Raw genomic sequence first — 144,179 nt, 5'->3', positions numbered from 1 at the left:
ACATATTTTAGACACCTGTACATGCATGTATTAGTGGCTTCGTCTCACCTGATGCAGAAGGACTGGCAGTTCTATTTGATGGTGGTTCTTCTCGGACATTAAAATGATGATATAAGGACTTTCTACTGTAAACTATTATTTCCTATGAGAAACACATATTTTAGACACCTGTACATGCATGTATTAGTGGCTTCGTCTCACCTGATGCAGAAGGACTGGCAGTTCCATTTGATGGTGGTTCTTCTCGGACATTAAAATGATGATATAAGGACTTTCTACTGTAAACTATTATTTCCTATGAGAAACACATATTTTAGACACCTGTACATGCATGTATTAGTGGCTTCGTCTTACCTGATTCAGAAGGACTGGCAGTTCCATTTGATGGTGGTTCTTCTCGGACATTAGAATGATGATATAAGAGGACTTTCTACTGTATACTATTATTTCCTATGAGAAACACATATTTTAGACACCTGTACATGGATGTATTAGTGGCTTCGTCTTACCTGATGCAGAAGGACTGGCAGTTCCATTTGATGGTGGTTCTTCTCGGACATTAGAATGATGATATAAGGACTTTCTATTGTAAACTATTATTTCCTATGAGAAACACATATTTTAGATACCTGTGCATGGATGTATTAGTGGGTTCGTCTTACCTGATGCAGAAGGACTGGCAGTTCCATTTGATGGTGGTTCTTCTCGGACATTAGAATGATGATATAAGGACTTTCTACTGTAAACTATTATTTCCTATGAGAAACACATATTTTAGACACCTGTACATGGATGTATTAGTGGCTTCGTCTTACCTCATGCAGAAGGACTGGCAGTTACATTTGATGGTGGTTCTTCTCGGATATTAGAATGATGGAAATTGTCCTGAGAGTCCATGTTCCTCTCAGGGGGACAATATGGTAGAAATCCCTCGGCCTTGAGGACACTTGAGAACTTGGAGCTGAGGTTCTTGTCAATAGAATAACTCACAAAATACTTTTTTTTTTAAAAAAAACAAACAACTGAATAAAAGAGAGCTCTCAGTAGAGAAAATCTCGTATTTGAGTGCACCGATCAACGGAACAGCAGCCCCTGTCATAATGTCATTACATCACATTTCATGCTCTGTGTTCCATCATGGGTTCTAATCTCGCCACCTCACTGCCTACCTCATAATGCAGCTCCGGACCACAGGCTGTATATAACTGTACCTATATATAATGCTGTGTATTATTTGGATATACATGGAATTATTAATCATTTTTACAAAGCAAAACAAAAATATTTTAATATCAACCCCATAAGGATCTGGTGTTTAGGGGGGTTTACACGCTATGATATCGTTAACGTATTATCGTCGGGGTCACGGTGTTTGTGACGCACATCCGGCGATGTTAGCGACATTGCAGCGTGTGACACGTGCGAGCGACCTTAGTCGATCGCAAAAGTGGTAAAAATCGTTCGCCACGGAGAGGTCGTCCTGAAACAAAAAATCGTTAATTGCTTATTAGCGATGTTGTTCGTCGTTCCTGCGGCAGCACACATTGCTATGTGTGACACTGCAGGAGTGACGAACATCTCCTTACCTCCGTCCACCGGCAATGCGGAAGGAAGGAGGTGGGTGGGATGTTACGTCCCGCTCATCTACGCCCCTCCGCTTCTATTGGCCGGTCGCTTACTGTCGCCGCAGTGACGTCGCTATCACGCCAAACGCACCTCCCCCTAGAGGGAGGTATTGTTCGGCGGTCACAGCGACGTCGCTGCAGAGGTATGTGCGTGTGACGCTGCCGTAGCGATAATATCGGGGCGGGTGCTATCACGCTCGACATCGCTAGCCGATGCTAGCGATGTCGCAGCATGTAAAGCCCGCTTTTGACCTGAAATCCATAACTTCTTTTATTTTTTCGTCCATATCGCCATATTACGGTTTGTTTAATTGTGAGACAAGTTATGTTTGACCTTTGTATAGAAAAAAAAATTAAAAGTGGGAAAATAGTGTGATAAAATTGTAAACCCCCCACACAATTCCACCACCATTTTTTGCTTTGATATCATCCATTGTGTGGAAAAATTGACCTGGCAACACGATTTACCAGTTTAGAACCGGAAGATATCAAACTTGTCCTTTTTTATTATTTTTTTGTTTAAATTATTATTTTTGGTAAATAAAAAAGAGTTTGTGTCGCTATTTTCTGAGCCCTGTAACTTATCGAGCTGCGTGAGGGCTTTTATTTTTGCAACCTTAGTAGCCGGATTTTATTGACACCATTCACATTTTAATATTTTTTCAGGAAAGAGCAGCGGCTAAATATTGCTAATTCTAGTGTTATAATTGTTTTTTCTTTTTGGAGTTTAAAGCATGGGTTAAATAATTTTATATTTAGTACATCAGACTTTTTTAAATACAGTAATTAGATACAATTTTATACAACTTAGATACAGTCAATAAAAAAAATTTTTTTTTATTTCTTTAGTTATAAACGGAAAAAGGCAGATGATTTAAGCTTTTATTGTTTATTTTTTTAAAAAAAAAATATATATATTTTTCCTTTAATTTCTAATCTACTGAAGGACACGAGTCTCCTAACTTCTTTTCAGCATCAAGGAAAACACACTTGACGATTACTGTCACATATAAAGATGGATCATCTAATGATACCCTGTTTCCGTGAAAATAAGACCTAATCCAAATATAAACCCTAGTTGCGGTTCCATAAGAAAGTGTCCATTCAGCTAAGAAAGTTAAGGAATACAGGAGGACTCTTTATCAAAGAAAGCAGACACCTTTCCCACCCCCCAAAATAAAAAAATCACACTCACCAGACCCCAATTACATTTGTCAAGTCCTGATGGTGGATTGGCTCTCACACAGAGATCTGTGTCACTGTCAGGTCCCTCAATGTTCCAGTTGCATAGCACTGCCGCACTCACAAACAGATCGGACACTAATATCACTTCACGCGGGTGATTCTGCTTCCAGTCACCAGGGGGAGCAAACCACTGTAGAACACAGGGGGACCTGACAGCGATGCAGATTTGTATGTGAGAGCCCATTCACTTGCCATCTCTAATTGTTTGAGGTCTGGTAAGTGTGTTTCTTTTAGGGGGTGAAAAAGAAAAAATTTCAGCTTACCTGAAGTGGGTACCACAGGACTTCAGAGAAGGTGCATGGAAAACCTCCAGACCGACCACGTCTGGTATGCAAATTGAGCAGGAGGAAAGAGGAAAATGGATCCAGCACCAACAATTATGTATAAAGATAGAAGAAAAATATTATTTGCTGATTCTTTAAAAAGCGGCATTTCACATTATAACGACATCGGGCATACAAGACAACTTACGCGTTTCGGACAAACACATTAAAAACATCCTTAGTCATAGGTGAGTATGTCTCAACCATCTGTATGCTTATATATCCTTCCAACATATTTTTTCTTTTTATTTTCTTTCCTCATATGGGAAGTTATTGTATCAAAAAAGGACAAAAACTTTAACCCAACAGCATTTCAATCAAAGCTATCATCATCATCGGAAAACGTTATTAAACATTAATTTATACAGCGAGACAAAAAATCAAGACCCCTCAACAAGATCAATCCACTTCTTCCAAACTCCCTTCGCATGCATCTCTCCTTTTCTCTTTGTAACTCTTAGAAAGCAAGTATGCAACTTCCCCAACACCATTGGCACACTATCGCCAGCGGCTATGTCAGTCCTCTTAAACACATACACATTCCTCACATCCCACAACACTTCTTTCACACAAGCAAGCATCAACCACAGCACTATCTCCTTCTCTCCATCATATATTCCCAAACCAAACATAAAGAACTTAAAAGTCAACAGATTCACCCCAGTCAGCACCTTCCATAAAGGTCCTATTCTTCTAACCACTTCTCTTGCATACACACAATTCCAAAAGACATTTAAAACCCTCTCCCTCCCACTAAATTCAGACTATGGACAGCTCTCGCTCCCCACCAGCCCACAGTTCCTCTGAAATTCTCTAACAGGTGAAACCCCTTGCAATAACTGCCACACTATTTCACTCTGCCTATTAGACATACCGTCCATCCTCACTTTCTTCCATACTTTCTCCACATCCCACCCTCTCACTAGATTTATCCCACATTCCAGTTCTCTACATTCAATCATTCTATACACCAACTGCTTATTCCCAAGCATACGTACAGTGCCTACAAGTAGTATTCAACCCCCTGCAGATTTAGCAGGTTTACACATTCGGAATTAACTTGGCATTGTGACATTTGGACTGTAGATCAGCCTGGAAGTGTGAAATGCACTGCAGCAAAAAAGAATGTTATTTCTTTTTTATTTATTTTTTTTTAAATTGAGAAAAGTTTATTCAGAGGGTCATTTATTATTCAACCCCTCAAACCACCAGAATTCTGTTTGGTTCCCCTAAAGTATTAAGAAGTATTTCAGGCACAAAGAACAATGAGCTTCACATGTTTGGATTAATTATCTCTTTTTCCAGCCTTTTCTGACTAATTAAGACCCTCCCCAAACTTGTGAACAGCACTCATACATGGTCAACATGGGAAAGACAAAGGAGCATTCCAAGGCCATCAGAGACAAGATCGTGGAGGGTCACAAGGCTGGCAAGGGGTACAAAACCCTTTCCAAGGAGTTGGGCCTACCTGTCTCCACTGTTGGGAGCATCATCCGGAAGTGGAAGGCTTATGGAACTACTGTTAGCCTTCCACGGCCTGGACAGCCTTTGAAAGTTTCCTCCCGTGCCGAGGCCAGGCTTGTCCGAAGAGTCAAGGCTAACCCAAGAACAACAAGGAAGGAGCTCCGGGAAGATCTCATGGCAGTGGGGACATTGGTTTCAGTCAATACCATAAGTAACGTACTCCACCGCAATGGTCTCCGTTCCAGACAAGCCCGTAAGGTACCTTTACTTTCAAAGCGTCATGTCAAGGCTCGTCTACAGTTTGCTCATGATCACTTGGAGGACTCTGAGACAGACTGGTTCAAGGTTCTCTGGTCTGATGAGACCAAGATCGAGATCTTTGGTGCCAACCACACACGTGACGTTTGGAGACTGGATGGCACTGCATACCATGCCAAGAATACCATCCCTACAGTCAAGCATGGTGGTGGCAGCATCATGCTGTGGGGCTGTTTCTCAGCCAAGGGGCCTGGCCATCTGGTCCGCATTCATGGGAAGATGGATAGCACGGCCTACCTGGAGATTTTGGCCAAGAACCTCCGCTCCTCCATCAAGGATCTTAAGATGGGTCATCATTTCATCTTCCAACAAGACAACGACCCAAAGCACACAGCCAAGAAAACCAAGGCCTGGTTCAAGAGGGAAAAAAATCAAGGTGTTGCAGTGGCCTAGTCAGTCTCCTGACCTTAACCCAATTGAAAACTTGTGGAAGGAGCTCAAGATTAAACTCCACATGAGACACCCAAAGAACCTAGATAACTTGGAGAAGATCTGCATGGAGGAGTGGGCCAAGATAACTCCAGAGACCTGTGCCGGCCTGATCAGGTCTTATAAAAGACGATTATTAGCTGTAATTGCAAACAAGGGTTATTCCACAAAATATTAAACCTAGGAGTTGAATAATAATTGACCCACACTTTTATGTTGAAAATTTATTAAAATTTAACTGAGCAACATAACTTGTTGGTTTGTAAGATTTATGCATCTGTTAATAAATCCTGCTCTTGTTTGAAGTTTGCAGGCTCTAACTTATTTGCATCTTATCAAACCTGCTAAATCTGCAGGGGGTTGAATACTACTTGTAGGCACTGTATATCCACATGACACAATTCAAACTTTACCATATATTTGTACACCCACACGTACCACACAGTGACCTCAAAAGATACAGGCTTCCGTACATCTCTCTTGCACTACTTCAATCTAAACATATAAACACCAAACAAATATCTATACATACAGGAAAACTTACCCTCTTTAATAAACACCTTCAACATAAACAGCAACAAATTAACGCCAAAAAACCTCCAAATTAGGAAACCCCAAACCACCTTTAACCAGACTTTTGGTCACAATCTCCTTTTTGCCCTTTGCATCTTGGAAGACCAAAAAAACACAAACAAAATCCTATTTAAAATTCTCAAGCACATAGAATTTGGTGGAAAAACCAAAGCAAGATCACAGCCTTAATTACCAAAATCTTTCCAACAAAGGAAAGATTACGTAATTTCCAGAAATTTTACTTCCTTTCTACTCTACACTTTACATCCTCCCAACTTTCCTTTCCATCCAAACTATCAGAAAACTTCACGCCCAACACCTTAATGGCACCACTCACTACATTTACTCCTATGTCCTCACACACAGTTTCCTCCAAACACCTTACATTCACTCTTATCCCAATTCACATAAAAGCCGACACGCCATAAAAAATGGTGGTCCATAATTTTACTCTCTTCACTGAGCACTCCAAATCACACAACACACATACATCATCCATGTAAGCACTCACTTTCCAGTCCCTACCCCCACCTCCAGGTACCTGCACACCTCTAATCACTTTATCCTTTCTCAACAAACATATCAAAGGCTCGATCGCACAAATGAACACAAACGGCGACAAGGGACACCCCTGCCGCACCCCAGACCTCACATTCACTCTCCCACCCAATGTCCCATTCAGAAGAACACGACTATAAATAGCCACATACAAACTTTTCACTCTCATCACAAAATCTACGGGGAAATCCATCCTCAGCAGCACTCTAAACAAAAAACCATGCGCCAATCTATCAAACGCCTTCTCAAAATCCGAATTGCATAACAACATTCTCCTCTTCTGCTTCATACTGTCCCATAAACAGTCCCTCAGCATGCACACATTCGCCTGCAGCCGTTTCCCCGGCACCACACACCATTGCTCCTCTCCAATTACAGACCCCACAACATCACACATCCTATTTGCCAATAGTTTTGCATAGATTTTATAATTGCAATTATGCCAAGTGATCGGTCTCCAATTCCTCAAATCTCTCAACTCACCTTTCTTGGGGATTAGCACCCCTATCCCCCGCGCATACTCTCAGCCACCTCCAGCCTCTCCCACATAAACTTACAAACTTCCACAACCTCCTTACCAATCACCTCCAATAACATAGGTAGAACTCCACAGGCAATCAGTCTTCATCCGAGGTATTATGTGCAGCTATACTTCTATACTATTGCTCACACTCCACACTTCCTGATCTGTCACTTTACCCATCACACTTTCTTTCTCTACCCCACCTAGTCTTTCTTTTAGCCCACTCAAAACCTCAACTTCCAAACTTTCATCCCTCCATTTCACTGCATACAAGTCATCATAGAATTTTGCCACTTCCTCACACATTTCCTCACCACAAACTTCATTACCATCAACTCCAAACAACACATTCATACCTTGCCGCTTGGAAAACACTTTATTAAAAAAAACAACTCGTACACGTTTCATCATACTCCATCTTATCCACTTTTGCTCTATACACAATGCTTCTCCCTCTTTCAACCAGAAACTCATTTTATGTCCCACTTCAACCCTGCAATCTCCTCTCTCACATCCATACCACCCCCCTCAATTTATATAGCAAACACAATAGAGCATTCAACCTCACAAAGTTTTCTTTCCTGACTGCAGCATAATGATAACCCAAACTCTTAAAGGTAGGGTGTCGCGGTTTTTTACTTTTGTATTAAAAATAGTGATTATGAAATCAAGTATTTTTAATACAAAATTAAAATCACTGTTTATTTAGTTTTTATTTAATTCTAATTCTACTGAAGGCACTGGGGGCTGCCATGCTGGATTTACTGTGTGTAACGACAGGTACTCACTCCTTAATGGCAGCCCCTTTGCATAGAGAACAGTGGTCGGGATCGGACCCCATTTAGTAACATTTGAGTAGGCGTCTGCTGTGACCTGGACGCGCCCCCTGGGCTGTCCAGATCACAGCAGAGGGAGGAGATCGGCGCCATCATTGTGGAGCTCACAGCATATGCTGTTTGCTCCACTTTACCCCTGTCAACCGCTGGGATGTGTGAGTACGGTTCGCCTCCCCTCCCCTCCCCCCGCCGTTACCGTCTCCAATGACACCCCCTCCCTCCGCTCTACCCAGCCTCCGCTACTACTGCCGCCGCCGCCCCTCCCCCCTCCGTTACCGTCTCCAATGACACCCCCCTCCCTCCGCTCTACCCAGCCCCCGCTATGCCCCTCGCTGCCGCTGCTGTGTCTGTGTTTGTGTGCCTCTGCATGTGAGTACCGGTGCACCTCCCTCCACCACCGCCACTGCTATCGTCTCCAAAAACACCCCCCGCTCAACCCCCCCCTCCGCCTGCCACCTGTCGGCCTGTGTGTGTGCCGGTGATACCGTCTGCACAGCTGTGTATCTAATCCTATCCTGTGATACTGTCTGCAGAGCTGTGTATCTAATCCTATCCTGTGATACTGTCTGCAGAGCTGTGTATCTAATCCTATCCTGTGATACTGTCTTCAGAGCTGTGTATCTAATCCTCTCCTGTGTGATACTGTCTGCAGTGCTGTGTATCTAATCCTATCCTGTGATACTGTCTGCAGAGCTGTGTATCTAATCCTCTCCTGTGTGATACTGTCTGCTGAGCTGTGTATCTAATCCTATCCTGTGTCTAAAGGCAGCGTGACACGCAGCGATATCAATATCGCTGGCGAGCGTACCCGCCCCTGTCGTTTGTGCGTCACGGGCAAATCGCTGCCCGTGGCGCACAATATCATTAGGAGCCGTCACACATACTTACCTGCCTAGCAACATCGCTGTGGCTGGCGAACTGCTTTCTTTCTAAGGGGGCGGTTCGTGCAGCGTCACAGTGGTGTCACTAAGCGGCCGCCCAATAGAAGCGGAGGGGCGGAGATGAGCGGCTGTAACATCCCGCCCACCTACTTCCTTCCTCATTGCCGGCGGCCGCAGGTAAGCTGTAGTTCGTTGTTTCCGAGGTGTCACACATAGCGATGTGTGCTGCCTCGGGAACAACGAACAACCTGCATCCTCAACAATCAACGATTTTTTGAAAATGAACGACGTGTCAATGATGGACGATTTGGTGAGTATTTACCATCGTTAACGGTCATTCGTGCGTGTCACACGTAACAACGTCGCTAACGATGCCGGATGTGCGTCAAAGAATCCGTGACCCCGGCGATATATCGTTAGGTTATGTCGTTGCGTGTAACGGGGCCTATACAGTCTTCTGAACCATGTATCTAATCTTGTCCTGTGTGATACTGTCTACAGAGCTGTGAATCTAATCCTATCCTCTTTGATACTGTCTGCAGAGTTGTGAATCTAATCCTATCCTGTGATACTGTCTTCTGAGCTGTGTATCTAATCCTATCCTGTGTGATACTGTCTGCTGAGCCATGTATCTAATCCTGTCCTGGGTGATACTGTCTGCAGAGCTGTGTATCTAATCCTATCCTGTGTGATACTGTCTGCTGAGCTGTGTATCTAATCCTATCCTGTGTGATACTCCAGCTGTCCTTGAAGACACTTTAGACATTTCTGGTCACCAACAAAATGGCTCCGCACTGTGTCCCTACATTTCATTCCCTGTTATCTTTTGGAAACACCCAGATTGGGAGGGGGTGCTGTGGCATCACACACAGGAGAGCAGATTCTGCCCACTTTACTGAAGTTGTAATCCAGGCTGTTTCGACAGTGGGATTTCTGTAGGATTTCAGCAGCTGCTCCCCCTAGTGTTTAACAGTGGAAAATATCAAACTTTTTTATAAAAAAAAATATATTTTGCTCCACTAAAAACAAATAATAATATTTAAACAAAACATTAAAACATTAATACTTTACATTTTTCAGTTATTAAATTTTTTTTTATGGACGACACCTTCCCTTTACACAAAGTTTTAGACTTTTTGTTACCAAGTCCCACCACTGACAAACATCAGCAAACTCCCCCTTTCTGAGGCCGGCTTCACATCAGCGGTATTCTGCCACACTGCCGGATTTTCACAGACGTGTAAAAGAGGCCATAGTTAAATCAAGATCCACCTCACACATCACACACACATGGTCAGAAAAAACTGCAGACTCTTATAACTAAGGTGCGCAATGTGCACAAACACATAGTCTAGCTTAGAACAACGGCTCCCACACTCAGAAAAAAAAAGTGTCCAGACTTGGATTCACTCCACACAGCTTCTGCATCTCACGCAAACCGGCATTTGCCACTAAATCCAATAGAACTTTACCAGAGACATCAACATATTAGGCTAAAGGCCCCGTCACACACAGAGATAAATCTTTGGCAGATCTGTGGTTGCAGTGAAATCATGGACATATTGTTCCATTTGTACACAGCCACAAACCTGGCACTGATTGTCCACAATTTCACTGCAACCACAGATCTGCCGCAGATTTATCTCTGTGTGTGACAGGGCCTTTACTGACATCACAGTTTAAATCCGCACCAATATAACAGGCATTCTTCCGGGAATAAAAAAGTTAATTTTTTCAAACAGAGCTTTCAGCTCATTTTTTGCCACAGGAGCATAAACATTAATGATAGTAAATGTAATACTTTTATATTCAAAAATAGCAGAAATGCACCTCCCCACCTTTATGACTAAAAACTAACCAAAGTAACATTATTCCCTTTCACCAAAAAACCCACCCCATCATTTCTATTATTTGCACTCCCCAACCATAGTGAAACCCCATATGTCCACTCATTCTCATTAATGGAGTCAGCTTTGCGGCACTCCTGCAGACAAAAAATGGCAGCACGCTGAATCGCCAAAAACTGAAAAATAGCCGCTCTCCTGACTTTACTTTTAAAAACTCTTACATTTTGAGAGTATATGCAAAAACCCATAGATTGAAAACCTCAAAAAAACAGAAAGCAAAAAACCCCACAAAACACTATACACAACAAAACAAGAGAAAACACACACATACAGTGCCTACAAGTAGTATTCAACCCCCTGCAGATTTAGCAGGTTTACACATTCGGAATTAACTTGGCATTGTGACATTTGGACTGTAGATCAGCCTGGAAGTGTGAAATGCACTGCAGCAAAAAAGAATGTTATTTCTTTTTTTTTTTTTTTTTTAAATGGTGAAAAGTTTATTCAGAGGGTCATTTATTATTCAACCCCTCAAACCACCAGAATTCTGTTTGGTTCCCCTAAAGTATTAAGAAGTATTTCAGGCACAAAGAACAATGAGCTTCACATGTTTGGATTAATTATCTCTTTTTCCAGCCTTTTCTGACTAATGAAGACCCTCCCCAAACTTGTGAACAGCACTCATACTTGGTCAACATGGGAAAGACAAAGGAGCATTCCAAGGCCATCAGAGACAAGATCGTGGAGGGTCACAAGGCTGGCAAGGGGTACAAAACCCTTTCCAAGGAGTTGGGCCTACCTGTCTCCACTGTTGGGAGTATCATCCGGAAGTGGAAGGCTTATGGAACTACTGTTAGCCTTCCACGGCCTGGACAGCCTTTGAAAGTTTCCACCCGTGCCGAGGCTAGGCTTGTCCGAAGAGTCAAGGCTAACCCAAGGACAACAAGGAAGGAGCTCCGGGAAGATCTCATGGCAGTGGGGACATTGGTTTCAGTCAATACCATAAGTAACGTACTCCACCGCAATGGTCTCCGTTCCAGACGAGCCCGTAAGGTACCTTTACTTTCAAAGCGTCATGTCAAGGCTCGTCTACAGTTTGCTCATGATCACTTGGAGGACTCTGAGACAGACTGGTTCAAGGTTCTCTGGTCTGATGAGACCAAGATCAAGATCTTTGGTGCCAACCACACACGTGACGTTTGGAGACTGGATGGCACTGCATACGACCCCAAGAATACCATCCCTACAGTCAAGCATGGTGGTGGCAGCATCATGCTGTGGGGCTGTTTCTCAGCCAAGGGGCCTGGCCATCTGGTCCGCATCCATGGGAAGATGGATAGCACGGCCTACCTGGAGATTTTGGCCAAGAACCTCCGCTCCTCCATCAAGGATCTTAAGATGGGTCGTCATTTCATCTTCCAACAAGACAACGACCCAAAGCACACAGCCAAGAAAACCAAGGCCTGGTTCAAGAGGGAAAAAATCAAGGCGTTGCAGTGGCCTAGTCAGTCTCCTGACCTTAACCCAATTGAAAACTTGTGGAAGGAGCTCAAGATTAAAGTCCACATGAGACACCCAAAGAACCTAGATAACTTGGAGAAGATCTGCATGGAGGAGTGGGCCAAGATAACTCCAGAGACCTTTGCAGGCCTGATCAGGTCTTATAAAAGACGATTATTAGCTGTAATTGCAAACAAGGGTTATTCCACAAAATATTAAACCTAGGGGTTGAATAATAATTGACCCACACTTTTATGTTTAAAATTTATTAAAATTTAACTGAGCAACATAACTTGTTGGTTTGTAAGATTTATGCATCTGTTAATAAATCCTGCTCTTGTTTGAAGTTTGCAGGCTCTAACTTATTTGCATTTTATCAAACCTGCTAAATCTGCAGGGGGTTGAATACTACTTGTAGGCACTGTAACATATATACTGTACACAAACACAAAACAATTTTACACAATACTACAAAAGCCATTAGACAAGGCTAAAACAAGGGGGTAAAACCTTCATGCGCTCGGCCATGAGGGAGCTATGGCTCAGCTCTCTTCTCAGCGACCGTCTTCTCTCTACTTCTGATTTGTTCTCAGTTTCGCTTTCTATCTCTGTGTGTGTTCCTAACTCCTCCTCCAGGCCAGAATGCATATGGAAGCTCCCCTTAAACCGGGTTCTTGAGCTCCCCCTTCTGTTCCAGAGTAGGAAGTGTTGAGTACTAGTTTACCTAGCATGGGAGACCCCCCCCTTTGCTTCCAGGTATAGCATCACCCCCTGTGAGGAGGGCAATGTTACTGTGGCAACCAGACCACTGGGGTGCCACATTTTTTTCTGACACACCGCAGCATTTCAGAGTCAAATATACTTTACTGAGATCATACAGCCAGTGTGAAATATACTTGACTAAGATCATACAGCCAGAGTTAAATATACTTGACTAAGATCATCCTGCCCATGGATTGCACACCATGTATCAAATGTCAGATTCTCTTTAAACCCCTTGTCAAAGAAATGGAGGAGGGGTGTTATAAATAATGTTAAATGCATTTGTTCTGGCCTTTTAAAAAACAAATGGGCCTGAATTCAATATTGAATTTGTGCCTTTTAATTCTACGGTTTCTTTGGTGGTTTTCATTTTCTTTTTCTTTATTCAAATCTTAGGCCCCAATTCATCAAGACCAGTGTTTTTCTTGCCACTCTTGATAAAAGGGCAGGGTAAGGTGCCTGATTCATTAGGAGGCACACACATCCCAATATAATGGGTGAGGCATGAAGTGGCCTATGCGTCGGCACAAACCTTACTCCAATCAGGGTGTGGAGTGAGATTTGTGGCATAAGAAACGCCACACCACTCATGGATTTGACGAGTGGGGGCTGTACATCATCCCCATTACAGCCAAGCACTGGCCTCCTTTTCTAAGCTGGGCAAAAATGCTACGAATGTGGCAGGTGACCTTAGGTCTACTGGTAAATGTAAGGCTATGGTTATAATTAACAAGTGTCATGCACCTGGCACACAAATTAGGCCCAGCAAAATAGCCATGGCATCACCTACAGCAGTCACTTCTTGATATACCAATTAGCGGAAAGGCATTAAATCTTAAATAGGCATGCTCTCATACAGGTGACCTCCACAATATATATATTATATCGGGGTACCCTGACAACATCCACCAAGACCTTTTTCTGGACTGTGAACTCATCACCCACTAGAAGAACTAAGGTTCATCGCATAAGTCCTAGTAACACTATGTACTCAGAGCGAAAATGCAGCAGACTTTCCAACTAGAAGCTTCAGCTCAGTATTACATTATCAGCATAGTGTCAGCTTTCAATAAATCTCATGCACAAGCTGAGAAACATATCTGCACAGTAAATTTGTGTGTTTAATTATTAGGCAACTTCCTTTCCTTTGGCAAAATGGGTCAGAAGAGAGATTTGACCGGCTCTGAAAAGTCCAAAATTGTGAGATGTATTGCAAAAGGATGCAGCAGTCTTGAAATTGCCAAACTTTTGAAGCATGATCGCTGAACAATCAAGCGTTTTATGGCAAATAGGGTCGTGTCAAATGGCAAATAGGGTCGCAAGAAGCGTGTTGGGCAAAAAAGGAGCAAAATAACTGCCTATGAATTGAGGAAAATCAAGCGTGAAGCTGCCAAGATGCCATTTGCCACCAGTTTGGCCATATTTCAGAGCTGTAACGTTACTGGAATATCAAAAAGCACAAGGTGTACCATACTCAGGGACATGGCCAAGGTAACGAAGACTGAAAAACGACCACCTTTGAACAAGAAACATAAGATAAAACATCAAGACTAGGCCAAGAAATATCTTAAGACTGATTTTTCAAAGGTTTTATGGACTGATGAAATGAGAGTGACTCTTGATGGGCCAGATGAATGGGCTAGAGGCTGGATCAGTAAAGGGCAGAGAGCTCCACTCCGACTCACACTCCGACTCAGACGCCAGCAAGGTGGAGGTGGGGTACTGGAATGGGCTGGTATCATCAAAGATTAACTTGTGGGACCTTTTCGGGTTGAGGATGGAGTGAAACTCAACTCCCAGAGCTACTGCCAGTTTCTTGAAGACAACTTCTTCAAGCAGTGGTACAGGAAGAAGTCGGTATCGTTCAAGAAAAACATGATTTTCATGCAGGACAATGTGCCATCACATGCATCCAACTACTCCACAGCGTGGCTAGCCAGTAAAGGTCTAAAAGATGAAAAAATAATGACATGGCCCCCTTGTTCACCTGATCTGAACCCCATAGAGAACCTGTGGTCCCTCATAAAATGTGAGATCTAAGGGGAGGGAAAACAGTACACCTCTCGGAACAGTGTCTGGGAGGCTGTGGTGGCTGCTGCACGCAATGTTGATCGTAAACAGACAGCAAATGACAGAATCTATGGATGGTAGGCTGTTGAGTGTCATCATAAAAAAAGGTGGCTATATTGGTCACTAATTTTTTTGGGTTTTGTTTTTGCATGTCAGAAATGTTTATTTCTAAATTTTGTGCAGTTATATTGGTTTACCTGGTGAAAATAAACAAGTGAGATGGGAATATATTTGGTTTTTATTAAGTTGCCTAATAATTCTGCACAGTAGTAGTTACCTGCAAAAACAGATATCCTCCTAAGGCTACTTTCACACATCAGTTTTCTGCATTCAGGCACAATCCTTTTTTTTCCTGATCCAACGGATCCGGCAAAAAATGTAAAAACCGTATCCACCGGATCCGTTTTTTTAACGGATCCATTATGCCGGATGCGTAAAAAACAGATCCGTTGGATCCGTTTTGCATCCGTTTTTGCATCCGTTTTGTCCGTTTTTTTTTTTTTTTGCTGGATCCGTTTTTTCAAAACATTGGAGCATGCTCAGTTTAGAAAAACGGATCCGGCAGCCGCATCCTTTTTTTGCCGCATTGCGCCGGATCCGGCGTCCATAGGCTTCCATTGTAAAACACGCCATATCGCGCCGGATCCGGCGCGATGCGTTTTTTTTGCAGGACAAAAAAACGTTACAAGATACGTTGCCTCCGGCCGCGGCTTTAATTGATTTTGCCGCATCCGGAAAAAAACGGATGCAACGTAAAGCCATCAGGCACAATCTGGTAACAATGCAAATCTATGGGGATAAAACGGATGCGGTACCGGATCCGTTTTACCCGTTTTTTTCCGGATTGTGCCTGATGGAAAAAAACTGATGTGTGAAAGTAGCCTAAGATAGCCAAATCTAAAAAAAAAACCACCCCAACTTCCAAAGATATTAAGCTTTGATATTTGAGTCTTTTGGGTTGACTGAGAACATAGTTGTTAATAAAAAAAAAATCCTCTAAAATACAACTTGTCTAATAATTCCGCACACGGTGTAGCCAGCCCCCGACATATAGAGATTATGGTGATGTAGGAAAACACGATACACAGATAGGAAAAATAGATTTAGCAAAGGCGAGGCCCGACTACCTAGATAAAAAGGAAAGAAAAGGAAACTGATTGCGGTCAGTATAAAAACCCTACTCCTCTTCCCTCCTTTTCTTCTCCTAAAGGCCGCTTTACACACTGCGATATCGGTCCCGTTATCGCTAGCGTGGGTACCCGCCCCCATCTGTTGTGCGACACGGGCAAATCGCTGCCTGTGCCGCACAACATCGCCCAGACCCGTCACACGTACTTACCTGCCCGGCGACGTCGCTGTGACCGGCGAACCGCCTCCTTTCTAAGGGGGCGGTCCGTGCGGCGTCACAGCGACCTCACTGAGCGGCCGCCCAATAGAAGCAGAGGGGCGGAGATGAGCGGGACGTAACATCCCGCCCACCTCCTTCCTTCCGCATAGCGGCCGGGAGGCAGGTAAGCAGAGCTTCCTCGTTCCTGCGGTGTCACACGGAGCGATGTGTGCTGCCGCAGCAACGAGGAACAACTTCGTTACTGCTGCAGTAACGATAATTGAGAATGGACCCCCATGTCACCAATGAGCGATTTTGCACGTTTTTGCGATGATGCAAAATCGCTCATCGGTGTCACACGCAACAACATTGCTAATGCGGCCGGATGTGCGTCACAAATTCCGTGACCCCAACGACTCCGCATTAGCGATATCGTAGCGTGTAAAGCCCCCATTACTCTCATATCTTCTCAGGCATCAAAGCTTCTTTCTTTTGTACTCTATTGATATAGAATCATATACGTCGCAATGTGTATTACACTCCGTGTATGTATATTATGTTATATCTTCTAAAAGATTTGTTAAGATGCCATACCTTTTCTCTCTTGTCTTATACCTTGTTATGACTTAAAAAAAATTAAATAAAGGATTTAGAAAAACAAAACAAAACAAAAAAAAACCCTGCAGAAAAATACCAATCTCCTGATAGTAAAAATGGCCCTGGAGGTCAAACGACCTCACCACCACTATATCAGGTACTCTTGTAAATAATGGGAGAAAAAAAATACCAAAAAGAACACAAAAAAATACAAAAGTGCAAATAATCAAGTTTGACAGGGAGAATCTCCCTTTTCTTGCAAGAGAACTAGCAAAGGGGGACTTCCCATGCTCAAAAACTAGAAAAGCAAATCTTCACCTGCGAGAAAACAGATTAAAAAAAAAAACTAAAGAAAAACAAACACCCAAGGTGTAAACCAGGAAGCAAAGCAGAAGCTTGCAAACTTATCTGCAGAGGTCTTGCACAGGAAAACAGGGAAGGACAAAACTCCAAACCAGGTTCAGAGACTGAGGAAAATTCAACTATCACCGGCACCAGCAAGGCAAAAAGTGCTCTCCTATATACACCAGGCTTGTCTGCAATAGGACTTCCTTAATTCCCAATTAACGCCGACACATGTCTGAGTCACAGACTCAGCTTCACTACCATTCCTGGCCACCAGAGGAAGCTCTAAATCAGCACCCACACAGATGACATTCACAACAGTACCCCCCCCCCTTGGGGAGGGGTCACCAAACCCTCACCAGAACCACCGGGTCTGTCAAAATGGGCATGATGGAAGGCACGAACCAATCTGTCAGTGTGAATGTCAGAAGCAAAGACCCAAGAATTGTCCTCGTGACCATAACTCTTCCACTTAACAAGGTACTGGAGTTTTCGTCTATTAAAACGAGAATCCAAAATTTTCTCTACCTCATACTCCAGATCCCCTTCTACCAACACAGGATCCGGAGGCGCCGCCGTGGGAACTACTTGCTTCACATGTTTCTTCAACAAAGAATTATGAAAAACATTGTGAATTTTACACGACTCAGAAAGAGCCAACTCCCGGACAGGCCGAAGCCTCAACCTGCCCTGAAGAGAACCTAGGATGAAATCCAAAATTGCAGAAAAAAGGAGACATCAAAGCAGCAGAGCTCGCCCTATTATTGAGAGCAAACTCTGCCAAGGGCAAAAAAGAAACCCAGTCATCTTGATCCGCAGATACAAAACATCTCAAATAGGTTTCCAAGGTCTGATTAGCTCTCTCAGTCTGGCCATTGGTCTGAGGATGAAAAGCAGAAGAAAAAGACAGTTCAATTCCTAATCTAGAACAATATGCTCTCCAAAATCTGGACACAAACTGAACTCCTCTGTCTGACACGATATTTTCAGGAATACCATGTAAACAAACCACCTGTTGAAAAAACAAGGGTACCAACTCTGAAGAAGATGGCAACTTCAGTAATGCTACCAATAGACCATCTTAGAGAATATATCTCAAATAACCCAAATAACCGTCATCCTTTGAGAGACAGGAAGATCCAAAATAAAATCCATCGAAATATGAGTCCAAGGTCTCTTAGACACAGGTAATAGCAACAACAACCCACTACAACGTGAACAACAAGGCTTGGATCTGGAACAAATCCCACAAGATTGCACAAAAGTCCTGACATCCCGAGACAAAGCAAGCCACCAAAAAGAGCTACTCACAAGATCCCTAGTACCAAAAATCCCAGGTTGGCCAGCCAATACGGAACAATTAATCTCGGACATAACTCTAGTCCTCCATTGATCAGGAACATACAGTTTTCCCACAGGATATCTCTCAGGTTTGTCCCCCAGAAATCTCTCAAGTGCTAACCTCAAATCGGGCGAGATAGCGCAGAGGACCACACCTTCATTCAGGATGTTAGATAGCTCTGCAACATCAAGAGAATCAGCAAAGAAACTCTTAGAGAGAGCATCGGCTTTAATATTCTTGGTGACCGGAAGAAAAGAAACCACAAAATTTAAACGTGTAAAAAAATAAAGCCCAATTAGCCTGCCTAGGATTCAGTCTCTTGGCACACTCAAGATAGGTCAGATTCTTATGATTAATGAGCACCACAATTTGATATCTCGCCCCTCCAGCCAGTGTCTCCATTCCTCAAAGGCCCACTTCATTGCCAATAATTCTCGATTACCGACATCATCATTTTGTTTGGATGGAGAAAACGTCAGAGAGAAGAAGGCACAAGGCTTAAGCTTGGAAGTACTAGGATCTCTTTGAGACAAAACTGCACCTGCTCCAATCTCTGAGGCATCTATCTCCACTTGAAACAGAAAAGAAACATCAGGTTGCTGCAGGACTGGGGCTGAAGTGAACCTCTTTTTAAGCTCCTCCTCCATAATTGCCTCTCAAGTCCAATTCTCATCATCAGCTCCCTTTTTGGTCAAATCAGTCAAAGGCTTAACCACACTAGAAAAATTGCCTATAAATTTACGGTAGAAATTGTCAAAGCCCAAACATTTTTGAAGGGATTTCAAAGAGGTTGGCTGAACCCAGTCATGAATGGCCTGAGCCTTGACCGGATCCATTTCAATATAAGCCGGGGACAAAATAAACCCCAAAAAGGAAATTTTCTGCACGCCAAAGAGACATTCTGACACCTTAACATACAATGAATTTTCCTTAAGTATCTGAAAAACTTTCCGAACCTGCTGAATATGAGCATCCCAATCATCAGAAAAAATCAAAATATCATCCAAATAGACAATCAGAAATTTGCCAATTAGGTCCCGAAAAATATCATTCATGAATGACTGAAAGATGAAGGGGGCATTAGTGAGCCTAAAAGGCATCACTAGGTACTCAAAATGCCCCTCAGGGGTATTAAAGGCTGTCTTCCATTTATCACCCTCCTTAATTCGAATGAGATTGTATGCTCCCCTAAGAATACGTTTCATAAACTACTTAGCTCCCTTTACTCTAGAAAACAGGTCTGGCATTAAGGGTAATGGATACTGATATTTAACAGTAATTTTATTAAAAAGATGATAGTCAATACAAGCTTTCAACGACCCATCCTTCTTGGACACAAAGAAAAAACCGGCACCCATAGGTGACGAGGATGGTCTAATATGATCCTTCTCCTTCTCATAGCATCATGTTCGGGAACAGATAGATTGAAGATCCATCCCTTAGGAAATTTGCTACCTGGCACTAATTCAATGGCACAATCACATTCCCTGTGGGGGGGGGGGGGGGCAAAGAATCAGAACCAGTCTCATTAAATATGTCAAGAAAATCTGACAAATATTCAGGTACATCATGTGGTGTAGGGGAAATAGACAACACAGAAAGATCATTATGCACACATTGACAACCCCAACTAGCCACAGACAAGAATCTCCAATCTAGAACTGGATTATGGGTCTGCAGCCAAGGGAATCCCAGTACCAAAATTTCATGCAAGTTGTGTGATACTAAAAATTTACAATCCTCCTGATGAACTGGCGCAACCTTCATAGTTACCTGGGTCCAAAACTGGGGTTTATTTTCAGCTAGGGAAGTAGCATCAATGCCCCTTAAAGGAATAGGAGTTTGTAAAGGTACCATAGGAAAACCACAATTCTTAGCAAACCCAAAATCCATCAAGTTCAGAGCGGCCCCTGAATCAAGAAAGGCCATAACCGAAAACGAGGATAAAGAGCAAATCAAAGAGATGGACAAAAGAAATTTAGATTGCACAGTCCCCACAGCAAAAGAACGAGAAAATCTTTTTTCCCATTTACGGCAGACAGAAATAGTGTGAGACGTGTCACCACAATAGAAACACAACTTATTTTTCCGTCTAAAACCCTGCCTCTCAGCATTAGAGAGGACTCTATCACACTGCATAGGCTCTGAAGACTATTCCGCAAGCAATACATGAGCCTCCTGAATTGTAAAGCGCTGCGGAATATGTTGGCGCTATAGAAATAAAGATTATTATTATTATTATCAGCACACATCGTTTTGCGCTCGCGTAAACGCCTATCAATCTGAATGGCTAAAGTCATAAAGGCATCGAGACCAGAAGGAATAGAAAATCCCACCATAACATGCTTCACTGCATCCGCGAGATCCTTACGAAAAAGTGCTGCAAGTGCATCATCATTCCATTTGGTAAGGACCGCCCACTGTTGTGAATACATTTTCCAGTTTGGGGCTCCCTCTTGTGGTCAGTGCTGGCGGTGCAGTTAATTTGTGGAATGAAAGCCACACACCTGTGGAGGACTGGCAATCAGGTCTCTCAGGTTGGGCTATATAGCTGAGTAGTTTTCTCCTGTTACTTGCCGGTGCTCAATGGATATCCTGTGTGTTATGGACATTCTGAAACCAGCCCTGCTCTCTACAAGAACTCCTCTCAGATAAGTTGGAATACTACTCCTCAGCGGTTTAGGATGGTTGCTGTCCCACCTGAGGAGTTCATTTGTTGCTGTCGGCTTCCTAAAGGTTTTAGTGGACAAAGTGCCATCCATATTTTTGCTCACAAGAATGTCCAGGAAAGAAAGTTCATACTGACTGCATTGAGAAGTGAAGCCCAGGCCCAAACCATTGTTATTAAGTGAACTAACAAAGCTAGATAAGCTTGCAGGGTCACCTTTCCAGATCACAAAAACGTTATCGATAAATCTCGACCAGAACACCACCTTATCAATGACAAATACAGTCATCAAAAAACCTAAATCCAATCGACAATCTGTGCAAAGAGCTGAAAACTGCTGTTCACAAACTATCTCCATCCAACCTCACTCAGCTCAAGCTGTTTGCAAAGAAAGAATGGGCAAGAATTTCAGTCTCTCGATGTGCAAAACTGATAGAGACATACCCCAAGTGACTTGCAGCTGTAATCGCAGCAAAAGGTGGCGCTACTGTAACGTCCTGGAGGTGGATCCACGGGACCGAGCACTGGACTCCCTCAGAGAGGCAACCAGGAGCGAACCCCTATACAGGGACTATCCGGTCACCCCCCCAGAAGGCCTAGATGCACAGTAGCCGGGACACAAGTGAGTTCGGATTACGTGTCCTTCAGAAGTCTGTACGGGATATGGCTATTAGTCCAATGGGGACCGTGTGCAGGACGGATGACTGGAACTGGGTACAGGTGCCGAGTGGTAACAGCAGACGGGTGCCGGGTCCAGCGAGATGTGCAGGCTGATGTAATCAGAGAGAATCCAGGACCGGTGACGGGTACAGGCTTACGGAAGATGGCGGGATCCACAGCTGATGGTCACCGGGGCAACTCCTGGGACACCGGCAAGCTGGTCACACTCAGGGCGGCAGACGGACACTGTGGGAAGAGACAAGGTTACCCTTGGTACGAAGCACAGAGTGACCTGAACACCTAGCTACAAAAACACGTTGAACAGACACCGCCCACATGGAAAAGGAAGTCTTATATACAGTCATATGAAAAAGTTTGGGCACCCCTATTAATGTTAACCTTTTTTCTTTATAACAATTTGGGTTTTTGCAACAGCTATTTCAGTTTCATATATCTAATAACTGATGGACTGAGGGGGCGTGGCCTGGCAATGGAGGAGTGAGGACACTGATCACTCTAGCTCCCGTGCCCGGAATGGCCCTAGACCCATGATAAAGCTACACACCCTGCTCCAAACACATTCAATGCCGGCCAGAAAGAAGAGGGATTACAGCAGAGCGAGGAGTGACCACCCGGTGCCTTCCCCTGCAAGTATTCAGAGATTTCTTAGGAGCTCGGGCCTGGCTACGTCGGACCCCAAAATGGCGACAGCGTCCTCTCCAGCTACAGCCCCTCCATCTACCAGCGGGGAGGAGACCCGACATACAGAACGGCCGCAGGCACCCGGGACCTCCGCAGTAGACATAGCCTCTCAGAGACCAAGCAGCGGTGAGCAGCAGCCCAGCCTCAGCAGAGAGACACAACAGGAGGGAAATCCCCTCTTACCTAAGATGGCCGCGCTGGACGGAGGTTCACTTCATCAGCCGATGGAGCAGGAGAACGGCAAACAGGACACACAGGACAGGGGTAAGATACAGGGAAAACCCCTGCTGCCTCAGCGATCGCAGTCCACACCAGCAGTAAAAGCAGCAGTTATGCCACTGCAGCCCCAGCAGCCAGAGCAGACATCCAGCTCCCCTGCCATAGCTCCTGCACCAACGGAGCTGGAGAGTGCTCCTGGTGCTCAGAATAAACACTCTGCTGCTGCCACCTATCTCACTGGCAATACACCTGGCCCTGCACTGTGTGACCCCTTGCTGGCTCCATACATGCAACACCCTGGACGGGTAACATTGGGACTTCCTCTTACACTGCCAGATATGTCAGGCAGTGCCTTATCACAAGAAACCCCTTCCTCCCCAGAAAGAGGCACAACTCCTGTTGCTCTCAGATCTCCTCCACACAGCCTCACAGATGGAGATGCACAAATGGATACTCAGGAGGACTGTGTATGGGATGACCTTAAGGCACGAATTAGATCCATACCAACTAGAGAAGAAATGGAAAACTACATAACTAGATTAGAGGCCTCATATAAAGCAGAGTCAGCGTCTATAAAAGGAGAGGTGCAACAGTTAAATGAACGCATGGCAACCTCTGAATCCTGCACGGCTTCTATCTCAACACAACTAGCTTCTCAAGCACAGGCCCTGTCTACGCAAGCTCTTCAGATTGAGCATTTGACAGGTCTGCTTGATGACTTAGAAAATAGGGGTAGGCGAAACAATATTAGGGTAAGAGGTATCCCTGAGTCCCTTGCCCCCCAAGATCTGGATGAATCTCTAAGGCGCCTATTCAACTCCATATTAGGCCTCCCACGAGACTCTCGTCTGGAACTGGATAGGGCACACAGATCCCTGGGCCCTAAACCAGTAGAAGGCTCCAACCCACGGGATGTCATTTGCAGAGTGCATAAATATAAAAAAAAAGAAGAGATCTTAAACAAGGCTCGACAGAAGGACCCCATTCTGTTTAAAAATACACCAGTCCAACTGTTGCCAGATTTATCCCGTCATACACTACAAAAACGCAAAGTCCTGAGACCCCTCCTGGATGCCCTCCGACAAAGGAATATCTTATACTCATGGGGATTTCCATTCAAACTACAGGTCCGACATGCTGGACTCCTACATGTGCTTCATTCTTTGAAAGATCTTCCAAGCTTCTGCACGGCCCTTGAGATACCTATTGTACACATTCCGGTTACAGACTGGCCTTATGTCCACGGTACCTTTGGGATGGAGGCTAATGTCCCCCTGCCACAACGGGATGGGGCACGTAGGAGGAATCGAGGCTCGCAGCGAAGAAGAGAAAAGGAGTCTATCCCTTTTGCCTCATCTGGAGACTCAGTTTATTGAGTTTATTGTTCCTTTCCCATACAGGCCTATGTCCGGCGCTTTGTGTGAAAAATGGTCTATAGAGATCCACGTAAAATGGCTTGGGGATAAAATATTGTCCTGATATATCTCATTATTTCACATGCCAGATAGTTATCCTGGGCTAAACATCCTTTAAAGGGATAAACGTTTTAATGTTTAGAGGTTTAAATGGTTACTAAGCTATTCAGGAATTGATGGAGCTAGGTGTGTTGCTGTTTTATTCAGATTTCAGTACTTTGTACAATTCTTAAACTGGGTCGTGGGTCGGTCCGGAAGGAGCAGACCTCCGTTGAAAGCCTACTTCCCACTGGGGGTCTACACACTGCGGGCAGGTGTAGATTATACTAACCCCCCGATTGTTGATTTACCTGTACTTTTCCTTTTTTGCGCCTTCTTTGTCTCTTGATAGACTATCCTATCTATCTTACACATCTTATCTTCTCTGAGGCCCCCCCCTTTTTTCCCTTTATTTATTTTTTTTTTTTTTTCTTTTTCTTCTCTCTTCTCTCTCTTTTCTTTTTCTTTTTCTTTTCCTCTCCTCCTTCTCTCTCCCCGTTCTCTCCTTCCCCACTTCTTCTCTATCTTTGTCCACTTCTCTTTGTCTCCCTTCCCCTATCTTTCCCGGATCCCTTCACGCTCTCTGAAGCCCTTGGACCAACATGACCACCCTCAATTTTTGCTCTATTAACATACGGGGTTTTAATACTCCTCAAAAGCGCTCACAGGTCCTGTATTCTATGCACAAAAAAAAGGTTCAGATTCTTCTATTACAGGAGACGCATTTTAAGAAGGATCATGTACCCATACTACGAGATAGATTTTATCCAGTATGGTTTCACAGCGTTAACCCAGAGGCCAGATCTAAAGGAGTATCGATTGCACTTCATAAACACTTAGTGCACACCATAGTCGACTCCTGTATAGACGAGCAGGGTCGTTATATATTTCTTAAATTGAAGGTCGCAAATTCAACGTTTACAATCGCAAACTGGTACCTACCTAACACTAATCAGATCTCTACCTGTAGGGCCCTTCTGACGCAGTTATCTGATTTTGCAGAAGGGACATTGGTGGTTGGCGGTGACTTCAATTTTACTCTAGACCCAGCCATGGACTCCTCCTCTGGACGAGGCAGTGTCCGCACCAAGGAACTTAGTGCACTAAAGCGGACTTTTCACGCCCTCCGACTGATTGATGTATGGAGAATCCTAAACCCTCAAGGTAAGGACTACACATATTATTCCCCACCACACAATTCATACAGCAGGATAGACCTTTTTCTGGTAAGCCACGGAGCGTTGGCTTGGCATCCCATTACAGAGATAGGGGAAATTTTTTGGTCCGACCATGCCCCAGTCTACCTTTCCCTTCAGGTACCCTCCCTCTCCCAGCGCTCATGGACCTGGAGGTTAAACAACAATTTACTCAAAGACAATCTCTGCCTAACGGAGTTGAGAGATTCAATCGACTCCTTCACGCAAATCCATAGTTCTGACCCAACTTCTCAGCCTACCCAATGGGAGACCTTGAAGTGTGTCTTACGTGGAATACTGATTAAGCACGGCTCTAGGATCAAGAGGGAAAGAGCTAAAGAGATTGATAACTTGTTAACACAGATCCATGAGTTGGAAAATACACATAAACTGACACGTACCCCCACAGTTCTGGCTGACCTCGTCCTTAAACGAACTAACCTAAAAACCCTATTGGACCAGAAATTTCTCTACCATAGAGAGAGAGTCAAAAATTTTTATTATAATTCATCTGACAAATGTGGTCGTCCTTTGGCACGACTGCTGCATCCCCGGGCCAACACCTCATACATTCCATGTATCAACACCAAAGGAGACAAAACATATGATCCAACAGAGATCCTGGAGGTCTTTCGGTCCTACTACAAAGACCTATATAATATTAAAGGGCAGTATGCAGAGCTCCCACCCACTGACCTGGCAGACAAAATCGGGAGATATATACAAGAGACAGCCTTGCCCCCCCTAGATAGCAATGTTATAGAGATCCTGGAGGAGGATATATCAGAATCCGAAATCTGTAACGCAATTCAAATTACTCCTTCAGGTAAATCCCCTGGCCCTGACGGGTTCACCCCGGCTTTTTACAAATTGCTTAAGGACCAATTAGCCCCGATAATGGCCAAAACATTTAATTCTATTGATGAAGACATAAAGCTAACCCCCCAGTCTCTGGAAGCACACATTAGCGTGATCCCCAAACCGGGGAAAGACCCATTATTAGCTGCAAGCTATCGCCCTATCTCATTATTAAACGTGGATCTAAAACTCTACTCTAAGATTTTGGCTGATAGATTGTCCCCTTTTCTGCCCTCCGTTATTAACACAGACCAGGTGGGGTTTGTCAAGGGCCGCGAAGCAAGAGACAATACAATTAAAACTTTGTCTCTTATTGCTAAAGCTAAAAACAATTCGATCCCGCTGGGTCTCCTAGCCATCGATGCTGAGAAAGCCTTTGACAGAGTCCATTGGGGATTTCTGAGGGCAGCATTGGGTCAGTTGGGACTGGGACCCCGATTTATACAGAAAATTGGCGCTTTATATGATAACCCAACCGCTAAGGTCAGGGTTAATGGGGCTTTATCCTCCTCCTTCGCTGTACGAAACGGGACCAGACAAGGCTGCCCCTTATCCCCGCTTTTGTATGTAGTCATCATGGAACACTTAGCTAACGCTCTCAGGGGGAATAGTAATATCAAAGGACTCAAGATCGGGGATGCCCATCATAAAATTGCATTATATGCAGATGATCTCCTGTTATACATCTCTCAACCTCATATATCGATCCCGTCTATAATGATGGAATTTGAACGATTCGGCCTCCTTAGTAACTTTAAAGTTAATCTATCAAAATCAGAAGCCTTAAATATCTCTTTGACCCAAACTGAAGTTTCCCGGGCAATGTCTAACTTCCCATTCAAATGGAGACCTTCGGCCATTAAATATTTGGGTATTTCAATCCCAGCGGACCTCTCCAAACTATATACACTTAATCACTTACCACTACTAGAAGGTACAATCAAGAACTTAAAGTCTTACGGGGGACTGAAATTGTCTTGGATGGGCAGGATGAATGTCATTAAAATGGATATCCTGCCACGCTTTTTGTACTACTTTCAAACCATCCCCATTTCTCCTCCCAGTAGTTTTTTTCGTACCCTTCAATCTGCTATTATCCGATTCATATGGGGTAAAATTAAACCAAGAATCAACTTACGCACTCTTACCCTTCCAAGGGAGTGTGGAGGAGCAGGCCTTCCTAACTTCAGAGTCTACATGCAGGCTGCAGCCTTGACCCGTATATTAGACTGGCATTTCAACAGTGACTCTAAGCAATGGATACGGGTAGAGCAAGAAGGACTGGAGATTCCTCTCAAACACCTCCCGTGGATACCTCCTTCAGATCTTCCTAACGTGGGGATGCTTTCAAATTTTATCAAAGAAACGCTCAAAGTTAGTCACATAGTATCCAAAAAAATGTCGCCTTCACAGTCAGTTAGTCCCCTCGCTCCCTTATTCTACACTCCATCATTTCACCCTGGATATAAACAGAGAAGCTACTTCGGCTGGAGGGCGGAGGAAGACATCCGCTGGGGGCACATACTGATTGATGGTAAATTACCCTCATTCCAAACCTTTCGGACACTGCTTCCGTCTAGAGGTTCACAATGGTTGGAGTTTCTCCAACTACGGGCATTTGTCTCTCCGGGGAGAACAGTTGATCGAGTCCGAGGCACTTGTAGTGCCTTTGAGGAACTGTTTACTAAAAATAGCCCGCCTGAACACACAGTCTCCCTTCTGTACAATATTCTTATCAGAGTTGGGGTCTCAGGCAAACGAGGCTACCAATTGGCTTGGGAAAAGGAGCTGAAGCAACACTTCTCTCCCGATGAGTGGAAGAAATGTTTCTTATTTACTCATAAATTGTCAGTCCCGTGCTCTGCAGAGGAGAAAAATTTTAAGATTTTGACACGTTGGTACCAGTTTCCGTCTAAACTACATATTATATTCCCTTCAGTGTCTGCGATGTGCTGGAGATGTGGGCAAGATGTCGGTACTATGACGCATATCTGGTGGGAGTGTGATGGAATAAAACAGTTTTGGGGAAAGGTTCTTGCTAATTATCAGCTTATAACTGGGAAAGCAGTGAATAACTGCCCCAAGATAGCCCTCCTCTCTATGTTACCACACTCAATCGCTTATCATAAGAGAGACATACTCCGCTTCTGCCTGGCGGCGGCGCGCTCCGTCATACCTAGGTACTGGAAGTCCTCCACGATCCCTCCTATCTCGGAGTGGTACTCTGAAATGGCAAACATATATAGGATGGAGGAGCTCTCTGCCGACATTGCGGGCACTGGAGACAAATTTTGCAGGACCTGGGGAGAATGGATCCTATTTAAAGATTCTCCAGATTTTGTTAAACTGTTTTGATGGAGCCATAACATCTTATTAGATTGATGGAGTAAAGCTTGGTTAGGGTGAACCGGATGAGAATGTAGGATCACCTGATTCTCATACGATAGAGAGTGCCCCTCCCCCACCCTAATAAAATCAAACTACCCACCATTTCCCTTGTGTGTCTGCCTTCGTCTTCCCAGCTTACTCACGCTGCTACCTACCTCTCCCCCACTTCCCCTTCTAATTCCCTCCCTTCTCCCCCCTTTCTTTCCTTTTTTTTTTTTTTTTTTTTTTTTTTTCCTCTTCTTTTCTTCTTCTCTCTCTCTCTCTTCTCTTCTCCTTCCCTTTTCCTGGGTTCTCGCTGGAATCCAAGTTGAAGAGGCTTATTGAGGATTATAGATGAAAAGTGTTCACTATTCGGTCAAATCGAGATCGAGACAGATTGAAAAAACATGATTTCTTTACTATGCAATTTATAAAAAGTTTGACATGTCAGTCATTCAGTTTCACATGCTGTTTATGTATAATATGATATGTTTACAATAAAAATAGATTGAACATTAATAACTGATGGACTGAGTAATATTTCTGGATTGAAATGAGGTTTATTGTACTAACAGAAAATGTGCAATCCGCATTAAAACAAAATTTGACCGGTGCAAAAGTATGGGCACCTCAACATAAAAGTGACATTAATATTTTGGAGATCCTCCTTTTGCAAAAATAACAGCCTCTAGTCACTTCCTGTAGCTTTTTGTTCAAATCAAAGTTTATTAGAATAGAAGAAGATAATCAAACAATTGCACAGCGCGCAGGCAGAGGGTATATATCCAAGCTAGCGGCTAAAAACACAACAGTTCTTTGACTACACCTGCGCCACTGGCGACCAAAAATAACAAGTACAATTCGTATTCGTATGTGTTTGAAATAGGAAGAACAAGTTGAAAAAAAAGAGATAAAGAAGAGGAGGTGGAAGAAGAATTTAGAGACAGTAAAGACAACAGAAACGTGGGAAAGTAAGATGAAAGGGGAAGGGTACAAAGAGTTCCCACCCGAGTGGACGCGCCCTCCTACATCAAAACCACATTTTCAAGGCTAACCTTCTAGGTACAGAAATAAGAGAATGGAAAATTACCTACATACCTGCCCCCCCGTGAATCCATAGACCCATATCCGGTGAGTCCCTGAACATGATCCACGGGCCCACGTAGCATCAACTTTGTCCTTGTTGCCGAGTGTCTGACCTATCAAGGTCTCCATCCTGAAGATCTCGTTGCACTCTGCTATGAATTCATCCCGTGATGGGATTCTAGTTTGCTTCCAATATCTTGGAATTAGGTTTCTGGCAGCTGTTAAAAAATGTCTTAATAAACCTTTCCTAAACCCTGAAACAGAAACATTCCCGAGGGACAGGAGAGCTAACTCTTTTGTGGGCCGGATCTGCCTCAAGGAAAGTTTATTGAGTAACTGGAAAATGCTCTCCCAGAATGATCTCACCGGGGGACATGACCACCAGATATGAGTGAGGGTTCCCCTCTCCTTTTGGCATCTCCAGCACACATCAGAGGCTGATGGAAAGGCAGCATGGATACTCACAGGACACCTATACCACCTAGATAGGATCTTGTAGCACCTCTCCTGTGATATCACATTCAGCGAAGTTTTACCAATAAAGAGAAGGATTTTGGTCCGCTCCTCAGCCGAGAATGACCTCCCCCACTCTCTCTCCCATTTCCCAAAGTACCCAGGCAAGCCGTCCCTCGCACCTCTGCATCTGAGAAACAAGTCATACAAGGTCGAAATGGTATGGCCTGGAGGATCCTTCTCTAGGCAAAGGGTCTCAAAGGGTGTGAGTGCCCTATAGATGTCTACCCTCCTAGCCATAGACACTATAAAACTTTTCAGCTGTTCGAAGAAGAACCACATATCTTGAGATTTGTTGATATCTGAAGAGTAATTATCTAGGGGTTTAATACCTGTGTCTGAGATAAAGTCACGAATAATAGGATGGTCACTCTTCCTTTTATGGAGGAATGTTGATCTATGGAAACCCGCCTGAAAATCTGAATTACTATGGACCGGTGTCAATGGGCCTGGAATGGAGGACAAGTCAAGATATTTATTACCTCGGGACATAAAATTCCGCAATTGCTTTGTGATAAAGGGTACTGTGATAGAGCTGGAGCTGGGTGGTGCTCTGGTCCAAATAACTACCTTCGGATCAACATCAGATTGCGCGCTTTCGGATTCCACCCATCTTTTCGTTTCACCTGAGTTAAATAGATCCAGAACGCACGTCCCTAAAGAGGCGTAGCTATACAAAAGGAGATTAGGGAGTCCAGTTCCTCCCATATCCCTTGATCTACTCAATATTTTGTGGGAAATACGTGGGCGTTTATGTGCCCAGACAAATTTGGCTATGCTAGATTTCAGACGTGAGAAAAAAGAGGCCGGCAATACTAAGGGGATGGTTTGGAAGTAATAAAGCAGCTTCGGTAACAGGTCCATTTTGATCGCATTTATCCTCCCAAACCATGAAAGCTGGAGTTTGTTCCAGTTATTGAGGTCTAATTCTAACTTCCTGGAAATGTGGCGGTGATTTGATTTAAAGAGGTCAAGGGGATCTGCCGTCAGTTTAATTCCTAGGTATGTCAATGAATCCACCTGCCATTTGAAGGGGAGAGAGGCTTTGAGTTGAGTCACCAGCATTGGAGGAAGAGATATATTCAGTATTTCGGATTTATGAGTATTTATTTTAAAATTACTCAGAGATCCGAACCTCCGCAATTCAGCCATTATGTTGGGTAGACTAATGAGCGGAGAGGTAACGTACAGGAGCAGATCATCTGCGAATAAAGCTAATTTATGGTCCTGTTTGTGAAATGTAACCCCTTTAATTGATATATTGCTCCTCAATGCCACCGCCAGATGTTCCATGGTCAGAATATATAATAATGGGGAAAGGGGGCACCCTTGTCTTGTTCCATTACATATTGTAAAGGAATCTGAGAGGGAGCCATTTATTTTGATTTGTGCTGTGGGCGAAGAGTAGAGTGCTGTAACTCTGTTCATCATGTGCTCTCCCAACCCTATGTTTTTAAGGACCTGAAACATGAAACCCCAGTGCACCCTGTCAAACGCCTTCTCTGCATCTACCGACAGGATGCACATGGGGATCCTGTGACGTCTTGCGCCGTCAATCAGGGAGATGGTCCTCAGGGTGTTGTCCCTGGCTTCTCTTCTGGGCACGAAACCCACCTGGTCTGGATTTACCAGTCTGGGAAGAAGGTCTCGTAACCTATTTGATATCATTTTAGAATAAAGCTTGATATCTAGATTTGTGAGCGAGATCGGTCTATAGTTGCAGCAAAGAGATGCGTCCTTCCCTGGTTTTGGTATAACTGTGATGTGGGCCATCAACGCCTGGGGAGGGAACGCACCCCCTGCAGATATATATCTACAGACCGATAGGAACAGAGGATTTAGAAGTTCTGAAAATCGTTTATAGAAACCCGCTGAGAACCCGTCTGGACCTGGGCTTTTCCCTGACTTCAAATCTGAGACTACCGCATTGACCTCCTCCAGGGAGAAGTCCTCTTCCAGCTCCAGTAAGGTATCATTTGAGATGGAAGGGAGATTATGGGATTTCAGGTAAGCTTTAACATCATCTTGAGTCCCATATGTCGCTATGTGTCCCGATTGTCCCCTAATATCATAAAGCGCCTTGTAGTATGTGCGGAAGCCTGCTAAAATGTCCTGGTTGCTATGCAAATGACCATCACTTCCTGGGTCTTTTATGAAAGGGATGTAAGTATTCATGGAGCGGGGATGGAGGGCCCTTGCAAGAAGCTTCCCACTTCTATTGCCCAGTTGATAAAAGCGGCTTTTGAGATGTTCTCTTAAGCCCCTGGATTTCTGGTCTAATACCTCTAGTAATTTATGTCTGGTTGTAGAGAGTTGTGCTTAGGTTGTAGGAGATGAGTCCCGTTTGTGTTTGCTTTCTAGTGAGGCAATCTGGTTAGATAACTGCGTTATTTCAATGGCTCTTTCTTTTTCAGGCGGGTACCATGTGAGATCAAAATGCCACTTAATACACATTTCAGTGATTCCCACTGGATTGCAGGAGAAGTAGTATCACATTCATGATCTCTAATAAAGTTATGAATTGACTGGGTAAGGTCCGCTTTGCATAACTGATCCTATAATAGGTTTTCATTCAGTCGCCAGGTGAAATTTGATTTGACACGAGTCCCTAACTGAATCGATAAGTAAATGGGAGCGTGTGGTCTGACCATATTATATTACCTATGGTCGCTTCTACTGTCATGTCTAGGAGGGCATGAGAAATGTGGAAGGAGTCAATTCTGCTATAGACAGAATGGACCGAGGAATAGAAGCTGTAATCTTTGGTGTCCGGATGAAGAATCCTCCATATGTCCACCAATCTCAGACCATGCATGTGCTTTTTGACCCTTTGTATGACTGAGGCCGGATAGGACGACTTACCCGAGGACACATCGAGGGCCGGGTTCATTGGTAGATTAAAATCGCCTCCTAATATCACCGGAGAGGAGTCCGCAAAATCTTCCAGAATTTTCCTCCCGTCTGCACAGAATCTGTCCTGCCCCTGGTTAGGAAAGTACATGTTAGCAATAACAAAGATATTGGTTTTCCAAGAAAGCTTTAAGAAAATATATCTTCCCTTGGGGTCGATACAGGAGTCTAACACCTCTGGTATGAAGGACCTATGAAATGCCACGGAAACCCCCTTAGACTTAGCATCAGGATTTGAGCTATGGTGCCAAATCGGGTAGTAAGCCGAGGAACACTTAGGAATTGCATCTGTCCTAAAGTGAGTTTCCTGAAGCATCAAGATGGCCACCCGTTGCTTATGACAGGAATATGCTATCTGTTTTCTTTTTTCAGGGACATTCAAACCTTTAACGTTGAAGGAGCAAAACTTGACACTATCCATAATGCAGGTCAGCTGGAAGCATGATGTGGTATCTGGGGGCTGGTCCAGTCAGGTGAGAGGAAAGGATAGAGAAGAAAGAAAGACAGAGAAAAGAAAGAGCAAGGTTTAGGTCAAAGGACCTAAAAGGTGGGTAAGGAACCCTAGTATTAAGTGGTGCAAAATTTCCATGGCAATGGATTGCCATTTGCACTAAGGGGGGTTAGAGGAAGCCAAGAACGGCAGCGAGTCCGTTCCTTACCCCCCGCCTCTAATACAATATGATATATCATTATAAAGCGCACTAACTATATGCTCCCGCTAAAACTTTATCATCTAAAGAAAAGTAAACATCATAACAGGCTATTATTCTAGGCATTGACCCCAATCAGCATTCCCGGTAGGTAAGCAAAGTGTTCAGATCAGGGACAAGATTCTAGTAATTGTAAAAAACAAGAAAATCACATGGGTCTCCCGGGCTTATTTCTCAAAAGGCCCAGATCTTCGCCTCTAGACGGTCCAGCCCCACAGGGTCCAGTCAGTAAAGGCTAGGGGAAGACACTCCCAACCAGGTCCACCAGGTGGAGGGTCCAAGTGGATCTATAACACAAACAGTTTACTGCTTCCTCCTATGAGGTTTAAGTAGTACTTGACCCAATGTCAGAACCTCTGATAACACCTGTGAAATAACACAATGCTAGTCTGGAAAGAAGCAATATTAGGTGACAGGAGAAAGACTTTCAACAAATCACAGTAACTTGCAACGATGCCTTTGATGCAGTTTCATGGAAAGGCCCTCCCCTGTGGCTCCAGGGAAAATTGGCTATCATGCCGGAAGGGCCCATGAAGGTTATCCCCAGTAGGAAACAGGGGTGCTACACAGGACCGCTACCCTGTCGGATTGCTCTTGTCAGGACCTCTTTGTCTCCCATGGCGACGGACTGTCTTTGTCTCCCATGGCGACGGACTGGCTGCCATACTGGGGGTTCCACAGGGAGTTGGGGGCCTGAGGGCCAATCCGGCAGTGCTACCATAGGAAGCTCGAAAGTCCCCAAGAACTTAGCCAGATCTCCGAGTTTGCGAAAGATTGCTGATTTCCCATCCTTATGCGCTGTCAGCTGGAAGGGGAAACCCCATCTATATGGAATGTTTCTGTCCTGGAGGTGTTGGAGCAGGGGTTTTAATGCTCTTCGCAGCTGCAGAGTGCGTCTAGCCAGATCCGGTAATATCTGGACCTGGGACCCCTGGTAGTTGATGGATCCTGCCTGCCGCACCGCGGACATGATGGAGTCCTTTACCTTATAAAAGTGGACTCTACATATTATGTGCCTTGGACGTGAATCTGGAGGGGATTTGGGACCCAGGGCCCTATGTATGCGGTCTAACTCAATCGGCCCAGAGCTTTGTTCTCCCAGAATTTGAGCAAAGAGCTTCTGTGCCATGGCCTCCAGTTCAGGCGTGCCAATACTTTCAGGGATGCCACGGATACGGACATTATTTCGGCGATTGCGGTTCTCTAAGTCCTCTTGCCCTGAAGTGAGCTCATCAATCTTTGCTGAGTGGCTAAGTAATATTTTCCTTTGTAGGGACAACTCAGCAGTGATGGCTTCCTGGGACTTCTCCACCTCCTCTACCCTGTATGTGAATTCAGATTTCAGTGCCTGCAGCTCTTTCTTATAAGTATTCTCAAGCCTGCTAGCAAATCTGTCCAAATCTTTTTTTGTAGGCAAAGCCTTGATAGATTTACTTATCTCATGTAGATTAGGCAGATCTCCCTCATTGTCCTCCTCGCTGGAGAAGTCCTGCTGTGATTTCCCTGGGTCAAGCTGTGTCTGTGTTTGACTTTCCCAGGGCTGTGAGTTTTCCATGAGGGAAGCAGACGCCATCATTGATCTAGTGTTCCTGACGGCTGCTGAGGTACTCTGGCTGAGGAAACGATCCATGCTGATCACTGTCTCCTTTATCTCACCTCGGTGTCCGGTGACTTTCCTGGATCTGCCCATAAGCAGGGAGATGTTAATGTGCTCTAATAGAGGCTAATGGGGGAAGTTCAGGACAGAGCTCCCAGCAAGTGCAGCTCACTCGGCCATCAGAAAGCCACGCCCCCCCACTTCCTGTAGCTTTTAATGAGTTCCTGGATCCTGGGTGAAGGTATATTTGACCATTCCTGTTTACAAAACAATTCCAGTTCAGTTAAGTTTGATGGTCGCCGAGCATGGACAGCACGCTTCAAATCATCCCACAGATTTTCAATGATATTCAGGTCTGGGGACTGGGATGGCCATTCCAGAACATTGTAATTGTTCCTCTGCATGAATGCCTGAGTAGATTTGGAGCGATGTTTTGGATCATTGTCTTGCTGAAATATCCATCCCCTGCGTAACTTCAACTTCGTCACTGATTCTTGCACATTATTGTCAAGAATCTGCTGATACTGAGTTGAATCCATGCGACCCTCAACTTTAACAAGATTCCCGGTGCCGGCATTGGCCACACAGCCCCAAAGCATGATGGAACCTCCACCAAATTTTACTGTGGGTAGCAAGTGCTTTTCTTGGAATGCCGTGTTTTTTTTACTCCATGCATAACGCCTATTTGTATGACCAAACAACTCAATCTTTGTTTCATCAGTCCACAGGGCCTTCTTCCAAAATGTAACTGGCTTGTCCAAATGTGCTTTTGCATACCTCAGGCGACTCTGTTTGTGTCGTGCTTGCAGAAACGGCTTCTTTTGCATCACTCTCCCATACAGCTTCTCCTTGTGCAAAGTGCGCTGTATTGTTGACCGATGCACATTGACACCATCTGCAGCAAGATGAAGCTGCAGGTCTTTGGAGGTGGTCTGTGGATTGTCCTTGACTGTTCTCACCATTCTTCTTCTCTGCCTGATATTTTTCTTGGCCTGCCACTTCTGGGCTTAACAAGAACTGTACCTGTGTTCTTCCATTTCCTTACTATGTTCCTCACAGTGAAAACTGACAGTTTAAATCTCTGAGACAACTTATTGTATCCTTCCCCTGAACAACTATGTTGAAGAATCTTTGTTTTAAGATCATTTGAGAGTTGTTTTGAGGAGCCCATGATGCCACTCTTCATAGGAGATTCAAATAGGAGAACAACTTGCAAGTGGCCACCTTAAATACCTTTTCTCATGATTGGATACACCTGCCTATGAAGTTCAAAGCTCAATGAGGTTACAAAACCAATTTAGTGCTTTAGTAAGTCAGTAAAAAGTAGTTAGGAGTGTTCAAATCAAGAAATTGATAAGGGTGCCCATACTTTTGCACCGGTGAAATTTAGTTTAAATGCGGATTGCACATTTTCTGTTAGTACAATAAACCTCATTTCAATCCAGAAATATTACTCAGTCCATCAGTTATTAGATATATGAAACAGAAATAGCTGTTGCAAAAACTCAAATTGTTATAAAGAAAAAAGGTTAACATTAATAGGGGTGCCCAAACTTTTTCATATGACTGTACCCTGTACCAGTAATCAGCCATATCCTGTTTCAGTGATGCTGGCCCTTTAAGAAGAGGTGAGTGAGCGCGCCCGCGCCCTAATGCACATGCGCGAGGCCCGAGTGCCGGAGACCAGTGCAGGAAGCCGAGAAGGAGGTGGAGGAGATGCAGAGGAGCCAGGCACAGAGTCCTGGGTCGCAGCGGGACGCCAGGACCGGCGGACGGGCGGCATGGAGAACGCACAGGAGGGGAAGCGAGAGGAGCAGCCGCGGACAGGGGGACCGGACAGGTGAGTGACAGGTGACGCCGGGATCCCGGGAGCGTGACAGCTACAAAGTATTAACTTGAAGGGGACGAATAATATTGCACGCCCCACTTTTATATTTTGTTTTTTTTTATAAAGTTTAAAATAAGCAATAAACTTTGTTCTACTTCACAATTGTGTCCCACTTGTTGTTGATTCTTCACCATAACATTAAAATTTTTATCTTTATGTTTGAAGCCTGAAATGTGGGAAAAGGTTGAAAAATTCAAGGGGGCCGAATACTTTCGCAAGGCACTGTGTTACACTCTTTTTGGAAAGCGATTTCAGTAGTACAACACCTTTTTGTTCGGATGAATTCTCCTGTAGGAATATTATTAAGAACATGTCTTGGATGACAACTATTAGCGTGGAGGAGTGAGATACCAGCAGATGTTTTTCTGAAAATATTACAATCAATTTTGTGCATATGTAAATTTACTGAAAATTTTACATCCAGAAAAGAAATGTCCTTTTTATTATATTCACAAGTGATTTTTAGATTGTATGGATTATTGTTAACATAAAACATAACTCCATCAATATCCTATTCTTCTACTTTCCAAATAATTATAACATCATCTATAAACCTGAGAAAAATAGAGATATTCACAATAAATGGATTCCTCTCTGAAAAAATATACTCCTCCTCCCACCACGCAAGAAAAATGTTTGGATGAGATGGTGAAAATCTTGCACCCATCGCACAACCTCGTACCTGGATGTAAAAATTTCCCAAAAACATGAAAAAATTGTTTTTTAATATATTAGTAACCTCAACAATAAAATATTGCAAATCAGTTGAGTAATTGCTGTACTTATGAAGTGAATGTTTTAATGCCAAAATAGCGAGGTCATGAGGAATGGAGATATACAGACTTTGTATGTCACATGTCACCCAGCTATATTCTTCCTTCCAAGTAAAATCTGAAAAGATGTTGAATAAATATTTTGTATCACGTATATAGCTGGGTGATAAATGAGACAGAGTCTGCAACCTCATGTCTAACCATTCTGAAAAGTGCTTCAATAAGGAACCTATGCCAGACACAATAGGTCTAAAGCTACGAGGGAATAAACCTTTATGAGTCTTGGGTAGAGCATGGAGTAGTGGTATTAGGGGAAACTTGGGATTGAGAAATTCACTTTGTTTCTTATTGATAATACCGAAATATAACCCCTCATCCAAAAGACTCTCCAACGAAGTTCTAATAAAGTTGGTGGGATCATGTCATTTTTCTATATGTTGAATCCTCACTTAACGTTAATGAGCGCTTTCTCATAAAGGCCTGTGTCTAAAACAACAATGGAACCACCTTATCTTTGTTTCTTATAGTAATGTTCACATTATCCCGCATTGCCTCCAGAACAGATCGTTCGCAAACAGACATGTTAGGATGGATGTTTTTCTTTATTTTAGACTAGCTGTACTACCCGGCTTCACCCGGGTTAATAACTGCTGTTAACAAATTTGGCATGCATTCACGTGCAGTCTTGAAAAGTTCAACATATGGATTGTTGGAGTGAAGGAACTGCTGCAAAATAGTGACAATATCAAGGCGAGTGTTAGGAATTAAAGAGCATCTCCACTGAGCCTTTACTTCTGCATTTCCCATGAAGAAGAGTTGAAGAAATTGAGGTTCTTCTCCTTGTAATAAAAGCAGTGACCCAATTGAGTGGTAAACCTGTCCTTGAACTTTACATGTGGGCATAAATCCTGTTGTAAACATTTCTTTTGTTGCACCAAATTATGTCATTTGGAAGCAGGAGTTGTACTTCCTAATGTTGTCCAAGCAATGCTTTGATATTGTACTGGTACCTGTCATCAGAGACTTTAGGGGATCTGGTGGTGACAGGAGAGGTGGAAGTTTTATCTTGCCATATGCACAGCATAAACCTGACGATTCATCTTTCCATTTCAGGGCACTGCAGTACATGCAAACCACATCCATTTTTCCTTTCTGAACTTTAGGATGATCCTGATAGTTTATGTCTGACTGGTAACAAAAGGCAGCATGTTTCAAATCTCCAACCATTTCCTGTGCCCTGGTGGAAGAAATAGCAATTTTCTTAGTGGCAAGTCGGCCTTCTCTCTGCTCAGATGACTCATTGGCCCTTGAGGAAGCAGCTATTCTCTTATCTGCAAGCCTTGCTTCCCTCTCCTCAGAAAGTTCATTGGCCCTTGAGGAAGCAGCTCTTGTTTTCATGTCTGCAAGCCTCGCTTCCCTCTCCTCAGAAAGTTCATTGGCCCTTGAGGAAGCAGCTCTTGTTCTCTTGTCTGCAAGCCTCACTTCCCTCTCCTCAGAAAGTTCATTGGCTCTTGAGGAAGCAGCTGCTGTTCTGTGTGTCAGCCTTGTTTCTTGGTCTTCACATTTTTCATTGGGTCGTAATGCAGCTTTTCTTTTCCCATCAACTGACATTCGTGCCAAGGAATTCCTTTTCTTATGAGGCATTATTGTGGTAAAAATAGTCTGTAACTGACAGTTTCTATATCCTCTCACATAGAGGTAATGTGACTGACATCAGTCTTTCCACCAACACACCCTAACCGACATCCTATTACCTCACACAAGCTTTGTTATACTGAGAATGTCCTTTGTTGCCTATATTAACCAATCAGAGCTCAGATTAATTAACTGTAGCAAAATAGAAGCTGAGCTGTGATTGGTTGCTATTGGCAGCCTGATAAATACTCAGGCAACAGAAAGCCCTCCCCCCTGACAGTATATATTAGCTCACACATACACATAATAGACAGGTCATGTGACTGACAGCTGCCGTATTTCTTATGTGGTACATTTGTTGTTCTTGTAGTTTGGCTGCTTATTAATCAGATTTTTATTTTTGAAGGATAATACCAGACTTGTGTGTGTTTTAGGGCGCTTATGTGGCGAGGTTGGTATATGTGTGGTGAAATGTGTGCTAAGGGTGGTATATGTATTCAAGCACGTGATAGTGTGTGGCGCATTTTGTGTGTGTGTTCATATCCCCGATTGTGGTGAGTATCCTATATCGGGGCCCCACCTAGCAACTGTACGGTATATACTCTTTGGCGCCATCGCTCTCATTCTTTAAGTCCCGCTTGTTCACATCTGGCAGCTGTCAATTTGCCTCCAACACTTCTCGTTTCACTTTTTCCCCATTATGTAGATCGCTTTCTTTTTTCTTTGTGTTTTTCTGAAACTTGGCTTGTGAGTTTTTTGCACTCCCCATTTGAGTATCCTGTGAATTAGCGGCTAACATAAATGCGTCTCCTAACCATGGCACATGAATGATTTGTTTTACCGCATGTTTTTAACATGAATAAAGCCAAGAAATTTTATAACATGGATGTGGATGCTGGAAACAATTTTTTCTTCTAGTGGTCGCCATGCCTCAACTAGTCTGCCCCTCCTGTATAGCCAGTGGTCGCCATGCCTCAACTAGTCTGCCCCTCCTGTAAAGCCAGTGGTCGCCATGCCTCAACTAGTCTGCCCCTCCTGTAAAGCCAGTGGTCGCCATGCCTCAACTAGTCTGCACCTCCTGTAAAGCCAGTGGTCGCCATGCCCAAACTAGTTTGCCCCTCCTGTATAGCCAGTGGTCACCATGCCTCAACTAGTCTGCCCCTCCTGTATAGCCAGTGGTCGCCATGCCCTAGCTAGTCTGCTCCTCCTGTATAGCCAGTGGTCATCATGTCCTAACTAGTCTGCCCCTCCTGTATAGCCAGTGATCACCATGCCTCAACTAGTCTGCCCCTCCTGTATAGCCAGTGGTCGCCATGCCTCTACTAGTCTGCCCCTCCTGGATAGCCAGTGGTCGCCATGCCTCTACTAGTCTGCCCCTCCTGTATAGCCAGTGGTCGCTATGCCCTAGTCTGCACCTTTTGTATAGCCAGTGGTCACCATGTCCTAACTAGTCTGCCCCTCCTGTATAGCCAGTGATCACCATGCCCTAACTAGTTTGCACCTCCTGTATAGCCAGTGGTCACCATGCCTCAACTAGTCTGCTCCTCCTGTATAGCCAGTGGTCACCATGCCCTAGCTAGTCTGCTCCTCCTGTATAGCCAGTGGTCACCATGTCCTAACTAGTCTGCCTCTCCTGTATAGCCAGTGATCACCATGCCTCAACTAGTCTGCCCCTCCTGTATAGCCAGTGGTCACCATGCCTCAACTAGTCTGCCCCTCCTGTATAGCCAGTGGTCATCATGTCCTAACTAGTCTGCCCCTCCTGTATAGCCAGTGATCACCATGCCTCAACTAGTCTGCCCCTCCTGTATAGCCAGTGGTCGCCATGCCTCTACTAGTCTGCCCCTCCTGGATAGCCAGTGGTCGCCATGCCTCTACTAGTCTGCCCCTCCTGTATAGCCAGTGGTCGCTATGCCCTAGTCTGCACCTTTTGTATAGCCAGTGGTCACCATGTCCTAACTAGTCTGCCCCTCCTGTATAGCCAGTGATCACCATGCCCTAACTAGTTTGCACCTCCTGTATAGCCAGTGGTCACCATGCCTCAACTAGTCTGCTCCTCCTGTATAGCCAGTGGTCACCATGCCCTAGCTAGTCTGCTCCTCCTGTATAGCCAGTGGTCACCATGTCCTAACTAGTCTGCCTCTCCTGTATAGCCAGTGATCACCATGCCTCAACTAGTCTGCCCCTCCTGTATAGCCAGTGGTCACCATGCCTCTACTAGTCTGCCCCTCCTGGATAGCCAGTGGTCGCCATGCCTCTACTAGTCTGCCCCTCCTGTATAGCCAGTGGTCGCCATGCCCTAGTCTGCACCTTCTGTATAGCCAGTGGTCACCATGTCCTAACTAGTCTGCCCCTCCTGTATAGCCAGTGATCACCATGCCCTAACTAGTCTGCTCCTCCTGTATAGCCAGTGGTCGCCGTGCCCCAACTAGTCTGCTCCTCCTGTATAGTCAGTGGTCGCTGTGCCCTAACTAGTCTGCTCCTCCTGCATAGCTAGTGGTTGCCATGCCCTAATTAGTCTGCTCCTCCTGTATAGCCAGTGGTTGCCATGCCCTAATTAGTCTGCACCTTCTGTATAGCCAGTGGTTGCCATGTCCTAATTAGTCTGCCCCTCCTGTATAGCCTGTGATCACCATGCCCTAACTAGTCTGCCCCTCCCGTATAGCCAGTGGTCGCCGTGCCTCAACTAGTCTGCTCCTCCTGTATAGCCAGTGGTCGCTGTGCCCTAACTAGTCTGCTCCTCCTGTATAGCCAGTGGTCGCCGTGCCCTAATTAGTCTGCTCCTCCTGTATAGCCAGTGGTTGCCATGCCCTAATTAGTCTGCACCTTCTGTATAGCCAGTGGTTGCCATGTCCTAATTAGTCTGCCCCTCCTGTATAGCCTGTGATCACCATGCCCTAACTAGTCTGCCCCTCCCGTATAGCCAGTGGTCGCCGTGCCCCAACTAGTCTGCTCCTCCTGTATAGCCAGTGGTCGCTGTGCCCTAACTAGTCTGCTCCTCCTGTATAGCCAGTGGTTGCCGTGCCCTAATTAGTCTGCTCCTCCTGTATAGCCAGTGGTTGCCATGCCCTAATTAGTCTGCACCTTCTGTATAGCCAGTGGTCGCCATGTCCTAACTAGTCTGTCCCTCCTGTATGGCCAATGATCACCATGCCCTAACTAGTCTTCCCCTCCTGTATAGCCAGTTTTCGCCATTCCCTAACTAGTCTGCACCTCTTGTATAGCCAGTGGTCGTCATGCCCTAATTAGTCTGCCCCTTCTGTATAACCAGCTTTTGCCATTCCCTAACTAGTCTGCCCCCCTATATAGCCAGTGGTCGCCATGCCTCTACTAGTCTGTCCCTCCTGTATAGCCAGCGGTTGCTATGCCTCAACTAGCCTGCCCCTCTTGTATAGCTAGTGGTCGCCATGCCTCAACTAGTCCGCCCCTCCTGTATAGCCAGTGGTCGCCATACCTCAACTAATCTGCCCCTCCTGTATAGCCAGTGGTCGCCATGCCCTAATTAGTCTGCACCTTCTCTATAGCCAGTGGTTGCCATGTCCTAACTAGTCTGCACCTTCTGTATAGCCAGTGGTCGCCGTGCCCTAACTAGTCTGCTCCTCCTGTATAGCCAGTGGTCGCCATGCCCTAATTAGTCTGCACCTTCTGTATAGCCAGTGGTTGCCATGTCCTAACTAGTCTGCACCTTCTGTATAGCCAGTGGTCGCCATGCCCTAGTCTGCACCTTCTGTATAGCCAGTGGTCACCATGTCCTAACTAGTCTGCCCCTCCTGTATAGCCAGTGATCACCATGCCTCAACTAGTCTGCCCCTGCTGTATAACCAGTGTTCGCCATGCCCTAATTAGTCTGCACCTTCTGTATAGCCGGTGGTTGCCATGTCCTAACTAGTCTGCACCTTCTGTATAGCCAGTGGTCGCCATGTCCTAATTAGTCTGCACCTCCTGTATAGCCAGTGATCACCATGCCTCAACTAGTCTGCTCCTCCTGTATAGCCAGTGGTCACCATGCCTCAACTAGTCTGCCCCTCCTGTATAGCCAGTGGTCGCCATGCCCTAGCTAGTCTGCTCCTCCTGTATAGCCAGTGGTCATCATGTCCTAACTAGTCTGCCCCTCCTGTATAGCCAGTGATCACCATGCCTCAACTAGTCTGCCCCTCCTGTATAGCCAGTGGTCGCCATGCCTCTACTAGTCTGCCCCTCCTGGATAGCCAGTGGTCGCCATGCCTCTACTAGTCTGCCCCTCCTGTATAGCCAGTGGTCGCTATGCCCTAGTCTGCACCTTTTGTATAGCCAGTGGTCACCATGTCCTAACTAGTCTGCCCCTCCTGTATAGCCAGTGATCACCATGCCCTAACTAGTTTGCACCTCCTGTATAGCCAGTGGTCACCATGCCTCAACTAGTCTGCTCCTCCTGTATAGCCAGTGGTCACCATGCCCTAGCTAGTCTGCTCCTCCTGTATAGCCAGTGGTCACCATGTCCTAACTAGTCTGCCTCTCCTGTATAGCCAGTGATCACCATGCCTCAACTAGTCTGCCCCTCCTGTATAGCCAGTGGTCACCATGCCTCTACTAGTCTGCCCCTCCTGGATAGCCAGTGGTCGCCATGCCTCTACTAGTCTGCCCCTCCTGTATAGCCAGTGGTCGCCATGCCCTAGTCTGCACCTTCTGTATAGCCAGTGGTCACCATGTCCTAACTAGTCTGCCCCTCCTGTATAGCCAGTGATCACCATGCCCTAACTAGTCTGCACCTCCTGTATAGCCAGTGGTCACCATGCCTCAACTAGTCTGCTCCTCCTGTATAGCCAGTGGTCACCATGCCTCAACTAGTCTGCCCCTCCTGTATAGCCAGTGGTCGCCATGCCCTAACTAGTCTGCCTCTCCTGTATAGCCAGTGATCACCATGCCTCAACTACTCTGCCCCTCCTGTATAGCCAGTGGTCACCATGCCTCTACTAGTCTGCCCCTCCTGGATAGCCAGTGGTCGCCATGCCTCTACTAGTCTGCCCCTCCTGTATAGCCAGTGGTCGCCATGCCCTAGTCTGCACCTTCTGTATAGCCAGTGGTCGCCATCTCCTAACTAGTCTGCCCCTCCTGTATAGCCAGTGATCACCATGCCTCAACTAGTCTGCCCCTCCTGTATAGCCAGTGATCACCATGCCTCAACTAATCTGCCCCTCCTGTATAGCCAGTGGTCGCCATGCCTCTACTAGTCTGCCCCTTCTGTATAGCCAGTGGTCGCCATGCCTCAACTAGTCTGCTCCTCCTGTATAGCCAGTGGTCGCCATGCCTCAACTAATCTGCCCCTCCTGTATAGCCAGTGGTCGCCATGCCTCTACTAGTCTGCTCCTCCTGTATAGCCAGTGGTCGCCATGCCTCAACTAATCTGCCCCTCCTGTATAGCCAGTGGTCGCCATGCCTCTACTAGTCTGCCCCTCCTGGATAGCCAGTGGTCGCCATGCCTCTACTAGTCTGCCCCTCCTGTATAGCCAGTGGTCGCCATGCCCTAGTCTGCACCTTCTGTATAGCCAGTGGTCGCCATCTCCTAACTAGTCTGCCCCTCCTGTATAGCCAGTGGTCGCCATGCCTCAACTAGTCTGCTCCTCCTGTATAGCTAGTGGTCGCCATGCCTCAACTAATCTGCCCCTCCTGTATAGCCAGTGGTCGCCATGCCTCAACTAATCTGTCCCTCCTGTATAGCCAGTGGTCGCCATGCCTCTACTAGTCTGCCCCTCCTGGATAGCCAGTGGTCGCCATGCCTCTACTAGTCTGCCCCTCCTGTATAGCCAGTGATCACCATGCCTCTACTAGTCTGCCCCTCCTGTATAGCCAGTGGTTGCCATGCCTCAACTAGTCTGCTCCTCCTGTATAGCTAGTGGTCGCCATGCCTCAACTAATCTGCCCCTCCTGTATAGCCAGTGGTCGCAGTGCCCTAATTAGTCTGCCCCTCCTGTATAGCCAGTGGTCACCATGTCCTAACTAGTCTGCCCCTCCTGTATAGCCAGTGGACGCCATGCCTCTACTAGTCTGCCCCTCCTGGATAGCCAGTGGACGCCATGCCTCTACTAGTCCGCCCCTCCTGTATAGCCAGTGATCACCATGCCTCAACTAATCTGCCCCTCCTGTATAGCCAGTGGTCGACATGCCTCTACTAGTCTGCTCCTCCTGTATAGCCAGTGGTCGCCATGCCCTAGTCTGCACCTTCTGTATAGCCAGTGGTCGCCATCTCCTAACTAGGCTGCCCCTCCTGTATAGCCAGTGGTCGCCATGCCTCAACTAGTCTGCCCCTCCTGTATAGCCAGTGGTCGCCATGCCTCAACTAATCTGCCCCTCCTGTATAGCCAGTGGTCGCCATGCCTCAACTAGTCTGCCCGTCCTGTATAGCCAGTGGTCGCCATGCCTCTACTAGTCTGCCCCTCCTGTATAGCCAGTGGTCACAATGATGCCTCTACTAGTCTGCCCCTCCTGTATAGCCAGTGGTCACAATGATGCCTCTACTAGTCTGCCCCTCCTGTATAGCCAGTGCCAGCCATGCTCTGGAGGGAATCACTCCCTTCTCCCAGTACTGTTGCTCTGCATTTCGCTGTGCCCAGAGGCCGTACTCAAGCCACGCCCCATACTACTTCATTTTCCCTGAAAACTACACTTCCCATTAAACCCCGCGGTATCCCCCGGAACAAGCTTGCACTGAGGGGGTGACTTCCGGCCCTGCTACTTCCGGCCCGGAAGAGCTGTGTCAGGGTGCAGGAATAGGGCAAGATGGCGACAGCGGCTGTGATCGAGTTCCAGAGAGCGCAAGAAATGCTGGTGACAGACCGGGCGGCGAGTATAGACATCCTGCAGTCTATAGGTGAGCGGGGCCGGCCGGGGAGCCGGGGGCAGTGCCGGCTGTGTGTGCGGGGAGCGTGGAGCCCACACTGCTGACTGTGTGCCATTGTTATACATGGGGCAGCTCGTGTATGGGATGGAGAGGAGCCGGGGCGCACGGCATCCCCGGGGTCCGCACTGGTGTGTGTATGTATACATGTGTATATGTCCCATACATATATACCGGCACCGTTCAGCCATGTGTAGCCGGGCCTCGTCATCGCTGTGCTCAGGGGTGCACTGGGGGCTGCAGTCAGGTTTCCTGCCCATTGTAATGAATGGTGATAACTGTATAATGGTTTACATCCCCACCAGCCTTGTGTCTGGCTCTGCCCGATCTCTGCTGTCAGGTGATGGCACCTTCTGATTTCCATCCAAAGGTTATAAACCTGTTAGAGGGTTAATGGCTCCCATAGTTACAGGGGATCTCCGGCATAGGGTACTGATAGGCCATCCTTGGACGGGCTGGGGTCCGGCACCCTCGCCCGTCCGCTGGGGTCCGGCTCCCTCGCCCGTCCGCTGGGGTCCGGCTCCCTCGCCCGTCCGCTGGGGTCCGGCTCCCTCGCCCGTCCGCTGGGGTCCGGCTCCCTCGCCCGTCCGCTGGGGTCCGGCTCCCTCGCCCGTCCGCTGGGGTCCGGCTCCCTCGCCCGTCCGCTGGGGTCCGGCACCCTCGCCCGTCCGCTGGGGTCCGGCTCCCTCGCCCGTCCGCTGGGGTCCGGCTCCCTCGCCCGTCCGCTGGGGTCCGGCACCCTCGCCCGTCCGCTGGGGTCCGGCACCCTCGCCCGTCCGCTGGGGTCCGGCACCCTCGCCCGTCCGCTGGGGTCCGCTCTTACCGCAGCTACGGTAGGTATAAACATTGACGGAGAATGGATCAAGACGAGCCTGTGCTAAATGACCCAGAAGAACAGATCATCCCTCCTCCGTGCGTCATCCGTATTTCTTCTATGTCATTCGATTCTCACAAATCTTGTAATAAATAAGACAAATAGTTTCCTATTTTAAGAGATCAGTGAAAAACGCATGACATATGGCTGGTATCCAGTGTATGATCAATGTTTGTTCATCCATTCACTTATAATGGGCCAGTCTGACCTGAAATATGGATCAAAAAGCTCATGCTACAATTTCAATTTCTTCTATTTTTTTTTCTTCTTACATGCAGACCAAATAAATAAATAAATCTTTATTTTTATATAGCGTTAACATATTCCGCAGCGCTTTACATACATTAGGAACACTGTCCCCATTGGGGCTCACAATCTAGAGTCCCTATCTGTAGGTCTTTGGAGTGTGGGAAGAAGCCGGAGTACCCAGAGGAAACCCACGCAAACACGGGGAGAACAGACAAACTCCTTGCAGATGGTGTCCTTGGTGGGATTCGAACCCAGGACCCCAGCTCTGCAAGACTGCAGTGCTAACCACTGAGCCACCCAGACCATAGTGATGAGCGGGCTCTACCATGCTCGGGTGCTCGCAATGAGCAGTCGGACGCTTGGAAGGGTGCAACTCAAGTATAATGGAAGTCAGTGGGAATGCAAACATTTGTCTGGAAGAGTTCTCTAAAAAAATACTCATTTCCCATTGACTTCCATTATACTCACTACTTGAGTCGTGCCTATCCGAGCATCCGACTTCTTGCTACGAGTATCGAGCACCCGAGCATGGTAGTGCTTACTCTTTACTAGTTATAACATTCATGTGCACTGCTACATTGACTTGCATTGGTCCTAATACTGCCTTTGTTGCACATGGACCGATACACCAGTCTGAACGAGCGCTAATGTGTAGTGGCAGGTGCTGCAGACCTGGGCATAGGAGCTGATCTCTATCGCTATACACTGAATAAAGATGTACAGCGCTGCTCTGCTCAGTGTTTTCATCCAGCCGCTGCCAGAGGTAATGACGGACGACTGGTGGGGCTACAAGATGGACACCCACCGATATAGTGAGTTAAGTGTTCTGACGATGGGTGGTCAGTATCAGGTCACCATTTAGCACTGGATTCACCTGCACTGATACATCGTGACCAACAGAACAGATCTGCTCTTAGATCTTCACCCTGATTACAAGTGAAGCAGATCCTCAGCTGTGAGGCTCTGTTCACATTTCCAGTTTTCTGTTATGTCATAGTCAGAGGACCGAAAATAACGCAGGCCGAACCACGTTGACGAGTCCATCTGACTTTATCCTGTAGTTTTTTTTGTTTTTTTTCATTCCCCGTAAAATGCAGAACACACCAAGATTCACCACTTTTTTTTCCCTCCGGCAAATATCATGGAGTCTGATGATGGCTCAGTCCCAGGTGTGAACGGAGCCCAGGACGTTTTACATCTGTTCTGGTTTTCTGCCTCGAGATTAGCACGAATGTTTCTTGGCTGCGATCAGAGATCTCTGCAATGATCGTAATTGACTTTATTATTTATGGGTTAAAATAACAAATATATTAAGTTATTTCATAGACGTAACTGCAAGTATCACAATCTGGACCTCGTTATATGGACAATTCCAGAGGAAGCAGCTGCCTTGTTATCCATAGCAACCAGTTAGATCCTATTATACTGAAATATATCATTGGGGTTGCTATGGAGAACAAGGACCCTAATGGTGACAAGTGTAACATTCCCCAGGCTTCAGTTGCGTATACTGTCGCCCACACCAACCAGTCTGCTGACAACTGTTTTTTTGCAGTGATGTGATTGGTTGATATGGCAATTATATGATCCAAGTGGCCTTTTTTGAGTTATCTACATGGTGGGATTATATTGGATAATAGGAGTCGCAGTTTTTGGACCCTCTGTAATGGTGACAGACGTTCCTGGCTGTGGGACAAGCTAGCCCCTTCCCAACACATATGATCTGTAGCTGATTGGGTATTTTCTATAACACCCCAAATTTTGAACCAGGTGAAAAGGGGTTAACAAAGGACAAAACATTCTTAGAATGTTCTGGAATTAAAAATGAATGTAACTTAATATGTTAATTCTGAAATCAGCAGTGATGTCACTTTTTGACCCCCTCTTTTGGTCCAGGCGTCCCCTCGTGCATGTTTCTTCCAGTACACTTCTGTGTTAGGGTACACTTCTGTGTTAGGGTACACTTCTGTGTTAGGGTACACTTCTGTGTTAGGGTACACTTCTGTGTTAGGGTACACTTCTGTGTTAGGGTACACTTCTGTGTTAGGGTACACTTCTGTGTTAGGGTACACTTCTGTGTTAGGGTACACTTCTGTGTTAGGGTACACTTCTGTGTTAGGGTACACTTCTGTGTTAGGGTACACTTCTGTGTTAGGGTACACTTCTGTGTTAGGGTACACTTCTGTGTTAGGGTACACTTCTGTGTTAGGGTACACTTCTGTGTTAGGGTACACTTCTGTGTTAGGGTACACTTCTGTGTTAGGGTACACTTCTGTGTTAGGGTACACTTCTGTGTTAGGGATAAGAGGCTGGCGTTCAGGCAGAGGTCATTATCTATAACACCCATGACCGAGAAGGGGGCTGGCTAGCTAATGGACTCAGCCTGACTACCAACCCCCACCTCATGTCAGTAATGTTCTGGAAGGGAGTTGGCTTATATTATGAACTGAGCCTGTCTGCCAACCTCATCATCCTCATGTGTCATTGAAATTGTGGAAGGAGGCTTGTAAGCTGAGCCAACCCCATCCTCGTGTGTCATTGATGTTGGAGAAGGAGGCTCATAAGCACAGCCATCCCCCTTCTGTCTTAGCTGATGCAGATAGAGGAGATGGCCTGTTAATTTAACTGAGCCTGACCACTTGCACCTTTCCTGCATGTTACACACAGATGGGGAAAAATACCTTAAAAACACAATTAATTGAATCTTAATTAACCCTGCTGTTCTGTTTGGTCAAAAATGACCGAATTTGAAATGTTTTTTTTTTGTTTACGTGTTTCAAAAATAACCGTAACACACGAACAAAACAGCAGGTTAAAAAAAAACACACGTTAGAGTAAAATAACCACAAAATAGAAAAAGCTCAACAGACTTAAAAATGTGTCAGAGTATAGGATTGCACCAGTAATCTAAGCATATGAACAAGGGCGACTATTCCAGTAATGAGCAGCCAATGGACGTGCACCCCCCCCTAAAAAAATGGGACTATAGAATAATGTAGGTGGTATTGCGACAAAATTAAAGTGGTTGTTCACTACTAGGCAAACTCCTTCTTAATCACCATGTTTGCTCCATTTAAAATAAAACTGGTTCTACTCGCCTACTGTGCTATTACAGTGGTGTTGGCACTCGCTCTCCCGGGGCTCACATGACGCTGTTATATCAGGAGAGCCCTGTGCCTGATCACCGCCGGCTTCTCATCGCCTTCTGACGTATCGAACATAAAGAGAAAGTCAGAACTGCGGCTGCCTCTCACTTCCTACTGACATTTTGATACATCCAAAGGTGGGAGGAAAGAAGCCGGCGGTGATTGTGTGCAGGGCTCTCGTGATATAACAATGTCATGTGAGCCCCTGGAGAGCAAGTGCCAACACTGCTGGATTTGCTTAAAGGGGACCTGTCACCAGTTTTTTGGCATATAAGCTGCGGCCACCACCACCGGGCTCATATATACAGCATTCTAACATGCTGGATATAAGAGCCCAGGCCGGGGGTATAACATAAAAAACACTTTATAATACTTACCTAACGGTCGCGCTGTGGGCCTTATGGGCGTCTCCGTTGTCTGGTGCCGGTGCCTCCTCTTTCGGCCATCTTTGTTCTCCTTCTTCTCTAGCTGCGGTGCATGACGGGTCTGACATCATCCACACTCGCCGGCATTCAGGTCCTGAGCAGGGCAGATCAAAGTATTGTAGTGTGCCTGCGAAGGAACGGTGAGTGTGTATGACGTAGTATGCATCATGCACCCAGGCTTCAGAAAGAGGACGAAGATGGCCGAAAGAGGCAGCACCAACACCGGACAACCGAGATGCCCATATGGCCCACAGCGTGACTGTTAAGTATTATAAAGTGTTTTTTAAGTTCTCACAGCGGCCTGTGCTCTTATTATATACAGAATGTTAGAATACAGTATATAAGAGCCTGGTGGTGGTGGCCGCAGCTTATAGGCCAAAAAAGTGGTCCCCTTAACAACAAGCTATGGCCCCCTTAACAGGTTCCCTTTAATTCGGACAAGTGCAATCCGATGATAAATGCAGACTGCACTTCCACCAGTGTTAGGCTATGTGCCCACGGGGGAAAGTGTCCTGTGGATATATCCGCAGAACATTCCGCAGGAGCTCCCAGAAAACCGCAGCACAACTTTGTCTGTTTCAATGCTGCGGTTGTATTGCGGAATGTCCTGCGGACACGCTGCATTGAGGATACAGGACCCTGGCTCCAGCACTGCATCCTCAATGCAGAACAAGTGCTGCAGTGATCGGGGCGTTCATACTTGCCTCCATCACACAGCACTTCTCTCAGTCTCCGGCTGTGTTTACACTGTGAAGGAGGAGGTGGGCGGGCCTGAACGAGCTTCGGCTGTCACATGACCGGAGCTCGTGCAGGCCCCGCCCACCTCCTCCTTCCTGCTCCTGTGCACCAAGGGAAAATTTACCGGGTGTCTGCTATCAAGGCAGGTAAGTATGGGACCAAGGCAGGGGATTTCCGCAGGTAATGCCGCAGGAATAATTGACATGCAGTTATGTGCAGCTGCGGGACATCCGCAGTATATTCCGCAACCGCACATTCCGCAACGTGGACGCAGACACTCCCCATGTCCCATAGGATAACATGGGGAGTGTCTGTACATGCTGAAACCTGAGGATTTATCTGGAAAATCCAGATCAATCCGGAGGTTTTCCGCGGCAAAATCCGCAGAAGCAAGCTCTCGTGGGCACAGGGCCTTAGTCAATGAGACAGTGTCTATCTGCAAGTTTTTCCTCAGCTGTAATCGGGGAAAAAAATGAAAAAAATCGCAGCATGTTGCGTATGGCTGTGTATATAGGCTGAGACTCGCCAGTGCAAGTCTATGGGTGCGAGGCTGCACACGGACCATCCTTATGCCGACTGATTTTTATGGGTACATGACCTTTCTGTAGCACAGAACACTGTAAATGGTCCTGTAAATGATTGTAGAATAATAGCTGCTGAGAATAAAACGCATGTCATACAGATGGCTTATGGATGCTAGGGGAGAAAAAATAATCGCACACTCGCATGGCCTATGGAATACAAAACAGATTTCACTGGTAGAGCTCTTCTAGATGAAAATCGGTACAGTTTTTATTTTTTCATACGCAAGTGGGAACGAGGCCTAACTGTAACGGGGGCAAACGTAGACATTGAGGAGTTGTCCTAGTAATGGACAATGCCTTTAACCTCTCATTCTCCCCAAATAGCAGTCCATTGGACCCCAAGCACCTTGCTATGGCACGTGTAGTCGATGCCACTTCTCGCGATGCCCTTTGGAGGATGGAGGGGCGTACGAACTGGGAAGCTACTGAAACACTCTTACCTACTTCCATACTTGTGTAAATATGACAAACAGCAACTCACTTGGGGTCCAATAGACTCCAGGCAACTGATTAAAAGTTAACATATATAGATAACCTATAGTGCCATACATTAAAATGTCCTAATATTCCCCATACACATCCCTGCCTTACCGCAGGGGTTGGCACTCTATAAGTGGAAATAACGCCTCTGCTCACCGTAGGCTCGCTCCATTATGCCCAGGTACGCCCTATTTAACTTAGAAATACATAACACAAGACGTAGGGGTGAGAATGAGAAATACCCCAGGTCATAAAAAGGACTTTATCCCGATACAAAAAAGTTCCCCTATTTTCGTTGTACTTAAAAGTAAATATTCAGGTCAAACATATATGTAAAGCCTAGAATCACTATGAAGATAATCAGTGCACCCCTGCTCTATACTGAATGCACACATGTATGGGGGGTATAGATCCCTCTCCTGCACCCGTACATACAACGCTATATATTATGTATGTATAGGATCCTTTAACACCGCAAAACCAGCTCTACCTTAACCTACTGTGTCCTCACCCATCCCTTGTAGACTGTGAGCCCTCGTGGGCAGGGACCTCTATCCTCCTGTACCTGTCTGTGTCTATTGTTTATGATTATTGTACTTGTCCCTATTATGTATACCCCTATCACATGTAAAGCGCCATGGAATAAATGGTGCTATAATAATAGGTGCCCGAGTCTCACATTCCCCCTGAGCAGTAAAAGGTTCCTCAGGAGCTCATGCTGGGGTCTAGCACAGAACCCTCAGAGCCCTAGTCAGATCACTCGAATATGGATCTCATCAGGGGAGTGCACTACAATCACTCTCAGGATGGCTGGCGGGTCTTTGAGGATGTGAGAATGAATGCAGAAGGGAAGCCTCTGGGACCAATGGACCAGCATGGAAATAGGGATAGATTGCATTATTGTAATACAATAAGACATTATCTAGTTGTTCAGACAGAGAACGATCTATGACCCCCCCGACTGCCCCTTTATTTTTCAGGGGCTTCCTCCATGCTCCCCTTCTGTGCAGGCAGAACTCTTACATTCTATGGGGTAAGCTGGAAAAAAGGAAAGTGAAGCTGCTGATTGCAACTAATCACATTACAGAATACATGTAAACAAAGGTCTAGAGAAATGGAACAACCCCCCCCCCCCCCCCCCCCATTTATCACTGGTCAAGCTGTGTGCCTATGGTAGTACTTCCATTCTGTATACAGGGACCATATATCAGTCGGACGCTGAGTCTTTATGCTTTCTTTGTTTGCAGTGAAGCGAGACATTCAGGAGAGCGATGAGGAAGCCGTACGCGTCAAGGAGCAGAGCATCTTGGAGTTGGGTGGGCTCCTGGCCAAGACCGGACAGGCGGCAGGTGAGTTCAGATAAGGCCGATGCACTGTGTTCACCATCTATCATTATTGCACAATCCTCTCCATGTACAGTATGTAGTGCGGCTCATGATTTTTGGCTATGGACAACAAACACCATTTTTCTTCTAAACAGTTTCCATAAAGCACAGCTTTAATTTTACCAAAGTGGATTTCGAAAAGAAAGCTGAGCTGAGATTGGTTGCTATGGGCAACAAAGACCATTTCTCTATTAGACAGCTTTGACAGATGAGGCCTAATGCATTCTTGAAGGACACGACCTAAGCCCCTCTACTCTAACGTGCAGGTCCTATATTAAGAAGACCATTAAAGAAGCTATAAATTGTGTGACCATACGTACACCCACCAAGCATGGGAGCGATGGGCTTGTGGTCCATATGAATGGATTGGTACTGTGTCTGCATCACCACCTCTCCGATCTCTTCTATGCTTCTTTGGGATTGTAGTGCACATGTGGGACCACAGCTCCTAGAGAAAGTGAAAACTGGGGTCAAGACTGCACCCCACCCCACCATTCATACAGAAGACACAGGATCTCCATCGATCATATCTCTCCCTTAATTTATATAGGTTAAAGGGCCTCTGTCAGCGCAAAATGACTGTAGAAACCAAGTACTCGAGCATCATGCTGTGACCAAACATTTATATTCGCCTTCCCACCTGCTTGTTTTCCATCCATTTCTGGATCTAGGAAGATGCTGCTGCACATGAGCGGTTTTCCATATAGCTCTCAGGTTGCGTGGAAGAAAATCGCACAATACGCCAGATTTATGGTGCAAACTAGTGCAGGTACATAGTAGGCATCTCGGCAGTGTGGGCACAGAGGAATGATAGCGGGATAGTGATGGCTGGACTTTCTGATCATTGCTTTGGTTCTGTTCCTTTAAGTTGTGCAACCTCCATGATGTGATGGGTGCAATCTCATCCCATCTATTCCCATCATCCCCTCTTTCCCGACCTCCTTCAGCACTGACATCAGACTGGCAGTCCTCGCATGGAGTCCTAGCTGGGCAGCCCGGTGCCTCAGTGATTAGTGCGGTTACCCTGCAACGCTGAAGTCCTGGGTTACAACTCACACCTAGGACACAATCTGCAAGGAATTTCTATGTTCTTCCCATGTTTCCTTCCACACTCCACAGACATACTGATAGGGCATTTAGACTGTGAGACCCGATGGGGACAGAGATGACTGTAATTTGGAGCTATATAAGGGAGGCAAATGCATAAATAACGGTTAATGTTGTGGTTATGTAAGATTTCATTAGGCTTTTGTGGGAAGAATGGGACATGGTGCCAGAGTATTAAATATTCAGTATTATTAGACAATTCTAACAAAACCTAGAATAAAGTCCGACTCATTGGTGCCTCAGTAAGCCATGTGATATCTCAAATGTGGCGGTGTCTGATGTGAGTGCTGACTGTCAGATACAGGCAAGGTGCTGTATACAATAGACTAGGTACTGCGACGTCATACACCTACCACGTCCTCTCCGAAACTCATGGTATATCCATAGTTGTTTTTTGTGAAGCCCATAGAAGTGTATGGTGAGGGGGGCACATGTCCAGACACTTGTGCAGCCATAGACCCGGTCCATGACTATTGTCTTTTGATGAGACCACATCCTCCTAAAGGTGTTTTTCCCCCTCTAATAAAGTCATATCTAGTTTATCACATTATTATTGCTGGAGGTCCGACCTCTGGGACCACTACAGATTCTGATGATGGAAGTAAATGAGGCAGGTTCTGGGCGTCATTGTTTAGGGGATGCAGCATGATAACGGCAGCCCCTTATTCTCAGAATCCATGAGATCTGTCGTCACCATGCTCATGTTGCTATATTTGTGGGCAGCACAGGGTGGAGGGAGCCAGGTGCTCTGGAGGGATAGCCTAGGTATTGCTGCCCGGACTTACCTTGTGCCCCAGAGGCCAGCTTCTGTTAGCAGCTTACCTAGCCTACAGTGTATTAATGGAAAGCTGACGATCAGTGTGGACCAGGAAGAGCTGAGGATGTGATCTGGTTTAATGTGTTAAATCACAGGTTAACCTGGTGTCCTCTGAGCCCCTACAATAAATTGCTCCGAATTTGAGAAGATCGGATTCCTGACGCTATACATCTGGCACGAATGTTACTGGAAGTCTAATAAGCCAAAGGACATATGGGCATTTAACATCCGATGCGAAACATCAAATGTGTTATGCTAATGACCCCCGCCTTCCGCTGTGCTGCGAGTGTGAGCAGAGTGTAATTATACTGTGATACAATCCTGCGATCTGAGCACAGCTGCGGAGGAGAGGGAGGGACTATTTCCCCCCCCCCATCCCCTCCATTATCAGCTGATGCGTATATTGCACTGCACACCAGGGTCATCCAAGTGCAGTGCGATGATTCTCTTGCACCCATAGACTTGTATGGCTGCGAGTGAAAACGAAAACGGTCCGATTAGGGATGAGAAAAAAAATGGGAGCCACCCCACAGAGTAACGTTGGTCAGAGTAAAATGCGTTTTTTGTTTGTTTGTTTTTTATCGCATTCCACTCGCTCAGTTTTACTTGCCTTGTGTCGTTAACCTAAGGTGGAGTGTGGTAAAAATCCCAAACCCATTTTCCACCTTTCTGATGTCATTGACTTCTTTGTTTCAGAGCTCGGTGGTCTTCTTAAATACGTGCGCCCCTTCTTGAACTCCATTAGTAAGGCCAAAGCAGCCCGTCTTGTGAGATCTCTCCTGGACCTGTTCTTGGACATGGAAGCTGCAACTGGACAGGAGGTGAGAGCGCGGGGTGAACCTTATAGCAAAGTATGTGCATATAATGCATCTTGTGAGGGTTTATCACCACAGGGGGTAAGTGGGCACAAAGTTCAACAGGTTCTACGTAATTCTCTGGTGAATAAGGGATCCTGCTTGTTAGATTTACAATAGGAAGGCGGCCTCAATTCACATCATATCATGGCCAGCTTGGTATACAAAACTCCTGACACTAATGACAAAGGTGGGCTGGCTATGCATCAGCTTCTGCAAGATAACATTAGGATTACATACAGACCATCAAAATTAGTGACTGCCATCATGTATTCTAGTTATGTGCTAGTGATAAATTGGGACCATCATCTCCTTTCCTCTGGCTTTTATTTTGGCTGTATCATGTCTTTCAGGTGGATCTGTGCTTGGAATGCATTGAATGGGCCAAGGCTGAGAAGAGAACTTTTCTGCGGCAGGCACTGGAGGTAAGCAAAAAATGGGTATAACCCCTTTATATCATATGTGAATATATTACTGTTTATGTGCTTACTGTACAAGCCTTAGACGACTCACCTAGTGTCTTAATAAACATCACAGTTTTCCAATCATTCATGATATCTGGTGCTTTCTCCTAGGCTCGGCTCGTGTCGCTCTACTTTGACACTAAACGTTACCAAGAGGCATTGCAATTAGGTAAGTCTGCCAGCAGGTGGCAGCATTTCTCCGATTATCATAGTATGCATCTTACAGGTTCTGAAGCCTCCAGTGCTCAGGGACTATGGCTAGAAATGAGGATGCAGTGGGACATTCATTGTGGACATGACAACTTTGCCTGCTAGCTATTTAATCACACTGATCCTGGTGTACCGTTCAGACTGAGGTTCTAGAATGTTGGCAGTTTATAGTAGTGATACTCCTGTGTCAGACACTTATAGCATCTCCTATGGAATAAGCCATAAATGTGTAACTAATACCCACAAGTCCCACCTCCTTATGTAATGGGGGGGTCTATTCTTAAGGTATGCTTTGGAGCTCTGTGTTAAGGAATATCCTGAGATGGGAAAACCTTATATGAATCTCCAATATTCACTCGGATACCTTACCTGGAAGCTCTATGGCCCTGACTTTTATGCTTTTTTGTTTTGTTTTTAGAATAGAAAACAAAACTGTGAAAAGTCAGTTTTATTTCTCAAGCCTGTGCAGAAAGTTTGTTCCTTTTTGCATTTTCATTCTAATTTTACCCAGTGCTGACAAAGTGGGCAGAGCTGTTTCGAGGATGAGGCGTGGGATTACTTATGTGACAAATCTTACTCCTTTTCCTGCTGAGGTGCCTGCCACTTCACTCCTTGCCTGATTTTTTTTTTTTAAGAGGTGTGCACCTCTTAAAGGGAATCTGTCACCAGGTTTTTGACACCTAATCTGAGAGCAGAACAATGTAGGGACAGAGACCCTAATTCCAGCGATGTGTCACTTATTGAGCTGCTTAGTGTAGTTTAGATAAAAATCAATGTTTAATCAGCAGCGGATTATCATTAGAGGACTACTTGGCATATTCATTATTATTTATAGAGCACCATTGATTCCATGGTGCTGTACAGGAGAAGGGGTTACATACAGAATACATATACAAGTTACAGTAGACTAGTACAGAGGAAAGAGGGCCCTACCCTTGCGGGCTTACATTCTATAGAGCTCTGTATAACTGCTAGATCTGCAGTGGAGAAAACCATATATCAAAATGACAGCAAACAGCTCAGTAAGTGATACATCGCTGGAATGAGGGTCTCTACATTATGCTGCTCTTAGATGAGGTAGCAAAAATCTGCTGATAAATTCCCTTTAAGGAATTAAGCGCCTAACAGACTGTTCTACCTCCTTTTTAAGAATGCATGATGAATTGGTCCCTTGGGGCTTGTATTATTACACATCTCTAATGTTCACCTTTTCGTGCTGACCACACTCTGTCCTTATAATTTCATTCGACTTTCTCTTATTCCAGGGTCACAGCTTCTACGAGAACTGAAAAAGATGGATGACAAAGCCCTACTGGTGGAGGTTCAACTCCTGGAGAGCAAAACCTACCATGCCCTTAGCAACTTACCCAAAGCCAGAGCCGCCCTGACATCTGCCCGTACTACAGCCAATGCCATCTATTGCCCACCCAAGCTCCAGGCTGCACTGGACATGCAGTCAGGTGGGTCACTGCCATTCATGTTTATACACTCCACCCGGATACACTCGGAGGCATTGACATTACTGATGCTAAATTTGCTGTAATTTACTGATGCTAAATTTGCTGTAATTTGCATCACTTTCAGGTATAATCCATGCAGCGGAGGAGAAGGACTGGAAAACCGCTTACTCCTATTTCTATGAGGCGTTTGAGGGCTATGATTCTATTGACAGTCCCAGAGCGATTACAGCTCTGAAGTACATGCTGCTCTGCAAGATCATGTTGAACACGTAAGTATAATCTAAAAAAAATATATATATATTTCTTTGTCGCTCCATTGGGAGACCCAGACAATTGGGTGTATAGGCTATGCCTCCGGAGGCCACACAAAGTATTACACTAAAAGTGTAAAGCCCCTCCCCTTCTGCCTATACACCCCCCGTGCTCCCAGGGGCTCCTCAGTTTTTTGCTTTGTGCGAAGGAGGCAGACATGCACGCAAGCTCCACAGCTTAGTCAGCAGCAGCTGCTGACTATGTCGGATGGAAGAAAAGAGGGCCCTTAACAGGGCCCCCAGCATGCTCGCTTCTCACCCCACTCTTGTCGGCGGTGTTGTTAAGGTTGAGGTATCCATTGCGGGTACGGAGGCTGGAGCCCACATGCTGTTTTCCTTCCCCATCCCCCTTAGGGCTCTGGGTGAAGTGGGATCCTAATCGGTCTTCAGGCACTGAGACCGTGCTCCATCCACAGCTCCTGAGGACTCTGCTGGATAGGAGCCGAGTATCGTTCAGGGACATGGCCCTGCTACTTTGAGGTACTCTGTGTCCCCGTGGGGACCGCGCACAGCAACACTCCAGCATTGCTGGGTGTGCTAATGCACCGGGGACCGCGGCGCTGACCGCGTTTGTGCCATTACACACTGCAGCGTCGCTGAGTGTGTTAGTGTATGGGGACTGCCGCGCTGACCGCCGCTGCCATTGTTATCACTGCGGCGCGTCTGGGACTGTTAGTGCGCCGGGGACTTCCGCGCCGACCGCGCTTATACGGCGGCCGCGCTTATAATTCGAGTCCCCGGCTTTTGCGGCCTAGTCTTTTTTTCTTCCCGCCCCCAGCCCTGCCAGTCAGGGGAAGGGCGGGACGCTGTACAGGACGGCAGCACTGAGGGCTGGAGCATGCTTTGCATACTCCACCCCCCTCACTGTGCACAGTGGGGCACCAGTTCCCGCACTTTCTGGGTCACGCCCACGGCTCCCTCCTCTCCTCAGGACGCCGGCAGCCATTCCTGTCAGCTCCTCTGACGCTGCAGAGGGGAGACAAGCTCTGGGGGACCCAGGCAGGGATTCTGGTGGCCACACAACCGCTTTAAGCGGGCGGTAAGCAGCACCTGAGGTGCTGGCCCCACTTGTGCAGAAGTGTAATTATAGAATAGATTATATGTTTATAGGCTATACTTTACACTGTATGGTGCACGGTTGATTTCTGGCTATATACCCTATTGTGTTGCTCAGGGGAGACAACAGCATGGCGCCCACAAGAGGCAGGGGTGCCAAAACACAGGCTTACTATGCTGCCTGCGCCGCATGTACGACCTCGCTACCGGCAGGTTCCACTGACCCTCATTGTGTGCACTGCTCGGCCCCTGTGGCACTTGCTCAGCCGGAGCCTCTGCTAAGGGGGGCCCAGGGGGAACCACCAGCTAACACTGTCCAGGTGACAGGGACGGAGTTTGCAGTTTTTACTGACAGACTTTCTGAGACTATGGCTAAGATTCTAGAAGCTTTGCAGTCCAGACCGGTATCTCAGACCATGGGCACTGTGGAATCATTGCCCCCTGGTTCCCCTCAGTTGGAACAACAATGTTCCCCCGGGGTGTCTCATAGATCCCAGGGTGAGGTCTCTGACACGGACCGCAGCCCCAGACCGCCTAAGCGAGCTCGCTGGGAAATCCCCTCGACCTCATCACATTGTTCAGGGTCTCAGAGGGAGGACTCTCTGTATGATGAAGCGGAGGTAGCTGATCAGGATTCTGATCCTGAGGCCGCTCTCAACCTTGATACTCCTGATGGTGACGCCATAGTGAATGATCTTATCGCGTCCATACATCAAATGTTGGATATTTCTCCCTCGGCTCCTCCAGTGGAGGAGTCAGCCTCTCAGCAGGAGAAATTCCGTTTCAGGTTCCCCAAGCGTACAACGAGTATGTTTCTGGATCACTCCGACTTCAGAGAGGCAGTCCAGAAACACCGAGTTTGTCCAGATAAGCGTTTTTCCAAGCGCCTTAAGGATACACGTTATCCCTTCCCCCCCTGACGTGGTCAAGGGCTGGACTCAGTGTCCCAAGGTGGATCCTCCAATCTCCAGACTGGCGGCTAGATCCATAGTTGCAGTTGAAGATGGGGCTTCGCTCAAGGATGCCACTGACAGACAGATGGAGCTCTGGTTGAAATCCATCTATGAAGCTATCGGCGCGTCTTTTGCTCCAGCATTCGCAGCCGTATGGGCACTCCAAGCTATTGCAGCGGGTCAAGCGCAAATTGACGCACTCACACGTACGTCTGCGCCGCAAGTGGCGTCCATATCTTCTCAAACGTCGGCATTTGCGTCCTACGCTATTAATGCTGTCCTGGACTCTGCGAGCCGTACGGCGGTTACAGCCGACAATTCGGTGGCAATATGCAGGGCCTTGTGGCTACGGGAATGGAAGGCAGATTCGGCTTCCAAAAAGTGCTTAACCGGTTTGCCATTTTCTGGCGACCGTTTGTTTGGTGAGAGGCTGGATGAAATCATCAAACAATCCAAGGGAAAGGAAACATCCTTACCCCAGGCCAAACCAAAATTACCCCAACAGAGGAGGGGACAGTCGAGGTTTCGGTCCTTTCGGGGTGCGGGCAGGTCCCAATTCTCCTCGTACAAAAGGCCTCAGAAGGATCAGAGGAACTCCGATCCATGGCGGTCTAAGTCACGCCCTAAAAAGACCGCCGGAGGTGCCGCTACCAAGGCGGCTTCCTCATGACTTACGGCCTCCTCACACCGCATCCTCGGTCGGTGGCAGGCTCTCCCGCTTTTCCGACATTTGGCTGCCACAGGTAAAAGACCGTTGGGTGAGAGACATTCTGTCTCACGGTTACAGGATAGAGTTCAGCTCTCGTCCTCCGACTCGATTTTTCAGAACATCTCCGCCTCCCGAGCGAGCCGATGCTCTTCTGCAGGCGCTGGGCACTCTGAAGACAGAAGGAGTGGTGGTCCCTGTTCCTCTTCAGCAACAGGGTCACGGTTTTTACTCCAACCTGTTTGTGGTTCCAAAGAAGGACGGGTCTTTTCGTCCTGTCCTGGACCTAAAACTGCTCAACAAACACGTAAAGGCCAGGCGGTTCCGGATGGAATCCCTCCGCTCCGTCATCGCCTCAATGTCCCAAGGAGATTTCCTTGCATCGATCGATATCAAAGATGCTTATCTCCACGTACCGATTGCTCCAGAGCATCAGCGCTTCCTGCGCTTCGCCATAGGAGACGAACACCTTCAGTTCGTGGCACTGCCGTTCGGCCTGGCGACAGCCCCACGGGTTTTCACCAAGGTCATGGCTGCAGTAGTTGCGGTCCTCCACTCTCAGGGTCACTCGGTGATCCCTTACTTAGACTATCTGCTGGTCAAGGCTCCCTCTCAAGAGGCATGCCAGCACAGCCTCATCGCTACTCTGGAGACTCTCCAGAGTTTCGGGTGGATCATCAATTTTCCAAAGTCAAATCTGACACCGGCCCAATCGCTGACATATCTTGGCATGGAGTTTCATACCCTCTCAGCGATAGTGAAGCTTCCGCTGAACAAGCAGCGTTCACTACAGACGGGGGTGCAATCTCTCCTTCAAGGTCAGTCACACCCATTGAGGCGCCTCATGCACTTCCTGGGGAAGATGGTGGCAGCAATGGAGGCAGTCCCTTTCGCGCAGTTTCACCTGCGTCCTCTTCAATGGGACATCCTACGCAAATGGGACAGGAAGCCGACGTCCCTCGACAGGAACGTCTCCCTCTCTCAGGCAACCAAAGCTTCCCTTCGGTGGTGGCTTCATCCCACTTCATTATCGAAGGGGAAATCCTTCCTACCCCCATCCTGGGCGGTGGTCACGACGGACGCGAGTCTGTCAGGGTGGGGAGCAGTTTTTCTCCACCACAGGGCTCAGGGTACGTGGACTCGGCAGGAGTCCTCACTTCAGATCAATGTTCTGGAGATCAGGGCAGTGTATCTAGCCCTAAAAGCGTTCCAGCAGTGGCTGGAAGGCAAGCAGATCCGAATTCAGTCGGACAACTCCACAGCGGTGGCTTACATCAACCACCAAGGAGGAACACGCAGTCGGCAAGCCTTCCAGGAAGTCCGGCGGATTTTGATGTGGGTGGAAGCCACGGCCTCCACCATCTCCGCAGTTCACATCCCGGGCGTGGAAAACTGGGAAGCAGATTTTCTCAGTCGCCAGGGCATGGACGCAGGGGAATGGTCCCTTCACCCGGACGTGTTTCAGGAGATCTGTTGCCGCTGGGGGATGCCGGACGTCGACCTAATGGCGTCCCGGCACAACAACAAGGTCACGGCATTCATGGCACGTTCTCACGATCACAGAGCTCTGGCGGCAGTCGCCTTAGTTCAGGATTGGTCGCAGTTTCAACTCCCTTATGTGTTTCCCCCGCTGGCACTGTTGCCCAGAGTGTTACGCAAGATCAGGGCCGACTGCCGCCGCGCCATCCTCGTCGCTCCAGACTGGCCGAGGAGGTCGTGGTACCCGGATCTGTGGCATCTCACGGTCGGCCAACCGTGGGCACTACCAGACCGACCAGACTTGCTGTCTCAAGGGCCGTTTTTCCATCTGAATTCTGCGGCCCTCAACCTGACTGTGTGGCCATTGAGTCCTGGATCTTAGCGTCTTCAGGATTATCTCAAGAGGTCATTGCCACTATGAGACAGGCTAGGAAACCAACGTCCGCCAAGATCTACCACAGGACGTGGAAAATATTCCTGTCATGGTGCTCTGATCAGGGTTTTTCTCCCTGGCCATTTGCCTTGCCCACTTTTCTGTCCTTTCTTCAGTCCGGATTGGAAAAGGGTTTGTCGCTTGGCTCCCTTAAGGGACAAGTCTCTGCGCTCTGTGTTTTTTCAGAAGCACTTGGCCAGACTTCCACAGGTACGCATGTTCCTGCAGGGGGTTTGTCACATCGTCCCTCCTTACAAACGTCCGTTGGAACCCTGGGATCTGAACAGGGTGCTGATGGTTCTTCAGAAACCACCGTTCGAGCCAATGAGGGATATTTCTCTCGCACGCCTTTCGCAGAAAGTGGTTTTCCTAGTAGCAGTCACTTCACTTCGGAGAGTGTCTGAGCTAGCAGCATTGTCATGCAAAGCCCCTTTCCTGGTGTTTAACCAGGACAAGGTGGTTCTGCGTCCGGTTCCGGAATTTCTCCCTAAGGTGGTATCCCCCTTTCATCTCAATCAGGATATCTCCTTACCCTCTTTTTGTCCTCATCCAGTTCACCAATGTGAAAGGGATTTGCACTTGTTAGATCTGGTGAGAGCACTCAGATTCTACATTTCTCGTACGGCGCCCCTGCGCCGCTCGGATGCACTCTTTGTCCTTGTCGCTGGCCAGCGTAAAGGGTCACAGGCTTCCAAATCAACCCTGGCTCGGTGGATCAAGGAACCAATTCTCGAAGCTTACCGTTCTGCTGGGCTTCCGGTTCCCTCAGGGCTGAAGGCCCATTCTACCAGAGCCGTGGGTGCGTCCTGGGCTTTGAGGCACCAGGCTACGGCTCAGCAGGTGTGTCAGGCGGCTACCTGGTCGAGCCTGCACACTTTCACGAAACACTATCAGGTGCATACCTATGCTTCGGCGGATGCCAGCCTAGGTAGGCGAGTCCTTCAGGCGGCGGTTGTCCACCTGTAGGACGGAGCCGTTACGGCTCTATTATGAGGTATTATTTACTCACCCAGGGACTGCTTTTGGACGTCCCAATTGTCTGGGTCTCCCAATGGAGCGACAAAGGGAATTTTGTTTACTTACCGTAAATTCCTTTTCTTCTAGCTCCAATTGGGAGACCCAGCACCCGCCCCTGTTTTTTTGTGTACACATGTTGTTCATGTTGAATGGTTTCAGTTCTCCGATATTCCTTCGGATTGAATTTACTTTAAACCAGTTTATAATTTTTTTCCTCCTTCTTGCTTTTGCACCAAAACTGAGGAGCCCGTGGGAGCACGGGGGGTGTATAGGCAGAAGGGGAGGGGCTTTACACTTTTAGTGTAATACTTTGTGCGGCCTCCGGAGGCATAGCCTATACACCCAATTGTCTGGGTCTCCCAATTGGAGCTAGAAGAAAAGGAATTTACGGTAAGTAAACAAAATTCCCTTCTTTGTGAGATTGTGGTGTTTTTTTTTGTTTTTTTTTCCTTTAGAAACATTGCCACACTTGTCCATGGCCTGTGGTTGCAGTACCAGACTCCGAACATGGACAGGAGTGGCGTTGTTTTGGGGAAACATTCCATATTTATCATCAAGCATTAAATAAATGTCATCCTCAGTAATATTATTTTTTAGGATTTTGTACTTTCAACATTTTTGGGATCATTGTTGTATATATTATAGACATCTCCAGGGGCTTTGTTTTAATACTTGCATGTATTATGGGCTACAAGTCGTTAATGCAGTTGGGTTTCATTACAAATCTTTTACAGGTTCTTTGTTTACCTACACATTGCTGGCTGCAAAGTGAGTTACGTGAGAATCCGTCAGTGAGCTCGCTCTGACGGAGGAGTTTGTAACCTCGTCAGGATTTTTGTTCATGAGCTTTTCTCATCACAAGGTTCAGCTCAGCTTTGGTCATAAATCAGGTGAGAGCAGCTCAGAATAAGGCAGATTGGAACAAACTCGCTGACAGATTCTGACTTAACTCCTTTTGCAGTGTGCAGGTAAACTGAATATAAAAGCCAAGCGTTGCAAAGATTGGCTAAACCCAATGGTATAAATGATTTTTAGCCCAAGCTATATACATAAAACAGGCCTCTGACTGTGCCCATTTCCTTTTAAGCAAATCCTGAAATTCTGCTATTCTTATGAGGTTGTGACAACACTTCCTGACTGGGGGGTTGTCAAGCATGCACATGAGCCGGACGTGTTGTCGAGGGGACGCATGGCGCGTCATTTGCTGGATACAGATGGTCTTCATACTGGCTTTCTTTTTCGCTCCTAATTGGGAGACCCAGACAATTGGGTGTATAGCTATTGCCTCCGGAGGCCACACAAAGTATTACACTTAAAAGTGTAAGGCCCCTCCCCTTCTGGCTATACACCCCCAGTGGGATCACTGGCTCACCAGTTTTGTGCTTTGTGCGAAGGAGGCAACACATCCACGCATAGCTCCACTGTTTAGTCAGCAGCAGCTGCTGACTATGTCGGATGGAAGAAAAGAGGGCCCATACAGGGCTCCCAGCATGCTCCCTTCTCACCCCACTTCATGTCGGAGGTGTTTGTTAAGGTTGAGGTACCCATTGCGGGTACGGAGGCTGGAGCCCACATGCTGCTTCCTTCCCCATCCCTTTTTACAGGGCTCTGGGTGAAGTGGGATTCTATCGGTCTCCAGGCACTGAGACCGTGCTCCATCCACAGCCCCTGGTATCTGCTGGACATGGAGCGGAGTATCTTCAGGGACATGGCCCTGCTACATGGAGGTACTCTGTGTCCCTGTGGGGACCGCGCAGACACACGGCAGCACTGCTGGGTGTGTTAGTGCGCCAGGGACAGCGGCGCTGTCCGCACTAGTGCCATCGCACACCACAGCGTTGCTGGGTGTGTTAGTGTATTGGGTGACTACTGCGCTAACCGCCGCTGCCACTTTTATTTAAGGCGCCGCTGGGATTTGTGGTGCGCCGGGGACTTCCGCGCCGGCCAGCACTGATATGCCGGCCGCGCTTATTAACTCGAGTCCCCGGCTTCTGGGCCTAGTCTCCCTTCGTTACCGCCCACAGGCCTGACAGTCAGGGTAGGGGCGTGACGCTGCATAGCACAGCAGCGCTGAGAGCTGGAGTATGTTTTGCATACTCCACCCCTCTCACTGTGTGCACTGTGAAACCGGATTCCCGCACTTTCTCAGGCACGCCCACGGCTTCCTTCTCTACAAGGACGCCGGCAGCCATTAGTGTCAGTTTCTGTACGATACAGAGACAAGTGTGGAAGACCCTGGCATTCTGATAGTCACACAATCGCTGCAACAGGCGTTAAGCAGCACCTGTGGTGCTAACCCCACTAGTGCAGAAGTGCACGTATAGATATGCTTGTACTATATACATTGCACTGTTTGGTCGCACGTTGTATATACCCTCCTGGATTGTGCGGAGGAGTTATCAGCATATTCTCTGTGTAAAACAAAGGTGCAGAACCACATGTTTTTCTATGCAGCCGGTACAGCTATACGGCCGGCAGGTTACATAGACCCCCATTATATCCAACTCAGCCGGAGTCTCTGCTAATGGCCAGAGGATGAGGACGGTGTCTGCAGTATTTACTGACAGATTTTCTGAGACTATGGCTATGATACTAGAAGCCTAGCAGTCCGGACATGTCTCTCACAACATGGGCACTGTTGAGTCATTGATCCATGGCCCCCCTCAGTGTGAACAACTAACAGCTCCGGGAATGTCACACGCATCCCAGAGTCACGGCTCTGCACAGACGTCAGTCCCAGACAGCCTAAGCGGGCTCACTATGAGCGGCCCTCGGTTTCATCAGGGTCCTAGCAGAAGGACTCTCTGTGTAATGAGGCGGAAGTAGCGGCTCAGGATTCTGATCCTGAGACCGCTCTCAATCTGGATACACCTAATGGTGACGCCATAGTGAATAATCTTATAGCGTCCATCAATAGAATGTTGGTTATTTCTTCAGCGCTCTATTGGGAGACCCAGACGATTGGGGTATAGCTACTGCCCTCTGGAGGCCACACAAAGCACTACATTAAAAGTGCAAGGCCCCTCCCCCTCTGGCTATACCCCCCCCCGTGGTATCACGGGTTCTCCAGTTTTAGCTTTGTGTGCGAAGGAGGTCAGACATTCCATGCATAGCTCCACAGATTTTAGTCAGCAGTAGCTGCTGACTATTTCGGATGGAAGAAAAGAGGACACATATAGTGTCCCCAGCATGCTCCCTTCTCACCCCTGGATGGTGTTGTAAGGTTGAGGTACCTATTGCTGGTACAGGGCTGGAGCCTGACATGCTGTTTTCCTTCCACATCCCCTGGTAGGGCTCTGTGGAAGTGGGATCCTGCCGGCCTCTCAGCTCTGACGCCGGGCTCCATCCACAGACCCATTAGAACCTGATGGAGACGGAGCAGGAGTACGATCAGGGACAGGCCCTGCATCATACAGGTACTCTGTGTCCCCGGCAGGCACAGACACACTCCGGGCTGGCTGGGTGTTGTAGTGCGCCGGGGACCGCAACGTTGGAGCTAGTGTCCCTACAGATTACTGGGGGATTGTTTGTGTATGGGAACGCAGCGCCGACCCCCTCTGGACCGGGCGGCGCTGCTGTGACTTGTGGTGCGCCGGGGATCCGCCGTCCGCGCTTTTACGGCGGCGGCGGTTATAAATTGAGTCCCCGGCTTTTTGGGCCTAGGACGCCGGCAGCTCCGATTCGTTCCCGCCCCCACCCTGTCATTCAGGGTAGGGGAGAGACGCTGTTCGCTAGCAGCGACGAGGGCTGGAGCCTGATTTACATGCTCCAGCCCTCACACTAGGCACAGAGGGAAGCAGGCTTCCCGCTCTTGGCCAGGAACGCCCAGGGCCCGCCCCCCTTCTCTCTCAGGATGCCGGCAGCCATTACATGCAGTCTGGCTGGAGGAAGGACGCAAGGCTCTGGGAGACCTGGACTAGGGGCTATCTGGCGACCACACACCCGCTTTTTAAGCGGGCGGTAAGCGTTTTTTCTGTGCTGGTCCCTCTAGTGCCTCACGGTGTATTGGTGTACTGTGTAGGATATAGAGATATTGTATTTCTTGCACTGTAAGGTCGCTTCTGGCTGCATCTCCCAGATCACTCTGTGGAAGCAACAACATGCCATCCTCAAAACGCAAGGCTGCCAAGGCTAGGGCTGTGTATACTGCGTGTGCTGCATGTGGGGCTAATCTACCAGCAGGCTCCGATGACCCCCATTGTGTGCAATGCTCCGACCCGGTGCTGCTTCGCCAGCCGGAGTCAGGAGGGAGAGTGACCCAGGCTGAGACGCCTGTAAGTCCTGCCCCGGTGACAGGGACAGACTTTGCAGTTTTTGCTGATAATATGTCTGTCTCTATGGCAAAAATACTTGAAACCTTGCAATCTATGCATGGGGCTCAGTCTTTGGGCACGGCGAGGCCTCTGTCCTCAGGTCCCCCTCACTTGGAATTAATCCAGCCCACAGGGGAGTCCCCGGCTTCACAGGCCGAGGATTATGAGTCAGATGATAGCCCCAGCCACCCTAAGCGAGCTCGCTGGGAAAGACCCTCGACGTCATCACACTGCTCAGGGTCTCAGCGCAATCAGTCTCCCTGTGATGTGTCTGATGAGAGTGATCAGGAATCCATTCCTGGAACCCCTCTCAACCTGGATACCCCTGATGGGGATGCCATGGTAAACGACCTTATCTCAGCCATCAATAGGCTGTTGGATATTTCTCCCCCAGCCCCTTCAGCAGAAGAGGCAGCTGCGGAGCAGGAGAAGTTTCGTTTCCTTTATCCCAAGCGTAAATTGAGTGCTTTGTTGGATCACGCTGACTTCAGAGAATCAATCCAGAAGCACGACGCTCACCCAGAAAGGCGTTTCTCTAAACGATCTAAAGATACGCGTTTCCCTTTCCCCCCTGAGGTGGTCAAGCGCTGGACACAGTGTCCAAAGGTAGACCCCCCGATTTCCAAACTCGCAGCTAGGTCCATAGTTGCAGTGGAGGATGGCGCTTCACTTAAAGATGCCAATGACAGACAGATGGACCTTTGGTTAAAATCTGTCTATGAAGCTATCGGCGCGTCGTTTGCTCCGGCATTCGCAGCCGTATGGGCACTCCAGGCTATTTCAGCTGGCTTAGCAAAAGTGGATGCTATCATACATCCAGCAGTGCCGCAAGTGGCGCACCTTACCACGCAGATGTCGGCGTTTGCGTCTTACGCTATCAATGCGGTCCTAGAATCTACCAGTCGCACCTCAATGGCGTCCGCCAATTCGGTAGTTTTGCGCAGAGCCTTGTGGTTAAAGGACTGGAAAGCAGATGCTGGTTCCAAAAAATGTTTAACCAGTTTGCCTTTATCTAGAGATAGACTGTTTGGCGAGCCATTGGCTGATATCATTAAGCAGTCTAAGGGTAAAGACTCCTCTTTACCACAACCCAGAACAACCAAACCTCAGCAGAAAAAGTGGCAGCAGAGGTTTCAGTCCTTTCGAGGTTCGGGCAAGACACCATTTACCTCGTACAAAGGGACTCAGAGGACGCAAAGAAACTCAGATTCGTGGCGGGCTCACACGCGCCCCAAGAAAGCAAATGGAGGTACCGCTTCCAAAGCGGCTACCTCATGACTTCCAGCCCCCTCCCTCCGCATCGCCGGTCGGGGGCAGGCTCTCCCGCTTTTCCGGCATTTGGATGTCACAGGTCAAAGACCGGTGGGTGACGGACATTTTGTCTCGCGGGTACAGAATCGAGTTCAATTCTCGTCCTCCAGCTCGGTTCTTCAGAACCTCCCCACATCCAGACCGAGCAGATGCTCTGCTGCAGGCGGTGGGCTCCCTAAGAGCGGAAGGAGTGGTGATCCCAGTCCCTCCTCAGGAACAAGGGCAAGGGTTTTACTCCAATCTCGTTGTGGTTCCAAAAAAGGACGGCTCGTTCCGTCCTGTTCTGGACCTAAAACGGCTCAACAAACATGTGCACGCCAGGAAGTTCCGGATGGAAACCCTGCGTTCTGTCATTGCCTCAATGTCCAGAGGAGACTTCCTTGCCTCAATAGACATCAAAGATGCTTATCTCCACGTGCCAATTGCTACAGAACATCAACGTTTTCTACGTTTTGTGATAGGAGACGACCATTTTCAGTTCGTAGCTCTGCCATTTGGTCTGGCGACAGCCCCACGGGTCTTCACCAAGGTCATGGCGGCGGTGGTAGCAGTCTTGCACTCTCAGGGACACTCGGTGATCCCTTACCTAGACGATTTATTGGTCAAAGCTCCCTCTCAAGAGGCATGTCAGCACAGCCTGAATGCTACGCTGGAGACCCTACAGTCTTTCGGGTGGATCATCAACTTTCCAAAGTCGATCCTATCACCGACTCAATCACTAACGTATCTTGGCATGGAGTTTCATACTCTAGCAGCGATAGTGAAGCTTCCGCTGAACAAGCAGCGGTCCCTACAGACAGGGGTGCAATCTCTTCTGCAGGGCCAGTTGCATCCCTTGCGGCGCCTCATGCATTTCCTAGGGAAGATGGTGGCAGCCATGGAAGCAGTTCCCTTTGCGCAGTTTCATCTGCGCCCACTTCAATGGGACATTCTCCGCCAATGGGACGGGAAGTCAACGTCCCTGGACAGGAAAGTCTCGCTTTCCCAGATGGCCAAGGACTCCCTACAATGGTGGCTCCTTCCCACCTCATTGTCTCAGGGAAGATCCTTCCTGCCCCCATCCTGGGCAGTAGTCACGACAGATGCGAGTCTGTCAGGGTGGGGAGCAGTGTTTCTCCACCACAGGGCTCAGGGGACGTGGACTCCGCAGGAGTCCATCCTTCAGATCAATGTTCTGGAGATCAGAGCAGTGTATCTTGCTCTACTGGCCTTCCAACAGTGGCTGGAAGGAAAGCAGATCCGAATCCAATCGGACAACTCCACAGCGGTGGCATACATCAACCACCAAGGAGGGACGCGCAGTCGGCAAGCCTTCCAAGAAGTCCGGCGCATTCTAATGTGGGTGGAGGACAGAGCATCCACCATTTCCGCGGTTCACATCCCAGGCGTAGAAAACTGGGAAGCAGACTTCCTCAGTCGCCAGGGCATGGACGCAGGGGAATGGTCCCTTCACCCGGACGTGTTTCAGGAAATCTGTCGCCGCTGGGGAGTGCCGGACGTCGACCTAATGGCATCCCGGCACAACAACAAGGTCCCGGCATTCATGGCGAGGTCGCGCGATCAAAGAGCTCTGGCGGCAGACGCCTTGGTTCAAGATTGGTCGCAGTTTCAGCTCCCATACGTGTTTCCGCCTCTGGCGCTCTTGCCCAGAGTGCTACGCAAGATCAGATCCGAGTGCAGCCGCATCATACTCGTCGCTCCAGACTGGCCGAGGAGGTCGTGGTATCCGGATCTGTGGCATCTCACGATCGGTCGACCGTGGTCACTGCCAGACCGACCAGACTTACTGTCCCAAGGGCCGTTTTTCCATCAGAATTCTGCGGCCCTGAACCTGACTGTGTGGCCATTGAGTCCTGGATCCTAGCATCTGCAGGATTATCTCAAGGAGTCGTTGCCACAATGAGACAAGCTAGAAAGTCGAATTCGGCTAAGATCTACCACAGAACGTGGAAGATTTTCTTATCCTGGTGCTCTGCTCAGGGAGTGTCTCCCTGGCCATTTGCATTGCCCAAGTTTCTTTCCTTCCTGCAATCGGGGTTAGAAAAGGGCTTGTCGCTCAGCTCCCTTAAAGGGCAAGTTTCGGCACTATCCGTGTTTTTTCAGAAGCGTCTAGCACGTCTTTCTAAGGTGCGCACGTTCCTGCAGGGGGTCTGTCATATTGTGCCCCCGTACAAGCGGCCGTTAGATCCATGGGATCTGAACAGGGTACTAGTTGCTCTCCAGAAGCCGCCCTTCGAGCCTCTGAAGGAAGTTTCCTTTTCTCGGCTGTCACAGAAAGTGGCGTTTCTTGTTGCGATCACATCGCTTCGGCGAGTGTCTGAGCTGGCAGCTCTGTCATCCAAGGCTCCTTTCCTGGTGTTCCACCAGGACAAGGTAGTGCTGCGCCCTATTCCGGAGTTTCTCCCTAAGGTCGTATCCTCTTTTCATCTTAATCAGGATATATCCTTGCCTTCTTTTTGTCCTCATCCGGTTCACCGGTATGAAAAGGACTTACGTTTGCTAGATCTGGTGAGAGCACTCAGAATCTACATTTCCCGCACGGCGCCCATGCGCCGTGCCGATGCACTTTTTGTCCTTGTCGCTGGTCCGCGCAAGGGATTGCAGGCTTCTAAAGCCACCCTGGCTCGATGGATCAAAGAACCAATTCTAGAGGCCTACCGTTCTGCGGGGCTTCCGGTTCCTTCAGGGCTAAAAGCCCACTCAACCAGAGCCGTGGGTGCGTCCTGGGCATTACGTCACCAGGCTTCGGCTCAACAGGTGTGCCAGGCAGCTACCTGGTCCAGTCTGCACACTTTCACCAAGCATTATCAGGTGCATACCTATGCTTCGGCGGATGCCAGCTTAGGTAGAAGAGTCCTGCAGGCGTCAGTGACACCCCCGTAGGGGAGGGCTGTTTTGCAGCTCTAACATGAGGTATTTCTTTACCCACCCAGGGACAGCTTTTGGACGTCCCAATCGTCTGGGTCTCCCAATAGAGCGCTGAAGAAGAAGGGAATTTTGTTACTTACCGTAAATTCCTTTTCTTCTAGCTCTTATTGGGAGACCCAGCACCCGCCCTGTTGTCCTTCGGGATGTTTTTTTGTTGTTTGCGGGTACACATGTTGTTCATGTTGAACGGTTTTTCAGTTCTCCGATGTTATTCGGAGTTAATTTGTTTAAACCAGTTATTGGCTTCCTCCTTCTTGCTTTGGCACTAAAACTGGAGAACCCGTGATACCACGGGGGGGGTATAGCCAGAGGGGGAGGGGCCTTGCACTTTTAATGTAGTGCTTTGTGTGGCCTCCAGAGGGCAGTAGCTATACCCCAATCGTCTGGGTCTCCCAATAAGAGCTAGAAGAAAAGGAATTTACGGTAAGTAACAAAATTCCCTTCTTCTCACCCAGCTCCTCCAGTGGAGGAGTCAGCTTCACGTATTTTTCTGGACCACTCTGCCTTCAGAGAGGCAGTCCAGGAACACCACACTTATCCAGATATGCGCTTCTCCAAACGGCTTAGGATACACGTTATCCCTGCCCCCTGACGTGGTCAAGGACTGGACCCAGTGTCCCAAGCGGCATCCTCCAATCTCCAGGCTTGTAGCTAGATCCATAGTTGCAGTGGGAGATGGAGCTGCACTTAAAGTTGCCACTGACAGACAGATGGATCTCTGGTCTAAATCCATCTATGAGACTGTCGGCGCACCGTTGGCTCCAGCATTCTCACCCTTGGGGCACTCCAAGCTATTTCAGCTTGTCTTACACAGATTGACACGGTTACACGTACATCTGTGCCGCAGGTGGCATCCTTAACCTCTCAAATGTCTGCATTTGTTTCTTACGCGATTCAGGTTGCCCTAGACTCTGCGAACCGTACGGCAGTAGCCTCCGCTGCTCCGTGTTTTTAAGCAGAGCCTGGTCTGCTCGTTAAGTGAATGGAAGGCAGATTCTGCTTCCAAAAAAGGTTGCTTAACCAGTTGCCTTTTTCTGCTGACCGACTGTTTGGTGAGCGTTTGGATGTAACCATTAAACAGTCCAGGGGTAGGGATTCATCCTTTCCTCAGCCCGGACACAACAAACCCCAACAGAGCAGGAGGCAGTCGTGGTTTCGGTCTTTTCGAGGCTCGGGCAGGTCCCATTTTTCCTCGTCCAATGTGGACTCAAAAGGATCAGAGGAGCTCAGATTCTTGGCGGGCTCAGTCACGCCCAAAAAAGAGACAGTCTGAAAACCCGCTTCCAAGGCGGCTTCCTCATGACTTGCGGCCTCCTCTCTCCGCATCCTCGGTCGGTAGCAGGCTCACCCGCCTTGGCGATATTTAGCTGCCATAGGTCAATGACCGTTGGGTGTGAGACATTCTGTCTCACGGGTACAGGATAGAGCTCACTTCTCGTCCTCCAACTCGATTCTTCAGAACTTCTCCACCTCCCGGCCGAGCCGCTGCTCTTCTGCAAACAGGGTGCACTCTATAGGCAGAAAGAGTGATGACCCCCGTTCCTCTTCAGGAACAAGGTCACGGTTTTTACCCCAAATTATTTGCGGTGCCTATAAGAACGGGCCGTTCCGTCCCGTTCTGGATCTAAAACTGCTCAGCAAGCTCGTGGACACCAGGCGGTTCCGGATGGAATCCCTCCGCCATGTCATCGCCTCAATGTCCCAAGGAGATTTCCTAGCATCATTAGGCATCAAGGATGCTTATCCACACGTGCCGATTGATCCAGAGCACTAGCGTTTCTACGCTTCGTTATAGGAGACGAACACCTTCTGTTCGTAGCTCTACCTTCCGGCTAGCGACAGTCCCACTGGTCTTCGCCAAGGTCAGGGCAGCAGTAGTCACAGTCCTGCACTCTCAGGGTCACTCTGTGATCCCATATTTAGACGATCTACTTGTCAAGGCACTCTCTTAGGAAACATGCCGACACTGCCCGAACGTTGCGCTGGAGACTCTCTAGAGTTTTGGGTGGATCATCAACTTTTTGAAGTCAGATCCGACCCCGACCCTATCGCTAACATATCTAGGCATGGAGTTTCATACTCTCTCAGCGATAGTGAAGCTTCCGCTAGACAAACAGCATTCACTACGGGCTGCAATCTCTTCTTTAAGAACCAGTCGCACACATTGAGACGCCTCATGCACTTCCTACGTAAGATGGTAGCAATGGAGGCAGTTCTTTTCGCGCAGTTTCATCTGCGTCCACTTCAATGTGACATTCTCCGCCAATGGGACGGGGAGTCGACCTCCCTCAACAGAGTCGTCTTTCTTTCTCAGGCGGCCAAGGAATCTCTACGGTGGTGGCTTCTTCCCACCTCATGGTCAAAAAGAAGGTCCTTCCTATCCCCATCCTGGGCGATAGTTACGACAGACGTGAGTCTATCAGGGTGGGGAGCAGTTTTTCTCCACCACAGCGCTCAGGGTACGTGGACTCACCAAGAGTCCACCCTTCAGATCAATGTTCTTGAACACAGAGCAGTGTATCTTGCCCTACAAACCTTCCAACAGCAGCTGGACAGCAAGCAAATCCGACTTCAGTCGGACAACTCCACAGCGGTGGCATACATCAACCACCAAGGAAGAACGCGCAACCGGCAAGCCTTCCAGGAAGTCCGGCAGGTTCTGATGTGGGTGGAAGACACGGCATCCACCATATCCACAGTTCACATCCCAGGCGTGGAAAACTAGGAAGCTGACTTCCTAAGTCGCCGGGGTGTGGCCGAAAGGGTATGGTCTCTTCACCCGGACGGGTTTCAGGAGATCTGGCGCCGCTGACAGAGGCCGGACGTCGATCTAATGGCGTCACGGCACAACAACAATGTGCCAGCTTCATGGCACGGTTTCACAATCATCGAGCTCTGGCGGCAGACGCCTTAGTTCAGCATTGGTCGCAGTTCCAGCTACCTTATGTGCCACCTCTGGCATTGTTGCCCAGAGTGCTGCGCTAGATCAGGACCGACTGCGGCCGCGCCATCCTCGTCGCTACAGATTGGCCGAGGATGTTGTGGTTCCCGGTTCTGTGGTGCCTCACGGTAGGCTAACCGGGGGCACTACCAGACCAATCAGACTGGCTGTCTCAAGGGCCATTCTTCCATGTGAATTCTACGGCCCTCAACCTGATAGTGTGGCATTGAGTCCTGGAACCTAGTGTCGTCAGGATTACCTCAGGACGTGGTTGCCACCATGAGACAGGCTAGCATACCAACGTCCGCCAAGATTGACCACAGGACGTGGAAGATAGTCTTATCTCGGTGCTCGGCGCAGGGTGTTTCTCCCTGGCCGGTTGCATCGTCTATGTTTCCTTCCTTCCTGCAATCTAGGTTGGAAAAAGGGTTGTCGCTCAGTTCCCTTTAGGGACAAGTCTCAGCGCTATCTGTATTTTTTCAGAAACGACTTCCTCAGGTACGCACGTTCCTACGGGGAGTTTGTCGTCTCAGCACTCCGTACAAGCGGCCGTTAGAGCCCTGGGATCTGAACAAGGTTCTAATTGCTCTCCAGATGCCGCCTTTCGAGCCTTTGAAAGAGGTCTCCCTTCCCGCTTTTCTCGGGAAGTGGCCTTCTAGTAACGGTCTCGTCTCTTAGGAGAGTTTCCGAGCTAGCAACGCTCTCATACAAATCTCCCTTCCTGGTCCTTCACCAGGACAGGGTAGTTCTGCGTCCGATTCCGGAATTTCTCCCTAAGGTGGTATCCCACTTTCATATCAATCAGGATATCACCTCACCTTCTTTGTGTCCTCGTCCAGTCCATCAATTTCAGAAGGATTTGCATCTGTTGGTTCTGGTGAGAGCACTCAGGTTCTACTTCCCGCATGGCGCTCCTGCGCCACCCGGATGCACTCTTTGTCCTTGTCGCTGGTCGGCGTAAACAGTCGCAAGCTTCTGAATCCACCCTGGCTCGGGGGATCGAGGAACCAATTCTTGAAACCTACAGTTCTACTGGGCTTCTGGTTCTCTCAAGGCTGAAGGCCCATTCTACCAGAGCCGTGGGTGCATCCTGGGCATTACGGCACCAGGCTACGGCTCAGCAGGTGTGTCAGGCACCTACCTGATTGAGTCTGCATACTTTTACCAAGCATTTTCAGGTGCATACCTACGCTTCGGCAGACGCCAGCCTAGGTAGATAAGTCCTTCAGGCGGCGATTGCCCACCTGTAGGAAAGGGCTGTTTGACGGCCCTATCACGAGGTATTCTTTTACCCACCCAGGGACTGCTTTTGGACGTCCCAATTGTCTGGGTCTCCCAATTAGGAGCGAAAAAGAAGGGAATTTTGTTTACTTACCGTAAATTCCTTTTCTTCTAGCTCCAATTGGGAGACCCAGCACCCGCCCTGTTTTCTCGGGGTTTTTCTGTTTTTTCGGGTACACATGTTGTTCATGTGGTATGGTTCAGTTCTCCGATGTTTCCTCGGATTGAATTGGTCTTTAAACCAGTTATTGGCTTTCCTCCTTCTTGCTTTGGCACTAAAACTGGTGAGCCAGTGATCCCACTGGGGGTGTATAGCCAGAAGGGGAGGGGCCTTACACTTTTTAGTGTAATTGCTTTGTGTGGCCTCCGGAGGCAATAGCTATACACCCAATTGTCTGGGTCTCCCAATTGGAGCTAGAAGAAAAGGAATTTACGGTAAGTAAACAAAATTCCCTTCTTTGTATAGTTTGCTGGAAAATACCTAGATCCTGACTACAAAGGTGTAATGTTTGTTCAGAAGCATCAGCAAGAGGAAAATGTTAGGTTTTTTTTTTTTTTGCAATTTTGGGATGATCTTTGTGAGGGCATTACAGTAATAGCGATACGATTTCAGAACTGGTCTTTCTTTGTCGCTCCATTGGGAGACCCAGACAATTGGGGTGTATAGCTTCTGCCTCCGGAGGCCACACAAAGTATTACACTTTAAAAAGTGTAACCCCTCCCCTCTGCCTATACACCCTCCCGTGGATCACGGGCTCCTCAGTTTTATGCTTTGTGTGGAAGGAGGCACACATCCACTCATGCTCCCATTTTAGTCAGCAGCAGCTGCTGATTTTATCGGTTGGAAGAAAAGAGGGCCCCCACAGGGCCCCCGGCATGCTCCCTTCTCACCCCACTAAGTCGGCGGTGCTGTTAAGGTTGAGGTACCCATTGCGGGTACAGAGGCTGGAGCCACATGCCGTTTTCCTTCACCATCCCTTAGAGGCTCTGGGAGAAGTGGGATCCTAACCGGTCATCCATTCACTGGGACCGGGCTCCCTCCGCAGCCCCTGTGGGAATCTGCCGGACAGGAGACTTTGTATCATCAGGGACAGGGCCCTGCATCTAAAGGTACTCTGTGTCCCCATGGGGACGGTGCATGGAGCGCTTGTTTCACAGACGCTGCAGCTGCTGCTGGTTTTGTGACGACCGGGACTTCCGCGCCGACCGCGCCTGTTTGTCGGCCGCGGTATTAAATTTAGTCCCCGGCTTCATGCGGCCTAGTACCATAACTCCCGCCCCCGGGCCTGCCAGTCGGGGGTAAGGGCGGGACGGTCGACCTGACGTCGGCAGTGAGGGCTGGAGCATACTTTAGGTTTCCTCCCCCCCCCACTGATCACTTGGGGCACCAGATTCCCGCACTTTACTAGTCGCCGCCCACGGCTCCCTCCTCCCCTGAGAGCTCCGGCAGCCATTTTTACAACACATTCTGCCGGTGGAGGATTTCAGGAACGAGCTCTGCAGCTCTGGGAGACCCAAGGCAGGGAATCTGGTGGACACACACCGCTTTGGGCGGTCGGTAAGCCACACCGGTCACCCGGTGCTGGTCCCCCTAGGGTGCCGAAGTGTGTGTGTGTATATATATATATATATATATATATGTATGTATGTATGTATGTATGTATGTATGTATGTATGTATGTATGTATGTATGTATGTATGTATGTATGTATATATATGTATATGTGTGTGTATATATATATATATATATATATATATATATATATATAATATATATATACACACATACACACATACACACATACACACATACACATATAATATATGTGTGTGTATATATGTATATATATATATATATATATTTTCTCTGTTCGGCCGAGTTGTTTTGCTTTTGGCTATATACCCTCAGTGATCACTCTCCTAGGAGACAACAGCATGTCGTCCACAAGGAGCAAGGGCGCTAAGGCAAAGGGTTATTTTGCAACCTGTACCTCTTGTGGGGCTATGTTACCTGCAGGTTCCACCTACCCTCACTGTGAGCAATGCTCGGCCCCAGTTGCACTTGCTCAGCCGGAGCCTCGGGCACTAGTGGGACCCTCGGCTCAGGCAGACCCGCCTGCTTCCCCTGTCCAGGTGGCAGGGACAGAGTTTGCGGTTTTTGCTGAGAAACTCTGAGTCGCTTTCACAATCCATGGCTCAGTCTATGGACAAATGGTCTGCTAAGCTACTAGAAGCCTTGCAGTCCAGATCGGTCCTTACACAGGCCCCGGGCACTGTTGGATCATCGCCTCCAGGTCCCTCTCGGTCTGCGCCGCAGCGTGCTCCCGGGGTGGCCCCTAGGTCTCACGTGGAGGACTCCGGCACGGACCACAGTCCCAGACCGGCTAAGCGGGCTCGCTGGGAATCTTCCCCGACTTCCTCACGCTGCTCGGGGTCTCAGCTTGAGGACTCTCTCTGGAGGATGAGGCGGACGTCGCAGCTCAGGGCTCTGACCCTGACGTTGCTCTCAATCTTGATACACCTGAAGGGGACGCCATAGTAAATGGCCTTATAGCGTCCATCAACCAGGTGCTAGATCTTTCTCCCCCAACTCCACCTATAGAGGAGTCGGCTTCGCAGCAGGAGAAACACCAGTTTAGGTTTCCCAAACGTACACGAAGTGTGTTTTTCGATCACTCTAACTTCAGAGATGCTGTCCAGAAGCACAGAGCATTTCCGGACAAGCGCTTTACTAAGCGCCTTAATGACACACGTTACCCCTTCCCCTCTGACGTAGTTAAGGGTTGGGCTCAATGTCCCAAGGTGGATCCTCCAGTCTCTAGACTGGCGGCTAGATCTGTAGTATCAGTTGCAGATGGCTCATCGCTCAAGGATGCCACTGACAGGCAGAGCTCCTGGTGAAATCCATCTATGAAGCCACAGGCGCGTCTTTTGCCCCGGCCTTTGCAGCCGTGTGGGCACTCCAAGCTATCTCAGCTTGTCTGTCTGAGATTAATGCGGTCACACGTACCTCTGCTCCGCAAGTTGCGTCTTTGACTTCTCAGGCGTCGGCTTTTTCGTCCTACGCCATGAACGCCGTCCTGGACTCTGCTAGCCGTACAGCGGTAGCATCCGCTAATTCGGTGGCAGTCCGCAGGGCCATGTGGCTACGCGAATGGAAGGCAGACTCTGCTTCCAAGAAGTTCTTAACCGGTTTGCCGTTTTCTGGCGACCGATTGTTTGGCGAGCGATTGGATGAAATTATTAAGGAATCCAAGGGAAAGGACTCGTCCTTACCCCAGTCCAAACCAAACAGACCTCAGCAACGGAAAATACAATCGAGGTTTCGGCCCTCAGCCAAGTCCCAATCCTCCTCGTCCAACAGGCCAGAGAAGGGCCAGAGGAACTCTTATGCGTGGCGGTCTAAGTCACGTCCCCAAAAAAACGCCGGAGGCACTGCCTCCAAGGCGGCCTCCTCATGACTTTCGGCCTCCCCAAACCGCATCCTCGGTCGGTGGCAGGCTCTCCCGCTTTGGCGACGCCTGGTGGCCACATGTCCAAGACTGATGAGTGAGAGACATTCTGTCTCACGGTTACAGGATAGAGTTCAGCTCTCGTCCTCCGACTCGTTTCTTCAGAACATCTCCGCCCCCATCTCGGGCTGTCGCACTTTTTCAGGCTGTGGGCGTCCTGAAGTCAGAAGGAGTGGTGATTCCCGTTCCCCCTCAGGAACATGGTCACGGTTTCTACTCCAGCTTGTTCGTGGTGCCAAAGAAGGACGGATCATTCCGTCCCGTTCTGGACCTCAAACTGCTCAACAGGCATGTGAGCACCAGAAGGTTTCGGATGGAATCTCTCCGCTCGGTCATCGCTTCGATGTCACAAGGAGACTTCCTAGCATCAATCGACATCAAGGATGCTTATCTCCATGTGCCGATCGCACCCGAGCATCAACGCTTCCTCCGTTTCGCCATCGGGGACGAACACCTTCAGTTCGTGGCACTGCCTTTCGGCCTGGCGACAGCCCCACGGGTCTTCACCAAGGTCATGGCATCCGTTGTGGCGGTCCTACACTCTCAGGGCCACTCGGTGATCCCTTACTTAGACGATCGCCTAGTCAGGGCACCCTCCCGGGTGGCGTGTCAACACAGCCTGACCGTCGCTCTGGAGACTCTCCAGCGGTTCGGGTGGATCATCAATTTCCCAAAGTCCAAGTTGACACCGACCCAATCACTGACTTACCTCGGGATGGAGTTTCATACTCTCTCAGCGATAGTCAAGCTACCGCTGGACAAACAGCTTTCGCTGCAGACAGGGGTGCAATCTCTTCTTCGGGGCCAGTCACACCCCTTGAGGCGCCTCATGCACTTCCTGGGGAAGATGGTGGCAGCAATGGAGGCAGTCCCCTTCGCGCAGTTTCATCTGCGCCCACTTCAATGGGACATTCTCCGCAAATGGGACAGGAGGTCGACGTCCCTCGACAGGAACGTCTCTCTTTCTCTGGCAGCCAAAACCTCTCTTCAGTGGTGGCTTCTTCCCACTTCTCTGTCGCAGGGAAAATCCTTCCTGCCCCCATCCTGGGCTGTGGTCACGACGGACACGAGTCTGTCAGGGTGGGGAGCGGTTTTTCTCCACCACAGGGCTCAGGGAACCTGGACTCCGACAGAGTCCTCCCTTCAGATCAATGTTCTGGAGATAAGGGCAGTGTATCTAGCCCTAAAGGCGTTCCATCGGTGGCTGGAGGGCAGGCAGATCCGCATACAGTCGGACAACGCCACGGCGGTCGCGTACATCAACCACCAGGGCGGCACGCGCAGCCGTCAAGCCTTCCAGGAAGTCCGGCGGATTCTGCTGTGGGCGGAGGCCACAGCCTCCACAATCTCCGCAGTTCACATCCCGGGCGTAGAAAACTGGGAAGCAGACTTTCTCAGTCGTCAGGGCATGGATGCGGGGGAATGGTCTCTTCACCCAGACGTGTTTCGAGAGATCTGTCGCCGCTGGGGAACGCCGGACGTCGATCAAATGGCGTCACGACACAACAACAAAGTCCCGGCATTCATGGCACGGTCTCAAGATCACCGAGCTCTGGCGGCGGACGCATTAGTTCAGGATTGGTCGCAGTTTCGACTGCCTTATGTATTTCCCCCTCTGGCGATGCTGCCCAGAGTGCTGCGCAAAATCAGGTCCGACTATCGTCGCGCCATTCTCGTCGCTCCAGATTGGCCGAGGCGGTCGTGGTACCCGGATCTGTGGCATCTCACGGTGGGTCAACCGTGGGCGCTCCCAGACCGCCCAGACTTGCTGTCACAAGGGCCGTTTTTCCATCTGAATTCTGTGGCCCTCAACCTGACTGTGTGGCCATTGAGTCCTGGCTCCTAGCGTCCTCAGGGTTATCTCAAGATGTCATTGACACCATGAGACAGGCCAGGAAACCAACGTCCGCCAAGATCTATCACAGGTCTTGGAGGATCTTCTTATCCTGGTGCTCTGATAATGGTTTTGCTCCCTGGCCTTTTGCCTTACCCACTTTTCTTTCATTCCTTCAATCCGGAATGGACAAGGGTTTGTCTCTCGGCTCTCTCAAGGGACAAGTATCGGCGCTATCCGTATTTTTTCAAAAGCGTCTAGCCAGGCTTCCGCAGGTCCGCACGTTCCTGCAGGGAGTTTGCCACATAGTCCCACCTTACAAGCGTCCGCTGGAACCCTGGGACCTTAACAGGGTGCTAACGGCTCTTCAGAAACCACCTTTCGAGCCACTGCGGGATGTCTCTTTATCACGTCTTTCGCAGAAGGTGGCATTTCTAGTGGCAGTTACATCGCTCCGTAGAGTGTCGGAGCTGGCAGCGCTGTCATGCAAAGCCCCCTTCCTGGTTTTTCACCAGGATAAGGTGGTTTTGCGTCCTGTTCCGGAATTTCTCCCTAAGGTGGTATCTCCTTTTCATCTCAATCAGGATATCTCCTTACCTTCATTTTGCCCTAATCCAGTTCACCAATGTGAAAAGGATTTGCACTCATTAGATCTGGTGAGAGCACTCTGGTTCTACGTGTCTCGCATGGCACCCCTGCGCCGTTCTGATGCGCTCTTTGTCCTTGTCGCTGGCCAGCGTAAGGGTTCGCAGGCTTCCAAGTCAACCTTGGCTCGGTGGATCAAGGAACCGATTCTTGAAGCCTACCGTTCTTCTGGGCTTCCGCTTCCTTTGGGGCTGAAAGCCCATTCTACCAGAGCCGTGGGTGCGTCCTGGGCATTGCGGCACCGGGCTACGGCTCAGCAGGTGTGTCAGGCAGCTACCTGGTCTAGTCTGCACACTTTCACGAAACACTATCAGGTGCATACCTATGCTTCGGCAGACGCCAGTCTAGGTAGGCGAGTCCTTCAGGCGGCCGTTGCCCACCTGTAAGAGGGGGCCGTTTCGGCTCTTTTTATTGAGGTATTCTTTTACCCACCCAGGGACTGCTTTTGGACGTCCCAATTGTCTGGGTCTCCCAATGGAGCGACAAAGAAGAAGGGAATTTTGTTTACCGTAAATTCCTTTTCTTCTAGCTCCTATTGGGAGACCCAGCACCCGCCCCTGTTCCCTTCGGGCTGTTTGTTCTTTTGTGTACACATGTTGTTCATGTTGAATCGTTTCTTTTGGTTCATGGTTTTCAGCTCTCCGAACATCCTTCGGATTGAATTTTACCTTAGACCAATTTATAAGTTTCCTCCTTCCTGCTTTTGCACCAAAACTGAGGAGCCCGTGATGCACGGGAGGGTGTATAGGCAGAGGGGAGGGGTTACACTTTTTAAAGTGTAATACTTTGTGTGGCCTCCGGAGGCAGAAGCTTTACACCCCAATTGTCTGGGTCTCCCAATAGGAGCTAGAAGAAAAGGAATTTACGGTAAGTAAACAAAATTCCCTTCTTTTCAGCTTAGAAAGTATTTTCTCAGAACTTTTTCTCCCCCTTACAGACCAGAAGACGTGCAGGCCTTGGTGAGCGGGAAGCTGGCACTCCGTTACGCTGGACGGCAGGTTGGTCATCTGCTGCATTACTGTGTGTTTGTATGGGGGGAGGGGGGGCTCTTCAATCATTCATTGTTATTAATAGCGATGAGTGGACCACTTCATGCACCAGGTCATTCAGTGTAAGGTAAATTCACACCGCTCCTGGCCACAGAACTGACCTGGACCATGGACCAACATTGCACAAAGTGATCGACTATCTCCACTATCAAAAAGTTGTCTGTTTATTAAGTGTTCGGATGGGTGGGGAACCTGTGATCGCCCCTCATAGAGACACTGAATATTGTGATGATTACATTTTCACACTACCACTCCATTCACAAAGGGAACTTTGGATCAGCGAGGGTCTCAGCAGTCAGACCCACCCCCACGGACCAAACATTTACCATCTGTTCTGGAGATAGGTGGTAAATGTTGTTTTTCAGGTAGCACTTAGTTTATATTGGTCTAATAACCTTTCACACCCGTTGACTCTACCTACTCCCTCTGTTAACTGCTGTCTGCTAATGCACGGCATTACTGTAGTCTTTCTGGGATCATGGGTATTCACTGAAATAATAGTGACCCCTTGATTTCAATAGTTTATATTGCAGGGAAAATGTAGTGAATTCCTACAACAGAGAGCTGACTATGAACACTCCCTGCCACACGTCTTAAGAGACCCGTTACGGCCTGTGCCCACGGGAGATCGTACCTGTGGACTTTTCTACAGGTATGTCCGCAGGTTCATGCAGCCGCTCCCCGGAATCCACAGCTAACCATTACTGCACATTTCATGCGGAAATATTGTGGAAAACGTGTGGAATTCGAGCATTATTCCTGCAGATTTCCCCCCCTGTATCTCCATAGTAGAAAGGCAGGAAATCCACAGAATAAATCCACAGGAATAATTGACATGCAGTTCTTTGCGGCTGCAGGACATCCGCAGCATTGAAACAGCACTTCCCAAATCCAATAGGAATGGAAGAAAAGCGATTTTGTCAGCTAAATAGGAAAGGGTTCTTTACAGTTAGGGCATTCCACAGTCTGACTGCTCTATCACAAGAGGTAGTAATGGCAGATACTATAACGGATTTTAAAAAAGGGCTGGATGATTTCCTCAGTACACAACATTATCTGTTATAAATGGCAAATGATAAAATGTAGACAGGAGAAAAAGAGTTGCTGTATATAGGGATCAACCAATGCGTTTTTGTTCAATTCAAAAAATGTATTTTATTGGTACAAAAAATTGTGCATACATAGAATCCACACAAGACAGTGAAAGGGTTAAAAACATTTAAAATATATATAATCAACGAACACCCCAATACATGGTTCCATGTCAGGAACCTGACATCGACATTCCGAATACCACTATACTAGATGTACCATGCAATAATAAATCCAGGTGAGATACAGGGCATAAATGTCATCAGTTACTGCAATCAAATACCCAATAGTACATAAAAGTATAGCATACTATCTGACACCACCATTGTTAAATACAATGTAATAATTATAGACCACCAGCAGGACAAAAAAAGACCTTATATAAAGGAAATAAGCGTACAATAGACACCGATTTAAGTAAAGTAAAACACCAGCTAACCAAAGGCGTCCGAGATGAAACACCAGGTTACATTACCACCTGCTGAGGCCCAGATTTAAAGCAGTGCAAGGTCCCAGGATCGGTGTGGATATGGGGTGTTGAATTTCGGTGTCCAGTTCCTGACATGGAGCCATGTATTGGGTGTTCGTTGATTTATACATATTTTAAATGTTTTTAACCCTTTCACTGTCTTGTGTGGATTCTATGTATGCACAAATTTTTGTACCAATAAAATAATTTTTCTTTATCGTTCCTTTGGGAGACCCAGACCATGGGTGTTTAGCTTCTGCCTCCGGAGGACATACAAAGTACTACACTCAAAAGTGTAGCTCCTCCCTCTGAGCCTATACATTCCCTGGTGAGCCAGTCACAGCCAGTTTATCGCTTTGTTTTCAGGAGGCATACATCCACACATATGATTTTTTTTTGGAAAAATATTGAAGAAGTGCGGGTCCACGTCTGGACTCTCGGCATATCCCTTCTCACCCCACTGTGTCGGTGGTGTTGTAAGGTTGATTTCCAAGGCTGGAGCCTTACATGCCATGCTCCTTCACCATCCCTCCTGGGTTCTGGATTGAAGTGGGAGCCAGCGCGGTCTCCATGCCTGGCAGGAGTCCGGTCTCCATCCACAGCCCCTTCAGGACCCTGCTGGACCGGAGCACTCATCCCCAGGGACCTGGCCCTGCGTCTCAGCAGCTAAGTACCTGAGACGTTCATATGTTGGAGGTCCCTGTCCTTTATTGTGTGGGGAGAGTGTGTTTGCTGTATTTGTTTTGGCATTTCCAGCGGGTCCTCTGGCTTTTCGCCCGAGAACCGCGCCGATGGTGCCTGCGCGTCGGCCTCGCTGCTTCGCCGGAGGCCTAGTTTCTGTTACCTGCCCTCGCATGTCACTCATGCAGGGGGACAGGCACGGCTCCGCCCGGCGGCCGTCCTGCACAGGGGAGGGACCCACTGCTTGTGCGTGACTCTCCCCCCCCCCCCCCCCCCCATCCCTGCAGGTCTCTATGGCCCTCCAGATCCCGCTTTCCTACAGGGACGCCCCTGTCCCGCCCCCTATCTTCGCTCCGGCGGCCATTTTCTTGGACAGGGTTCACTCTGCGCTGGGCCATCCTGCACTCTGCATCCCTGCTGAGGTGCTGTGCATTGGGGGTCCGGGCTTCGGGATCTGGAGGGCACACAACACCGCTTCCAGCGGTCTGGTAAGCCACAGCCGGTCTCCGGTTGTGGACCTCTGAATATACTCCCTGGGGTTCATTCTCTTTGTAGAGGCTGTTTTCCCCACTCCAGCAGCATGTCTCACACGAGGAGCAAGGCTCCAAAGCTTTATACTGCTTGCGCTGCATGTAAGCTCCTGCTGCCTGAACAGAGCACCTATCCACATTGTGATGTCTGCTCTAACTTGGAGGTGCCACAGCCTGGAGTCTCACCCCCAGTGGTCTCTCAGGCTGCTTCTGCACCTGTGGCTGAACCCCCGGCCTGGGTAGAGTCCTTCTCTAGGTCTATCTCCCAGTCATTTGCTGAGTCCATGGGACTTCTGTCCAGGACCTTGATGAATATGCATCAGCCCCCTTCACAGGGTGCCTCTAATGCTCTTGCTAAGGGTCCTTTAGGATCCCTATCCTCTGACCTCCGTCCACTGGAGCTCACAGAGGATTTATCATCAGGGCACAAACCCCGTCCTCCTAAGAGGCGCCGCAGGGTTTCCTCTCCCTCCTCATCCCGCGGCTCTGATTCAAGAGCTGACTCGCAGGATGAGGAGGATACCTTTACAGGGGGCTCTGAGGCTAACTCCATGTGCCCCATTGCTCTTTCCGAGGGTGACTCAGAACTTAGTGACTTGATTGCTTCCATTAATTCTGTACTGGATCTCAATCCGCCAGTATCAGAGGAGCAACCCTCTCTGGCAGAAAAGCACCAGTTTACCTCGCCTAAGAGAGTAAAGAGTGTGTTCTTTAACCACTCCAGTTTTCAGACCGCTATGACCAAACCCAGGGCCTGTCCTGACAGTCTTTCCAAAGCGTGGTTCTGATGACCGTTTTCCCTTTCCACCTGAGGTGGTCAAGGAGTGGGCTCACTCCCCAAAGGTAGACCCTCCGGTGTCTAGGCTTTCAGCCCGGACCGTTGTCGGTGGCTGATGGCACTTCCCTTAGGGATGCCACTGACCGTCAGATTGACCTTCTGGCCAAATCCATGTATGAAGCGGCGAGGGCCGCGTTTTCCCCAACTTTTGCAGCAGTGTGGGCCCTCAAAGCCATCTCTGCTTCTCTAGAGGAGATGCATTCCCTCACCAGGGAATCTCTGCCTGAGATGGTTGCCTTAACTTCTCAAGCTTCAGCTTTTTCTTCTTATGCCATGTCTGCCATGCTAGAGGCTTCTCACCGCACTTCGGTGGCTTCGGCTAATTCCCTCATTATTTGCAGGATCTTGTGGCTTCGAGAGTGGAAGGCAGATGCTTCTTCAAAGAAGTACCTCGCTGGGCTCCCGTTTGCTGGTTCACGGCTGTTCGGTGAACAGCTGGATGAAATTATTAAAGAGGCTACTGGCGGGAAGAGTACTTCCATGCCACAAACCAAGACCAGGAAACCTGCCCAGGGTAGGATTCAGTCGAGGTTTCGCTCCTTTCGTTCCTCCAACTGGTCGTCCTCTAAGCCCTCCGCCTCGTCCGCTAACTCAGCTAAGGACCAGAAATCCATCTGGCGCTCAAGAGCGCGTCCACAGAAGACCGCAGGAGGTCCTGCCACTAAGGCAGCCTCCTCGTGACTCTCTGCCCGCTCCAGCAACGTCCTTAGTCAGTGGCAGGCTCTCCCACTTCGGCGACGCGTGGTTTCAACAAGTCTCCGATCAGTGGGTGAGAGATATTATCTCTCACGGCTACAGGATAGAATTCTCTTCCAGCCCGAAAAACAGATTTTTTTTCTCTCAACTCCCCCCCTGCTCCAAGGCCGCCGCCTTCTCACAGGCCGTGGCAGCCTTGCAGGCCACCGGGTAATTGTACCAGTTCCCGCCCGGGAACGGTTGAGAGGTTTTTACTCAAACCTCTTCCTAGTTCCCAAAAAGGACGGTACCTTCCGGCCCATCCTGGATCTCAAGCTTCTCAACAAGCATGTTCGGGTGCGGCACTTTCGCATGGAGTCTCTGCGATCAGTCATTGCCTCAATGACCCAAGGGGATTTCCTGGCGTCCATCGACATCAGAGATGCCTATCTACATGTGCCAATTGCAGTTTCACACCAGCGTTGGCTACGCTTTGCAATAGGAGAAGATCATTTCCAATTCGTGGCTCTCCCCTTCGGGTTAGCCACGGCCTCTCGGGTATTCACCAAGGTCATGGCAGCAGTGATTGCGGTTCTGCACCTCCAGGGGTTGGCAGTGCTCTCTTACCTGGACGACCTTCTAGTCAAGGCTCCATCCAGCGCAGACTGTCAGCGGAGTGTCTCGCTCACTCTCGCCACTCTAGCCCAATTCGGGTGGCTTGTCAATCTTCCCAAATCCACTCTGACTCCGACCCAGAGTCTCACGTACCTAGGGATGCAGTTCGAGACTCTGCCGGCACTTGTGAAGTTGCCCTTAGACAAACAGCTGTCACTCCAGTTGGCGGTGAGCTCTCTCCCGAGGCCCCGCCGTTATACCCTCAGGCGTCTGATGCAGGTGCTGGGTCAAATGGTGGCGTCCATGGAGGCTGTTCCCTTTGCCCAGTTCCATCTGCGCCCCCTGCAGCTGGACATTCTCCGCTGTTGGGACAAGCGGCCTTCCTCCTTACACAAGTTAGTGGCTATGTCGCCACGGACCAACAGCTCTCTTCAGTGGTGGCTTCGGCCTCTCTCCCTGTCCCAAGGGCGCTCCTTCCTGGCCCCGTCCTGGGTGATTCTCACCACGGATGCCAGTCTATCCGGCTGGGGAGCGGTATGTCTCCACCACAGAGCACAGGGCACTTGGACTCCGTCCGAGTCAGCCCTTTCAATCAATGTGCTGGAAACCAGAGCCGTGTTTCTAGCTCTCTTAGCATTTCACCACCTGCTGGCGGGCAGGCACATTCGAGTCCAGTCAGACAACGCGACAGCGGTTGCCTACATCAACCATCAAGGCGGGACACGCAGCCGCCTGACAATGATGGAGGTACAACGCATTCTTCAATGGGTGGAGGACTCCAGGTCCACCATATCCGCAGTCCACATCCCAGGCGTGGACAACTGGGAGGCAGATTATCTCAGCCGTCAAAGCGTGGACGGTGGCGAGTGGTCCCTGCACCCGGCAGTATTTCAGTCAATCTGCCGCAAATGGGGCACTCCGGACGTGGACCTAATGGCATCCCGTCACAACAACAAAGTTCCTGTTTACATGGCTCGCTCCCACGATCCTCAGGCCTTCGCCGCGGACGCTCTGGTTCAGGACTGGTCCCAGTTTCGTCTGTCCTACGTGTTTCCCCCTCTAGCTCTCTTGCCCAGAGTCCTGCGCAAGATCAGAATGGAGGGTCGTCGAGTCATCCTCATTGCACCGGACTGGCCCAGGCGAGCTTGGTATCCGGACCTGCTCCAACTGTCCGTAGAGATGCCGTGGCATCTTCCGGACCGTCCAGACCTTCTCTTGCAAGGTCCGTTTTTCCACCCGAATTCTGCGGCCCTCAGATTGACGGCGTGGCTCTTGAGTCCTGGATTTTGACGGCTTCTGGTATTCCTCCTGAAGTCATCTCCACTATGACTCGGGCCCGTAAGTCTTCCTCCGCTAAGATCTATCACAGGACTTGGAAGATTTTCCTGCCCTGGTGTCGCTCTACCGGCCATCCTCCTTGGCCATTCTCCTTGCCGACCCTTCTGTCTCTTCTACAGTCCGGTCTGCAGCTAGGACTGTCCCTCAACTCTCTCAAGGGTCAAGTTTCGGCTCTGTCAGTTCTGTTCCAGCGGCGTCTTGCTCGGCTGGCTCAGGTCTGCACCTTCATGCAGGGCGCGTCTCACATCATTCCTCCTTACCAGCGGCCCTTGGACCCCTGGGACCTTAACTTGGTTCTCACGGTTTTGCAGAAACATCCCTTTGAGCCTCTTAGGGAGGTTTCTTTGTACCGTCTTTCACAGAAAGTGGCCTTTCTGGTTGCCATAACTTCTCTCAGGAGAGTCTCTGATTTGGCTGTGCTCTCCTCTGAGTCACCTTTTTTTAGTCTTTCATCAAGGCAAGGTGGTTCTCCGTCCGACTCCGGACTTTCTTCCTAAGGTGGTCTCTCCCTTCCACCTTAACCAGGACATTACCCTACCTTCCTTCTGTCCGGCCCCTATTCATCGCTTTGAAAAATCTCTACATACTCTAGATCTGGTGCGTGCTCTCCGGATCTATGTGTCTCGCACCGCTGCGCTTAGGCGGTGCACCTCTCTTTTTGTGCTAACCACAGGTCGGCGCAAGGGCCTCCCTGCTTCTAAGCCGACCTTAGCCCGTTGGATTAGGTCGACCATTTCGGACGCCTACCAGAGTACGCAGGCGCCTCCCCCGCTGGGGATCAAAGCACACTCGACCAGAGCGGTCGGTGCCTCTTGGGCTTTTAGGCACCAGGCTACGGCTCAACAAGTCTGTCAGGCTGCCACTTGGGCTAGCCTGCATACCTTCTCGAAGCACTACTAAGTGCATGCTCATGCTTCGGCAGATGCGAGCTTGGGCAGACGCATCCTTCAGGCGGCGGTCGCCCATTTGTGAAGTTAGGTTCTGCCTACTTCTTAGTTTTTCTGTTTATTTCCCACCCATGGACTGCTTTGGAACGTCCCAAGGTCTGGGTCTCCCAAAGGAACGATAAAGAAAAAGAGAATTTTGTTTACTTACCGTAAATTCTTTTTCTTATAGTTCTGTCTTGGGAGACCCAGCACCCTCCCTGTTGCCTGTTGGCAATTTCCTTGTTCCGCGTGTTTTCACCGGCTGTTGTCGTGGACAGTCTCCGGTTGTTCCGGCTCTTGCTCTGTTCTACTTGTGGGTGGCTATTCTTCTTCAGCTTTTGCACTAAACTGGCTGTGACTGGCTCCCAGGGGGTGTATAGGCTCAGAGGGAGGAGCTACACTTTGTGTGTCCTCCGGAGGCAGAAGCTAAACACCCAAGGTCTGGGTCTCCCAAGACGGAACTATAAGAAAAGGAATTTACGGTAAGTAAACAAAATTCTCTTTTTTTTTTAATTGAACAAAAACGCATTGGTTGATCCCTATATACAGCAACTCTTCTTCTCCTGTCTTAATTTGCCCTAATTTTGCTGATGGTGATCCCAATAGCAGAAAGGTGCCCCCTTATTCTATAAAAAATGATAAAATGTAGAACTGGTGGAGGAAGGTTGAACTAGATGGACCTAGGTCTTTTTTCAACCTAATTAACTATGTAACATAGGGAGTGTCTGTACTTGCGCAAACCTGCGGATTTATCTAGAAAATCCGCAGGTTTATAGCAGCAAAATCCGCAGGTATTTTCTCCCGTGGGCACAAGGCCTAAGAGGGGCCTTTCAAGCTAATCCACCCCAGAAGAGTTTGCCTTCTCTCGCCCCTTTTCGATCAGCTGTTCTATGTGACAATACTCACATCTGTCATCTGTATACCACTTTATTCTGTGGCTGTCCTGAAACTTAAAAGTAAAGGTATGACGTTGTCTTCCAGACAGAAGCACTGAAGTGTGTGGCCCAGGCCAGCAAGAACCGCTCCCTTGCCAATTTTGAGAAGGTAAGAGCCGTCATTGTGTGTAAACACTTGCATGAGCAGTGATGTTCTCCCTGAGATCACTTCTGTGGCCATAATTGCTGTAGAATTCAGATTTATCTTGTAAATCCTGCAGGCACTGACAGACTACAAGGCAGAGTTGCGGGAGGACCCCATTATTAGCACTCACCTGGCTAAACTCTATGACAACTTGTTGGAACAGAACCTTATTCGAGTCATTGAGCCTTTCTCTAGGGTACAGGTAAGTGTTGGGGAGACAGTAAAGCTTGATGTGTTTACTATGGACAAATCTGCTAGTATTTTGTGAATTTAGCACAGGGGTTAGCAAGAACCAGAAGCATAACGCACCTTATTTTGGAGAAACTATGATTAAATCCAACCTGTTCTACCACATTCTCCAATGGCTGATGTCTGGGGACTGACGGCCAGTTAATCTGTGTCAGTGACAAATGTTAGGTTGATTTAATTTGTGCATCAAACAGAATTAGGATCTATGTCATGGCCACAGAACCCAGACCACACGTGATACCATATTGTTTTATAGAGATATCACTTCAGTTCTGGGTGCTGCCACAGTAGTGTCTGTACTTCAGGGGTCTAAAGCCAACCACATGCTGCCATTTGTTTAGACTTCCGTGTATTGATATCCTGTATACATTGATTACCGTTAACTAGTGGGTTATAATATTAATATATTCTTGGTACTTGGCAGCATCAAGTATGCACATTGTAAGGTTTGATGGCATGTCGCACTGGACACAAAGCAAGGTTTCATGGTGATTTGCACTGGGCACATAGCATTGTCTGATGGAGCGTTGCACTGGGCACATAGTAAGGTCTGATGGTGCATTGTACTGGGCACATAGCATGGTCTAGTGGCGCGTTGCACTGGGCACATGGCATGTTCTGGTGGGCGCGTTGCACTGGGCACATGGCATGGTCTGGTGGCGCGTTGCACTGGGCACATGGCATGGTCTGGTGGCGCGTTGCACTGGGCACATGGCATGGTCTGGTGGCGCGTTGCACTGGGCACATGGCATGGTCTGGTGGCGCGTTGCACTGGGCACATGGCATGGTCTGGTGGCGCGTTGCACTGGGCACATGGCATGGTCTGGTGGCGCGTTGCACTGGGCACATGGCATGGTCTGGTGGCGCGTTGCACTGGGCCCATGGCATGGTCTGGTGGCGCGTTGCACTGGGCACATGGCATGGTCTGGTGGCGCGTTGCACTGGGCACATGGCATGGTCTGGGTGGTGCGTTGCACTGGGCCCATGGCATGGTCTGGTGGCGCGTTGCACTGGGCCCATGGCATGGTCTGGTGGCGCGTTGCACTGGGCCCATGGCATGGTGTGGTGGCGCGTTGCACTGGGCCCATGGCATGGTGTGGTGGCGCGTTGCACTGGGCCCATGGCATGGTGTGGTGGCGCGTTGCACTGGGCCCATGGCATGGTCTGGTGGCGCGTTGCACTGGGCCCATGGCATGGTGTGGTGGCGCGTTGCACTGGGCCCATGGCATGGTGTGGTGGCGCGTTGCACTGGGCACATGGCATGGTGTGGTGGCGCGTTGCACTGGGCACATGGTGTGGTGGCACGTTGCACATGGCATCATCTGGTGGCACGTTGCACTGGGCACGAGTTAGAATTGAATTAACTGTCAAGTTATAGACATCAGTAACACAGAGATCGGTTGCCTCCTCGTGCTATTAGCATAGTTTTAGGCTCCCTTCTAACCAAAAAGAGATGGTTTCTTCATAGAATGTCACTGTGTGATCTGTTGCTACCTAAACTTTGTGTGTAACTTTTGCTTTGGTTTTCCTTGTAGATTGATCACATATCCAGTCTCATCAAACTGTCAAAGGTAAGAAATGTTTGCCAGCTCTGATCACTAAAAGCGTTTTATATCACTACATGCTTATTCAATTAATACTACTGATCATGCTGCCCTAACAAGAAGGCGAATGAAATGTATACCAACTCCCTCGTTACCAAATGCTATTAACAATCCAGGCAATGGAGAAGAAACTCTCCAGCTTCTCCCAACTTGCCTTGGTTGACAGTTCCTTCCCTATTTTTGCATGTCAAGTTGAGCTTGTGATGAGAACTGGGAAGGAGACGCTTACCTGTTTTCTTTTCCCTAGCTCACATTATGGACTCGATCGAGTATCCTTTTGCTCAGGAGCCATGCTTTAGTCCTCACCCTGCATGTTTTGCAGTGGTTTTTCAGTCACTAAACATGCGGGGATTGCCTGCCAATCATGGTAATGCTGGAGCCATGTTGGTTACTGCATTAGGCCAGCTTCTCACTTGCGATTTTCTCGCAGTAGTGCAATGCGAGAAAATCTCGCATTGCACTCGGACACATGTTAGTGAATGATTCAGCTCTCATCTGCGTTGTTGTGTTTTTTTTTTTTTTTTGTTTTTTTTCTCAGTCCAAATCGGACTGAGAAAATCGCAGCATGCTGCGTTTTGGCGAGTTTCTCCTGCGAGTCTCTCCAATGCAAGTCTATGGGAGCGTGTAAATAATCGGATGTCACTGGACGGGCACTCACACCATCCTAGTGACATCCGATTTTCTAAACACATTTCTCTCATGTTTCCTAAAACACTGGAAACGCGTGAGGTCTCACAATGTCTGTCAATTTCTATTCTCTGTCAGTCGGTCTCCCTCTCGGTCTCTATTCTCTGTCGATCGGTCTGTCGGTCACTATCTCTGTCCCTCTCTCTCTGTCCATGTCGGTCTATCCCTTCCCCCCCCCCCACCCACCCACTTTCATACTCACCGATTCCGATTACCAGCGTGGCGCTGCACGGTGTTCACACTGCTCCGGCGGCTTCTCCTCTTTTGAAAAGCCGGCCGCCCGTTATTCAATCTCGTATTCCCTGCTGTCCCCGCCCACCGGCGCCTATGATTGGTTGCAGTCAGACACGCCCCCACGCTGAGTGACAGCTTTCTCACTGCAACCAATCACAGCAGCCGCTGGGCGTGTCTATGCTGTGCAGTAAAATAAATAAATCCCCCCCCCAATTTTAATACCAGCCAGATAAAGCCATACGGCTGAAGGCTGGGGGGGTATTCTCAGGATGTGGAGCTCAATGTTATGGGGAGCCCCCCAGTCCTAACAATATCAGCCAGCAGCCGCCCAGAATGGCCGCATCTATTGGATGCGACTGTTCTGGGACTGTACCCGGCTCTTCCCGATTTGCCCTGTTGCGTTGGCAATCGGGGGGTAACAAGAAGTTAATGGCAGCCCATAGCTGCCACTAAATCCTAGATTAATCATTGCAGGCGTCTGAGACACCCCCCAATGATTAACCTGTAAATTAAAGTTTTCTTTATCGTTCCTATGGGAGACCCAGACCATGGGTGTATAGCTTCTGCCTCCGGAGGACACACAAAGTACTACGCTCAAAAGTGTAGCTCTTCCCTCCGAGCTTATACACCCCCCTGGAGAACCAGATCTAGCCAGTTTATCGCTTTGTGTCAGGAGACATACATCCACACATGCATTCTCATCTGATTTTTGATTTTTGGAAAGAGTTTGAAGAAAAGCGGGTCCAAGCTGACTCCCGGCATGTCCCTTCTCACCCCACTGTGTCGGCGGTGCTGTTAAGGTTGATTGCAAGGCTGGAGCCTTACATGCCGCGCTCCTTCACCATCCCTCCTGGGCTCTGGATTGAAGTGGGAGCCAGCACGGTTCTCCATGCTTGGCAGGAGACCGGTCTCCATCAGCAGCCCTTCAGGATCCTGCTGGACCGGAGCACTCATCCCCAGGGATTTGGAACCCTGCGTCTCAGCAAGCTAAGTACCTGAGACGTTTATATATTGGGGGTCCCTGCACTTTATTGTTGTGGGAGAGTGTGCTGAGTGTATTTTGTGACATTTCCGGCGGGTTCTCTGGCTGTCGCCGGAGAACCGCGCCGATGGTGCCTGCGCGCCGGCCGCACCACTCAAATTTAGGCCCCGGCTTCGCCGGAGGCCTAGTTTCGGTTTCACTGCCCTCGCATGTCATTCATGCAGAGGGACAGTGCGGCTCCGCCCAGCGGCTGTTCTGCATAGGGGAGAGACACTCCTCATTGAGTACATGTCTCCTCCCCTATAAGTCTCTGGCCCTCCAGATCCCGCTCTCAGAGATGAGTCCCGCCCCTCTCTTTGCTCCGGCGGCCATTTTCTCAGCGTTTTCCCTGCAATCAGCTCTGGTCTGCAGCATCCCTGCTGAGGTGCTTGGGGGTCCGGGCTTCGGGATCTGGAGGGCACACAACACCGCTCCAGCGGTCTGGTAAGCCACAACCTCTGGTTGTGGACCTCTGTATATACTCTCTGGGGGTCATTCTGGCAGAGCCCTCACTCCTAGCAGCATGTCACACACGAGGAGCAAGGCTCCCAAAGCTGTTTTCAGTATGCACTGCATGTAGGCTCCTACTGCCGGAACCGAGCACCTATCCACATTGTGATGCCTGCTCTAACCTGACTATGCTCAGCCTGGAATCGCCCCCCCCAGGGGTCTCTCAGGCTGCTCCGGCTCCTGTGGCTGACCCCCCTCGGCTTGGGTAGAATCCTTAACCAGGTTTATCTCCCAGTCTTTTGCCGACTCCATGGGACCGCTGTCCAGGACTTTGCTGAGCATGCATCAGCCCCCTTCACAGGGTGCCTCTGCTGCTAGGTCTCTCTCTGGACCGGAGCTCACAGAGGATTCATCATCTGGTCCAGACCCCGTCCTTCAAAGAAGAGACTCAGGGCTCCCTCTCCTTCCTTGTCCCGCGGCTCGGTCTCAGAAGCTGACTCGCAGGACGAGGAGGATGCCTTTACTGGGGGCTCGGAGACTACCTCCATGTGCCCCATTGGTCTGTCCGAAAGTGACTCAGATGTTAGTGATTTGATTGCGTCAATTAATTCTGTACTGGATCTCAATCCGCCAGTATCAGAGGAACAACCCTCTCTGGCAGAAAAGCACCAGTTTACCTCGCCTAAGAGGACAAAGAGTGTGTTCTTTAACCACTCCAGTTTTCAGGCCGCTGTGTCCAAGCCCAGGGCCTGCCCTGACAAACGCTTCCCAAAGCATGGTTCTGATGACCGTTTTCCCTTTCCACCTGAGGTGGTCAAGGAGTGGGCTCATTCACCAAAGGTAGACCCCCCGGTGTCTAGACTCTCAGCCCGGACCGTTGTATCAGTGGCTGATGGCACCTCACTTAAGGATTCAACTGACCGCCAGGTTGACCTTCTGGCCAAATCTGTATATGAGGCGGCAGGGGCCTCGTTCTCCCCGACTTTTGCAGCAGTGTGTGCTCTCAAAGCCATTTCTGCTTCTCTGGAGGAGATGCATTCCCTCACTAAGGAATCTATGCCTGAGATGGTTACCTTAACTGCTCAGGCTTCAGCTTTCTCATCCTATACCATGTCTGCCATGCTGGAGGCTTCTCACCGCACTGCGGTGGCTTCGGCTAATTCCCTCGCTATCCGCAGGATCTTGTGGCTTAGAGAGTGGAAGGCGGATGCTTCTTCAAAGAAGTACCTTGCTGGACTCCCCTTTGCTGGGTCTCGGCTGTTCGGTGAACAGCTGGATGAAATTATTAAGGAAGCTACTGGCGGGAAGAGTACTTCCATGCCACAAACCAAAACCAGGAAACCTGTCCAGGGTAGGAATCAGTCGAGGTTTCGTTCCTCTAACTGGTCGTCCTCTAAGCCCTCGGCCTCGTCCGCTAACTCAGCTAAGGACCAAAAATCCAACTGGCGCACAAAAGCGCGTCCACAGAAGACCGCAGGAGCGGCTGCCACTAAGGCAGCCTCCTCTTGACTATCTGTCCGCGCCAGCAACGTCCTTAGTCGGCGGCAGGCTCTCCCACTTTGGCGACGTGTGGTTTCAACACGTCTCCGATCAGTGGGTGCGGGATGTCATCTCCCACGGCTACAGGATAGAATTCTCTTCCAGCCCGCCAAACAGATTTTTTTCTGTCAACTCCCCCCTGCTCCAAGGCCGCCGCCTTCTCACAGGCCGTGGCATCCTTGCAGGCCAACGGAGTAATTGTACCGGTTCCCGCCCGGGAACGGTTCAGAGGTTTCTACTCAAATATTTTCCTAGTCCCCAAAAAGGACGGGTCCTTCCGGCCCATCCTGGATCTCAAGCTTCTCAACAAGCATGTTCAGGTGCGGCATTTTCGCATGGAGTCTCTGCGGTCAGTCATTGCCTCAATGACCCAAGGGGATTTCCTGGCATCCATCGACATCAGAGATGCCTATCTGCATGTGCCAATTGCAGTTTCTCACCAGCGTTGGCTGCGTTTTGCAATCGGAGACGAACATTTCCAATTCGTGGCTCTCCCCTTCGGGTTAGCCACGGCCCCTCGGGTATTCACCAAGGTCATGGCAGCAGTGGTTGCGGTTCTGCACCTCCAGGGGTTGGCAGTGATTCCTTACCTGGACGACCTTCTTGTCAAGGCTTCATCCAGCGCAGACTGTCAGCGGAGTGTCTCGCTCACTCTCGCCACTCTAGCCCAATTCGGGTGGCTTGTCAATCTGCCAAAATCCACTCTGACTCCGACCCAGAGTCTCACGTACTTAGGGATGCAGTTCGAGACTCTGCCGGCTCTTGTGAAGTTGCCCTTAATCAAACAGTCCCTCCAACTGGCGGTGCGCTCTCTGCTGAGGCCCAGCCATTATTCCATCAGACACCTGATGCAGGTGCTGGGTCAGATGGTGGCGTCAATGGAGGCTGTTCCCTTTGCCCAATTCCATCTGCGTCCTCTGCAGCTGGACATTCTCCGCTGTTGGGACAAGCGGCCTTCCTCCTTGCACAGGTTGGTGGCTCTGTCGCCACAGACCAGGAGATCCCTTCAGTGGTGGCTTCGGCCCCTCTCTCTGTCTCAGGGGCGCTCCTTCCTGGTCCCGTCCTGGGTGATCCTCACCACGGATGCCAGTCTATCCGGCTGGGGAGCGGTATGTCTCCACCACCGAGCGCAGGGCACCTGGACGCCATCCGAGTCAGCCCTCTCGATCAATGTGCTGGAAACCAGAGCCGTGCTTCTGGCTCTCCTAGCTTTTCACCACTTATTAGCGGGCAAGCACATCCGAGTCCAGTCAGACAACGCGACAGCCGTTGCCTACATCAATCACCAAGGCGGGACACGCAGCCGCCTGGCAATGTTGGAGGTACAACGCATCCTTCAATGGGCGGAGGACTCCAAGTCCACCATATCCGCAGTCCACATCCCAGGCGTGGAAAACTGGGAGGCAGATTATCTCAGCCGTCAAACCGTGGACGGCGGCGAGTGGTCCCTGCATCCGGCAGTGTTTCAGTCAATCTGCCGCAAGTGGGGCACTCCGGACGTGGACCTAATGGCATCCCGTCACAACAACAAGGTTCCGGTTTACGTGGCTCGCTCCCACGATCCTCAGGCCTTCGCCGCGGACGCTCTGGTTCAGGACTGGTCCCAGTTTCGTCTGTCCTACGTGTTTCCCCCTCTAGCGCTCTTGCCCAGAGTTCTGCGCAAGATCAGACTGGAGGGCCGTCGAGTCATTCTCATTGCTCCGGACTGGCCCAGGCGAGCTTGGTACCCAGACCTGCTCCATCTGTCCGTAGAGGTGCTGTGGCATCTTCCGGACCGTCCAGACCTTCTCTCACAAGGTCCGTTTTTCCGCCAGAATTCTGCGGCTCTCAGATTGACGGCGTGGCTCTTGAGTCCTGGATCTTGATGGCTTCTGGTATCCCCCCCGAGGTCATCTCCACTATGACTCGGGCCCATAAGTCTTCCTCTGCCAAGAGCTATCACAGGACTTGGAAGATTTTCCTGTCCTGGTGTCGCTCTTCCGGCTATCCTCCTTGGCCTTTTTCCTTGCTGACCCTTCTGTCCTTTCTACAGTCCGGTCTGCAGCTGGGACTGTCCCTCAACTCTCTCAAGGGACAAGTCTCGGCTCTGTCAGTGCTGTTCCAGCGGCGTCTCGCCCGGCTGGCTCAGATCCGCACCTTCTTGCAAGGCGCGTCTCACATCATTCCGCCTTACTGGCGGCCCTTGGATCCCAGGGACCTCAATTTGGTTCTCACGGTTTTGCAGAAACCCCCCTTTGAGCCTCTTAGGGAGGTTTCTTTGTTTCGTCTTTCACAGAAAGTGGTCTTTCTAGTGGCCATAACTTCCCTCAGGAGAGTCTCTGATTTGGCTGCGCTCTCTTCGGAGTCACCTTTTTGGTTTTTCATCAAGACAAGGTGGTTCTCCGTCCGACTCCGGACTTTCTTCCTAAGGTGGTCTCTCCTTTCCACCTTAACCAGGGCATTACCCTACCTTCCTTTTGTCCGGCTCCTGTTCATCGCTTTGAAAAAGCGTTGCATACTTTGGATCTGGTGCGTGCTCTCCGGATCTATGTGTCTCGCACCGCTGCTCTTAGGCGGTGCACCTTTCTTTTTGTGCTAACCACAGGTCGGCGTAAGGGCCTCTCTACTTCTAAGCCGACCTTAGCCCGTTGGATTAGGTCGGCCATTTCGGATGCCTACCAGTGTTCTCAGGTGCTTCCCCCGCCGGGGATCAAGGCACACTCGACCAGAGCTGTCGGTGCCTCTTGGGCTTTCAGGCACCAGGCTACGGCTCAGCAGGTCTGTCAGGCGGCCACTTGGACTAGCCTGCATACCTTTTCAAAGCACTACCAAGTGCATGCTCATGCTTCGGTAGATGCGAGCTTGGGCAGACGCATCCTTCAGGTGGCTGTCGCCCATTTGTGAAGTTAGGCTCCGCCTACTTAGTTTTTTTGTTTATTCCCACCCATGGACTGCTTTGAGACGTCCCATGGTCTGGGTCTCCCATAGGAACGATAAAGAAAAAGAGAATTTTGTTTACCGTAAATTATTTTTCTTATAGTTCCGTATTGGGAGACCCAGCTCCCTCCCTGTTGCCTGTTGGCACTTCTTGTTCCGCGTGTTTTCACCGGCTGTTGTTGTTGACAGAGTCTCCGGTTGTTCCGGTTCTTGCTCTGTTTTTACTTGTGGGTGGCTATTCTCCTTCAGCTTTTGCACTAAACTGGCTAGATCTGGTTCTCCAGGGGGTGTAATAGCTCAGAGGGAGGAGCTACACTTTTGAGTGTAGTACTTTGTGTGTCCTCCGGAGGCAGAAGCTATACACCCATGGTCTGGGTCTCCCAATACGTAACTATAAGAAAAAGAATTTACGGTAAGTGAACAAAATTCTCTTTATTAAACACAGTAAAAAAAATCCTTTATTTGAAATAATAAACAATAACAAAGACCCTCGTTCACCACTTTATTAAGTACCCAAAAAACCCATCCATGTTCGACGTAATCCACGGAGGTCCCGCGTCGCTTCTAGCTGTGTTACATGGTGACAGGAGCTGCAGAAGACACCGCCGCTCCAGTCAGCTCCACGCAGCAACTGAGGTGAGTATCGCGATCAGTGATGACGTCACTCAGGTTACTCACGGCCACCGCTGGATCTTCCAACTGTGACAGCAAGTCGCCCGAGTGACAGCGATGAAGTCACAGGTGAGTTGCGGTCACGGGGGGAGAATACAGCTAGCTGCGGGTAACCTGAGTGACAGCAGCGCTAATCGCGCTGCTCACTGCAGTCACTCAGGGGATTAGCAGTCACCGGTGAGTTTTTCACGGGTGATCACTAATCAGGACGCGACACAGACAGAGCCGCGGGATGACAATGAAGCCGGGTGAAGTTCATTCTGATCGTGCGGCTCTGTCTGTGTCTGCTGTCAGCAGCCATGTAGCAGAGCTGAATGGCAGATGACATAGTAAAAACGGATCCCATACGCATCAAACACGCATTACACACGCTCTGCTATCCTTGAAATAATTTTAAAAAAAAATGAACGCACTTGCATTGCACACTGACCTAACGTGAACTAAAATCAGCAGAGTTTTATTTTTCAGCCAACTCGGACCGATTTTACTTGCATAATGTGTTCCCAGCCTTACTGTGATTGGCTGGCTACATTGCGTCATCGAGTCTATGTAAGCCCCGGAATGAAAGTGCAAAAAATGGTGCGCGGGAGGCAAGATTTTTTTTTTTTTTTCCTCGCCGCCCCCAACCCCCCCCTTCCCCCTTCCTTCAGTTTGACATATACAAGTCTTTATCCAGGAAAGAATGTTTCTTAGCATATTTTTTTTTTCCCCCCAGTAAAATTATTTTTTTTTGGTTTTTTTTTTCTCTTCAGTGCTCGCTCATCACTAAGGCTGTGTGCACACGTTGCGTTTTTTACCGCGGAAACGCGTTTAGAACCGCAGCGATTCAGTGGCAAATTGCATGCGTTCAGCTTTCCCAGCAAAGTGTATGAGAAAGCCGAAAAATCAGTGCACACGCTGCGTTTCTAAACGCAGCGTTTTGGATGCCAAAAATCGGTGCGGAAAGAAAAGCAGCATGTCACTACTTTTGTGCGGTGTAGCTGCGTTCTCTCCCCCATTGAATCAAGGATGTGGGGTCAGAACGCAGCTACACCGCAGTGAGCTGCTTTTTTGTTGCGGTCCGCGGGCTGTCGGCATGCCAGAACGCAGGCATTTACCTGGAAGTGAGGTCAAGAGGCTTCCTGTTGACCTCACTTCCTGGCAAAGTCCTGGAAAGCCCCCGGTGTCGCCAAAGTGCCCGCCCCGACCCCCCCCCCTCCCGAAAATACAACATGGCCGCGCGCACAGTAGCGCACCGGCCGCCCTGCTCCTATAATTTCTGTCGCATGTGCTTTGAGACATGCGACAGAAAAATGCCCCCCAGGCCCTGCCAGGTCTCCCCCTATTCCCCCCGGTATTCCCCCTTACCTGTCCGGTCGCAGCGCTGATCCCCGCGGCCCCCTCCTCCTTCACAGCAGACGCCGGCCGGTCACATGAGCAGAGCAGCTGACAGCCAGCACTGTGTTCAGTGTGAGCTGTGCTGGTTGCTCGGCACTCTGCAGCTGTGACCCGGGGAGAGTGGGTTCAGATTTTTGGCACCCACTCTCCTCAAATGGAGGGTCTGCCCTCCTAGAAAATGGGGGATACGTTCCCTGAACATGCCCCCATATTCTAGAAGGTCCAGAGGCGACGTGGGACGTCCAAATGGATTTCTGCGGACCCATTTTTTTTTCAAATTTTTTGATTAAATTGGAGAACAAGGGAATGATTTGGGGAGTGTTTTTTCTAATAAAATTTTTTTTGTCATTTTTTTTTTGCTTTTGTTTACTGTCAATTAGTTATGTCTGGTATCTGATAGACGCCGTGACATCACTAATTGCTGGGCTTGATGCCAGGTGACATTACACATCTGGTATCAACCCCATTTATTACCCCGTTTGCCAACGCACCAGGGCGCGGGATGAGTTGGGGCGAAGCGCCAGGATTGGCGCATCTAATGGATGCGCCACTTCTGGGGCGGCTGCGGCCTGCTATTTTTAGGCTGGGAAGAGTCCAATAACCATAGCTCCTTCCCACCCTGAGAATACCAGACCCCAGCTGTCAGCTTCACCTTGGCTGGTGATCTAATTTGGGGGGACCCCACGTTATTTTTTTTTTTAACTCTTTATTTATAAATAAAAAAAAAAAAGCCTGGGGAGCCCTCCAAATTGATCACCAGCCAAGATGAAGCTGCCAGCTGTGGTTTGCAGGCTACAGCTATCTGCTTTACCCTGACTGGCTATCAAAGATAGGGGGGACCCCACGCTTTTTTTTTTTTTTTTTTTTTTTTTTTTGATAAATACTAAGCTAGGCACCCTTTAGTGCCACATGAAAGGTACTAAAGGTGCCAGCTTAGAATATGCAGGCGGGGGTGGGACGTTATATATATTTGACATCCCTTCATCCATTGACGCTTTTTAGGCTGTGTGCCCACAATCGGGGTTTGCAGCGTTATGGGCGCTGAGTGTTTTCCCTGCGTCCATAACGCTGCGTTGTGCAGTAGAAGCACAGTGGAAGGATTTTTGGAGATCCCATGCCCACTGTGCTTCTTTTCTTTGCAGCATAAACTGACCGGTGGCGTGGCTTCCCGAGCCTCAGCATGTCAATTTATGCTGCGGAGACGAGTGTGTTCTCTGCAGGTAGCATAGAGCTCCACAGCAGCCTGAACCCAAATCGTGGGCATGGGCAGCTGCAGGAAGGCTGACACTGTGTACTAGACGCCGTGTCGCTGGATCATGGCCACATAGCCTTAGGCCTGTTTCACACGTCAGTGATTCTGGTACGTTTGTGCTTTTTTTTTAAACGTACCAGAATCACTGACATACGCAGACCCATTATAATGAATGGGTCTGCTCACACGTCAGTGATTTGTCACTGCACGTGTCTCCGTGCGGCGTACCCGCGTGTGCGTGATTGCCGCACGGAGACATGTCCATTTTTATCTGGCATCACTGATGTTCCACGGACCACGCAGTGGTGTGGTCCGTGAAACGCGTGCCAGAAAAAAACGTGCTTTTAAAATATAAATCATTTTAACTCACCCGACGTCCAGCGATGACGTCTGCAGCCCATGCAGCTTGCTGCTTCTGAGCCGGCTCATTATTGTCGCGCATATTCATGATGCGCGACACAGCCGACCCAGGAAACAGCTGCTGCGGGGGTCAGCACCAGCAGGATGCTGCACCGCGGGAGCGATCAGCACCATGGAGAGCGGGCGCAGGTGAGATTACTGTGTGCAATCACGGGCCACGGAGAACGGAACCCGGATTGCACTTAGACAAACCACGTGTGCCGTGATTCACGGCACACAGAGGGACATGTGCGTGTTTTACACGCCAGTGGAAAACGTCAATGTTTTTCACTGACGTGTGAAACTGGCCTAAAAGTGAGAATATTGTTGCTACAGCAACATTTTGGGGGAAGTACCGTATTTTTCGGACTATAAGACGCACCTGACCATAAGACGCACCCTGGTTTTAGAGGAGGAAAATAGGAAAATAAAATTTTAACCAAAAAATATGGTCATGACACACTGTTATGGGGCGAGGATCTGCTGCTGACACTGTTATGGGGGTAATGTCCCCAAATTCTCTACTAAGGTACCCCATTCTGATAAGGATCCTCCTGCCTTGTATATGATCCTGCTCATATACCCCCCCATCCTGCTAATAATATACCCCCATCCATCCTGCTCATGATATACCCCCATCCATCCTGCTCATATGCCCCCATCCATCCTGCTCATGATATGCCCCCATCCATCCTGCTCATGATATGCCCCCATCCATCCTGCTCATGATATGCCCCCATCCATCCTGCTCATGAAATGCCCCCATCCATCCTGCTCATGAAATGCCCCCATCCATCCTGCTCATGAAATGCCCCCATCCATCCTGCTCATGAAATGCCCCCATCCATCCTGCTCATGAAATGCCCCCATCCATCCTGCTCATGAAATGCCCCCATCCATCCTGCTCATGAAATGCCCCCATCCATCCTGCTCATGAAATGCCCCCATCCATCCTGCTCATGAAATGCCCCCATCCATCCTGCTCATGAAATGCCCCCATCCATCCTGCTTATGAAATGCCCCCATCCATCCTGCTCATGAAATGCCCCCATCCATCCTGCTCATGAAATGCCCCCATCCATCCTGCTCATGAAATGCCCCCATCCATCCTGCTCATGAAATGCCCCCATCCATCCTGCTCATGAAATGCCCCCATCCATCCTGCTCATGAAATGCCCCCATCCATCCTGCTCATGAAATGCCCCCATCCATCCTGCTCATGAAATGCCCCCATCCATCCTGCTCATGAAATGCCCCCATCCATCCTGCTCATGAAATGCCCCCATCCATCCTGCTCATGAAATGCCCCCATCCATCCTGCTCATGAAATGCCCCCATCCATCCTGCTCATGAAATGCCCCCATCCATCCTGCTCATGAAATGCCCCCATCCATCCTGCTCATGAAATGCCCCCATCCATCCTGCTCATGAAATGCCCCCATCCATCCTGCTCATGAAATGCCCCCATCCATCCTGCTCATGAAATGCCCCCATCCATCCTGCTCATGAAATGCCCCCATCCATCCTGCTCATGAAATGCCCCCATCCATCCTGCTCATGAAATGCCCCCATCCATCCTGCTCATGAAATGCCCCCATCCATCCTGCTCATGAAATGCCCCCATCCATCCTGCTCATGAAATGCCCCCATCCATCCTGCTCATGAAATGCCCCCATCCATCCTGCTCATGAAATGCCCCCATCCATCCTGCTCATGAAATGCCCCCATCCATCCTGGTAAATGGCGTGTATCCTGTGGCACAGGAAAAAAAAAATAAACGTTTATACTTACCCTTCCTTACTCCCTGAAGCACCGATCTCTGTCTCAGCTGCAGCGCCGCTGTGTGGAGCCGTCACCGTTGTCTGCAACATCGCGTCTTCCTGTCTGTGCCGGCGGTAAGCTGATCGATTCTGGTGGATACTAGCGGCGCGCACAGCGAAGACGTCATCGCGGTGCGCGCCGCTAGTGTCCAGATCAGCTGACCACCGGCACAGACAGGAAGACGTGATGCTGCAGAGGGGTGGCTCCACACACGGTGATGGGTGAGTACACGGATTCACTGCACCCCGCGCTGATAATGATGCACGGGGGGCAGTGAATACAGCCGCACATGATCACTCCAGGCTGTAGTTGCCAGGGGTGATTACGGCCGGCTGCTAATTATGCACGCACCCCCCCCCCCCCCCCCCCGCCCGTCACCCCGCCCACCTGTCAGCGCCGGTTTCGCTGAGAGATGATGGGCGGGAGGATGGGCGTGCATATGTAATGAGCGGGCCCACGTGGTCACGGCAGGCTGTTACAGCCTGCTCGTGCCGCCGATGACCCGCTGCACCGCGGCACCCTCATTCCCCGCAGCCTTATATTCAGACCATAAGACGCACCCCCCACTTTCCCCCAACATTTGGGGGGGAAAAAGTGCGTCTTATGGTCCGAAAAATACGGTAGCTGTGGATTCAAAATGCTTAATATACTCCTGAATAAAATCCTTGAGGGGTGCAGATTCCAAAATGGGGTCACTTGTGGGGGTTTTCTGACGTATAGGTACCCAAGGGGCCCTGCTACTGTGACATGGTGCGCGAAGTTTATTTCAACTTTTCCAAAATTCAAATGGTGCTCCTTCCATTCCAAGCCCTCCCATTTATCCAAACAGAATGTGGAGAAGGAAATGACATCACAGGTTTTTTTTTCCCAAAGGTCTGTGTTCAACCAACTTTATTAACACTGACAAGTCTTAAAAAACGCATGAAAAACGCATGCGTTTTCGATGCGTTTTTCTCAAAAAGCATTGTTTACAATTCTCCCCTCTGCCAGAGGGTGCGTTTTTTTCCGCGCTGAAAAAAAAGCAACGTGTGCACATAGCCTAATAGTTGCTGATTCACTCTTTTATTTTTAGGAGTCTATCCAAGTTTGTGGCACATTATACTTTGTCAAAACATCACAGGTTATTCATGTTTTTGTGTGTTATTTACACCTGTAAAACTTTTATTTTTTTTTTCCCCTGTAGCCAGAGGTAGAACGAAAACTCTCCCAGATGATCCTAGACAAGAAATTTCACGGTGAGTCTCCGAAATACACCCAGAATGATGGAACGTGACTTCCAGCTTTACGTATGACTTTCACTTGTTTTCCCGAGAGCCAAGCCTTGTCTGCCGAGGAAGGCTTTAATATGTTGGTACATTTAGGCTAAATAAGATGTTCACAGCCATCTGGGCAGAATTTATTAGCACATCAGTGCGGAGGATTAGCAGAGGCTCAGAGAGCGGCCTGCAGTCTACAGATAAGGGATCAAGGAGATGAGCGCTCCCTGGAGGCCATTTAAATACATGTTATGTAAGGAGCTTAGATGTTTCCTAATTGTTGGGTTACTCTTCTGCTTAAAAAAAATGTGGTTTGACACTGTAAAATATACTGTTGTTAGAGTGGAATTTACTGCATGTCTATGGTTACCTGATCCTCCCGGTCATCAAAACCCACATGACTTCGCCAAGGGTGATACATTGGAAATATCTAAAAGGAGGAAAGTGCAGAGACGTCCTTATAATAAATCATCTGTACAGATAGATAATTCATCAGTGGCTACGACAGGAGTTGTAGAATCGCACAATATGCCCTCAAAGGGGTTCTACAGAGCTAAGGGAAAAACATGGCTGCTTCCTTCCATCAATAGCACCACAGCTGCCCTGGTATTGCAGCTCCCCACAACTGAAGTGAATGGGGCTGATCTGCAATACCACCTGCAGCCTGTGCACTGGGAAGTTCCTGGAAGAAAGCAGCCAGGTTTATCTAATCCTGTGTAATATAAGCGGAGTACACCGGCAGCAAGTCTGTCTATTGTAAAGCTACATTTTACAAGCACTGATATCAGCCTGGTGGGATGTCGTCAATGAAATGACACTATTCTATCATTCTTTTTCTCGTGAGGAGAGTCTCTAAGGGCTCTTCTGACTCCAAGGTACATGCCATACTTTCCTGGCTACTCTCATTGCTGGCTCCATGGTGGCACAACCCACTCCTGGGAAAGAGGTAGATGGGGAGTTTGATGGGACAGTACAATGGTCAGACCATGAGGTGTTCTCGGGCGAGCTCAAGAAGGCCATGGAGCAGAAGGCAAAAGATCTCTTGATCTTAGATACAATTGTAGCAAACGTTCAGCAGTGATACCTGTTAGGCCAGGAAGTCCAATTTTCTTGTTGGTTTAATCTTGTTTCCTTTTTTTTCCCGTGCAGGTATCCTAGATCAGGGAGAGGGGGTCTTGATCATTTTTGATGAACCACCTGTAGATAAGACGTATGAAGCTGCTCTGGAAACCATTCAGAACATGAGCAAAGTGGTTGATTCTCTGTATAACAAGGCCAAGAAGCTCACATAGGTGAGTAGAGGTGGAGGCGAGTGATGGCTAGTGCTGCGGTGAGAGCATATGCAGGGAGAGATGTGATATGGGATAGCAGTAATAAGATCCATGCTGCTGGCTGCTCTAACATGAGCATTATGGGATTCAGTATAGAAGCCAGCGCTGCAGGACGACATTTCCCAACTGGGTTTCTGTGTGAAGATGTAAAAAGAGGTACAAAATGCTGAAAAGTAGCCATTTATATAGGAAAAGCCACACAAATCCATGAAGCAGAGCTTCTTGTCTCCATACGGTGATCCAGGTTGGCACAATTCTGTATCAGGAACACGTCCCAGAAGGCCATTTCTTTGTCGCTCCATTGGGAGACCCAGACAATTGGGTGTATAGCTCATGCCTCCGGAGGCCACACAAAGTATTACACTAAAAGTGTAAAGCCCCTCCCCTTCTGCCTATACACCCCCCGTGCATCACGGGCTCCTCAGTTTTTATGCTTTGTGCGAAGGAGGCTGACATCCACGCATAGCTCCACAGCTTGGTCAGCAGCAGCTGCTGACTAGGTCGGATGGAAGAAAAGAGGGCCCATAACAGGGCCCCCAGCATGCTCCCTTCTCACCCCACTGTGTCGGCGGTGCTGTTAAGGTTGAGGTACCCATTGCGGGTACACAGGCAGGAGCCACATGCTGTTTTCCTTCCCCATCCCTTACTGGGCTCTGGGTGAAGTGGGATCCTAATCGGTCTCCAGGCACAGGGACCGTGCTCCCTCCGCAGCCCCTGGGAATCTGCTGGATAGGAGCCGGGTATCGTCAGGGACAAGGCCCTGCTACTGTGAGGTACTCTGTGTCCCCGTGGGGACCGCGCATGGAGCGCTTGTGCCATACACATTACAGCACTGCTGGGTGTGTTAGTGCGCCGGGGACTACCGCGCATGGAGCGCTTGTGCCATACACATTACAGCACTGCTGGGTGTGTTAGTGCGCCGGGGACTACCGCGCATGGAGCGCTTGTGCCATACACATTGCAGCACTGCTGGGTGTGTTAGTGCGCCGGGGACTACCGCGCGGCCGCGCTTATTGCCGGCCGCGCTTATAACTTTAGTCCCCGGCTTCTGCGGCCTAGTGTCGTTTATTCCCGCCCACAGGCCTGCCAGTCAGGGGAAGGGCGGGACGCTGCACAGATCGTCAGCGCCGAGGGCTGGAGCATACATTAGTATCCTCCTCCCTCCTCACTCAGTACACTGGGGCACTAGATTCCTGCACTTTTCTTGGGCACGCCCACGGTCCCCTCCTCCCCACAGAACGCCGGCAGCCATTCCTGTCAGCGATTCAGACGCTGGAGAGGAGAGACAACACAGGGAGACCCAGGCAGGGAATCTGGTGATCACACAACCGCTCTCAGCGGTCGGTAAGCAGCACCTCTGGTGCTGGCCCCACTGAGTACCGAAGTGTGTGTGTGTGTGTATATATATGTATATGTATATGTGTATATATATATATATATATATATATATATATATATATATATATGCTTATAGGCTATACATTTGCACTGTACGGTCGCTCTGTTGATTTTTGGCTATATACCCTCCTGGTTGTTCTCAGAGGAGACAACATGTCATCCGCAAAATGCAAGGGTGCCAAAGCACAGGCGTACTTTGCAACCTGTACCTCTTGTACAGCTGTACTACCGGCAGGTTCCACTGACCCTCATTGTGTGCAATGCTCGGCCCCTGTGGCACTTACTCAGCCGGAGCCTCTGCGACTGGTGGCCCAGGTGGAACCACCTGCTACCACTGTCCAGGTGACAGGGACGGAGTTTGCAGCCTTTGCTGATAAACTGTCTGAGAGTATGGATAAATGGTCTGCTAAAATACTGGAAGCATTGCAGTCCAGACCGGTGATTCAGGCCCCGGGCACTGTCCAATCCTTGACCCCTGGTCCCCCTCATTTGGAACAGCAAAATGCCCCTGGGGTAACCCATAGGTCACAGGGTGAGGTCTCTGACACAGACCACAGTCCCAGGCCTCCCAAGCGGGGTCGCTGGGAAATTCCCTCCACTTCATCACACTGTTCAGGGTCCCAACAGGGGGACTCTCTGGAGGATGAAGCGGAGGTATCAGATCAGGATTCTGATCCTGAAGCCGCTCTCAACCTAGATACACCTGAAGGTGACGCAGTAGTGAATGACCTTATAGCAACCATCAATCAGGTGTTGGATATTTCTCCCCCAGCTCCCCCAATTGAGGAGTCTGCTTCTCAGGAGAAATTCCGTTTCAGGTTTCCAAAGCGTACATTAAATATGTTTCTGGATCACTCTGACTTCAGAGAGGCAATCCAGAAAAACAGAGACTGTCCAGACAAGCGTTTTTCCAAGCGCCTTAAGGACACACGTTATCCCTTCCCCCCCCCCCCCGAGGTTGTTAAGGGCTGGACTCAGTGTCCTAAGGTGGATCCTCCAATCTCCAGACTGGCGGCTAGATCCATTGTTGCAGTGGAAGATGGGGCTTCACTCAAAGATGCCACTGACAGACAGATGGAACTATGGTTGAAATCCATCTATGAAGCTATAGGCGCGTCTTTTGCTCCAGCATTCGCAGCCGTATGGGCGCTCCAAGCTATCTCAGCTTGTCAGGCGCAGATTAATGCAGTAACACGTACATCTGCCCCGCAAGTGGTGTCCTTAACCAATCAGGCGTCGGCGTTTGCGTCCTACGCCATTAATGCTATCCTGGACTCGGCGAGCCGTACGGCGGTGGCATCCGCCAATTCGGTGGTACTCCGCAGGGCCATGTAGCTACGTGAATGGAAGGCAGACTCTGCTTCCAAAAAGTTCTTAACCGGGTTGCCATTGTCTGGCGACCGCTTGTTTGGTGAGCGATTGGATGAAATCATTAAACAATCCAAGGGAAAGGATTCATCCTTACCCCAGTCCAAACCAAACAGACCTCAACCACGGAAGGTACAATCGAGGTTTCGGTCCTTTCGGACCGCGGGCAGGTCTCAATTTTCCTCGTCCAAAAGGCCTCAGAAAGGTCAGAGGAACTCCGATGCATGGCGGTCTAAGTCACGTCCTAAAAAGTCCGCCGGAGGAACCGCTCCCAAAGCGGCCTCCTCATGACTTTCGGCCTCCTCAAACCGCATCCTCGGTCGGTGGCAGGCTCTCCCGCTTTTGCGACACCTGGCTGCCACAAGTAAAAGACCGATGGGTGAGAGACATTCTATCTCACGGTTACAGGATAGAGTTCAGCTATCGTCATCCCATACGTTTCTTCAGAACATCTCCGCCCCCCGACAGAGCCGAGGCTCTTATGCAGGCGGTGGGCACCCTGAAAGCGGAAGGAGTGGTGATCCCTGTTCCTCTTCAGCAACGGGGTCACGGTTTTTACTCCAACTTGTTCGTGGTGCCAAAAAAGGACGGATCCTTCCGTCCCGTTCTGGACCTAAAACTGCTCAACAAGCATGTGAAAACCAGGCGGTTCCGGATGGAATCGCTCCGCTCCGTCATCGCCTCAATGTCCCAAGGAGATTTCCTGGCATCAATAGACATCAAAGATGCTTATCTCCACGTACCGATTGCACCAGAGCATCAGCGCTTCCTGCGCTTCGCCATAGGGGACGAACACCTTCAGTTCGTGGCACTGCCTTTTGGCCTGGCGACAGCCCCACGGGTCTTCACCAAGGTCATGGCAACAGTGGTGGCAATCCTACACTCTCAGGGACACTCGGTGATCCCTTACTTAGACGATCTCCTTGTCAAGGCACCCTCGCAAGGGGCATGCCAACACAGCCTGAACATTGCTCTGGAAACTCTCCAGAGTTTCGGGTGGATCATCAATTTTCCAAAGTCAAGTCTGACACCGGCCCAATCACTGACATATCTTGGCATGGAGTTTCATACTCTCTCAGCGATAGTGAAGCTCCCGCTGAACAAACAGCGTTCACTACAGACAGGGGTGCAATCTCTCCTTCATGGTCAGTCACACCCCCTGAGGCGCCTCATGCACTTCCTAGGGAAGATGGTGGCAGCAATGGAGGCAGTTCCTTTTGCGCAGTTTCATCTGCGCCCACTTCAATGGGACATTCTCCGCAAATGGGACAGGAAGTCGACGTCCCTCGACAGGAACGTCTCCCTTTCTCGGGCAGCCAAAGCTTCCCTTCAGTGGTGGCTCATCCCCACTTCTCTGTCGAAGGGGAAATCCTTCCTGCCCCCATCCTGGGCGGTGGTCACGACGGACGCGAGCCTGTCAGGGTGGGGAGCGGTCTTTCTCCACCACAGGGCTCAGGGGACTTGGACTCAGACAGAGTCCTCCCTTCAGATCAATGTTCTAGAGATAAGGGCAGTGTATCTTGCCCTAAAGGCGTTCCAGCCGTGGCTGCAAGGCAAGCAGATCCGAATTCAGTCGGACAACTCCACAGCGGTGGCATACATCAACCACCAAGGCGGGACACGCAGTCGGCAAGCCTTCCAGGAAGTTCGGCGGATTCTGCTGTGGGTGGAAGCCACAGCCTCCACCATATCCGCAGTTCACATTCCGGGCGTAGAAAACTGGGAAGCAGACTTTCTCAGTCGCCAGGGCATGGACGCAGGAGAATGGTCCCTTCACCCGGATGTGTTTCAGGAGATCTGTTGCCGCTGGGGAATGCCGGACGTCGACCTAATGGCGTCCCGGCACAACAACAAGGTCCCGACATTCATGGCACGGTCTCAAGATCACAGAGCTCTGGCGGCAGACGCCTTAGTTCAGGATTGGTCGCAGTTTCAACTCCCTTATGTGTTCCCTCCTCTGGCACTGTTGCCCAGAGTGTTACGCAAGATCAGGGCCGACTGCCGCCGCGCCATCCTCGTCGCTCCAGACTGGCCGAGGAGGTCGTGGTACCCGGATCTGTGGCATCTCACGGTCGGCCAACCGTGGGCACTGCCAGACCGACCAGACTTGCTGTCTCAAGGGCCGTTTTTCCATCTGAATTCTGCGGCCCTCAACCTGACTGTGTGGCCATTGAGTCCTGGATCCTAGCGTCTTCAGGATTATCTCAAGAGGTCATTGCCACTATGAGACAGGCTAGGAAACCAACGTCAGCCAAGATTTACCACAGGACGTGGAGGATATTCTTATCTTGGTGCTCTGATCAGGGGTTTTCTCCCTGGCCATTTGCCTTGCCCACTTTTCTATCCTTCCTTCAATCCGGATTGGAAAAGGGTTTGTCGCTCGGCTCACTTAAGGGACAAGTCTCTGCGCTCTCTGTCTTTTTTTCAGAAGCGCCTAGCCAGACTTCCACAGGTACGCACGTTCCTGCAGGGGGTTTGTCACATCGTCCCTCCTTACAAGCGTCCGTTAGAACCCTGGGATCTGAACAGGGTGCTGATGGTTCTTCAGAAACCACCGTTCGAGCCAATGAGGGATATCTCTCTCTCACGCCTTTCGCAGAAGGTGGTTTTCCTAGTAGCAGTCACTTCACTTCGGAGAGTGAGCTAGCAGCGCTGTCATGCAAAGCCCCCTTCCTGGTGTTTCACCAGGACAAGGTGGTTCTGCGTCCGGTTCCGGACTTTCTCCCTAAGGTGGTATCCCCCTTTCATCTCAATCAGGATATCTCCTTACCCTCTTTTTGTCCTCATCCAGTTCACCAATGTGAAAAGGATTTGCACTTGTTAGATCTGGTGAGAGCACTCAGATTCTACATTTCTCGTACGGCGCCTCTGCGCCGCTCGGATGCACTCTTTGTCCTTGTCGCTGGCCAGCGTAAAGGGACACAAGCTTCCAAATCAACCCTGGCTCGGTGGATCAAGGAACCAATTCTCGAGGCTTATCGTTCCTCGGGGCTTCCGGTTCCCTCAGGGCTGAAGGCCCATTCTACCAGGGCCGTGGGAGCGTCCTGGGCTTTGCGGCACCAGGCTACGGCTCAGCAGGTGTGTCAGGCGGCTACCTGGTCGAGCCTGCACACTTTCACGAAACACTATCAGGTGCATACCTATGCTTCGGCAGATGCCAGCCTAGGTAGGCGAGTCCTTCAGGCGGCGGTTGCCCACCTGTAGGACGGAGCCGGTTGCGGCTCTATTATGAGGTATTATTTACCCACCCAGGGACTGCTTTTGGACGTCCCAATTGTCTGGGTCTCCCAATGGAGCGACCAAGAAGAAGGGAATTTTGTTTACCGTAAATTCCTTTCTTCGGCGCTCCATTGGGAGACCCAGACGATTGGGTGTATAGCTACTGCCTCCGGAGGCCACACAAAGCATTACACTAAAAAGTGTAAGGCCCCTCCCCTTCTGGCTATACACCCCCCGTGGGATCACGGGCTGCTCAGTTTTCAAGCTTTGTGCGAAGGAGGTCAGACATCCACGCATAGCTCCACTCTTTAGTCAGCAGTAGCTGCTGACTATATCGGATGGAAGAAAAGAGGGCCCATGCTAAAGGGCCCCCAGCATGCTCCCTTCTCACCCCACTCTTGTTGGCGGTGTTTAAGGTTGAGGTACCCATTGCGGGTACGGAGGCTGGAGCCCACATGCTGTTTTTCCTTCCCCATCCCTCTGATGGCTCTGGTGAAGTGGGATCTTACCGGCCTCCAGGCTCTGAGGCCGGGCTCCATCCACAGACCCGGAGATCCTGCTGGATACGGAGCTGGGTACCGTCAGGGACAAGGCCCTGCAACATTCAGGTACTCTGTGTCCCCGTACAGACAGGCACAGACACACTCCAGCGTTGCTGGGCGTTCTAGTGCGCCGGGGACAGTAGCGCTGCGCGCTTGGGTTATACTCACTGCAGCTTAGCTGAGTGAGTTTGTGTGGGGAACTACCGCCTGCGCCGGCCGCCCCCGGAGACTGCGGCGCGGCTGAGACTTGTGGTGCGCCGGGGACTTCGCGCCGACCGTGCTTTTACGACGGCAGCGCTTATAAATCTAGTCCCCGGCTTCTGCGGCCTAGTTACGTTTCATTCCCGCCCCCAGCCCTGTCAGTCAGGGAAGGGGAGAGACGCTGTACAATAGTCAGCGCCGAGGGCTGGAGTCTTATTTACATACTCCAGCCCTCTCACTGGGCACAGTGGGACGCCAGTTTCCCGCTCTTTGTCTGCAGCACGCCCACGGCCCGCCCCTCTTCACAGGACGCCGGCAGCCATTCCTGCACGCAGTCTGAGCTGGAGAACGGACATAGCCCTGGGAGACCCAGACAGGGGATTCTGGCGACCACACACCCGCTGTTAAGCGGGCGGTAAGCAGCACCTAGGTGCTGACCCCACTAGTGCCACAGTGTTGTTTGGTGTACTTTTGTCTGTACCTATATATTGCACTGTACGGTCGCTTCTTGGCTTATACCCCTATATTGCTCTGAGGAGACAACAGCATGTCATCCGCAAAAAGCAAGGGTGCCAAGGCACAGGCTTTATATGCTGCCTGTACCGCATGTGGGGCTGATCTACCGGCAGGTTCCACTGACCCCCATTGTGTGCAATGTTCGGTCCCTGTGCCACTTCGTCAGCCGGAGTCTATGCTAGTAGTGGCCCAGGCAGAGACGCCTGTGAACCCTGCCCCGGTGACGGGGACAGAGTTTGCAGTTTTTGCTGATAAGATGTCTGTGACTATGACAAAAATTCTAGAAACTTTGCAGTCCAGGCCGGTCACTCAGACCATGGGCACTGCTGATTCAATGTTCCCCGGTCCCCCTCAGTTGGAACTAATCCGTGCTCCAAGGGGGTCCCAGGCATCACAGGCTGAAGGCTCTGACTCGGACGACAGTCCCAGGCAGCCTAAGCGAGCTCGCTGGGAGAGACCCTCGGCGTCATCACGCTGGTCAGGGTCTCAGCGAGAGGATTCTCTGTATGATGAGACAGAGCTAGGTGATCAGGAGTCTAATCCTGAGACTGCTCTCAACCTGGATACCCCTGATGGTGACGCCATGGTGAATGATCTTATAGCGGCCATCAATAGACTGCTGGATATTTCTCCTCCAGCGGAGGAGGCAGCAGCACAGCAGGAGAAATTCCATTTCAGGTATCCCAAACGTAAATTGAGTACTTTTCTGGACCACGCTGACTTCAGAGAAGCAGTCCAGAAACACCATGCTTATCCAGATAAGCGTTTCTCCAAACGTCTTAAGGATACACGTTATCCCTTTCCCCCTGACGTGGTCAAACGCTGGACCCAGTGTCCAAAGGTGGACCCCCCAATCTCCAGGCTTGCGGCTAGATCCATAGTTGCAGTGGAAGATGGGGCTTCACTTAAAGATGCCAATGACAGACAGATGGACCTTTGGTTGAAATCTGTCTATGAAGCTATCGGCGCGTCGTTTGCTCCAGCATTCGCAGCCGTGAGGGCACTCCAAGCTATTTCAGCTGGTCTGGCGCAGGTGGACTCTGTCATACGTCCATCAGTGCCGCAAGTGGCGTCGTTGACCTCGCAAATGTCTGCGTTTGCGACTTACGCTATCAATGCGGTCTTGGACTCTACCAGCCGTACGTCAATGGCGTCCGCCAACTCTGTGGTTTTACGCAGAGCCTTATGGTTAAAGGAATGGAAAGCAGATTCTGCTTCCAAAAAATGCTTAACCAGTTTGCCATTATCTCAAGACAGACTGTTTGGTGAGCAATTGGCTGAAATCATTAAACAGTCCAAGGGTAAGGACTCTTCCTTACCCCAGCCCAGATCAAGCAAACCTCAACAGTGGAGGGGACAGTCGAGGTTTCGGTCCTTTCGAGGTTCGGGCAGGGCCCAATTCTCCTCGTCCAAAAGGACTCAGAAGGAGCAGAGGAGCTCAGATTCCTGGCGGACTCACTCACGCCCAAAGAAAGCAGCCGGAGGAACCGCTTCCAAGCCGGCTGCCTCATGACTTTCGGCCTCCTCTCTCCGCAGCCTCGGTCGGTGGCAGGCTCTCCCGCTTTTGCGGCATTTGGCTGCCACAGGTCAAAGACCGGTGGGTAACAGACATTTTGTCTCACGGGTACCGGATAGAGTTCAGTTCTCGTCCTCCGCCTCGGTTCTTCAGAACTTCCCCACATCCCGACCGAGCCGATGCTCTTCTGCAGGCGGTGTGCTCTCTAAGGGCAGAAGGAGTGGTGATCCCTGTTCCTCTTCAGGAACGAGGTCAAGGTTTTTACTCCAATCTGTTTGTGGTGCCAAAAAAGGACGGCTCTTTCCGTCCTGTTCTGGACCTAAAACTGCTCAACAAGCACGTGAAAACCAGGCGGTTCCGGATGGAATCTCTCCGCTCCGTCATTGCCTCGATGTCTCAAGGAGATTTCCTAGCATCAATAGACATCTAGGATGCTTATCTCCACGTGCCGATTGCTCCAGAGCACCAGCGTTTTCTACGCTTCGTTATAGGAGACGAACACCTTCAGTTCGTAGCCCTGCCATTTGGTCTGGCGACAGCCCCACGGGTTTTCACCAAGGTCATGGCAGCAGTGGTAGCAGTCTTGCACTCTCAGGGACACTCGGTGATCCCTTACTTGGACGATCTACTTGTCAAGGCACCCTCTCAAGAGGCATGCCAACACAGCCTGAACGTTGCGCTGGAGACTCTCCAGACTTTCGGGTGGATCATCAACTTTTCAAAGTCAAATCTGTCACCGACCCAATCACTAACATATCTTGGCATGGAGTTTCATACTCTCTCAGCGATAGTGAAGCTTCCGATGGACAAGCAGCGTTCACTACAGACAGGGGTGCACTCTCTCCTTCAAGGCCAGTCGCACCCCTTAAGACGCCTCATGCACTTCCTGGGGAAGATGGTGGCAGCAATGGAGGCAGTCCCGTTTGCGCAGTTTCATCTGCGCCCACTTCAATGGGACATTCTCCGCCAATGGGACGGGAAGTCGACGTCCTTAGACAGGAAAGTCTCCCTTTCCCAGACGGCCAAGGACTCTCTTCAATGGTGGCTTCTTCCCACCTCATCACAAGGAAGGTCCTTCCTACCCCCATCCTGGGCGGTGGTCACGACAGACGCGAGTCTGTCAGGGTGGGGAGCAGTTTTTCTCCACCACAGGGCTCAGGGTACGTGGACTCAGCAGGAGTCCACCCTTCAGATCAATGTTCTGGAAATCAGGGCAGTGTATCTTGCCCTACAAGCCTTCCAGCAGTGGCTGGAAGGAAAGCAGATCCGAATTCAGTCGGACAACTCCACAGCGGTGGCATACATCAACCACCAAGGCGGGACACGCAGTCGGCAAGCCTTCCAGGAAGTCCGGCGGATTCTGATGTGGGTGGAAGCCACGGCCTCCACCATATCCGCAGTTCACATCCCCGGCGTAGAAAACTGGGAAGCGGACTTCCTCAGTCGCCAGGGTATGGACGCAGGGGAATGGTCCCTTCACCCGGACGTGTTTCAGGAAATCTGTCGCCGCTGGGGAAGGCCGGACGTCGACCTAATGGCGTCCCGGCACAACAACAAGGTCCCAACTTTCATGGCACGGTCTCGCGATCACAGAGCTCTGGCGGCAGACGCCTTAGTGCAAGATTGGTCGCAGTTCCAGCTGCCCTATGTGTTTCCCCCTCTGGCACTCTTGCCCAGAGTGCTATGCAAGATCAGGTCCGATTGCCGCCGCGTCCTGCTCGTCGCCCCAGACTGGCCGAGGAGGTCGTGGTATCCGGATCTGTGGCATCTCACGGTCGGCCAACCGTGGGCGCTACCAGACCGGCCAGACTTACTGTCACAAGGGCCGTTTTTCCATCTGAATTCTACGGCCCTGAACCTGACTGTGTGGCCATTGAGTCCTGGATACTAGCATCTTCAGGATTATCTCAAGGGGTCGTGGCCACCATGAGACAGGCTAGGAAGCCCACGTCTGCTAAGATCTACCACAGAACGTGGAAGATTTTCTTATCCTGGTGCTCGGCACAGGGAGTGTCCCCCTGGCCATTTGCATTGCCTACTTTTCTTTCCTTCCTGCAATCTGGTTTGGAAAAAGGCTTATCGCTCGGCTCCCTTAAAGGGCAAGTCTCAGCGCTATCGGTATTTTTTTCAAAAGCGTCTAGCACGACTTCCTCAGGTACGCACGTTCCTGCAGGGGGTTTGTCACATCGTCCCTCCGTACAAACGGCCGTTAGATCCATGGGATCTGAACAGGGTACTAGTTGCTCTCCAGAAGCCGCCCTTCGAGCCTCTGAGGGATGTTTCACTTTCTCGACTCTCACAGAAAGTGGCCTTTCTGGTAGCGGTCACGTCTCTTCGGAGGGTATCCGAGCTGGCAGCGCTGTCATCCAAAGCTCCCTTCCTGGTTTTTCACCAGGACAAGGTAGTGCTGCGCCCGATTCAGGAGTTTCTCCCTAAGGTGGTATCCTCTTTTCATCTCAATCAGGATATCTCCTTACCTTCCTTTTGTCCTCATCCAGTTCATCGGTATGAAAAGGATTTGCATTTGTTGGATCTCGTGAGAGCACTCAGAATCTACATTTCCCGCACGGCGCCCCTGCGCCGCTCGGATGCACTCTTTGTCCTTGTCGCTGGTAAGCGCAAAGGTTCGCAGGCTTCCAAATCCACCCTGGCTCGATGGATCAAGGAACCAATTCTTGAAGCCTACCGTTCTGCTGGGCTTCCGGTTCCATCAGGGCTGAAGGCCCATTCTACCAGAGCCGTGGGTGCGTCCTGGGCATTACGACACCAGGCTACGGCTCAACAGATGTGCCAGGCAGCTACCTGGTCGAGTCTGCACACTTTCACCAAACATTATCAGGTGCATACCTACGCTTCGGCGGACGCCAGCCTAGGTAGAAGAGTCCTGCAGGCGGCGGTTGCCTCCTCGTAGGGGAGGGCTGTTTTACAGCTCTAACTTGAGGTATTAATTTACCCACCCAGGGACTGCTTTTGGACGTCCCAATCGTCTGGGTCTCCCAATGGAGCGCCGAAGAAGAAGGGAATTTTGTTACTTACCGTAAATTCCTTTTCTTCTAGCTCCAATTGGGAGACCCAGCACCCGCCCTGTTTCCTTCGGGATTTTTGGTTTTTTCGGGTACACATGTTCATGTTGAACGGTTTCAGTTCTCCGATGTTACTTCGGATTGAATTTGTTTAAACCAGTTATTGGCTTTCCTCCTTCTTGCTTTAGCACTAAAACTGAGCAGCCAGTGATCCCACGGGGGGTGTATAGCCAGAAGGGGAGGGGCCTTACACTTTTTAGTGTAATGCTTTGTGTGGCCTCCGGAGGCAGTAGCTATACACCCAATCGTCTGGGTCTCCCAATTGGAGCTAGAAGAAAAGGAATTTACGGTAAGTAACAAAATTCCCTTCTTTCTTCTAGCTCCAATTGGGAGACCCAGCACCCGCCCCTGTTTTTTGTGTACACATGTTGTTCATGTTGAATGGTTTCAGTTCTCCGATATTCCTTCGGATTGAATTTACTTTAAACCAATTTATAATTTTTTCCTCCTTCTTGCTTTTGCACCAAAACTGAGGAGCCCGTGAGCACGGGGGGTGTATAGGCAGAAGGGGAGGGGCTTTACACTTTTAGTGTAATACTTTGTGTGGCCTCCGGAGGCATAGCTATACACCCAATTGTCTGGGTCTCCCAATTGGAGCTAGAAGAAAAGGAATTTACGGTAAGTAAACAAAATTCCCTTCTTTATTCTGAAATATTGCAGCGTTTCAAAGCGAGACATACCTGGCCTGATACATGCTGCAAGTGGATCGGCAGCTTATATCCACTGTCAGTTTCCCTTTAACGGCATTTTTGGGCCATTCTGGGACAGAAGGCGCTAAAGAGGAAATTAATGGTAAATGGGCTTCCAGTAGCCACTAAGCAAAAGGGCTCTAAAGGGGCCTTTAAATGGCCACTAAGGAGGCACTTAATAATAGAAATGGACACTTCTCTATCCATCTGGCCCTGTGCCCTAGTTTTGTCCAGATGCCTTTAGTGCCTCTCTGTGACAGATGAGTGCAAAATGGGCACCAAGAGGGGATAATGAAGCTGTCAAAATAAGAAAAAAAAGGGAATTTTGTATTCTTACCGTAAATTCCTTTTCTTCTAGCTCCTATTAGACCCAGACAATTGGTGTATAGCTTCTGCCTCCGGAGGCCACACAAAGTATTACACTTTAAAAAGTGTAACCCCTCCCCTCTGCCTATACACCCTCCAGTGGATCACGGGCTCCTCAGTTTTGGTGCAAAAGCAGGAAGGAGAAAACTTATAAATTGGTCTAGGGTAAATTCATTCCGAAGGATGTTCAGAGAACTGAAGACCATGAACCATAAGAACAAATCAACATCAACAACATGTATACACAAAAGAACAACCAGCCCAAAGGGCACAGGCGTGGGTGCTGGGTCTCCCAATAGGAGCTAGAAGAAAAGGAATTTACGGTAAGTAAACAAAATTCCCTTTTTCTTTGTCGCTCCATTGGGAGACCCAGACAATTGGGACGTCCAAGAGCAGTCCCTGGGTGGGTAAAAGAATACCTCAATAAAAGGAGCCGAAAACTGCCCCCTCTTACAGGTGGGCAACCGCCGCCTGGAGGACTCGCCTACCTAGACTGGCGTCTGCCGAAGCATAGGCATGCACTTGATAGTGCTTCGTGAAAGTCTGCAGACTAAACCACGTAGCTGCCTGACACACCTGTTGAGCCGTCGCCCGGTGCCGCAAAGCCCAGGACGCACCTACGGCTCTGGTAGAATGGACTTTCAACCCTGAAGGAAGTGGAAGCACAGAAGAACTGTAGGCCTCGAGAATCGGTTCCTTGATCCACCGAGCCAAGGTTGACTTGGAGGCCTGAGAGCCCTTACGCTGGCCAGCGACAAGGACAAAAAGCGCGTCTGAACGGCGCAGGGGCGCCGTGCGAGACACGTAGAACCGGAGTGCTCTCACTAGATCCAAAGAGTGCAAATCCTTTTCACACTGGTGAATTGGATTAGGGCAAAAGGAAGGCAAGGAGATATCCTGATTTAGATGAAAAGGGGATACCACCTTAGGGAGAAATTCCGGGACAGGACGCAGAACCACCTTATCCTGGTGAAAAACCAGGAAGGGGGCCTTGCATGACAGCGCTGCAAGCTCAGACACTCTCCGAAGTGATGTGACCGCCACCAGGAAGGCCACCTTCTGAGAAAGACGGGAGAGAGAGACATCCCGCAGCGGCTCAAAAGGCGGCTTTTGAAGAGCCGTCAGAACCCTGTTAAGATCCCAAGGTTCCAACGGACGTTTGTAAGGTGGAACCATGTGGCAAACCCCCTGCAGGAACGTGCGGACCTGCGGAAGCCTGGCTAGACGCTTTTGAAAAAAAACCACGGAGAGCGCCGACACTTGGCCCTTGAGAGAGCCGAGGGACAAACCCTTGTCCATTCCAGATTGTAGGAATGAAAGAAATGTGGGTAAAGCAAACGGCCATGGAGGAAAACCGTTATCAGAGCACCAGGATAAGAAGATTTGCCAAGACCTGTAATAGATTTTGGCGGACGTAGGCTTCCTGGCTTGTCTCATGGTGGCAATGACATCTTGAGATAACCCTGAAGACGCTAGGAGCCAGGACTCAATGGCCACACAGTCAGGTTGAGGGCCACAGAATTCAGATGGAAAAACGGCCCTTGTGACAGCAAGTCTGGGCGGTCTGGAAGCGCCCACGGTTGACCCACCGTGAGATGCCACAGATCCGGATACCACGACCGCCTCGGCCAGTCTGGAGCGACGAGAATGGCGCGACGGCAGTCGGACCGGATCTTGCGTATTACTCTGGGCAGCATCGCCAGAGGGGGAAACACATATGGCAGTCGAAACTGCGACCAATCCTGGACCAGAGCGTCCGCTGCCAGAGCTCTGTGATCCTGAGACCGTGCCATGAAGGCCGGGACCTTGTTGTTGTGTCGTGACGCCATGAGATCGACGTCTGGCGTTCCCCAGCGGCGACAGATCTCTCGAAATACGTCTGGGTGAAGAGACCATTCCCCCGCGTCCATGCCCTGACGACTGAGAAAATCTGCTTCCCAGTTTTCCACGCCCGGGATGTGAACTGCGGAGATGGTGGAGCCTGTGACTTCCACCCACTGCAGAATCCGCCCGACTTCCTGGAAGGCTTGACGACTGCGAGTGCCGCCTTGGTGGTTGATGTAGGCGACGGCAGTGGCGTTGTCCGACTGGATTCGGATCTGCCTGCCCTCCAGCCACCGATGGAAAGCCAATAGGGCTAGATATACTGCCCTTATCTCCAGAATATTGATCTGAAGGGACGATTCTATTGGAGTCCAGGTTCCTTGAGCCCTGTGGTAGAGAAAAAACCGCTCCCCAACCTGACAGGCTCGCGTCCGTGGTGACCACGGCCCAGGTTGGGGGGAGGAAGGATTTTCCCCGAGACAGATGTGGGTAAGAGCCACCACTGAAGTGATGTTTTGGTTGCAAGTGAAAGAGAGATTTTCTAGTCGAGGGAAGCCGAACTCTTGTCCCATTTGCGAAGAATGTCCCATTGGAGTGGCCGTAGATGGAATTGCGCGAACGGCACTGCCTCCATAGCTGCAACCATCTTCCCCAGGAAGTGCATGAGGCGCCTTAAGGGGTGTGACTGACTCCGAAGAAGTGACTGCACCCCCGCCTGCAGAGAAAGCTGTTTGTCCCGCAGTAGCTTGACTAACGCTGGAAGGGTATGAAGCTCCATCCCGAGGTAAGTCAGTGATTGGGTCGGTGTCAACTTGGATTTCGGGAAATTGATGATCCACCCGAACTGCTGGAGAGTCGCCAGAGTGACGGTAAGACTTCGTTGACACGCCACCCGAGAAGGGGCCCTGACTAGGAGATCGTCCAAGTATGGGATTACCGAGTGGCCCTGAGAGTGCAGGACCGCCACGACGGATGCCCCTGGGGATGAAAACGCTCCGGTCCAGCAGGTTCCACCAGGGGCTGCGGATGGAGCACGGTGTCAGCAGGTGAATGACCGGTGAGGCTCCCACTTCTCCCAGAGCCGCATAAGGGATGGTGAAGGAGACGGCATGTGGCTCCAGCCTTTGTACTCGCGATGGGTACCTCAACCTTAACAACACCGCCGACATAGTGGGGTGAGAAGGGAGCATGCCGGGGACCCCATAGGGGACCTCTTTTCTTCCATCCGTCATACTATGTATGAGAAATCTTTTTTTTTTTTTTTTTTCTTTCTTTTTTCTATGAGTGGATGTGTGCCTCCTTCCACACAAAGCATAAAACTGAGGAGCCCGTGATCCACGGGAGGGTGTATAGGCAGAGGGGAGGGGTTACACTTTTTTTAAAAGTGTAATACTTTGTGTGGCCTCCGGAGGCAGAAGCTTTACACCCAATTGTCTGGGTCTCCCAATGGAGCGACAAAGAAATATATTTGGTAAAGGTTGCCTGAAAAACATTTCAGGCAACCTTTACCAAACAATATATTTTCTTCGGCGCTCTATTGGGAGACCCAGACGATTGGGACGATTGGGTGTATAGCACTGCCTCCGGAGGCCACACAAAGCAATTACACTAAAAAGTGTAAGGCCCCTCCCCTTCTGGCTATACACCCCCAGTGGGATCACTGGCTCACCAGTTTTCTGCTTTGTGCGAAGGAGGTCAGACATCCACGCATAGCTCCACTGTTTGTAGTCAGCAGTAGCTGCTGGCTATATCGGATGGAAGAAAAGAGGGCCCATATGGGGCCCCCAGCATGCTCCCTTCTCACCCGCGGTTGGTGCTTGTAAGGTTGAGGTACCTATTGCTGGTACAGAGGCTGGAGCCCACATGCTGTTTTCCTTCCACATCCCCTGGAGGGCTCTGTGGAAGTGGGATCTTGCCGGCCCCCAAGCCCTGGGGCCGGGCTCCATCCACAGACCCAGAGAACCTGCTGGATTTGGAGCGGGAGTGCCGTTCAGGGACAAGGCCCTGCAACTTTCAGGTACTCTGTGTCCCCGGCAGGCACGGACACTCTCAGGCTTGCTGAGCGTTATAGTGCGCCGGGGACAGTAGCGCTGTGCGCCGGGGTTAGGTCACTGCAGCCTTGCTGAGTGACGTTTCATGTTGGGAACTACTGCGCCGACCGCTCCTGGAGCGGCGGCGCAGCTGCGACTTGTAGTGCGCCGGGGACTTTGCGCCGACCGCGCTTTTACGGCGGCGGCGCTTCTAACTTTAGCCCCCGGCTTCTGCGGCCTAGCGCCGCTTCGTTCCCGCCCCCACCCTGTCACTCAGGGTAGGGGAGAGACGCTGCTCAATTAACAGCGCCGAGGGCTGGAGCTTTATTTACATGCTCCAGCCCTCTCACTAGGCACAGGGGGAAGCAGACTTCCCGCTCTTCGTCGGTGTACGCCCAGGGCCCGCCCCCCCTCTCCACAAGGACGCCGGCAGCCATTACACATGCGATCTGGCTGGGGAAAGGCAGCAGGCTCTGGGAGACCCAGACTAGAGGGATTTCTGGCGACCACACACCGCTCCTAAGCGGGCGGTAAGCTGCACAGTAGTGCTGGCCCCTCTAGTGCCTCAGTGATATATTAGTGTACTTCTTTCTTGGTACCATATATATATATATATATATATATATATATATTTATATAGTGCACTGTAAGGTCGCTTCTTGGCTGGACACCCTGTACTGCTCTGAGGAGGCAGCAACATGTCATCCGCAAAACGCAAGGCTGCCAAGGCACGGGCTGTGTACACTGTTTGTACTGCATGTGGGGCTAATCTACCAGCAGGCTCCAACGACTCTCATTGTGTGCAATGTTCAGTCCCAGTGGCACTTCGTCAGCCAGAGCCTATTGTGGTGGTAGCCCAGGCAGAGACGCCTGTGAACCCTGCCCCGGTGACGGGGACAGACTTTGCAGTGTTTGCTGATAAAATGTCTGAGACTATGACAAAAATCCTGGAGACCTTGCAGGCCAGGCCAGTTCCTCAGACCATGGACACTGCTGTGTCTATGCTCTCCGGTCCCCCTCAGTTGGAACTAATCCGTACTTCAAGGGGGTCTCAAGCATCACAAGCTGAAGTCTCTGACTCCGATGACAGTCCCAGGCAGCCTAAGCGAGCTCGCTGGGAAAGACCCTCGACGTCATCACACTGCTCAGGGTCTCAGCGAGAAGAGTCTCTCTGTGATGAGACTGAGGACGGTGATCAGGATTCTAATCCTGAGGCCCCTATCAATCTGGATGCCCCTGATGGTGACGCCATGGTTAATGACCTTATATCGGCGATTAATAGACTGTTGGATATTTCTCCCCCAGCTCCTTCAGCAGAGGAGGCAGCTGCACAGCAGGAGAAGTTCCATTTCCTGTATCCCAAGCGTAAATTAAGTGCTTTTTTGGACCACTCTGACTTCAGAGAATCAATCCAGAAGCACGACGCTCATCCAGACAAGCGTTTCTCTAAACGTTCTAAGGATACCCGTTATCCTTTTCCCTCTGAAGTGGCCAAACGCTGGACCCAGTACCCAAAGGTGGATCCCCCAATTTCCAAGCTTGCGGCTAGATCCATAGTCGCAGTAGAGGATGGCGCTTCACTTAAAGATGCCAACGACAGACAGATGGACCTTTGGTTAAAATCTGTCTATGAAGCTATCGGCGCGTCGTTTGCTCCAGCATTCGCGGCCGTGTGGGCACTACAAGCTATTTCAGCTGGTTTAGCACAGGTGGATGCTATCATGCATCCAGCAGTGCCGCAGGTGGCGTCCCTAACTTCGCAAATGTCTGCGTTTGCGACCTATGCTATCAATGCTGTCCTAGAATCTACGAGCCGTACCTCTATGGCGGCCGCCAATTCTGTGGTTTTGCGCAGAGCCTTATGGTTAAAGGACTGGAAAGCAGATGCTGCTTCCAAAAAATGCTTAACCAGCTTGCCATTATCTAGAGACAGACTGTTTGGTGAGCCATTGGCTGAAATCATAAAACAGTCCAAGGGTAAGGACTCTTCCTTGCCACAGCCCAGAGCAAGTAAACCTCAACAGAAAAAGTGGCAGTCGAGGTTTCGGTCCTTTCGAGGCTCGGGCAAGCCCCAGTTCTCCTCGTCCAAAGGGACTCAGAAAGGACAAGGGAGCTCAGATTCCTGGCGGGCTCACTCACGCCCCAGGAAAGCAAATGGAGGAACCGCTTCCAAGGCGGCTACCTCATGACTTTCGGCCTCCTCCCTCCGCATCCTCGGTCGGTGGCAGGCTCTCCCGCTTTTGCGACATTTGGCTGTCACAGGTCAAAGACCGGTGGGTAACAGACATTTTGTCTCGCGGGTACAGAATCGAGTTCAGTTCTCGGCCTCCAATTCGGTTCTTCAGAACCTCCCCACACCCCAACCGAGCAGATGCCCTGCTGCAGGCGGTGGACTCTCTAAGAGCAGAAGGAGTCGTGATCCCTGTCCCCCCTCAGGAACGGGGGCGAGGATTTTACTCCAATCTCTTTGTGGTTCCAAAAAAGGACGGCTCCTTCCGTCCTGTTCTGGACCTAAAACTGCTCAACAAGCATGTGAACGCCAGGCGGTTCCGGATGGAATCCCTCCGCTCAGTCATTGCCTCAATGTCTCAAGGAGATTTCCTAGCATCAATAGACATCAAAGATGCTTATCTCCACGTGCCGATTTGCTACGGAGCACCAACGCTTTCTGCGCTTCGTGATAGGAGACGACCATCGTCAGTTCGTGGCTCTGCCATTTGGTCTGGCGACAGCCCCTCGGGTGTTCACCAAGATCATGGCAGCAGTGGTAGCAGTCTTGCACTCTCACGGACACTCTGTGATCACTTACTTGGACGATCTACTGGTCAAGGCACCCTCTCAGGAGGCATGCCAACTCAGCCTGAATTTTGCACTGGAGACTCTCCAGGCGTTCGGGTGGATCATCAACTTCCCAAAGTCAAATCTGTCACCGACCCAATCACTAACGTATCTTGGCATGGAGTTTCATACTCTCTCAGCGATAGTGAAGCTTCCGCTGGACAAGCAGCGGTCTCTACAGACTGGGGTGCAGGCTCTCCTTCAAAGTCAGTCGCACTCCTTAAGACGCCTCATGCACTTCCTCGGGAAGATGGTGGCGGCAATAGAAGCGGTTCCGTTTGCGCAGTTTCATCTGCGTCCACTTCAATGGGACATTCTCCGCCAATGGGACGGGAAGTCGACATCCCTGGACAGGAAAGTCTCCCTTTCCCAGACGGCCAAGGACTCTCTGCAGTGGTGGCTCCTTTCCACCTCATTATCACAGGGAAGATCCTTCCTACCACCGTCCTGGGCGGTGGTCACGACAGACGCGAGTCTGTCAGGGTGGGGAGCAGTGTTTCTCCACCACAGGGCTCAGGGTACGTGGACTCAGCAGGAGTCCAGCCTTCAGATCAATGTTCTGGAAATCAGAGCAGTGTTTCTTGCCCTACTAGCCTTCCAGCAGTGGCTGGAAGGGAAGCAGATCCGAATTCAATCGGACAACTCCACAGCGGTGGCATACATCAATCACCAAGGGGGGACTCGCAGTCGGCAAGCCTTCCAGGAAGTCCGGCGCATTATGATGTGGGTGGAAGCCACGGCCTCCACCATATCCGCAGTTCACATCCCCGGCGTAGAAAACTGGGAAGCAGACTTCCTCAGTCGCCAGGGCATGGACGCAGGGGAATGGTCCCTTCACCCGGACGTGTTTCAGGAAATCTGTCGCCGATGGGGAAGGCCGGACGTCGACCTAATGGCGTTCCGGCACAACAACAAGGTCCCAACCTTCATGGCACGGTCTCGCGATCAAAGAGCTCTAGCAGCAGACGCCCTAGTGCAAGATTGGTCGCAGTTCCGGCTCCCTTATGTGTTTCCACCTCTGGCACTCTTGCCCAGAGTGCTACGCAAGATCAGATCCGGCTGCAGCCGCGTCATACTCGTCGCTCCAGACTGGCCGAGGAGGGCGTGGTATCCGGATCTGTGGCATCTCACGGTCGGCCAACCGTGGGCACTACCAGACTGACCAGACTTACTGTCCCAAGGGCCGTTTTTCCATCGGAATTCTGCGGCCCTCAACCTGACTGCGTGGCCATTGAGTCCTGGATCCTAGCGTCTTCAGGCTTATCCCAAGGGGTCGTTGCCACCATGAGACAGGCTAGGAAGCCCACGTCTGCTAAGATCTACCACAGAACGTGGAGGATATTCTTATCCTGGTGCTCTGCTCAGGGAGTGTCTCCCTGGCCATTTGCATTACCTACACTTCTTTCTTTCCTGCAATCTGGGTTAGAAAAAGGTTTGTCGCTCGGCTCCCTTAAAGGACAAGTCTCGGCGCTATCCGTCTTTTTTCAGAAGCGTCTAGCACGACTTTCTAAGGTGCGCACGTTCCTACAGGGGGTTTGCCATATCGTTCCCCCGTACAAGCGGCCGTTAGATCCATGGGATCTGAACAGGGTACTAATTGCCCTCCAGAAGCCGCCCTTCGAGCCTCTGAAGGAGGTTTCACTTTCTAGACTATCACAGAAAGTGGCTTTTCTGGTAGCGATCACATCTCTTCGGAGAGTGTCTGAGCTAGCAGCGCTGTCTTCCAAGGCTCCCTTCCTGGTCTTCCACCAGGACAAGGTAGTGCTGCGCCCCATTCAGGAGTTTCTCCCGAAGGTGGTATCCTCTTTTCATCTTAATCAGGATATCTCTTTGCCTTCGTTTTGTCCTCATGCAGTTCATCGGTATGAGAAGGATTTACATTTGTTAGATCTGGTGAGAGCACTCAGAATCTACATTTCCCGCACAGCGCCCCTGCGCCGTTCGGATGCACTCTTTGTCCTTGTCGCTGGTAAGCGCAAAGGGTCGCAGGCTTCTAAGGCCACCCTGGCTCGATGGATCAAAGAACCAATTCTTGAAGCCTACCGTTCTGCGGGGCTTCCGGTTCCATCAGGGCTGAAGGCCCATTCTACCAGAGCCGTGGGTGCGTCCTGGGCATTGCGACACCAGGCTACGGCTCAACAGGTGTGCCAGGCAGCTACCTGGTCGAGTCTGCACACTTTCACCAAACATTATCAGGTGCATACCTATGCTTCGGCGGACGCCAGCCTAGGTAGAAGAGTCCTGCAGGCGGCAGTTGCCTCCCCGTAGGGGAGGGCTGTCTTTGCAGCTCTAACATGAGGTATTTCTTTACCCACCCAGGGACAGCTTTTGGACGTCCCAATCGTCTGGGTCTCCCAATAGAGCGCCGAAGAAGAAGGGAATTTTGTTACTTACCGTAAATTCCTTTTCTTCTAGCTCTTATTGGGAGACCCAGCACCCGCCCTGTTGTCCTTCGGGATTTTTGGTTGTTTTTCGGGTACACATGTTGTTCATGTTGAACGGTTTTCAGTTCTCCGATGTTACTCGGAGTGAATTTGTTTAAACCAGTTATTGGCTTTCCTCCTTCTTGCTTTTGCACTAAAACTGGTGAGCCAGTGATCCCACTGGGGGTGTATAGCCAGAAGGGGAGGGGCCTTACACTTTTTAGTGTAATTGCTTTGTGTGGCCTCCGGAGGCAGTGCTATACACCCAATCGTCCCAATCGTCTGGGTCTCCCAATAAGAGCTAGAAGAAAAGGAATTTACGGTAAGTAACAAAATTCCCTTCTTTTTGTTATTTTGACAGCTTCAGTAACCCCTCTTGGTGCCCACTTTGCACTCATCTGTCACAGAGAATATATATATATATATTATATTATATTATATTATATCCAATGCTGAAAATTTTGGCAATCTCTTCCATTGTATGTGACCATTCATTACTAGATCCCTGACTTGAAGACAATAGTGTAGGTGAGAGCAGCGCTCAGTACAGACCGTGGCCGGTCTCTAAGCTGATCCAGCTTCTGAATAGCTGTAGAGAGGCTTAGTCAGCATGTTATTGCTATATAATGTTACATTAGTATAATATTAGGGGTTGAGACCCTGATTCCAGTGATGTATCCCTTAGTTTTTTGGGTGCAGTAGATGTGACAGAATCAGTCTTCTTTGCTGCAGATCTTACAGAGCTTGGTATGCTGAGCCCTGTATAACCTTGTCCACAGCAGTGAGTCAGGTTTCTGTGTGCAGTGTATATTGATAGAGATCTGCTAATCAGTGCTGGTGGTGAGGTTACATAACAGCTCAGTAAGTGACACATGCCTGCAATCAGGGTCTCAGTTCCTACATTGTTACTCTCAGAACACAAAGCAAAAACCTGGTGACCGATGAAGTCCTATAGCAGCCATTCTTTGGTCCCGCACTGTCATGCACGCAGCAGCTGTACCCGTGTACATTACCCAGCAGATGTTCAGAACAAGCTCTGGATTCTGAGGTTAGAACCACCTTGGTGCCTAGGACAGAAAGATCTCTGGTAATTGGACATTGCACAACATCAGCTGCGGTGACGCCGGTTCCTACTGATAATGACACGTTACAGTGGGCAGGAACAGCCTCCGTGCCATCTGTGGAACAATGTAACCAGCTGCTTCTGCTTTCCACAGCAGGCGGACAGGATGTGCTGATGTGCCTTGCTTATTTCATTACTACGGGGTTTACACAACTGCTGTTTGTTCTCCTTGGCTGCGGCCAGTAAATGGTCGCCATTCCCACAGCTCTATGAAGGACATTTTACTCAAGATCTGACTAGAGATTTTAAAGGGGGTGTATAAGATGACACGATGGCTGTTTACTTCCAAATTCCTTTTACCTATGTGGAGTTGAAGCTCAGCCTTATATTCAATACCAGAGTCAGTCCATGGAATTAATTGTAGAAATAAGCAGACCTGTGTTGTCTTAGGGGTACTTTGCACGCTGCAACATCGCTAGCTGATGGTAGCGATGCCGATCGCGATAGTCCCCGCCCCCGTCGCAGATGCAATATCTTGTGATAGCTGCCGTAGCGAACATTATCGCTACGGCATCTTCACACGCACTTACCTGCCCTGCAACGTCGCTCTGGCCGGCGAACCGCCTCCTTCCTAAGGGGGCGGGTCGTGCGGTGTCACAGCGACGTCACACGGCAAACCGCCAATAGAAGCGGAGGGGCAGAGATGAGCGGAACGTAAACATCCCGCCCACCTCCTTCCTTCCGCATAGCCGGTGGAGGCAGGTAAGGAGATGTTCCTCGCTCCTGCGGCTTCACACACAGCGATGTTCCTGCGGCAGCACACAACATCGTACCTGTCGCTGCAGCGAAATTATGAAAATGACCGACACTACACAGATCACCGATTTACGACGCTTTTGCGATCGTTTATCGGTGCATCTAGGCTTTACACGTTGCGACGTCGTTACTGGCGCCAGATATGCGTCACTTTCGATTTGACCCCGACGACATCGCAGTAGCGATGTCGCAACGTGCAAAGTACCCCTTAGTCATTGGATATGATCAAAGATTTGCAGAATTTTGGTTCTGGCTGGCACTTTGGTAGTCCATGGCCACCAATCCAGAGTCTGGCAGAATCCCTGGCATCTTTTGTTATTCTTAGGCCCTGGCACACTTTTGACATTACTCTGAGCCTACTAATCAGAAAACTGGCCAGGGATTTCAGCAGGTAAGAGAAGGTTCAGGAGGTCTAGTCTAGTGGCCATGGGCTACCAACAAGATTTCTGGACAGGGGTCTTCTGAATCTTTTTGATAATTTCTGCTATTAGCATTTTTTTAAAGACTGGCTTTATTTTTATTAGAAAAGTTTGGAGATGTGGGTGTCTGTTTTTAAGGCCAGTTTTACACATCCCACATTCATGGTCCTAGTAATGGCTCCAATACCCAGACCGGCCGTAGGTTTCCTGACCCAAACGCAACCGCATTAATGCCATACTCGGGCCATGAATACCTGATGTGTGAAGCCGATCTAAGGCCACATTCACACATGCGTGTTTCTCACCATGATGCATGGACCGGCTGCACAAACCAGACAGCCTCATATATGCCTTCCTTGAGGTCCGGTCCGGAGACCCATGGTCGGTATGGACCATGAAGCAGATTTGTGAATATGGCCTTAGTATCATATGAAATATGGCCTGAGTCTATTTGAATGGGGGTGAACATGCATGTATGGTTTATTTTACAATTGGCCAAACTTAAAGGGATTGTCCAAGGTTAAAAACCAAACAAACAAAGTACTAAAACCAGGGAATCCTGTAAATTGAAAAATGTAACTGCTGCTCATGATGTCCCAGACTCCTTCACTTGTCCTGCTGTGATAATGTGTTGTACATGTGCTCACCGCAGCCAATCACTGTCTTCTAATATCACATGCTGTACATGCAGCCGGCAGTGATTGGTCGCAGTGAGCACATGGTTATGCTGCCCACTATTTTGTCATGAGGACTGGGACTGCAGAGGGGGGCAGCAACGGAACAGGTTATATTTACTTTACAACATTCCCTGCATTATATACATTTTTCTTCGGCGCTCCATTGGGAGACCCAGACGATTGGGTGTATAGCACTGCCCTCCGGAGGCCACACAAAGCAATTACACTAAAAAGTGTAAGGCCCCTCCCCTTCTGGCTATACACCCCCAGTGGGATCACTGGCTCACCAGTTTTCTGCTTTGTGCGAAGGAGGCACACTTGCGGCTAGATCTATAGGTGCAGTGGAAGATGGGACTTCACTTAAAGATGCCATTGACAGACAGATAGCCCTCTGGTTGCAATCTGTCTATGAAGCTATCGGCGGGTCGGTTGCCCCGGCATTCGCAGCCATAGAGGCACTCCAAGCTATTTCAGCTAGTATTGCGCAGAGGGACGCGGTCACATGTACATCTTGGCCGCAGTAGCGTCCTTCACCTCGCAATGTCGGCATTGCGACTCAAGCTGTTTATGCTGTCCTGGACTCTACGAGCCGTACGTCAGTGGCGTCCGCCAACTCCGTGTTGTTACGCTCCTAGTGTTAAGGGATTGGAGCAGATGCTGCTTCCACAAAAGTGCTTAACCAGATTGCCTTTATCTGGTGACAGACTGTTTCGTGAGCGGTTGGATTAAATCATTCAACTGTCCAAGGGTACGGATTCTTCCTTACCCCAGCTATCAAACAAGACCCATCAGGAGAAGGGACAGTCGAGGTTTCGGTCCTTCCCAGGCTCGGGCACGTCCCAATTGCCCTCGTCCAACAGGACTCAAAAGGCTCAGAGGGGCGCAGGTTCCTGGCGGGCTCAATCGCGCCCGGAGAAGGCAGCCGGAGGAACCGCTACCAAGGCGGTTTCCTCATGACTTTCAGCCCTCTCTCTCCGCGTCCGCGGTCGGTGGCAGACTCCCCCGCTTTAGCGACATTTAACTGCCACAGGTCAATGGCCGGTGGGTGAGAGACAGTTTGTCGCAAAAACTTCCTCACCGGCCGAGCCGAGGCTCTTCTGCAGGCAGTAGGAGTCGTAATCCCGGTTCCTCCTCAGGAACAAGAGACACTTTTTACTCCGATCTGGTCGGGGTGACAAAATAGGACGACTCCTTCCGTTCCGTTCTGGACCTTAAACTGCTCAACAAGCACGTGAAAACCAGGCGGTTCCGGATGGAATCCCTCCGCTCCGTCATTGCCTCAATGTCTCAAGGAGATTTCCTAGCATCAATAGACATCAGGATGCTTATCTCCACGTGCCGATTGCTCCAGAGCACCGGCGTTTGCTACGATTCGTTATTGAAGACGAGCATCTTCGGTTCGTAGCCCTACCCTTCGGTCTGGCGACAGCCCCACGGGTTTTCACCAAGTTCATGGCAGCAGTGGGACCACTCCCGCACTCTCAGGGTCACCCTGTGATCCCTTACTTAGACCATCTACCTGTCAAGGCACTCTTTTAAGAGGCATGCCAACACAGCCTGAACATGGCGCTGGAGACTTCCCAGAGTTTTGTGTGGGTCCTCAACTTTTCAAAGTTAAACCCAATCGCTGGCATATCTTAGCTTGGGGTTTCACACTCTCTCAGCGATGGTGAAGCTTCCACTGGACAAACAGCGGTCACTACAGACGGGGGTGCAGTCTCTCCTTCAAGGAGACACCTCATCCAGAGGCAGTCCCTTTCACGCAGTTTCATCTGCGTCCACTTCAATAGAACATTCTTCGCTAATGGGAGGGGAAGTCGATGTCCCTACACAGGAACGTCCCCCTTTCTCAGACGTTCAAGGACTCTCTTCAGAGGAGTCCACTCTTCAGATCAATTGTCTGGAGCTCTGGGCAGTGTATATTGCCCTGCAAGACTTCCTGCAGTGGCTGGAAGGCAAACAGATCCGAATTCAGTCGGACAATCCACAGCGGTGGCATACATCAACCACCAAGGCGGACTATGCAGTCGGCGAGCCTCCCAGGAAGTCCGCCGGATTCTGCTAGGGGTGGAAGACAGAGCATACACCATATCCGCAGTTCACATCCCAGGCGTAGAAAAACTGGGAAGCAGACTTCCTCAGTCACCAGGGCGTGGACGCAGGAGAATGGTCTCTGCACCCGGACGGGTTTCACGAATCGGCACAACAGCAAGGTCCCGGTTTTCATGACTATCAAAGAGCTCTGGCGACAGGCATCTCACGGTCGGTCAACCGTGGGCACTACCAGACCGGCCAGACTTACTGTCCCAAGGGCCGTTTTTCCATCTGAATTCTACGGCCCTGAACCTACTGTGTGGCCATTGCGTCCTAGATCCTAGTGTCCTCAGGATTATCCCAAGGGGTCGTTGCCACCATGAGACAGGCTATGACGCCCACGTCTGCTAAGATCTACCACGGAAGTGGAAGATTTTCTTTTACTGGTGCTCTGTACAAGGAGTGTCCCCCTGGCCATTGGCATTGCCTACTTTTCTTTCCTTCCTGCAATCTGGGTTGGAAAAGGGCTTGTCGCTCGGCTCCCTTAAAGGGCAAGTCTCGGCGCTATTGGTGTTTTTTCAGAAGCGTCTAGCACGACGTCCGCAGGTACGCACGTTCCTGCAGGGGGTTTGTCATATCGTCCCCCCGTACGAGCGGCCGTTAGATCCATGGGATCTGAACAGGGTACTAGTTGCTCTCCAGAAGCCGCCTTTCGAGTCTCTGACGGATGTTTCACTCTCTCGACTATCACGGAAAGTGGCCTTTCTGGTAGCGATCACGTCTCTTCGGAGAGTGTCTGAGCTAGCAGCGCTGTCATCCAAGGCTCCCTTCCTGGTGGTCCACCAGGACAAGGTAGTGCTGCGCCCCATTCAGGAGTTTCTCCCTAAGGTAGTATCCTCGTTTCATATTAATCAGGATATCTCCTTACCTTCCTTTTGTCCTCATCCGGTTCACCGGTATGAAAAGGATTTACATTTGTTAGATCCGGTGAGAGCACTCAGAATCTACATTTCCCGCACGGCGCCCCTGCGCCGCTCTGATGCACTCTTTGTCCTTGTCGCTGGTAAGCGCAAAGGGTCGCAGGCTTCCAAAGCCACCCTGGCTCGATGGATCAAAGAACCAATTCTTGAAGCCTACCGTTCTGCTGGGCTTCCGGTTCCATCAGGGCTGAAGGCCCATTCTACCAGAGCCGTGGGTGCGTCCTGGGCATTACGACACCAGGCTACGGCTCAACAGGTGTGCCAGGCAGCCACCTGGTCGAGTCTGCACACTTTCACCAAACATTATCAGGTGCATACCTATGCTTCGGCGGACGCCAGCCTAGGTAGAAGAGTCCTGCAGGCGGCAGTTGCCTCCCCGTAGGGGAGGGCTGTCTTTGCAGCTCTAACATGAGGTATTTCTTTACCCACCCAGGGACAGCTTTTGGACGTCCCAATCGTCTGGGTCTCCCAATGGAGCGCCGAAGAAGAAGGGAATTTTGTTACTTACCGTAAATTCCTTTTCTTCTAGCTCCTATTGGGAGACCCAGCACCCGCCCTGTTGTCCTTCGGGATTTTTGGTTGTTTTTCGGGTACACATGTTGTTCATGTTGAATGGTTTTCAGTTCTCCGACGTATCTTCGGAGTGAATTTGTTTAAACCAGTTATTGGCTTTCCTCCTTCTTGCTTTTGCACTAAAACTGGTGAGCCAGTGATCCCACTGGGGGTGTATAGCCAGAAGGGGAGGGGCCTTACACTTTTTAGTGTAATTGCTTTGTGTGGCCTCCGGAGGGCAGTGCTATACACCCAATCGTCTGGGTCTCCCAATAGGAGCTAGAAGAAAAGGAATTTACGGTAAGTAACAAAATTCCCTTCTTTATTAACACTTACGTCAATCCATTTAGTGGCATTTTTATGTTAAAACCTGAACAAATCCTTTAAGGCCACAGTTACACAGTTACAATTTTTGGTTTATTTAACGCAATGTGATATTGGTCCTAATAATTTTTTTATGTTCACTTTCAGACCATTGAAATCATCAGCCATTGAGAAATCAGAGCGGCAGGAGCAGCGGACACCTCTCCTCCTCGTGTGGGATGGTGGAAAAGGGGCAGGGGGTGCTGAAGGGAATCCTTTTTTTTTTTTTTTTTTTTTTTTTTCCTTTTTTGCCATCTTTCCCAGGAACATCTATTGTTTTGAATGATCAATTTTAAAATCTCAATGAATTGGCGCATCCTTGGCACAGGCCTTTTTTAGGTTCTGGGTTAAATACATGCTCTGTTTCCACTCTTCCATCCCACGTCCGGGGAGGGGGCCGGGGTTAGAACACTTGCTTGTTTTATAGGTTTTTCTGTGTACTTACCTGAAGCAGTGCTTGTTGGGGGGGTCTCTTTGAGCTTACCCATGGTCCCCAAAGCCTTTGTTCCGTGGGTGCACACATGACTTATACGGTATGTGCCACGAGCCACAGAGGCTTGCTAGGGAAAAGACTCATTTGGGCTCACGGTTCAGCTCTGGCGGGGAACCCTCACTTTTCATGAATTAAACGGGTTTGCTGCTTGCAGGGACTTAACGAAACAAAAAATTGCCATTGCCGCTCCTGTTACCACTCCTTTAAGACACGCCCCCTCGTCCCTGCTGATGTCCTTTGGGTTTCGATATCCCATAAGAGGTGCACAATTTCCACCCAGCTGAAACCAGAGTATATCTGATGTTCAGATGTGTTCCAATAAAGATCTTTTTTTTTTTTTTTTTTTTCTTCTTTTCTTTTTTTGGTCTTTGGTGTGATGAAGCTTTCTACAGAGTCGGTGCATGCTTTGCTCCCCATACAGGAGTCGTGTACAGGGGCATAAGCTGGAGGACTGTTACCTTCTCATAGGACGTCTGTAAAGTTTAGCTTGCTTTATGCAACACTGATATTATTTACTTCATTATTTTACCCTATTTGGTTATCTAGGCTCTAATAGTCATTTTAGTAAATATTTATATAACACTTTTCGGACATCTTCATATCCTATATTGTCATTACTCTGTTTTTACGCCTGAAAAACTGTGAATTGGCAAATAGATGGCAACATTTTACACCAACTGGTACCATTTTTGGAGAATTAACCGTGGAATAGTACTAAGAATGCGAAGATGCTCCAAATTTGTTATATTATGGGGGCGAGTACTGAAATGGACATGTCAGAAAAGGTGACAGACTCTCTTTAAGGGCATCTGTACATGGCACGTAGAAGGTGTACCAACTCAGACATTCTGCAAAACGTCAATGCCACTTTATTGCACCTGCCTCAGGTTCAAAGAAACGTTTTGAGTCAATCAAATGCCATAGTATATCACTGTATTATGGTAGTGTGGAGCTACTGCCCATAAATACGCTAAAGGGTCTCTGTCACTACAGAATGAATAGTACAAACCAAGTACAGGCGCTCGGTTCATCATGATGGGGCCAGACATTTATGAGCTCTTTCCCACCTGCTTGTTTTTTGTCTATCTCAATCAAATAAAAGGGGTCTGGAGATGGATAACAAGCAGGTGGGAAGGAGCACTTAAATATTTGGCCATACCATGATCTACTGAGCGCATGTACTTATTTTGATAGTCCCTTTAATGTACATGGCTGTAGTACGGCTCCATGAACCAACAGCTATAATGAGACCCTTAAAGGCTACGGGATACAGATAAGCTATTCGATTTGCCCTGGTCTGTTCCTCCACAGCAGCCGGTCTTCTCTTCCGACATGCATCCTGAGTGTGCTTAGGGCCAGATACGGCACGCATGCAGTAAGTAGATTCATTTACAGTGGCAGCGCGACCCTATGTGGTTGTGTGCTTCATGCACAACCGCAGTTGTCTTCATGGTGTCGTTCTTCCATTGTAAATGAATCTACTGTACTGTTTGCGTGCCTTATCCGGCCCTAACTATGCTGCTTGACATACATTGTGCTGTCTCCTGAACATAGAAGTAATGGCCGGCTCCTACGGTGGACCAGACCGGACACCAGACCAGAGTAATATGAGTTGATTTGCTCATTTCTAATACAGTGTTGCTATGTTTCTAATTCATGTTGCCCAAATTATGTATTTTCCATTGGGCACTTTATAGAGTTGGGGTTCCTCCTTGTAACGCAGGCTTGCACACACTTTGCAGTGCACGTTATGTGTTACACCCAGTGGAGAACTCCCGTCACTAATAAATGAGTTATTACTGTGTTTTATATATATAGTCCTTATCTACCTGTACATTGTAACTGCCGGCGCTTCCTCTTATTGATAATTACCTCTGATAACAAGGCTTCACAGGGCAGGAAATGGATATGTAAATTGCCATTCATTACTCAGGTGTCAGCGGCACACAGGAAAATAATGTGTGAAGTATGGAGATCTGCATAATGGGCCTTTATGGGAAAATAGGGACTGTCACAAGCCGCTATCAGCGGTGTCTTTGCATATTATAATCTTATCTATTTTGGTAAGGGTTTGCGAGGTGATTAGGCTATGTGCGTACTATGGCGTTTTTGAACTTCTCAAACGTGGCATTTTTTGGCTGCAAAAAAGCAGCGTTTTTACCACGTTTCAGTGCGGTTTTGGCTGCGTTTTTCCAATGCATTGCATGGGGGGGGGGGGGGGAACGCATGAAAGAATTGACATGTTCATTTTTGCAGCTAAAAAAAAAAAAAAAGCTGTGTGCGGACAGCAAAAATGAAAAGTCATAGATTTTGCTGGGGAAGCAGTGTCATACAGTTTTGAGCCCAAAAACGCTGCGAAAAGCGCTCAGTGCGCACATAGCCTTATAAAGAATATATTAGACCTCATACATAAGCTGATGGTGAAGAATATTTCTAGCAAGGCTGAGCCTGGTCATGTTCTTCAGGAATATATTCTGCTGCCTGTGGGGGATGTGGTATGCCAACCAATGTGTCCTATCGTTTGCCGTTGGGTGATATACTGCCGTTGGGTACTCAAGGAAAACTGTGATCTCCATTGTTGTAGTCGTCCTTCAGCATGCCTAAGATCCGATGTAACAAAAAGCATCTGCACCCAAACAGTTGGGCATTGGAGAATAGACACATGTCCCTGCAGTGTTATTTTTGGGTTTTGCTTTGTGATTGGTTCAGCCAATTGAATACATTTTTACTTGTTCATCAACTGATTGCTGCAATCTTTTGGCTTTATTGAGAAGTTGGTTTTTTTTTTTATTTTTCCTCTTCTCGTACTGGATTTTCATTGGTATAGCTGCTATAAAAGAAAAATTGCTGATATTAGGAAAAGCCTGGAATTTATTTATTTTTATTTTTTTCCTCTATCTACTAAAAGTGTTAAAAATGGACACTACACAGATGGCACGTGTGCGCTGTGCCTGATTTTCACAAACCCATAGTCTTGTAACGGTGATATTGATCTTGGACCCAGATCAAACCTGGACATGTGAAAAGCCATGTAGACTATTTTGGGTACCTGTTCTCTTCATGAACAACAGGGCACAGTGATTTAATAAACGCTCTTATTAACACTTATTTGGACGAGTAATATCTGTTGGAACAGGGCATTAAAGTCGTCTGGTCTAAAACGACAAAGAGCTGGGCACAGCGGTCACGTGGTCGCGAGCGTTATATACAAACGCCTGGACAGAATCCGACTACACTGTCTCTGGCGCTCTCATTGCAAGTGTCCCGGATTATGTATATCGCATACTCGCAGACACGTGACCTCCATTCTCACCTCTGACACTGGAGAATCCTTTCCGTGCACAATGTAGGGACTTGCACGTTTGCAGTCACATTAAATGATTGTAGACTTGTCATTTTAGATCAAACCACTCACTTTGAGACACTTTCGGGCATATTTCATGACAATTTATTATCTGGAAGCTGCAATTCCTAATTACTTTGTGTGACTGGCTTTTTGCAGCATTGATATGTTGCAGCTTTGTTTGGGGTTTTTTTTTTGTTTTTGTTTTTGTTTTGTTGCGGTCATGGCAAAAACGCAATGTTTTGCTAGGATGTCCAAACTGCAAAATGAAAAAAAAAAATGATGACCTGGTCAACAATGTGTGAATGCAGCATTAGAGCAGAACACTACAGGGCCCAATTCATCATGGCCGTTCTCCAGTTTTCTGGAGTAATGTGCTCCTTTTTAATGAGTGTATCATAAGCGCCTATTTCCTCTTCTCTTCTTTATTTCTTTTGACATTGTTTGCTTATTTAGATGTTTTTATGAAATGCAACTTTTACCAAATGTCACTCTAGCTATATATATATATAAGAATAAAAATATGGCTTTCACAGCTTTCCTTGAGTATCAAACGGGTGGCAAACACGAGGAGGCATCAAATTAGTACCATGGGGCAGGAGTGAAAGATAGCGATATATATAATATATAACACACACTCACACTTGCTCTATCTCTATGTGTATGTATATATAAATATTAGTCTCACCCCATCCCCTGCCTGTAGTAAGGTTTCTGGCAGATTTTTTTTTTTTTTATCCATAGGTAAAAGCTATTGTGCAATTGGCAGATACAAAAAGAAAAGGTACTGCATAAAATTGCAAATGATAAATTAAGACCAATGTGTCTAGCCCTAACACCATGGTATGCCATTTATTAAACAATACTGTCCTATCATATGGACATTAAATGGAGGCAAAAGACAGTACAAGTTCTTCAAACTGCCTGCTAGAAATCTAGAAGGGGAAAAAAAAAAAAGATTTCATTCCGCAACCTGACATGAGGCTTAGTTGACCTTGTTGGTTTGGTGCGTTCTGAGTGGGTATATTTTGGCCAAATGCGTAGACCTGACTTTGTCTAACGACCTGATCTTAAAGCACTCTAGATACCTATAGTCTTATGAGTTCTGGTCATCAGAACAGTGGCTGAACAGGGACA

General features: G+C 49.3%; 1 protein-coding gene across 1 annotated transcript; it reads left to right on the top strand.

Moving 5' to 3' along the window:
* The first annotated feature begins 46,507 nt into the window (after positions 1-46,507).
* Positions 46,508-140,042, top strand: PSMD11 (proteasome 26S subunit, non-ATPase 11). Its single transcript, XM_075350267.1, has 14 exons — positions 46,508-46,648; positions 54,419-54,520; positions 57,177-57,301; positions 57,688-57,759; positions 57,910-57,967; positions 59,274-59,468; positions 59,593-59,737; positions 85,126-85,186; positions 93,383-93,445; positions 93,558-93,683; positions 95,266-95,301; positions 108,886-108,937; positions 110,108-110,250; positions 139,315-140,042. The coding sequence occupies exons 1-13, from the start codon at positions 46,558-46,560 to the stop codon at positions 110,248-110,250; spliced, it is 1,269 nt and encodes a 422-aa protein (XP_075206382.1). The 5' UTR covers positions 46,508-46,557; the 3' UTR covers positions 139,315-140,042.
* Positions 140,043-144,179: the final 4,137 nt, after the last annotated feature.

This window comes from Anomaloglossus baeobatrachus, chromosome 5, assembly GCF_048569485.1.
Source record: "Anomaloglossus baeobatrachus isolate aAnoBae1 chromosome 5, aAnoBae1.hap1, whole genome shotgun sequence".
Lineage (NCBI taxonomy): Eukaryota > Metazoa > Chordata > Amphibia > Anura > Aromobatidae > Anomaloglossus > Anomaloglossus baeobatrachus.
Note: the sequence above shows the minus strand (reverse complement) of the source record. Positions and strands in the feature narration are given on the sequence as shown.

Coding starts and splice junctions, on each gene's coding strand:
- PSMD11 (XM_075350267.1), top strand. CDS start 46,558: ATGGCGACAGCGGCTGTGATCGAGTTCCAGAGAGCGCAAGAAATGCTG. Junction 57,760..57,909: donor TTCTGCGGCAGGCACTGGAG/GTAAGCAAAAAA, acceptor GCTTTCTCCTAG/GCTCGGCTCGTGTCGCTCTA. Junction 59,469..59,592: donor TGCACTGGACATGCAGTCAG/GTGGGTCACTGC, acceptor CATCACTTTCAG/GTATAATCCATGCAGCGGAG.